Here is a 125,408-nt window from a genome sequence, read left to right as displayed (position 1 = left end):
CTCCCAAACGAGAGGAGTAGCGCTAAATCGATAGGATAACTCGGATTAGGGTTCGGTGACGAAATCGACGTATTTGCCTCGGGGCGGCATCCCAGAGTGCTGCAGTGACCGCCTGGACACAATCTGAATCGGATGCAGCGGCATACAACAGGGAAAAGCCCCGTGAACTTTTGATTTACATTTCCTGCTTGTTCAGCGTGGAGCTCTGATCAACACGGCTGGCGATGCAGGGTCTCATCCAAAAAGATCCAGATACCGTACGGGGATATATCGATCCTGATGACAATCTTGACCAGGGCACAACAACAAGCCCAAAGAAAAAAATACACGCGCAACAAGCCCAGAGACTCAAATGGACGCTCCATGAGGAGGGGGTACTGAGGACTCCAGCTAATCCACACAGTCCACAGCAGTCTCTGAAAATATTTGATTATGCAGGACTCCCAATTGTCTGTTTGAGTCCAAACACAGTGTCTGGCGTGGTTCAGGGAACAGCCCTCATTTTCTTTCCCCCCCCAAACTATTGGAAAAAAAAGTAAGAATCATTCTTGACTACTCTAAGTCACCCTAACTGATCTGGTAAGACACGCACGAAGGAGCAGTTCACCCACAAAATAATCCACCCAAGGGCCGACCAGTGCGCTCTGCCGCCTGGAAAATGAGGTGCCAATCCACAGCAAAGTACTGGACGGAGGTTCGAACCACTTGGTACTTCTCACACGCGGCAGCCGTGCGCCGTCTCATATTCCTATGCACGGACGGGCTGCATACGACAGAGCTCCCAATGTCTGTGGGTCAAACACAGTGTCTGGCGTGGTTCAGGAACAGCTCCTCATTTTCTTCTTCCCCCCCGCCCACAACTTGCACAAAAAAAGGTAAGAAATCATTCTTGACTACTTTCTATGTCACCCTCGCTTTGTGAATGCTGGTAGTGTAGCCGCTCTGTCGATGGTGTCCGCATTGGGTCTCGCCTAGCGGGTAAGTCTCAGGTGAGGACCAACCAATAATCGAGTCTAGTATGGTGAAAGAACACAAAAAAAGGGCCGAAGACAGTAGTGGCAACACTCCTCTGCGTCTCTAGTTTCGTTTCTTTTGCCCTTGCTCATATGGTTTCTCTGCGCTGAGGGCATCCAGGAGAAAATGTTAGCGATGAAAGGTTGTGCCTTGAGATGTATATTCCCTGCCGAACGACAACGACAATGACTGTCAGACGAGTATATACCCACGGAACCCTCAGATGACCATATAATGATTGCATTCTCCAAGGACGAGGCTTGTGCGAGGCGAATCATTGTAGCTCAAGGACACCGAACGCTGAGGGCGCGTCGCTGGAGTGAACTCCCGCTAAGACTATCCACATCACGGCTAATCATCAGCAAGAGTCTCATAAACTATTTGTATTATTGATCACTTATGGACCCACACTATGGGTGTCTGGGCGTGTACTACCAAAACACTTTTTGCTGTATCACCCTTTTTTAGTGGTTCACGGAACATCTTATTGTCTGTGTTTCCTTTCTCCGGCCATACCATACTAGACAGTGAGCAATGACATAGTTAACTATACCCGTCCCATCATTTGGTAGGTTAGTCATAAATAGATCATCGCCTCTTTGTTCCACTGTTTGCATGCTCGCCTTTGACCTTGAGTCAGTACGGCAATAAAGTCTGCCCGCACTGGGAAAGAGGCACTTACAGCCTCTGCCCCAGTAGTGGCCTCAGTATTCACAACCCACTGAACCGTTAAGATCGCTGACAATCATTTTCTCTCACTAACAAGTGCTTGTGCATGTATGTATCTTGATAATATCCTCGCTCCTCTCTTACCCTTCCTGCTTGGTGTATGTTACCTGATTAGGTATACTTCCAGTGTGACTACTGTCAACCACGGCGGCGAAGGAAACTGGTTGCTAGTGCTCACTCTCTTATTTGGTGTGACACTCACCAGTAAAATGTAGAGACGGATATCACCAAGAATACCGCTGTATTTTTTGAATGGGAGAGTGGTTGATAACTCGGATAGGGAACTGACGTCCAACATCCTGCACATGTTATGGTTTAAGTTTAGACGCTAAATAGTTCTGTCCAGAACATGAGACAATAAGAGGGGGTCACAAGCCCCTGTATTGTTGAAAATCAGATTGACTGACGCACACGGCGACAGCTGCTCCGCGTCAGTTATTTCAACAGAGGCGCGCAGTCGCTGCAGGTCGTCACTGCCTACGCATTGTTACTCACTTGTGGGCATCTCTGTACTAACCACAGTCTCGCAGGGCCCCCCCACCCCTAATTTGTTGGTTCTTAATGGCATGGAACATGTTTGACTAGAGCCATCCCTGACCGCTGGTATGGTCATCGCAGCAATAGTAGTTACTTCGAACTCGGGATGAGTCAAATGATGGGGCGGGAGGGAGCACCTATGGCTAGGACAGTCCATGCAGTTCAATCTTTTCTTTACGCAAGAGAAGGAAGGGTCTGATGTAAGCTCATGCCCCCAGGTGATAAGAACAGTTACCAGGCGCTTCTGGTACATCCACTGTACAGGTGAACCGGAGTAGATCATTTCCATTTTCACCCCCATACGACCCCTCCAGCCCCACAGCTCACCAGGGCACCTTCATATGTGGGTGGCCTGACTAGTGATACTATCTCCTCTCGCAGAGTGGGCGTCAGAGGAGTCCGGGTCTCGTCCTCCATTCACCGGCTCTGAGCATCTGCCCGACAGTTGCCAGTCAGCGACATATTTGCTAGACACTATGAGCGAGTGACAATGCTCTAACAAAGTTATCCTCTCCGGAATAGTCTTATTCACTTTTGAATCTCCTACCGTTGTTACGGAGGGGGAGGAAAATAAGCTCGAACGAACTGTGTGTTCGCCGTGTGAACCACGCAATATGGAGTCACCGGATGCATAATATACGTCCTTTGCAGTCATTTGTCAGAGCTCGCGCGCAGCCAAAATGCATATGTTTTTCAGAAAAAGCCGCATGTAGCGAGAGATAATACTGCGCAGCTGGTCTGTCTATTTGAAAACCCACTCACCTCGCCATGCGAATGTGACACAGCATGTGCCGTCGTTGGAACAGATAGATCTGGGCAGTCCTAACCGTTACGTGTCGCGATACACGCTGTGTCTAGGCTCCCGTATGTTACCAGTTATCCTGTTAGTTTCTTTATCAAAAGGTCAATTGGCATTTCCTGTTCTTAACGGAGCTCTGATAAAAGTGGTGTTCTCACCAATAGCGAGACTATCTGCTATATCTCCGCTACAGGTTCAATTGCAGGAGTGACTTTTGCATTTGAACTGCATGCCACCCGTGGTATCAGAGCTGGACACGTGAAAGCAGGAAATGTCACTGTAAAGCTCTGGGTTTCCCTGTTTACCGGCACTGCCGCATCCGAGTTCGGATTGCGGACCAGAGCGTCCATGGTGCACTGTCCTGCTAAAATAATAGGCAAGTGTAACAGAGATCCAGTGTATCAGAGAGTACACTGTGCTCCGTGTCAGTTATTTCACAGGGGTTGCCCCTGCAAGAGCGCACCGTTGCTTCTCCTCCCTCAACCCTTCCGGGGCTACGTGTCAGTGCCCCTCCCCGTTTGTGTCATGAAGTATTGGAATACCAGAATAAGAAACAGAGACTTGTTAGTGGGAGAGAAAATGATGCGGGGGGGAGGCACTTGGAGGCAGCCTCCCGGGGCTATGACGTCGAGGCAGAATGGACTCTATTTTTAGACACCATAAGGAGGATTGACTCATTGCCAAAGCAGTCAATCCCAAATGTGATGCAAAAATTCATTGCGCCCAAAGTTTGCAATGATTAAGCTGTTCTTGAGCCGTTCTTGTCCTATCTACTGCTAAGCCATGGTCGCAATGTTTGCCCTCAATGTTGAGAAATATGGGCGGTTCTGGTGATGGTAGGCTGGGAACTATGGGATAGCTGAGGAACAGCTACCCACAGTGCACCGCTCCTGAAATCGATGGTAGCCTTGGACCATGGACATAAGCAATCGATTTTTTGATCGCACTGTGGACGCGCAAAACCAATTTTATAACATCGGTTCTGTAACATCGGTTTAAACTACTTCGAAATAATCGTGCAGTGTAGACGTACCCACAGATTCAGTGAGTGCTTTGAAATGAAATGATTGGTCGTAGTCCAGAGCTCAGTGACCAAACATCCACAGCATAAACACACAACTGGCACCTTTCTCAACAGAGAGGCCAAGGGATGGAAGGAAGGAAGGAGGGTCATTGACCTTGGGCAATTCACTTACTCTTTATTGTCCATCTGTAACTGGAGCTTATTGAGTCTCCCTATGTCCAAGGTATAGTGTGAGGATAAATGCATTAACATTGGGAAAGGGATCAGATTGTATGACTGTCTGTCATATCCAACAATGACATCACAGCATTTTGCCTCTCGTGGCTAGATAGGCAGAGCTGCGAGGAGCCAGGGCACAAACAGATGTCACATAGACAAGTGTAGACTCCTACTGAAGAGTTGGCATGATGCTTGGCCCTTTTCTAGTCTGTCCATTCCTCAGTTGGAATTCAGGTAGTATAGTGCTAAAAGCTACAGAAGTAACTAGGTAGCTAGAACGGGCACGGGGATGCAACATTACTCCTGGAGGAGGGGCCTTCCAGCTCATTGGGCTGAGCTCAGTGTTTGTGTGTCTGTGAAGTTTGTATTGCTGCTGCCCAGACCATATATGGACTATGGAGCAAGAGAAGACATCAATCCCAGGGCTGTCAATCCAGTGCCTCTACCCAGCACTAACTACTGTAGAACTAAAGACAAGGCAACACTAGACGGGTGCCAGGCATTAAATGACAAACAAAACGGTGTTTCTTTTATTGAAATAATTACAACCATAGCTTGGGAAAAGAAGGTGAACATCTCTTCAGTGAGCATGTGCGAGGGAAACGATAGTGGGCATTTTGTAGTACAATTATATACATCTTTCGTCAGGCAAAGGCCATCAAGGTTAGCCAGGAATAAGAGGAGCCACAGATTGTGTCAAAAGCTACATATACCCAACTGAGCTCAGTACACCTTGGAAAATGGGCTATTGTGCTCACCTTCTCCTCTGATGACATGCAATTTACCAGGAACAGCCAAAGAGCATGAGACAAGCTTCTTCCCTGGTAATTTCCAGGGGCATTGATCAGAGCGGTGATGGTGATTTGAACTGATTAGACATTACCTCCCTCTGCATTAGGGTCCAATCCTGTGAGGTGCTGAGCAGCTTCAGCAGTGGGAAAGGGAAGTGCTCAGTTGCTTGTAGGAACCACTTAGCCCTGTGAAGGATCAGGCCCTAAAGCAGTGAACAGAGATGCACAAATTCCTTGCGCTCTGCTTTTCTCTTCTCTGTCCTCCCTACTTTTACTTTAACATGATGGGTGTGGCAGTGTGGGGACTAGCTTTGGAAATTCCTGCAAAACATTCAAACCAAACATCCACAAATCTTTAACCTTTGTGACTTTTCCCATCTATAGAAACTTGTGATTCCTAACCTCCATCAAACTAAAGTGGCAGCTCTTTGGAAGTGAGCTGCAGCATCCTTAACTTCTAAACAAGTTTGAACGGGTCTGACCTAGCTTAGGATTTCAGGACAGGTTCATTGAACGCAGTGGTTCAGATGCTCTGAGGCTATGTTTTCACGTTTCCTGTCCTGATGAATCACTGGCAGCTTCATTATTAAATCCTCTCTAAAACTCACATCATTTGTACTTATCCCTAGATCCAGGCTTGCAGCAGTCAGTCGACACATTGGTGCATGCACTTCACTGAGTGGGAATTAATCACTACTCGGGGGAAGCTGTAATTGTCTAACAGCTGCTGTTTTCTCAGCTGTATGCAGACCAGTACTTGGACTGCATGGCAGCTTTCTGGTCAGAGAGGATCTTACTTCAGTATCCACTCGGCAAAACTTCTCAACTACTTCCACAACTCCTTGGACATCATGCCAAAACCAAATCACACTCAACTCCTCATAAGAATGGTTAAGGATTTAATTAGGATCCCCACATTCACTGCCTCTATACCTGAGAAGGGAGTTCTTGAAATTTCACCATCAGTTAAAGTCCCCAGGAAATAATTATTTCATCCAGGACACTTACATAGGACCAGCCACTTGCTGAGAAGAACCAAGGAGCAGACCCCCAGCTAGTGTAAATTGTCATAGAGTAGAACCTCAGAATTACGAACATCAGAGTTACAAATTGACCAGTCAACCACACATCTCATTTGGAACCAAAAGTATGCAATCAGGCAGCAGCAAAGAAAAAAAAGGCAAATACAGTACAGTACTGCACTGTATTAAATATAAACTACTAAAAAAATAAAGGGAAAGTTTAAAAAGATTTGAGAAGGTCAGGAAACTGTTTCTGTGCTTGTTTCATTTAAATTAAGAGGGTTAAAAGCAGCATTTTTCTTCTGCATAGTAAAGTTTCAAAGCTGTATTAAGTCAATGTTCAGTTGCAAGTTTTTGAAAGAACAACCATAACGTTTTGTTCAGAGTTACAAACATTTCAGACTTATGAACAACCTCCATTCCCCAGATGTTCGTAACTCTGAGGGTCTACTGTAGTTCCATCGAAGACAATGGAGCCACATCCGTTTACACAAGCTCAGGATCTGAACCAAATACTTGCTGGGCGAAGCCAGAAGAAGAGGAAGTGGATGCACAATAACAGATTAACATTGCAATTTTCAAGGTGCCTAATCCTTTAACTCAATGGAAATTGGGCAACTGATTCCGTTAGGTGCCTTGGAAACCCCAGCCTCAATCAACAAAGAAAACTCTTCAATTTTAAGCCAAACTATGCGGGGGACAAGGAAGTTAGAGAAAGAAGAACTAGCTGTGGATTTTGAGTTGGGGTATAGCATCATACTTTGGATTTCAATAAACATTGGTAACAAAAAATTAACAACATTGTGGAGTTTTGTACAAACTTAAAAAATATGCAAGGTGACTCAAAGCTTTGCTCCACTGTCAAGGATCCATCATGATTTTTTTTTTTTATGAAATGTAAGATAAGTTTGCTGTTCAAGCCCTCCACTCACCCCCACACACTTATGACTTGAGGCAAAACTATCAGGAGAGCTTGAAATTCAGATGAAGGTCTCTGTATAATTCAGTTAATTTAAAACTCTAGGGGAGGATTCAGCCCACTGGGCACTGGTCAGATAAGTACCTTTTGTAAAAAAAAGGTAGCAAAGAATAAAAAAAACCCCAAACCCAAACATTAATTACACATTAGCATCACTTCACACTTATTGATCCACACAGTCTGTTAGATTCTTCACACCTTGATTGTATTTTACAGAACATTTTCCCAACATGCTGTACAAAAAACAATCACAGTTCCCACTCTCTCCTCTCCTAGACAAATGTCTCTTCTGCAAATGCCCCTGTCTTGCACTCCTCTGGAGATGCATCCGTGTGTGGTTGGCTTTTAAGCCACTCCACTCTGCCCCGGATGAGTTCGCTCTCCACAGCTTCTGCATCCGCTGCATGGCAGTTCTTAGCCTCATCGTGCTTGAAGTATTCCCTGATGGTGTTGCGGATGGAGGCTGGGAGGATGATGCGGATGGTGTGGCTGAAGGCATTGATGCTCTTCCTGTGGCTTTTGGCAGATGCCACTTGCTGAGCATCATCCATCAGCCCCTCTGCAGGGGGAATGCTTTGGGGAGTCTCTTTGCACTCCACCTGCAGCCGCTGGCTCGTTGCTTCGTGATGGTATCTCCGGGAGACAGACTGCAGCACCAAAGGGGTGTTCTGCCCATAAAACACTGTCTGGGGTATATGGACTCTTACTGTTTGTTGACTCTTGGACGTGTTTTGGTCACTGCTGCTGTTTGATTTGGTGCTATGGACGCTCACTGAGAAACCCTCATCCTCCTGTTCCATTGGAGACCCCTGTGGGCTTCCTTTATTTGGGGCCATGTAAAAGGTTATCTTGGTGCGCTTCAGGCTTTCCTGCCTGGGAGGGGAAACCTCCGGGCCTTTTATCTCAATGTGTTTAACTGATTTCTCCCTGGGCCCTTGCTTGTCAGTCGCTGATGAGCTCTCATTGGTTGGGATATGAGTTGGGGGGTCTGTTTTACATTCAGACTCCTTGAAATAACATTGGTTTCTGAGAGCTTGTCCAGAACCCCTGGCACATCTCACTTGTCTTTCCTCTTCCTCCCAGTCACTCTCATTTAACAGGCTTCCCATGGCTGCCCCATTGATGGGCACAAAGCCCTTCACTTCCCCAATGGTATGACTGCTCCCCATGTCCCTGTGCTCAGACTTGCTCCATGAGTCCAAGTCACAAGGGTTCAAGGGCAAAGGAGATATCAAGGGCTTTTTCCATTCTTTCAGGGACCTCTGTGCTGTCTTTGGCGACAAGGCATGGAGTCGGGTGGAAGTGCCAAACATGAAAGGCAGGGAGGAGACATCTGTGGGGCTGAAGGCTGAGGACTCAGAGCAGTAGGAGAAAGCACTGTCTAAGGAGCTTAGTGAGGACGCTGAAGGGGAAGTGGTTGTTGAGGAAAGGCTGGAGAAGCTGGACCTGTTGGACAGGCTAGTTTTCTGAAGGCTGAGCTTCTTCACCCTAGAGCTGGTCTGAGGTGATTGCCAGAAATTCTGCCTGGTCTTATTCAGCCCAGGGCTCAGGCCTTCATCAATCAGCTTCTGGCTCTCCAGCTGCAGCTGCTTGAGCCTCTGGATGTAATCATTGTGACTATGCATGATGGTGGCATCACAGCTGGACTGGCGGGCCACTGGCTCATGGCACTGGGTGGGGAGCTGAGAGCTGAGACAGACACTGGGCTCAGAAGAGCACCGATCCCTCGCAGGACTCAGTGAACGTATCGAGTCAATGGAGCAGAAGGAGCCTTCTTCCTCGAGGAGGTCATAGCTGTCTGCGCTGGCATTCTTTCTGGTTTTGCTTTGGTAGCAGGCAGTGATCTCACTAAACAGATCCCAGTCTTCCTGCTCCTCTTCAAGTAACAAACCAGTGGATGGGTCAAACATGGAGACGGCTTCAGGCACGCGATGATACTTTGGTCTTTCCTGGTCACAGGCAGCAAACTCCATCTCATCAGAGGAATCAGTGTGCTGAGCCATGCCAATACCTGGGGAAGACATGCAGAGAGAATGCAAATTAACTCTTTGCAAGTCTACAGAAATGCACATAATTATCTGTGTTCCTATCTACCTGCCAAAGTGCCTATCAACTAGGTATCAAAGGGTATGTCTGCACTTAGAGCTGGAGGCGATATCCAGCTTGAGGAGACAAACCCATGCTAGCTCTGATTGAGCTAGTGTGCTAAAAATAGAGGGTAGCTGTGGTGGTGCAAGCAGCAGGAAAGGCCAGCTGTCCTGAGTGTGTGTCCAGCATCGCAGATTCTCACCCCCCAGCTCGAACTGCAGCCATACTCTACTGCATTTACTACTATAACTGAAACAACCGAGTATCTTCCCTTTGCAGATCTTCAAGTGCTTTATGAATGTTAATTAATTAATTAATTAATTAATTAATTCTCACAAGACTACTGCAAGGCAGAAAGAGAATTATCCACCGTCTTTTACAGTTGGGGAAACTGAGGCCTGGAGTGGGGAAATGATTTCCTCAAGGCTACCCGGCAAGTCTGTGGCAGAAGTGGAAATGGAACCCCAGAATCCTGGCTCACAAGACTCAGGCTCTCGTCATTAGACCACAGTCTGTGTGTATTCAGTAGAGGCAAATGGATCTCTTTAAATTCTGAGCTACCAAGTCTAATTTTAGAAAATCGGTTTAAACTGTTTCACTTAAAAAAAAAAAAAATAGCTGTTGGGAAATGGTGCTTGCTCCATGAATTCTGAGGCAAATTGTCTGCCAAACCTGGAGGAGCTGGAAACAGCAGCAGGGTAATGGAGAAGGGGGAAGCCAGCCAAATAGGGATGCATATCCTAGTTGCTGTGCCTGCATCCTCCAATGCCCTCGTCAAAACATAGGTAGGAAGTAGGGGGAAAGGACTGGCTGAGAACGAGTCCCCTCTTTTAGTTTCCGCTGGACAAGGAGTGTGGGAACTGTAGTCTTCTTTGTAAGAGGCATTTGACAGTGGTTGTGAGTGACCAGACATCACTGGGGAAATTCCACAGCCTTACCCAGGAAATCCTCAGAGCTTTTTGACTTTCCTTTGTCTGGTCTTTGAAACAGCGAAGTGATGTCACTTCCAAAAATTTCTGCCGAGTTTTCAATCAGGAACTGCACTAACATGGCCACCTGCCAAAGGAAAGGAAACTAGGGTCAGTTCGGGGAAAATATATCCACCTCTATTATCCTCCAAGACAAATTAGCCCAGGGAGAAAATATGATGATGCCTTTCTCTGCACAAATGCAACACTTAATCCAGAAGCTTCTTTTTGGCTCAGAAAGCTAGGAAGCATCTCTTCCAGCTTGGATGCTTGTGTATTAGTCATAGCCGGAGGCAAGAAGCTGGACTAAAGAAGGGTGAGCTGATACAGCAAATCCCATGGTCCTAATTATTATTGTCATCATCTCACAGGCAATATGTGTCATGATGTTAGATTTGCTCCTCTCTGCAGGATAGTGCCACCATTATTAGATATTTCAGATGGGGACACAGTTCGAGATGCTAAGTGCCCTCCTAGCCACTCCCAGCACAAGACGTCCAGCAGGGAAGTCCATTTGTTAGAGCAGATCATGACTTCTTTTGGTGCCTCCATCCCTGGAGAACCTCGGTGGCCAAGTCACCCCACAACAATCTGCACAGGGTGGTGAGGGTAAAGGTGGGTAAATTACTACTTATCTAAAGTAGTTCAACTCTATAGTTCCTTTGTAGGCTGCAGAGGAATATGTCATAGGAGACGGGAAGAAAATCATGGGCAGAATCCCACCAAGAGTATTTACCTTTTTTGTAGACCTGCTTTCCTCTTCAGGCCCAGTGGGGCTAGGAAGCCATAGCATGTTGGGAGCTATGCAAAGAGCCAGGTTAAATGCATTCATCTGATTCTCCCCTGAATTCTTCTCAATCTGATGCAGGACTCCGAACAGGTGTCTGAGTAAAATGAGGTTGGCTTCTGGGAGCTGCTTCACCAAACTGTCCAGGGAAAAGAAACAAAGCAAAACAAGGAACTTGTAAAACCTGGTCCCCAAAAATGACAACTGACTTTCAAAAGCCCTGCCTATACTACAGGTACAATGGCATTTTTGTAACCTGTTTGTGACACACTCAGCTGACCCCTCTACAACAAATAGGATTGAGTTACATTCACCACACAGTTGTGTCGCTATCATGTTTGTGCATTCACACCTACTATGCTGTCTAATGCATTCTGGGAAAATTTGGACTTTAGTCCATAGTGCCTCAGCAGATGCTGGAGGACACACATACAGACTAATGCCAGCAGCATGAACAGTGATGCATTTTGCTAGGACTTATGGTACAGAGATCTGAGGGGAAGGAGGACCAGCCAAACTTACTGTTTAAACCCCCTCCCCTGTGCTCAGCCAGGTATAGGAAGAGATTTGACATATAGGTTATGCCCATGTGATGCTAATGGACAAGTACTGCTCAATGTGCCAGTCTGAGGCAGGTAAATAAACTCATCAGGTCCCTGATACTATGTCTGGCAGGCGACTCCTTCCTGACTATCACACTGATGTGGCTATCATTTTAACTTTGTGCATGCAAGAAAGAACCACCATAGTTAAGCATCTAATTCCATTTATACCCAATGGTACCACTGAGATCCAAATCACTGTCCTTTCTTTGCTTGAATTCTAGCAATTATGGCTGATCATCAGAAAAGATTTTTTTTTTTGGTAGGGGGCAGGGCAGAGGTTTGGTAAAGAAAAAAAAATCTCATGCACAATTCTGTCAAAAATGTCAACATCTTTCACTAAAAAATTGTTTTGATGAAAATGTTCTGACCAAATTTGCTAGCAACTGGCATTCATAGGCATCAGCAACCAGTGGATCAAGAGCAGTGAGCTGGCCTAGAGCAGTATGAGGAGTCTCTTAGAACATGGTAACTATGCTGTGCGGGTGGAAATGATACATGCCTCCTCAAGAGAAACACAATGGGACATTTACATACCTTTTGATGGCTTCAATCTTATGCCCTCGATTTACTGTGTCCACGGCTTCCATCCACAGCCCGTGCATGTCTGAGGATAGAACACTATCAGGTATATTTCGCAGAAAATCCTGAATTAAATATATATATGCAGAGTAGTCTGGTCAGTTTTGAATCGTTTGTTTCATAGTGCATAAACGTTCATGTTTATTATACATAAGATAAAATGAAACATGACACAAATCAATTCCCACAAGGCCTCCCTGCTCCCCATCATGCAGCACTGCAAACAGACTTGGTCTGTGTATCTTAGAAGGAAAAGGACCATCTAATCCATCCATTGGCCAGAGCTGGATTATTCTTTATAGTACTGTATGTTTGCCAGAGGTTTGTCTAGTCCATATTTAAATGTCCAAACAATGGGGTTTCTACCACTTCCCTTGGGATACTGTTCCACAGCCTAATATATGGCTTGAATTGAAATCAGTCTGAATGTCCCCCTCAAGCAAACAGTGACCTAGGGAGATTTCTACTCTGTCGGCTGGCCAACAAGTGGAGAACTGGGAACGTATTTCAAGTGCAAGCCTGAACTATTCTCATCTCATTTACATCTCAGTCCTCCAGTGCCTTCCCACAAGTTTTTCCACAATTCACTGGGAAATAATTCACAGAGCAGCTCCACTTGCAGTAGCACAAAGAACTCCCCAAAGTCCTAGCGACATACACCAATGAAAGCAGTGCCGTGTGGACACAGCAGCTCGAAAGTTGTAGTGCAGTGTGGCTGCTTGCACTTCAGCTAGGTTAACTTGAGAGGAATAACTTGAATGTAGGTAATTCAAGTTAACTCTGCAGTGTAGACACAGCCCTGATCTGTTTAACCCCTTGCTGTCTGAGGTTCTGCTGTAGTATTTCATTACAACAAGGGTTCTCAAACTGGGCATCTGGACCCCTCAGGGGGTCTCGAGGTTGTTACGTGGGGGGTCGTGAGCTATCAGCCTCCACTCCCAATCCCACTTTGCCTCCAGCATTTATAATGGTCTTAAATATATAAAAAGTGTTTTTAAGTTATAAGGGGGGTGGGGTCGCACTCAGAGGCTTGCTATGTGAAAGGGATCACCAGTACAAAAGTTTGAGAACCACTGCATTAGAAGGTACAAAAAGGGATACTGGCCTGAGGGCAATATTCCTTTCTGCATGTTAAAGACAATTAAGGCAGCAAATCTCTATTCATGCAGGGGCATGTCTCCTTTCTTACATGTACCCAGCCAAGAAACGGGGGCGGGGTATGCAGAATGTGCCCAATTAAAAATGCTTTCCCCTGGCTGGCAGGATCATGTTACCTCCCTCACTGAATGCAAAGTGCTGTGCTAGGGTATGGTTTTCGCCCAGAGGGCAGTATTGCTTGGAGTAACTTACAGTGATGACTGCTGCAGCCACAAAGACTGACTCGCCATCCATCTGGACATCATCTCCAGAGTTCAATTTCTCTTTCAGTTCCTTGCAGATCTTGGCATTGGCAGAGCGCCTGAAAATGCCCCTTGTGGAAGGACCTTCATGGTACAGCAGAAGCAGCATGTCCTAGGAGAAAGCCCAGCCCCAAAATAGATTTAAAAGGGTTTATCATCTGAACCCATATTGTGTTAGACCTCACAAACTAAGCAGGGCTAAGGCTGGTCAGCATTAGATAGGAGATCCTCAAGGAAATCTAGATGGTACAGGAAGTGCTATGGGTGACTCTGTAGGGGATGCTTTTGTTCATGATTTTGAATGAGTACTGAATCAATGTTATAGCACAGGAGAGGACTACTCCTCCTCCCCCCATACACACCTGGGTGACCGGATCCTCAGAGATACCACAGATGACTGAGACAGAGATGGGTTGATAGATGATATAGTCAAACTCATGCTAGGATTCATGACATAACTGCCCTCTTACCATAATAGGCTTGGGGAGGATTCCATCGGGACACACAGAGGACAAAGACAGGCCGAAGAGTTTCCGTGGAGTGGGGGGAGAATGTGATGCTGGGCTGCCTGTAGTGGTCCGGCGCAAAGCCCAGTCAATCAAAGATTTCTTCCTCTTGGTGTGTTTCTGCAAGGATTCTGAAATAGCCAAAAGCCCTTGTGTTACAGTATGCTCATTGTGCAAGGACTGGGCATTAGCCACGGGGTGGGGGTTAGAATCATGCAAATGGGTTTATATCTATTACAGGGACATGTAATGTCAAAGTTCCTATGTCATGGACTGGAACTATATGGGAGTCTTGACTGGGAGAAGTCTCTTAAATCCAGTGGGCAGAGTAAGGTCAGTCACCCAATGAAAACCCACAGGGCAAATAGTTCACAAACTTGCCATCGCACAGACATCGTCTAGCACGATGGGGCCCATTCTTGGCTGGCCTTTCGGCACTACCATAATAAACGTTAGTAAAGATAACAACAGTCATTTATCTGCAGTGAAGAAGGGCTGGGCGGCCTTAATGCTGGGGACGCCATTCAGTCATGTGTCTCCTTACTGCAGTGCAGTGAGTGGCTTGGGGCTGGGTATATTCCCTAGCACTTTGAGGGCTGAATGCTCCAAAGGAGTTAGGCGCTGTGATGCTGTGTGCCACGACGCATCACTTTTAGGGGCCTGGGGAAATCACTGCTATTCACAGCGCCCGAGTTAGGTGCCTAGGCTCCTATAGAGTGACGGGGGAGAGGCAGCTACCTTACAATGCAAGTCACAAAAGCCAGCAGGCTGGGTGGGGATCCTGTGGTGGGGGTGGGTGGATACTAATCTCCACCCCTTTCTAAGAGATAGGCGCCTAAGTCCAAGCTGCAGGGAGGCGCCTAACTCTGTTCCTGATTCTTAGCTGGGAACCCTCTTTTGATTTAAGGAGCCTGTACCATCTTAGCAACACGCAGGTGGGAGATGGAGGAGAGGAGGAGCTCAGTGGTTAGGGTACTCTCCTGGGATGCGGGAGACCAACAGTTCAAGTTCCCCTCTTTGAAGAGGGATCTGCCACCTCTCAAGTGAGTGCCCTACCCACTGGGCTGTGGGATATTTTACATATACAGGGATTCCTTCAGTCTCTCAAGTAGAAGCTGTTGCACTGTGGGTTAATAATGTTACGGGGGGGAGAGGCTGCTGCATCATGTAAGCTCACCTAAGGGAGGTGGATCTGGTAGGCAGCCCCTGAGCACACCTATCAGATCAGGTGAGTTAGGCTGGCAAATGCCTCTCTTCCCCTGTTTTGGGAATCACTCCAGGACTTAGTTGGGAGACAGGCCCCTGAATGCCCACAGGCAGGCAGCCATGCACATGTCCAGAGCGAGAAACATGGCACCTAGGGAACTTTAGTGCAAAAACTTCGGTGGTAGGTGAGTTTAGGCACTTTCAAGGTTCAGCAGGAGTTTTGTTCATCACAGTGAACCCGAAATTGGAACTTAGGTGTCTAAAACACGGACTTCAGCACCTAACTTCTTTTGTGCATTCAGCCCTGAGTGATTAACTTCTTCTATCTGTTGGTGACAGGGCCGGCTCTAGCAATTTCGCTGCCCCAAGCACGGTGGCATGCCACAGGGGGCACTCTGCCGCTTGCTGGTCCCGCGGCTCCAGTAGACCTCCCGCAGGCATTTCTGCGGATGGTCAGCTGGTCCCGCGGCTCCGGTGAAGCTGCCACAGGCGTGTGTGCGGGAGGTCCACCGGAGCCGCAGGATCAGCGGACTGTCCGCAGCCACGCCTGTGGCAGCTCCACCGGGAGCCGCCTGCTGCCCTCCCAGCAACCGGCAGAGCGCCCCCTGCGGCATGCCACCCCAAGCATGCGCTTTGCGCTGTGGCCTGGAGCCGGCCCTGGTTGGTGAATAAGTTATCTGTGAATCATCTTTTTTACGTGTGTAGCTCTACAGAGGGTCAAATAATACTCATCAAAGAAACTACTGGTGCATTTTTTGTCAATTGGCAAATAAATTTGTCATGGATAATTCTTGTATCATTTGAATGCTCTAACATGGATGTTATTACATGCTGAGTTCAAGGTATCAGTAAACCATTAGCCAGTCAATAAACAAAGACCTCAGAGACAACATGTCTCCTATGCTTCTTGGGAAGACCTGGTCAGAGAGCTGTATATGGTCTCTTTGGTGACACTGTGTGTGGAGCATAGCAATTCGTCCAAGGGGATCGTAACTTTCTTTTGAGTGCTAACCAAGTTCCTAAAATTTGGTAATGAGAGCCAAAGTAATGGTTAAGGGTGAAGTCCTGCTACCACTGAAGTCAACGTATGTTCAGAGGGAGCAGGAACAGGCTCTGATTTATGAAGTGACAAAATCAACCCTCCTTTCACTGCAGATATAGTCAAGCTGAGAGTGTCTCTCTAAAATAAAAACCCAATGCAACAGAAAGTCAGCAACTGCCACAGGGAGAGCTCCCAAGTCCTCTGAAGGGACACACAGTATCATCTGGGCTCTCACCTGTCCTCAGCTGCCTTGGAGCTTGGGGCCTGGGTTTCAGGATGAACTGACACTGCCTGTCCTTGGGAAGCTGATCCAAGATGGCAACCTCTGTCCCATCAGCTAGGAGTGTGTTGTTGTTGGTTCCTTGGTGTTGGTCAACAGAGTCTCGAAGGCAGCTCAGTATGATGCTGAAAGGATGCTCATGACCTGTTGCGACAAGAGCCACAGAAAGACCAGGTGAGGATGCAGAACTCATGAATTTCATGCTGTGAAAGCAATTAGAGGACCCGGTTTGGTTTATAGTTGTCAGACATCCACATCTCTCAACTTCCACAGCAGTGAGTTGGTGGCAATCTCACCAGAGCCCAAGGACTGAATGGGCCATGGAGACTGAGCCCTGCTATTACTCCTTGATGTGCTTTCCTCTAGGTCAGAGGTGAGATGCACTGCTGAGTGGCAAGGATTTGGGGAAGCCAATTGGCTTTGCTGTGCCAATGCTGCACATGCTTTGGGGTAAAGAGAAAAGTTTGACTGAAGAGAGTTTCAGCCTAGAACCTTGCACGAGCGCCAGTGTTCTCACTAATTTTTCCCACGCATGTGCGGAATGAATTTTGTTATGTGCACCAATATGGAGGTCATGTGTGACAAATCACCTCCGTATTGGTGCACATAACAAAATTCATGTGGTGGGGGTGGGGCTGAGGGGTTTAGAGTGTGATAGGTAGCTCAGGACTGGGGCAGAGGGTTGAGGTGCAAGGGAAGAGAGGGGATGAGGACTTTGGCTGTGGGTGAAGGCTCTGGGGTGGGGCTGGGGATGAAGGGTTTGTGGTTCAGGCTGCACTGGGGCTACAGGGGGGAAGAGACGACTCCCCCCAGCTCTCTGCCCTGCAGCAGCACCTGAGCTGGGGCAGATAGGTGCCTCTCCCTGCCACGGTAGCTCCAGGGCTGGGGCCGGGGGATAGGCACCTCTCCCCTGGCTGCAGCAGCTCTGGGGTGGAGCTGGGTTGGTTGGGGCTGGGGGAGGGGAACCTCTCCCCGCTGTGGTAGGTCCAGGGCTGGAGGAGAGGCATCTCTCTTCACCGCAGCCGAGTGCCTGCGTGGGGCTTAATAGGCTGCTGCATGGCCACACAGCTTAGAGGGAACTTAGACGAGAATGACATTCAGTAGGGGAAAAGAAATCTAATGAAAAATGGAGAAGGATAGAAGTGAAGGTTCAGTTGCTTTTTCAGATGTGAGAAGTTGCCTTGAAGAACGCAGACAGGAGTGTAAAGATCAATGCAGCAACTCTTAGATTTAAAATGATATGCTGGATGGCCTCACTAGGCATTCATGCCTCAGCCTTCCCAAATCTGAATACAGAGGAACACATCATTATTAAGATTTGAATTACAGTAGTGCTCAGAGGCACTAACTAGGATTGGGCCGTATTGTGCTAGGACTGCATAAAATGCATAGTGAGAAATGAACCCCATTGTGAAGAGTTTACAGTTTAAATGTAACCCACACACCTCCCGGGTGTGGTGTTCTGTCCCCTCAAGTAACTCTGAGACCGCTTAGAGAGAGATTAATGAGTCCACTCTACAGCTTTAGCTAAGAGCCATATGGCTTGAGGCTCATGCATTTAGCTCCAGAGACCCCAGGTTTGAGTTACATGGACAAGGGTGGGAGGGAAAACAGAAAGGCAAAGTGACTTATCCAAGGTCACACAGCTGGCCAGTGGCAGAGCTGGGAATAGATCCCCCTTCTCTCCTGACTCTCAGTCCAGTGCACTACCTACTAACCACACACCCCTCCCTGAGGCACACATTCTGAGCTTGTTTATTTGTAGTGGCAGTGGAAAGAGGAAAGTTTACTTTAAGACCTTCCTGGGTTTGGTAACCCATTGTAATATTGGCCATTGGAGATATGAAAAAGGTTCCTGAAGGATGGAGGCTGACTCTTGCTGAGTGTGTGAGCACATGTATATGTATGCACTGAAGGGTGGGGAGAATTGTTTTCTTAATAGTTTCACATTATCAGATGTGAATACAATCTCATTTGGAAAGACAATATAATTTTATTTATTTTAAACAGACCCCAAAGGGACATGCATCAAGCTTGATCCGTCTACCTTTAGGCACACATTTGTGTTTTTATGGGGGTGTCACTATTTACATCCCCCCCCTCCATAAATATGTCAGGACTGTTTTTAAAATCAATCAATCAGTCAAAAGCCACCAGCCCAATCTTCATTAGCCACCCTAGATAACACTCTATGTGCACCCCTCTATGTAACAAACCAGAATGTGTGTCCCTCTACCAGGGCCGGCCTTAGACCTATTCCCCCGAATTGGGCCCTGCGCCTAAGAGGGCCCTGCGCCCAGTGAGAATCTCTTCTCTGGCTAGAGGCGCCTTTTTAATTTTTACTCACCTAGCGGCGCTCTGGGTCTTCGGTGGCACTTCGGTGGCAGGTTCTTCGCTCGCTCTGGGTCTTCGGCGACACTTCAGCGGTGGGTCCTTTGCTTGTTCTGGGTCTTCGGTGGCACTTTGGCAGTGGGTCCTTTGCTTGCTCTGGGTCTTCGGTGGCGGGTCCTTCAGTGCCGCCGAGGACCTGGAGCGAGTGAAGGACCTGTCGCCGAAGTGCCGCCAAAGACTCGGAGCACTGTCCAGTGAATACAGCCCCACATGTTTTTTTTACAAGTTTTTTTTTTTTTAAAAGAACAGGAGTATTTGTGGCACCTTAGAGACTAACAAATTTATTTCAGCATAGGCTTTCGTGGGCTGAAATATGCAGAAGTATGCTGAAATAAATTTGTTAGTCTCTAAGGTGCCACAAATATTCCTGTTCTTTTTGCAGATACAGACTAACACGGCTGCTACTCTGAAACATTTTTTTTTTTAGTCATCCCTGCCAGGGGCCCATTGAAACTGGTTGAAGTGGGCCCCGCACTTCCTAAAGCCGGCCCTGCCCTCTACTCACAAGCTACCCTACAACAGCAATCCAGTGTGTGAATTCCTGTGTTCACGAGGTATTCTACAATCAACCAACTGGTGTATATAGCCTAATCTAACATTCACGATCCTGTGCTCACACGCTGTTTACTTTAAACAGACACCAAAGGGACATGCATCAAGCTACCGTTGGGCACACATCTGAGTTTTTATGGGGGTACATATCCTATACCAACGTTCACTACCCTGTGTTCACACGCTACTCTACAATAAAAATCCAGCAGGTGCTTCCCTTCACTAATGACCATAACAAGTAAGCATGCTCAGACAGCACTTGCGAGAAACATCAACAATCACAAACCAATGTGTGCTGCTAAGTGCTCATAAACAACCCTACAATACAATCTTATGATGATAACAAGTTCTTAAGAGCAAGCCTGCAATAACAAACCAGTGTGTTCAAACCCTAGAGGAGAATGAATCCAGAAAGGAAACCACATCTCAATTTCAGCAACAGTGGGAAAGTAACTACTTTTTAAAATGATGAAATACTCATTAGAGAGATCAGGTGGGTGAGGTAATATATTTTATTGGACCAGCTTTTGTTGGTGAGAGAGACGAGCTTTCAAGCTACATAAAGCTCTTCTTCAAGCCTGGGAAATGAAGAAGAGCTCAGTTTAGCTTGAAAGTTTGTCTCTCACCAGCAGAAGTTGGTCCAATAAACAGTATTAACTAACCCACCTTGTCTCTCTAATGTTCTGGGACCAATACTTCTGCAACAATGCTGCATATGAAATACATTTTGACAGGCATCACTGAAAGCTGACTATATCCAAGTGCAAAATTTGTCCATTGGGGTATCACTCAAGCCATTACAAGTTATGGTTGAACCTCAAAAGATTTAGCCTAGGTAGCTAATCATCAATTTAGCCCTCAGGTCAAAATATTGGACGTGATGCTTGGACCTTAAAAAGTTCTGTTCAGATATGCAACCCGCAGTTTAGATCAGTGCTTCTCAAAGTTGGGCCGCCGCTTGTTCAGGGAAAGCCCCTGGCAGGCTGGGACAGTTTGTTTACCTGCTGTGTCCACAGGTTCGGCTGATTGCGGCTCCTACTGGCCGTGGTCACTGGTCCAGGCTAGTGGGGGCTGCGGGAAGTGGCATGGGCCGAGGGATGTACTGGCCGCCTTTCCCGCAGGCCCCATTGGCCTTGAGTGGCGAACCGCGGCCTGTGGGAGCCGCAATCAGCCGAACCTGCGGATGCAGCAGGTAAACAAACCAGCCCGGCTGACCAGTGGCTTCCCCTGAACAAGCAGTGGCCCGACTTTGAGAAGCACTGGTTTAGATGCTTCAGAGCAACTTTGATCCGGACATTGTAACACGCAATAACACAGAGTGATTCTTTGTTCCCTCTCCACTGCTAGATCACATATAGAATTCCAACTGTGTTTAGGAGAGTAGCACAAGGGCAGCCTGTCTCTTTCAAAAGCATCAGTACTTCATAGCTCTGGTCATGTTAAAAGTATCAGGAGGACAGTGTACCTTCGGGTATTTTGGGGATTCTGGTCTCTGACAGGAACCGCAAAGATCTGAACATATATTAAAATAAAACCTAAAACAAATAACCAAAGTTTTTTGAACTTCAGAAAAAGTTCAGGTTGGGTTTGATTCTTATTTTATCCAAATGGCCCTTCCCTAAATATGATTCTATCACAGCGTCATACATAATAATAGAATTTGTTATTAATTGCTATGGGAAAGATTGGAGAGTCTTGTTTCATACACTTTGCCAAAGTAAATACCCTGTCTAATTTTAATAGTACATTTAATCTTACTTCACTGTCTTGTTTTTGCCAATGATGCAAATATGAAAAAAATATATTTTTGCAAACTTCAGCTTCGGTACTTTCCAAGATTAATGCCTGGAATTAATAAGACAGAAAACTGTGTTTTATTTTGTTTGGTGGTGATATATTTCTGAAATCATCTCACGTAAAGCCCTGATAGTGCCCTGGCTCTGAAACCCCAATATGCACATTTATTTTCCTTCCAACCTCCCAAAGTTTTTATAATCCAAACAGAAATTGTAAAAAAATATAAAGGAACTTTTCAAGTAAACAATTTGCAAAGGACAATTCCCCAAATGCCGTGTGTCTCCTTGTGAGATTAGAGTAGGTATTCAGACTAAAGCAACACAAAAAGCCTTGTGAAATGAACCGTCTACTTAAAGGGCTATGACCTCTTGCCTGAAAAACAATTTCTTTAAATCTGAGTTGGACTGCTTTGAAAAATAAATACCAAATAAGAAACATTAATACTTTGGGCTCTTGTTAGCAGGCTTAAACATCACCAACAAATACATTTTAAAACACTTCTTCCTTCACTTACCTACCTGCCAAGACCTGCTTCCCCTGCAAGATTGAAAGCCATTGCTACCATCTAACACAACATGCTATATGCAGTCCTTGTTATGCTTTAGGGGTTAGGGTGTGATTTGCTCCCCCAAGAAGTCAATAATAGCTGAAGGCACTCAGGACCTAGTGGGAGATGCTCAGCCTTGATTGATAGAGTCCAGTCTGGCAAGTCCTTTGTGTGTGTGTGGAACAACCAACTGAAAGTGGTAGACAGATGCCAAGAGCTCACACCCAGGGGTGCACAGCATTTCTTAACAATGGATTGTGAGTGCAACACCAGATCTTTAAAGAGTCAGCATGCAGGTTGAGATGGATTTTGCAAAGAGACAGAGATGCTTCCCTTATTCATTGATCATCATCATCATCATCACTGACCTGCTACATCAGCACCTACATGCTGACATACTTAAATGAAAAATGGAAGTGCTCTTACCAATAAGGGGATAAGCAGGGTCATCCTTTCCTGATATCACCCAGAGGTGGTAGTCACTTGGTCTACCCTGTGGATTGAGAAAGAGAAGGGAAAAATATAAAAGGGGCCAAGGACTGAAAAGAAGGACCAGAGCAGCTGAACACAGTATACAAAACAACTGGAAGAGGTAACAGTGGAACAGGCCAAGAGTCAGGAAATGAAAAGCTGTAAACATCTGGGGAAACAATCTGGTTAAAAGTGACAAGCTCTCAGAATCTGTTTGTCTGACATGCAGAGGAAGGTTAAAGGTTCAGGAGAGGGAGAGAAAGGTAATCAGAAGGATGAAAACAAACTAGGGTTTCCCCAACATCCACATAGAAGGCTCAGATTCAGGAAGTCTCTTGACATATTGATCAGACATCATCACTCAATTCCAAGACCTCTCAGGAATGGTGGGATTTACTGGCTACAAAAAAGTGAGTGCAACTCTCAGTACCAGCTTCAAGTTCCGAAGGTTTCTATGTTTTGCCTTGACTGACATGTCAGGTTACAAATATTGCTATTCAAATTCATACAGACACAAGTATTTCCTATCTCCCATCAGCTTGCATAATGAAGTGCAAGTAGGCTTGCATAGTATTTTGTGTTCACTCATTATGCAAGTTGAAGAAAGAGATGAAATATTCATTTCTGCCTTAGACTGCAAGCTTTCTGAGGCAAGGAACATGACTAGCTATGGCAGGGGTAGGCAACGTATGGCACAGGTGCCAAAGGCGGCAAGCGAGCTGATTTTCAGTGGCACTCACACTGCCTGGGTCCTGGCTACCAGTCTGGGGGGCTCTGCATTTTAATTTAATTTTAAATGAAGCTTCTTAAACATTTTGAAACCTTATTAACTTTACCTACAACAATAGTTTAGTTATATATTATAGACTTCTAGAAAGAGACCTTCTAAAAACATTAAAATATATTACTGGCACGCAAAACCTTAAATTACAGTGAATAAATGAAGACTCGGCACAGCACTTCTGAAAGGTTGCCGACCCCTGAGCTATGGGTATGTAAAGTTGCATGTTAATTTATGACACCGTATAAATGATTTTTTAAAATAATTAATAAGAATTGAGGCTTCACATATATGTATAGTCAATGTGTTGCACAGCTACCCTTGGCATTAATCTATTGGGATATTGTTTTGCCTCTCTTCAATATTGTGATGGACCGGTACTGTTAGCAAAGGCTCAGCTGATACCAGCAATGATTTGTTCAGTAATTTCACAGCTTTATTCATAACTGTTTGGAGATTCCTGGCCAAGATCAGCTCTGGTAGAAGTGGGTATAAATCTCTGGAAATCAATGGAGTTGCATTTACTTACACAAATTTGATCCCTTGCATGGAGGTGTGTTTTTATAAATATTTATATCTGCACAAACATATTCTCTGTAGTCTGAAGAATACTAGTGTTCTAATGGCTAACTAGAGTCAGTCATTGTCCATTTTTATCAGACTTCATCATATCTGTACCGTACTGTAAAACAGATGTTGCCAACTTTCCAACAGAATATCTGGCAAGATGTGCAGTGGGTACTTACAGGAAGTCCAAGCTGATTAGCTGTCCTCTTGATCACATTGTCTGCCGTTTCTGTGTTGGACACGTTTATTGTAGTGGTCTAGGCAAGGAAGACAAAGAGTACTTAGAAAGCTAATGGGTTGGAAATGGCGAGGGTTGAGGTTTGGTAACATTGTCATGTGGCTTGAAAATCAAGGCAAGATGCTACTTTCCTGTCACCTGTTTAGGCAGAGTAGTGTCTGACATTGCCAAACATGAAGCAATGATAACACCATGAAGGTTAAGGTTTTACCACTAATTTATTAGCTTGATAATACACTGGTATTTTTACTGGATGTGGAAGATTTGGACCAAGCTGGGAATACAATAGGATCATTCCTAAGCACAATTATATTACAATGGAACAATAATGCTCACCACCTTCTTTCTATCACTTTTTTAACATGGCACACAAAAGTAACACAATGGAAATGCAAACCACAGAATCCCAGTGGGACTTAAACATCACGCTGCTAGAGATAAAATCCAAACTGGCAGCTCCACTGTTAGCACAGGAGTGAAACACAGTGCAGAACTCTAGCAATGCAATGGGATTTTGCAGTCTTTACTGAGGGAAGGACAATCATAAGGTGAGGATGAACCAATGTACCAGGCATGAAGCTCAGAACTTAGTGACAGGAATATGAAAAAGGCAAGAAAATGCTCCAGCAGATAAACCGAGGTGACCCTGCCAATGAATCTACCAGGAACAAAGTATTCCATCTATTGCACCAGAAATGAGAGTTATTAGGCACTGCTCTGGGTGTAGCCACTAAAGATGAGGGGTAACACAAAGCAAAGAAATTAAAGCAGGTGGCCAAAAATAACCTCCAGAACTAGCTTTTTTGGTGATGCTAATTATGCCTGAGCCAACACTTCTTAATTTCCTGAATTGACCTGTCTCTGAAAGGGGCTCCCCTTGGAAGAATCCAGAGGATAGATTGTGAGTCCTCTTCCAACACCCTCTCAAGTAGGGCCTAGCTCAGGAGTGGCCAACCTGTGGCTCTGGAGCCACATGCGGCTCTTCAGAAGTTAATGTGCTGCTCCTTGTATAGGCACGGATTCTGGGGCTGGAGCTACAGGCACCAACTTTCCAATGTGCCAGGGGATGCTCACTGCTCAACCCCTGGCTCTGCCACAGGCCCTGTCCCCACTCCATCCCTCCCTGTCCCCTCCCCTGAGCCTTCAGTGCCCTTGCTCATCCCCACTCCCACCCCAGAGCCTCCTGCAGGCCACAAAACAGCTGATCAGGAGGTGTGGGGAGGGAGGGGGAGGCGCTGATTGGTGGGGCTGCCGGAGGGCATGGGGGGAGTGATGGGGGGCTGCTGATATATTACTGTGGCTCTGTGGCAAAGTACATTGATAAATTCTGGCTCCTTCTCAGGCTCAGGTTGGCCACCCCTGGTCTAGCTACTTTAGCAAGGATGCTGGATACATTATCAGCATAACAGCCTCTCCAACCCACTCTAGATCTCTATGCAGTGTTGGTCTGATGACTAGGTTCTGAGTTTTACTCACAGAAGTACAGTTGTCAGCATCCAGAAGGAAGATTTGGACTGTTAGGTTCTTTGGATATTCATTCTGTTTCATTTCATTGATTTGCCTGAAAATCAGGGGTGGAAAAAACAGAAACAAACACATCATAACAGAGTTTGAGAAAATAACTACAGCAAATGCATCTTAACACCCAATGAGGCAACTATCAAAAAGTGACCTCTTCAAGTTGAGGATGTTGGTTAGTCCCACAACAGGAGATCTAGATGGATGCTAACCTCACAGAGAATGGATTGGATATGACAAAAATCAGAATGTTTTGTGGATTATTTGGAGAATAGAGGTGTCCTAAGAGTATCAACTGCCTCTAGGATAGCTGGGGAGATTGTTTGGACTATCTGGGCCAAACTCTGCTCTCAACAGAAGAAGCATAAGTGACTATGCTACTGGAGAGGAGATCCCAGCCTCCTGCTTGGGAAGTCAGTGCCTATGAGCAAGGAATTGAGAGGAAACAAGGCCTGTTGTGTTGAGATAAATTGGTTTAGAAGATTTGTTCAATCCTAGAAGACTCATTATATCCACCCATCGACTTGTCCATCTGTGTTCTAAGGGGCATTTTCAATATAGTCATGGATTCATAGCAGTGATGGACTGAAAGGGATCTCAAGAAGTCAACTCCTCCAGCCCCCTATGCTGAGGTAGGACCAAGTAAACCTAGACCACCCTTGACCTGTGTTTGTCCAACCTGTTCTTAAAAACCCCCAGTGATAGGGATTTCACAGCCTCCCTTGGAAGCCTATTCCAGAGCTAAAGTACCCTTATAGTTTGAAAGTTTTCCCTAATATCTCACCTGAATCTTCCATACTGCAAATTAAGCCCACTACTTCTTGTTCTACATTCAGTGGGCAAGGAAAACAATTGATTTCTGTCTTCTTGATAACTGCCATTAACATATCTGAAGACTGTTATCAGGCCCCCCCCACAGTCTTTTTTTTCAAAACTAAACTTAACCTCTCAGAAATGCTCCCAGTTCCACGCGCAGGGCCAAGTAGGCAGGCAGAGATTCAGAGTCTCAATGAGTGGATGAGATGATAGTGTAGAGGGGAGGGGTTTACGTTCATTAGAAACTGGGGAAACTTTTGGAATGGGGGGAGCCTATACAGGAGAGATGGGCTCCACCTAAACCAAAGTGGAACCAGACTGCTGGCACTAAACATTAAAAAGGTTGTAGAGCAGTTTTTAACTAGAGATGGGGGAAAGCCGACTGCTGTAGAGGAACATGTGGATCGGACACAGAACTTTCTCTTAGGGGACAGCTGATGATAGAGAATCTCCAGTTTAGTCAGGACAGAGGACGGGAAGAGGATAATGTAAAGGTCGGATCAGATGATAACAGTCACATAAAAAAGAATCTGCACAGGGCAGAAAAGGGCAGACAAATAAACAGGGACAAGTTTTTAAAGTGTGTACACAATGCTAGAAGTCTAAATAATAAGGATGGTTGAACTAGAGTCCTTGTTGATAAAGGAGGATATGTGATATAAAGCAGGCATCACAGGAAACCTGGTGCGACTGAGGAGCAATCAATGGACACAAATTACATTCTGGGGTAACAAAATAATCGATAGGACAGAACAGGTTGTGCAGTGGGGCAGTGCACAATATGATGGTGAAAAAAATTGTAGATTCACAAGGAAGTAAAAATCGAAGCGAATCCACTGTCCATAGAACGCTATGGATAGAAATGTCATGCTCTAATAAATATTAACATTAGGATCTATTATCACCACCTGACCAGCGACAGTAATAGTGGATGAATGAATGCTAAGCGTAATAGAGATGCTATCAAGAATTAAGAACCCATAATAGTGGGGATTCAATTATCCCACATATGACTAAGGAAACATTTCACTTCAGGACTGAAATGCAGAGATAAAATTTCTTTTGAGACTTTAAATGGCTGCATTCATGAGCAGCTGGTACCGGGAACCCACAAGGAGAGAGGCAACTTTAGATTTAATCCTGAGGTGGGAGCACAGAGCGGGGCCAAGAGGTAACTATAGCAGGACCGCTTGGAAATAGTGACCATTAATACAATAACATACAAACATCCTGTTGGGGGAAGAACACCTCAACAGCCCAGCACACTGGTGGCATATTTCAATAAGAGGGAACTTACTACAAAAGATGAGGGGGCTTAGTTAGATAAAAGCAAGGGTACAGTGGGACTAAAGTGAGAAGTCCCTTGCGAGGTGGTGCGAGTGGCCTTGTTAAGAAGGCACCATAATAGGGAGCGCCCACCAAGCAGGACCGCCAAATAAGAAAACACAGTTAAAAGAACTAAAAAGATGCCACCATGCTTAACAACCATGTAAAAGAAGCAGTGAGCAGATTAAAAGACTTCCGTTTAGAAAAGCTGTGGAAGGTCAAATCCTATGACGGCAATAGACAGGAGCAACAAACACTGGTTAGCTTAAAGTGCAAGAGTGTAATAAGAAAAAGCCCAAAGAGAGTTTGAAGAACGGGCTAGCCAAAAACTCCACATGGTAATAACAAGGAGGTGTTGTTGGGTGAGTGAGGGTACATGGGCAGAGGCATTGGAAGGTGTCGGCTGCGGGAAAACAGATCCGAGTGTTGGGGGGGCGTGCCTGGTGTGAGCGTAGTTAGGGTCGAGTGAAAAAGTGGAGGTGGCGTGAAAGTGTGGAAGCGGCTGAGAAGAGCGTATAGAAGTGCAGGGGGCGGGTGAGAGTAGAGAATAGATGGCGTGTGGTGTGCGTGCGGGGTAGGGCCGGTGCGAATGGGCTGAGGGAGTGTGGGTAGGGGGTATGGGGTGGAGCCAAGGAGGGCGCGAGGGGCCGGGGCTTTGTAGAGTGGGGGTGTGGTGGTGGGGAGTGCTGAAAGGCGGAGGATGAGCGGTGTGCCAGAATGTGTGGTAGGGGGTGTGTGGGGGGGTGCGACGTTAGGGAGGTTTTGGAATTATATTGATAACTAACGATAACAAGTACCAGGACGCCGATGGCTTTCACCAAGAGTTCTCGAAAGAACTCTAAAATGTGAATTGCGGGAACTATTAAGCTAAGTGTGTTGTAAACCTGTCCTTTAAATCGGGCTTCGGTATCCAATGACTGGAAGTTAGCTAACGTAATGCCAAGTATTTATAACAAAGGGCTCGAGAGGTGATCGGCATTACAGACGGTAATCGTAATTCATACCGGGCAAATTTAGTCGAAACAATAGTTAAGAAAAATTGTCAGACACATGAGGAAAAACAAGATGTTGAGAATAGTCAACATGGTTTCTGTAAAGGGAAATCGTTGTGCTTACTAGATCTATTAGAGTTCTTTGAAGGGGTGTCAGTAACATGTGGGCAAGGGGGATCATGGACATATGTACTTAGATTTCCAGAAAGCCTTGACAAGGTCCCTCACAAAATGCTCTCTTATGTAAATTAAGCTGTCATGGGATAAAAGGGAAGCGTTCCTGTCATGGACTGAAACTGGGTTAAAAGACAGGGAACAAAGGGTAGGATTATGTAAATTTCTTTAGAAATGGAGAGGGTAGATAGCTGTGTCCCAAGAGTCAGTCCTAGGACCAATCCTATTCAATTTATCATAATGATCTGGAGAATAAGAGTAAACAGTGAGTGGCAAAGTTTGCAGATGATACTTAAACTACTCAGATAGTTAAGGACAAAGCAGATTGTGAAGACTTTCAAAAAGATCTCAACAAAACTTAAGTGATTGGGCAACAAAATGGCAAATGAATTTAATGTGGATAAATGTAAAGTAATGCACATGGAAAAATAACCCCAACTAATACAATACCAATAGGATGTTGCCTATTTAGCCTACACGAGTGCAGGAAAGATCTTGGTGTACATCGTGGGATTTCTCTATGCAGATGTCTACGCAGTGTGCAGAGGTGGCAAAAGCAAACAGGATGTTAGGAATTCATTAGAAGGGGATAGAGAATAAGGACTGAGAGATATTATTAGTTGCCCTTATATCAAATCATGGTACGGCCCACATTCGTCGAATACTGTTGTACAGATGGGTCTCCCTCGACCGCGAAAAAGATAGACTGGCACTAGAAAAGGTTCAGAAAAGGCGCAACTAAAATGATTAGGGTTGGAGAGGGTGCCATACAGGATAAGATTTAAAAGAGGCTAGGTCTGCTTCAGGCTTAGAGAAAGAGGAGACTGAGGGGGGAGATGATAGAGGATATAAGAATCATGAGTGATGTGGAGAAATGGATAAGGAAAAGTTATTTACTTATCTCCCATAATTTAGAAAACTAGGTCACAAAAGGGAATTAGTAGGTAGCAGGTTTAAAACAAATGAAAGAAGTTTCTTCCACACAGCACACAGTTCAAATTGTTGGAACCTCCTTATCTGAGGAGTTGTGTGAAGGCTGGTCTATAACTAATGTTTCAAAGGGAACTGGATAAATGCTTGGTGGCTAAGTCCGTAATGGCTATTAGCCAGGGGAAGGGCTAAAGATTTTGTCCCTAGCCTCTGTTCGATCAGAGGATGGAGATGGATGGCAGGAGAGAGATCACTTGATCATTGCCTGTTAGCTTCACTCCCTCTGGGCACCCGGCATTGGCCACTGTCAGTAGACAGATACTGGGCTAGATGGACCTTTGGTCTGACCCGGTACAGCCGTTCTTATGTTCTTTCCTCATTGGTCAGGTTTTCTAAACCCTTCATTATTTTTGTTGCTCTCCTCTGGACTCGCTCCAATTTGTCCACATCTTTCCTAAAGTGTGGTGCCCAGAACTGAACACAGTGCTCCAGCTGAGGCCTCAGCACTGGCAACTAGAGTGGGACAGTTATTTTGTGTCTTATATATAACATTACTGTAATATACCCCAGAATGAGATTAGCCTTTTTCACAGTTGCATCACATTGTTGACCCATATTCAGTGTGATCCACTATCACCCCCAGATCCTTTTCAACAGTACTATCATCTAGCCAGTTACTCCCTGTTTTGAAGTTTTTCATTTGATTTTTCCTTCCTAAGTGAAGTACTTTTCGCTTGTCTTTCCTGAATATCATCTTGTTGATTTCAGACCAATTCTCTAATTTGTCAAGGTTGTTTTTAATGCTAAACCTGCCCTCCAAAGCATTTGCAACCCCTCCTAGATTGGTGTCATCTGCAAATTTTATAAGCATACTCTCCACTGCATTACCCAGGTCATTAATGAAAATATTGACTAATACCAGGACTGATCTCTGTGGTACCCCACTTGATACACCCTCCCAGTTTGATAACAACTCTTTGAGTCTGGTCTTTCAACCAGTTGTGCATGCACCTTATAATACTTTCATCTAGATCATATTTCCCTAGTTGACTTATAAGAATGGCATGTAAGACTGTGTCAAAGCCTTAGTAAAATCAAGATATAGCATGTCTATTTCTTTTCAACTATCCGCTAGGTCAGTAACCCTGTCAAAGAAGGAAATTAGGTTGGTTTGGGATTATTTGTTCTTGACTAATCCTTGCTGGCTATTCCTTATAACCCTATTGTCCCTTAGATGCTTACAAATTGATTGTTTAATTTGTTCCAATATCTTCTAATATCAAAGTTAAGTTTTCTAGGTGACACGTTGGAGGGACACATAGGGGGACACCAGCTAAACGGGGGCACGCGACCTCCCATGTGACCTGCACATTAAGGACAGCTACAGTATTCTGTTGCATCTGTCCCACTGATGACTGGAGATAATTTTTAAGTCTTCTGACACTGGAGAATGAGTTCAGGATGATACAGGAACAGAAAGAAGAACATTTGCGGTACTCTGTAAACATAATGCTTCCAGGGTACTGCAAATGACTCCAAGATCTCTTTCTTGACGGGTAACAGCTAATTTAGGCACCATCATTTTTAATGTATTATTGGGATTATATTTTGCCACATACATTACTTTGCATTTAACATTGAATTTCATCTGCCATTTTGTTGCTAAATCACCCAGTTTTATGTGATCCCTTTGTAACTCTTTGCAGTCTGTTTTGGACTTAACTATCTTGAGTAATTTTGTATCATCTGCAAACTTTGTCACCTCACTGTTTACCCATTTTTGCAGATCATTTATGAATATGTTGAACAGCACTGATCCCAGACCAGTATAGATCGCAGGGGACACCTCTATTTACCTCTCTTCATTCTGAAAATGGACCATTTATTCCTACCCTTTGTTTCTTGTCTTTTAACTGGGAATGTTTTCAGGATCATCTAACAATCCTTAATTAAACTTAAAGACAAGCTTTTTGTTATCTTAATCACCTTGCCTCTTTTATAAACAAGCTCCCTGCTCCAAGGGCAGAAGATGTTAACAGCACAGAACTCATCACATTCCGCACTCAAGCTCTGACTCCTGGATGCTGCTGGGCCCTTGCCCCCTGCCTCTCCCCTAGATGATTGGGGAGGGGCAGGTGACCCTTTGCCCCTCCCCCTCCCATGTCTCCCCTCTCCATTTGTCTGGGACCTCACCTATCTTCCATGGGAAGATAATGGTTAACAGTTCCAAGGTTGCTTCAGCTAGTTCCTCAAGAACTGTAGGATGAATTTCATCCTGTTCTGCCAACTGGAATAAATCTAACATATCTAAATATTCTTAACATGTTCTTTCCCTACTTTGGCTTGCCTTTCTTCCCCCTTATTGATAATATTAATTATGTTGAGTATATGGTCACTATTACATTTTTTTTAGTGATGTCTGAAACAAAATAGGCATTAAACACCTCTGCCCTCTTGATGTCATCAGTTATTAGCTCTTCTTCCCAACTAAGTAGAGGAACTACCTTTTCCTTTGTCTTTTTCTTGCTCCTAATGCATTTAAATAACCCCTTCTCATTGTCTTTCCTGCTTCTGTTAAGATTGCCTTTTTCTATGCTTACTTGTGGGCTTACTGTGGACTTTTGTCACCTGCCCCTTTGAGTCTCACCTGCCCCTTTGAGTCTCATGTAATAGCTAAAGACTCACACTGTAACCCAGATTCTCTTATGGGGCCCCTTCTCTCTTCACAGCTGACATGAAGGCAGAGGCTGTTGACAAGCGATTCTCAAATGCATAAAAGGCCATTAGGAACCCATTGAAGGGCAAGGGTAATGGGGTATCTAGCATCTAAACTCTCCCCCTAGCTGTTTATAAAGGATTATCAAGGGACAGCATAGCAAGAGGAGAAGGATGCGACTCTTACCACAGCAATATTGAGAGCCAGCGTGCCTTCTCTTCGGGTGAGCTGAGAAGAAAAAGAGAGGCAAAATATTGAATAATGGCTAAATGACTAATGGCGTTTGGAGACTCTACGAGGCTTTGCTCATATTTAGCCGTAAGTCTCAGTTCCTTCCTGGAAGCCCTAGAACAAAAGTGCAGTCTTTCCTGGTTCTGTTCTATTTTAACAAAAAGAAATAATAAAAAAACCCCAAGAGCAGCTGAGCTGAACTAGATTTCCTGGCCAACCAAAGGGGTGTTCAGATAAGGAACAAATATCTTTCGGTGACGGAGTTAGCAAGTCACGTGTGTCTCTATTTTACTGTAATGACCTTTAATTGATATTTTGTTTCTACTGTCATTTCCTTTCCTATGCTTATGATTCCTAGAAGCCTTTGCTGGCAGTATTGGCCACTAATATCTCCACTGCTATGGTTTGGATAAAAAAAAAGTCTATCTAGGCGACAGATGCCTGAGGCCTCCAGTGCAGGAATTGAGCGCACATGGCATAATAAAGTGAAAAGCAGCATCCCCACTGTTCAGAGGGGATGGAACAAGAAGTGTGAAATGAGTTGGTGGATCCCAATTCCTTTGCCACCAAGCCAGTTGTTCAAAGCACAAACATCTGCAGTACCTTAACACTGACTAGCACTCCTTGCCGGCTATCAGCCAAAAGGGCCAGGATTGAATGGTCCATGGAGACCAAAATACCCTCTTATCTCTTCATGATCGGGATACACTGGTGGACAAAAGTGTGTGAAGGAAGCTTGCAGTGTAGCTTCCCACACTGTACCAGGTGTGTAGCTCTCCAGGGCTGTCATTCTGGCATCTTTCACCCGCATAATTCACCTCTCCCTAATAATAAAATGTGGGCAGAAAAATGGCCAGAAGGGGCATACCCAAAGACGAAAATGCCATTCTCACTGAACAGCCTGGAGTTCTTTTCAGAAAGTGTCATATGTGCCCTGTTCTTGTTTGCTGTCAGTCAAGATGATCTTAATATGTGAATATTTACCCTGTATTTACCCTGCAAATGTTTTATTTTAAAATGGATTGGATGTTTTTAATGGACCAGGAAAACAAGTGTCAGTTGAAAGAACTTCTTCTCATGGGGAAGCAGAGATAAGGAGGGATGGGGGAAGAATTCATTGCACTCTTTAGGGTCCAGAGAACCGCACGGAACTGGCTAGTGTGCATATGTACCAGAGGCCTATTCTGAGTGGAATCAGAGCCTCTCAGTTTTGTGCCATAACCCCACTCCCTCTAAGGTACTTACACAGCCACCATTACCATTGTATCTGAGCAGCTCAGTCTTTAGTGCATTTATCCTCACAATGTCCCTGTGAGGTGCAGATATACTTTTAGGAGGAACTGAGGCCCAGAAAAATCTAGAGGTGTGTCTACATAGCCAGCAGCAGCGAGCTCCCAGCGAGCTCCTGAGATGACAGACTTGGGCTAGTGAGGCCTGTGCTAGCGCTCTGAAAATAGTTGTGTAGACAGGGCTTTGAAGCTGCAGTGGGGCTGAAGCTCAGGCTCGGAACCCAACCTTCCGCTCCTAAGCTTCAGACCCTGAGCTCCAGCCTGAGACACAACTTCAAAGCACTGTCTACACAGCTGGTTTAGGGCACTAACCTAAATTTGTTGACCCAGGCTGGGAGGCTCATTGCTGTGAGCTGTGTACACAAACCCTAAGTAACTTCCTTAAGATCACAGAGGAAGGCTGTGGTAGAACCAGGACCTGAAGCTAGGTCTTGCACATCACCCCGAATGATCCTTTTTCACTTTCACTGTGTTGCTAATAGTTAACAGAAATTCTTCTTTAGCTCGCTTAATGAGGATCTGTATTTTTGGAACAAGGGCTCAGAGTTCTAGACTCTCTGTCATCATTTAGTTCTAAACATGCAGAATAGTGATAGCTGCAAGACTGCAGTGCAGTGGGTTTGTTACTGTGCCATATACCTGAAGGAGACAACTGAGTTGGTGGTAGGCCAGCCAATGACAAATGAATTCTCAGGGCTCATCTTTTTCTCGGACACTTCGTTGAGACAAGAACCAATCCATACTTCACTCAGGCGCACCTGCTTCTTCAGCTTCAAGCTGGAGGAGGACCTGGAATTCAAACCAGAGATTGCTTAGGCTAATGAGACTGGCTGGAGAGAGGCATAGCACACGTACAGACCTCCTTCTCCATCTCCATTGATGCATCTGAACTGATATCTAAAGTATCCCGGTGCTGGGCCTCAGTCTTACCAAACCATGTGCCATACCATGGTGGTTTTGTGATTCAGACAAATTACTACCACAAACAAATAAGCATTGTTGAGATCAGCTAAGCTATTTACCTATCAGCTGAGTAGGAACTGAAGAGAACTAGCCAAAAGGTGAGTTAATTTTCTGTCTTCTGCATGGAGCCCCTTTCACTCGATTTCCTCAGCACTAGTAAGAATGCCATGTCACTTCTTCAGGGAGTCACATGAAGCAAAGGGCAAACAAACTTAGTTCAGCTCATGTTGCTTTATGAAAATGCAATGATAAATTAAGGGTAGACATTCCCAGCAGGGGCCAACACATTTCTGGGGGTGGAATGGGGAAGTTGCAAACTTTTAGAAGCCCCTTTAAAAATGCGGCTGTCCTGGTACCCTCATCCACAAATGCCCTTGATCCTGGCTGACACTGGCTACTAGGTGTATAGACATAACCCTTGTGTAGCTTGCCCACATTCTCTTACTTGGACTTGGCAATGACCAGCATGTCACTGAAGAGGAACAAATGTCTCTCCTGGGTCTGCAGTCCCATGGTAAGTTGTACCCTCTCATCCAAGATGAAAACAGAATTTGGGCTACTGAAAGCCCCGGTTGGTAGTCCATTGTCTGGATGCGATGAGGAAAGAGTAATTTCCCTGGAAAAAAATCATTACATGAATTGTGCAATTATTGCAACTCCTATAGATTTCGTTAATAACCCAATAGACTGATGGCTATTTCATTTCTTCTCACATAGGCTCAGCTCAGCTTAATGAAAGCTGGCTATATATTTTATACTGAATATGGAGGAAATCCTGAGGCCCTTACTCAGTTTTCACTTTATTCAGGCAAGAGCAGTGGTAAGCTGGAGCCCGTTCACACCGGTTTACACAAACTGTTTATTAAATTTTGAAGCAGCTTTAGAACCGGTTGTTAACCTGCTTCCCTGCAAAGGGGCTCTGTGGCTTTGATGGTCTCTGGCCAGGAAGTGATGTAATTCCTCCTCCGGGCACTAGGGGCGCTGTGCTATGGGAGTCAGTGGGCTGCTGCCTGGCCCTGGGCACGGGCCCTGTTGCTGCTGCTGCTCCCCCAACCCCTGGCCCTGGGAATCCCGCTGCAGCCTGGCGGGTCCCTGGCTGCTCTGCAGTGCCTGGGCTGCATCCTGCTGCTTGGACTGCTCTGAGCCGCTTTCCCCGTGAAGACCTGCCACCTTGCCCACAGCCAGTCCCTGTCTCCAGCCAGCCCCTGCTGCACCCCCTGCCCCGCTCGCACCAGCCCCGCACCCCCTGCCCTGCCTGCAGCCAGTCCCTGCCACACCCCCTGCCCTGCCTGCACCAGCCCTTCATTCCCTGCCCTGCCTGCACCAGCCCCGCACCCCCTGCCCTGCCTGCAGCCAGCCTGCAGCCAGCCCCTGCCGCCCCCCCTGTTCTTTCTCTAACCAACCCCTGCCACACACCCCCTACCCAAAGCCAGCCAGCCCCGCACTCCTCTGTCTCCAGCCAACCCCCACCGTACCCCCCTGAGGCCCTGCCTGGAGCTGGCTAGCCCCACACCCCCCTGTCGCCAGCCAGCCCTGCACCCCCCTCCCTGCCTGCAGCCAGCCCCTTCCTCCAGTTAGCCCGTGCCCTGCCTCCAGTCAGCCCCACACCCAAGTCTCCAGCCAACCCCGCATCCTCCTGTCTCCAGTCAGCTCCGCACCCCCTGCCTGGCCCACAACCAGTCCTGCCTGCCCTGCGTCCAGCTAGCCCTGTCCCATGCCCTGTCTGCAGCTGGCCCCATGTCCACTGGTGCCCTGCAGTTCCCAGGGCAGTAATCCTGCATGCTTGCTTCAGTGAGGGGGGAAGAGAGCAGCTAGGACCCAACAGAGCTCATTTCTAGTTGAGGCCCATCTTTTTAAAAAAGAACTTTAGATGGCGTTAACATACATCCATATTTTCCCAGACATGTCATTCTTTTGGTTCTTAAATCTCCGTCTGGGAGGAATTTAAAAAAAAAAAAAATTTTTTTAAATTCCTCCCGGGAAAATACGGACATATGGTAACCCTATTGGTACAAAAAATACATACTGTGGCACATCCCTTAAATCAGAACTTTTTACAGGGAACCGGTTGTTAAGATTTTGGTAGCTTATCACTGGGCAAGAGTACTGTTATCTGAGTAAAGATCTCAGACAGTGATCCTATAAGTAGAAAAGGGGCTGAGATCCATGCATGAGGTCACTCATTAGCAGGGAGTGCTGGCAAATTTGCAGTGTAGTTGATCAGTTCCATTTTTATCAATGCTAGTTCCATCCACACCAAATTGCTTGTCTGTGCCTGGGCTGTAGCTGGATGAATATTTACTATGTATAGTAGTTTAATTCCATGCACCTGATTCAGGAATCTAGCTATAATTTTATAAAAACACTTTGAAGTCTACTGATTAAAAGCGTTATATAAGAGTTAGGTATTTGTTATTGTAATCCAACTATTTTTTGTTGCTACCTTAGGCTGATTTGGGTGCAATATTTTGCCAAAGAAACAATGGCTGCTATATCTCTATTGCACTCAGCAAGCAGTTGCTGGGATTAAACTCGATTCCTTACTCATGCAAATGAGCAAAATGTAGTAACGCCACCATCTTACTATTCTTTTCCCTTCCTATCTCAAAATTCTTAAGTATGAATTGCGTATGCTCTCTCCTACTCTATTGATTTAGTAATAAATGCCGCAATGGCACGTTGTGAAGAATCATCGGTAATGAGAGAGGTGGGACGGATCTTCACTCTCTGCTGCTACCCGAGCTGTAGTATGTGGGATTGCCTCTACTGAATATGCGCAAGTGCTCTGCCCAGACTGTCTGCAAGGTCGAAGCACCCTTAGTGGTGTGAGTACACAACCAGTCCTCTTTGGATTTACTAGACTCATAGAAATGGCTGTAAATGCACAACAGGCCAGACTCTGCCACCTTTACTCCTGTTGAGTAGTACGTTAGCATGAGTGGTCCCATTAAAATAAACAATACTGAACAAACCTTTGTATTTATAGGGTGAGATTTTCAACAGCCTAACTCTGCTGCCAATACTCAAGAGTAAAGTCACTCACAGGCTTTAACGGGAGCAGGGCTAAGCCAGCACAAACTGCTTTTGAAAACCCCACCTGCAGAGTCCCCGAACACCTGCATTCTTGCAAGCCGGAGTCTCTGGCTTGTCCCAGCCTGGCACGCTTATGCTCACAGACAAGCACATAAGCCTGGTGCCTGTACAAGTGAAAAGATCAGTTCACTTTAAAACATGCCTATGAAAGCTTCCCCTGTGTGACAGTGGAGCAGTGGACACAGGAACACCAAATGATCTCAGCAGTGATTTCTTAATGCTGGAGAAGTTACAAGGTTTGGTAAATACAACAGAAGAGTAGCAACAACAAAATAAATAAATAAATAAATAAATAAATAAATAAATAATTCACCAGTGCTCTGGTGGCCCAAGTAAAGATGGCATTGTACCAGCTCCCTCTGAGGCAATACGTCATGAAAAATGTTTAGCGCTTCCCTCCCCTTGCAAAGATGTTCTCCAGCCAAATAAAGTCAAGAATTTGTTTCTCTTATTTGAGTCAGTGTGATATGGGGGGATGGTGGGGATGGTTGAGGGAGGGAAGCAAAAGCATTTCTGAGACCACATTACTTGGGCAAGAGACGTAGATGACGGTATTTCTGCCATTTATTTTAAACCACCCTAAAACATCGGCTTCTGTCTGAACATTTCACAAAAGCAGGACTTACTCCCAAGCAGTTAAATACAGGGTGAAAGGAAATTGCTGCTCCTGGAAAGAATTGCTTGGTGCAAATTTAAATCACTTAAGTTTTTATCTTTTAAACAAATATTTATTTTAACTAAACAAATCACTGCAGCAATGTTATTTATGAGGGTGTTATCAGAACCAAACAGAGAAAGAGCATGACATTCCTTTATCTGTTGCCTAATTGTTACACTGTGCAGGGTGGGGAGAAACTGCCTGAGCTCTAAGATGGTTATTCTCTCATCAAAGGGCTGTGAGGCTTTACTACTGTACAACACTTGATATTTCAGCACAGGAGTTGGAAGGTCAGTGTGTTCATACTTGACTATAAACACTGGAAGTCTAGGTGCTTTATATCTGAAGAAACTAAAGTCAGTGGGGGCACTGGGTGGCTCCAGACCACGTAAATGGGAAAGGGAGCTTTTCACATGAGGTCACCAGTTAATACATAATCCAGGTTGGTAGCAAATGAAAGCTGTTACCATCTGAAAAGTGACTTGTGTGAAATGAGTCTAGAGGAGCCTGTCCAGTTCCTAGCGGAAATGTGCCCGTAGCTCAAAACCAACCATCGTTTTGACAGTTTCAGCAGAGAAGGTGAGGACAGAATGGGACACAAACACTGAATTCCCATCTCTCCCCTGGAATGGCTGGGCATGGAAGCACATTGGTGGAATGGTACAGAGAGCTCACTGCACCTGCTCTGAGCATAGGTGCTGACTGCGTGGATGCTCCGGGGCTGGAGCACCCATTGGGAAAAATTAGCAGGTGCTCCACGCCCACAGGCAGCCAAGCTCCCCCACCTCTTCCCTGACTCCTCCCTTGAGCATGCCGCATTCCTGCTCTCCCCTTCTCTCCCAGCACTTCTGCCAGCCACCAACCAGCTGTTTGGCAGCGCTCCAGGAGGGAGGGAAAGAAGCAGGGACACAGTGCACTCAAGGGAGGAGGCGGGGAGGAGGCGGGGCTGGGGCAGGGACTTGGGGAAGGGGGTGAAATGGGGATGGGGTTGAGGTGCAGTAGGGGTAGGAAGAGGCAGAGTGGGGTTGGGGACTTGGGGGAAAGGATGGAGTGGGGGCAGGGCCAGGGGAAAAGTGGGGGTCGAGCACGCACCACTGGAGCAGAAGTCAGCGCCTATGGCTCGGAGGGTAACTAACCAGGGCTGCCAACCCACCCTTTCTCACAGCACCTGCATTCACTTCCAAAGCTTATGTCTTTGGTATCACTGTGCATCCTTACCCCTCTTGCTGGGAGACTGAATAATTGTCTCTGTGTGTTCCTCTCATCTGGGTGCTATTTTGATTCTTCCCATTTTCTAGATTTGATTAAGAGTTTCCAGACTCAAACCATTGCCTGTGATTGTAGAGAAAGTCCCATGTGGGCCCTGACCTGAGCTTGACCTCTCCTAAGCAAGTTGGCAATTGACTTCACCAGGAGCAAGCCCAGCCCCTAAGGGCTTCTCTGTATCAAGAGACTCTGTTTTGACACTTGCCAATGCTGTTTTTCACTGATGGCTGCACATCACTGGCACCAATAACCAAGGACAGAGGAGTCCTTCAAGTGAAGGTCTGCTCTGGGCAGCTTGTATTTCCAAAGTTTGCTTCTGTCTACTTTTCCATTACAACAGTAATTTAGTTTCTTAGGACATCTCTGTTTCAGCTTCTCATACTCTTGCCTGTTGCTGGTTAGATGGCAGACTAAACAGCAATGAATCCATCAGGCAAACATTCATTGACTTCCCAGTTGGAATTACACAGAGAAGCTGAGAGAGGGTTTATCTCATTTAGAGCAGGGCAAGAAAGTGAAACGGATGACTGGAATTTTTGTTCTTTGTTGGTTTTTGACTTTTTTTTAAAAGTAAAAATTCCTGATTTCTTTTAAGGGACTCACTGGCCATCTGTTGTTTGGCTTCCAGAGAGATTAAAGTCAGGCTGCTATAACTAACCAAATATTTATCATACGTGTGGTTTGGCTACTGACATACAAACTTCACCTTAACATTGGCTGCTTTTCCAGGCAGTAAAGGCTAGATCCTGACCTGACTTACACCAGTGTAAGCCCATGAGTGACTCCATTGAGGGCAATTGAGTTATGCTGGATTTACATCTGTGTAGGTGAGATCACAGTCTGGCACTACATGTTTTCAGCATCACATTTTTAAAGTATGTTCCAGAAATGAAACTGGAACCCCTCCAGATGGGAGGTCTGTCCTGACACTAATGGCCTCTGGTATTGGCAGCTGAATTAAAACATGGATTAGCAAATCTATTTGATTTGATTTTTTTATTTGTAAAAAGGGGGCTAAAGGACTGGTGGGGATATTGGGGAGATGATTCCTTACCTGGAATAGGATTTGGACTTGCTGAGAGCTTTGCTAATGGCAGAAGAGGTGGAGCGTCTCCTTTGGACTATGGGCTTCATCTTCTGTGGGAGAAAGATATATTCCAGTTAGTGTAACCAGCACCCGTTCTGCACTCAGTTTACCACTGCAGCTCTGTTTACTGCCTTCTGTTTTTTTATATGCAGATTCTTTTTCTCTAGTTATCACTCACTGACCCTAGACATAGAAAGCAACATGAATCGTGCTTCCACTGAAGTTTCACTTCCTTTCCTTGCTATTCAAATGGTCGTCAGTTTTCACATTTACTCAAGAGATTCAAGATTTTCCTAACTGGAAATATATCCAGTTTTCACAGCCAAAAATCAAAGTGAGTAAGAGTAATGGGCTGAAATAGAGCAGAGGAGAATTTAGGCTGCATATCAGGAAAAACTACCTAACATTCATGTCTAGTAGACAGTGGAACAGTCTGGTAAGAAAAATAATGGAAACCCCATTTGAAACTGGACTGGACAAAGCCATGGAGACTATATAGGGAGCAATCATCTATTGGCTGGAGGGTTGGAGGAGATTACCTAATAAGTCTCCTTTTTTTCTAATTTCGATGATTCATGGATTCAGCTACAGCCTGTTATTAACACCCCTAAGAGTGTGTCTTTCTTCGGAACACTCATCATTTTTAATTGTCTGAACCAGAGAAATCTTATCTGCCACGTGAATGAAGTGACTATTGATCCTTGTCAGTTTGAAGGGTAAGGCCTCCAGTGAATGTGTGTGTGTTGGGGACAGGTCTTTTATTTTTTCAATAAATTTTGTGCTGGGGAAAGATGCCAGATTTCCAGCCTGGTGACAAATCCTGGAATCATTAATACTACTTGTGGAGTAAAGCACTACTAACTGAGAATAAGGGTGGCAGAAAAAGTTACCTTAAACAGCTCAGCACCTCTATTTCCAGCTTTGAGAATCCAGTAGCAGAGAGTTTGTTCAGAATTATAAATCACAGGACATTCACATGGGGGGGATGCTTGATTAGAGAGGCAATATTCCTTCTCTAAGGGAACATTCCACCAGAAGGACCACTAATGTCCCCACCATCCATGAGGCCAGCCAGGGATGCACTGGTTATCAGGGAAAGACACCTCTAAGTTCAATGAAAACACTTTTCTTGATAACATTCTTTTTGAGAATGCAGGGGAAAGAAAGTTTCTACCCCCCTTGTTTTATATAATAAAATAATAAAATAAATAATAATAACAATAAAAAAAGCATGTTTCTTTGTAAAAAGCCAAAAGCTTGTTAGCTGTTTGCAGTCACGTAGGATGACAAGGTTCCTGCCCCCAAAGAGGTAGCACTTTAAATACAATCTGAATACACTGCATGGTCTTCCTCAAGAAGGCACCTTTTATTATCTGTCTATTGCCTAAACTATGCTCATCACCATGGTAACTGAACTCCTTTTCTCTTCCTATAATCCCTGCCTCACTCACCACACACTTTTCATCATCTACAACAAATGAGGTGGGGAGTCCTGCAGATGAAAGTCTCCTTTACTTCACAACCCCGATTCATCCCCCAGAGCAGATCCATCCTGTGCACTGAATAAAGCAGGAGTCCTGTGTTAAAAATAGTGTGTGGTCATGTAACTAAAGACTGGATCATAATGCATATGCACAACGGGGCTAAATTAAGGTTGCCCAGACAAACTTAATTCAGATATTTCCTAACTTTCAAGTGTGTATATATATATCATTATTAAGGTTGCAAAGTCAAACACTTGAAAATATATATATGTGTACCTCCCTCTTTCCCCTGATGTGACTCTGCTAAGCCAAGAGCCATTTCTGTCCTAAGAAGTTTCACAGAGGGAACTGAATAAAAATAACATCAGCTCAAAAATGTTTGTTTAAAAAAAGAAGAGGCCATGCTGAGAGGGAACATCTGGCTTTCAGAGGTACCCTAGTGGGATAAAATGTTCTTACAAAACATGATACAGTAAAGCAGCATTAATGCAACATCTTAGGGAGGGGAGACTAAGAGGGGAGACCAGGGTTGGAGGTGGGCTCTAGCAGTCTTCAGTTAGAGATGTGACTAGAGTTAATGCAGTAGAGCAGGGGTGGCCAACCTGAGCCTGCGAAGGAGCCAGAATTTACCAATGTACATTGCCATGGTAATACATCAGCAGCCCCTGCATCAGCTCCCACCCCAGCTCTCAGAGCTGCCCACCCACAAGCAGCCCCACTGATCAGCGCCTCCCCCTCTCTTCCCACATCTCCTGATCAGCTGTTTCGTGGCATGCAGGAGGCTCTGGGGGAGGGGAAGGAGTGAGGGCACTACAGGTTCAGGCTCTGCCCCGGACCATTGCAAAGTTGGGGCCTGTAGCTCCAGCCCTGAAGTCGGTGCCTATACAAGGAGCCGCATATTAACTTCTGAAGAGCTGCATGTGGCTCCGGAGCCACAGGTTGGCCACTCCTGCAGTAGAGGATCTGTGAAGAGTTGATGTATATAGCCAACACTTTGGGGCATGAAAAATAATGTATCACCTAAAACTGTTTTAACAATATTAAATGAACCTGGCTCCTTTCAGCCCCCCAAAATCTCAAAGCATATTACAAACCACTGGTATGTAAAGGACTCATCTTCCACTGAAGTGCAGTCTCATCTGTGGCATAATGTGGCAGCTAGGGTGACCAGATGTCCCGATTTTATAGAGGCAGTTCTGATTTTTGGGTCTTTTTCTTATATAGGTTCCTATTACCTCTCACCCCCGTCCCGATTTTTCACATTTGCTGTATGGTCACCCTAGTGGCAGCTGTTTAGTAGTGCATATCAACACCACACAGGATAGACAGTGTGGAAGGATATCTTACTTCAATTAAAGTTCAGGCAGTCTGAATGTAATTACCCAAAGTGGAGTGTGGCCAGAATCCTTGGGAATAGCATTGTGGGTTTTTGGATAACCATACATGGTTTTATATCTTATCTGAACACCGGCAGCTCCAGCAGCACAGCAGTGTCAGAAGCATTGGATCCAGATTGACTTAGCAGGAAGAGCATAATTGACCAATTCATCAACATCACTCCCAGCATCAAGTAGATTACTTGTGGAGGCTCATATCCATGTAGTGACCAGGCTTAATCTGAGGTGTTATGGCTACAGGAGGATATGTCTCTCACTCACTGACTTCAGACAAAATCCTTTTGCTGTATTGAGGCTGTTTTATTTGGGTCAGGCTCTAATTCAATAAAGAAAAGGTAGCCTGGATTGGAAATCCATTTGAAATACAATGCTGGCTCTTGGCAAACTAGAAAAATCTCTTTCCCAACCCTGTACCAGAGTCACAAATTATTTTGCTGCCCTAGCCAATCACCTGTTCTGCTTCTAGTAGCATTACCCAAACGCCACAATGAGGTGGTACAATGGACAATCTGCCAGGGGCACAGGAGGTGGACCTAACTGGCGTAACTTTAGAAACATTTATGCTTTGGCTCTTATCTTCCTTGCTAGATGGAAAGAAATTACTGTTCAGTAGCAATATACTATAAACCTACAACTGTTCAGCTTTTCCTCTCCTTCAAGAGAGCACCGGGCTGTGCATTCCATTACCGTGCAGTCGCACCTACCCCAGCCTGCCCCTTGCTCCCATGGCTCATGAAGGCTGGACAGTAGTAAGGAGTAGTTCAACTTGTGGAATGACAAATCCAGAATGATGGATTGCACTCTATGGACCACGTTAAGATTATTTCAGAATCCTAGATAGCATTTAGTCCCTATAAAAGGTCATGAAAAATTTCCCCCACCTCTAACAAAAATATTAATTTATTAATTCAGAGTAAAATTTCACAGCGTGGTCTGTTCGAAGACTAAAAATGCAGGAGGGGAGTCAGAAAAAGGAACAGTGACCTGTTTCTACCTGGTTTTGAATTGGGGACATTTTGAGTGTTAGGTGAACATGATGACCACCACACTACAGGGCTTTTGCATGTTAGGTGAATGTGATAACCACTATACTACAGGGCTTCTCTTTTTTTGCCACAGACTTTGCTGAATGTACAGGAATGTTTTCTCTAGCTACAGAAGCTACCTAACACAATGTCTATATCTATGGCCTTCCTGCTCATAAAGTGGTCATGCCCCTGCCCAAGGTTGACACAGTGAGGAGTGCATCTGACACAGCAATCTGGCTTGGGCAGGATCCCTAGAGAGGCATGATACTTTTGCCATTAAGCAAACACAGCAATTCTTTCCTGGCCTCTGTCACTGAATGCCTCCATGCATTACGCTGTGCCCTGTCAGTGCAGGAGGACTGCATGAGCTCGGAAAACATGTCATCGCGAGTGCATTTTTTTCGCCTTCTAATCTGTGATAACCTCAGGGATGAAGATGATAGGGGGAGCGTAGAAACATTCCGGGGAGGACTGCATGGTCACCTGTGCAGCTGAGTGCTGCTGAGTTTGCCACACTGGCCAAGCAGGAAATGAGATTCAAAAGTTCCCAGGCCTTTTTCTGTGTACTTGGCTAGTCCATCTGAGTTCAAAGTGCTGTCCAGAGCAGTCACAATGGAGCACTCTGGGATATCTCCTGGAGGCCAATACCATTGAATTGGGTCCACACTACTCCGAATTAGACCCGGCAATGTCGATTTCAATGCTAATCCCCTCATGGGGGGAGGAGTACAGAAATCAATTTTAAGAACCCTTTAAGTCGACAAAAACAGCTTTGTTATTTGGATGGGTGCAGGGTTAAATCGATCTAACACTGCTAAATTTGACCTAAACTCGTAGTGTAGACAAAGACTGAGAGGCAAGCAGGGCAGCATAGGGAATCTCTGATGAACTCCCGTTCCCACAAAGGTTAAAGGAGGCTTTGAAATGCTGTGGGATCTAGTGCATGGGTCAGGCAGCAATTCTAGGCCTACAGAGACCAGTGTTTCAAGTGGCAGAGACTTGACCCACCGCCAGGTCCCAAAACCCCAAAAGGACTCCCCCACTGCCTCCTCTGTGCCAGCACATTTCCCTGCTACAGGGAGCTGCTGGGATCTTTCCTATAGTGTTCAGTAGAACTGGTCAAAAATTTTCAGTTGAAACTCTTTTCTCAATTAATTTCATATTATTGTTGTAAATGAACATTTTAATTTCTTATGAAATTTTCCTTTTATTATGAAAAAACCTAAAAAAATTGATTTTCAATAAAATTTTGAGGTTTAAAAACATTTTTTTTATTTTACAGTTGTATCGTGAAAAATGTTTGATCATTGCTTTTTCATTGAAAAACCTGAAAAAAAATCTGAAAAATACTTGCTATTTTCCAATTAGTTGTAGTGTCTAACATTCACTTCTAGTCCTTTTGTGGTACAGACATGGATCATTAAGCACTCATTGCTCACTCAGACCAGGAATGATATTTTGGTAATGGTTCAGGATTTAAAATAGCAAGTCCCAGATCTCTGAGCAGTGCCATTTTCCTGTGAACATTTTATTTCCCAAGAATGCTATTATATAACTTGTGTTACTTATAGAACAAGGATATTATGCAGCACACGTGAAGGCTGTCATGTTCTAACTCGTAAGCATGCTAAGCTTCAGTAATAAGGTGTTGAACAAGCAGCTTTATTCAATGCATGCAACTTGACTACAGCACTGCTATAGAGAACACTCCCACTGTGGCCTGTGCCTGTATGTACTGGGTGTCACATAAATCCTGAGCTGGACTCTTTAGGAGGCTGTCTACTCTTTGGTTGTTCCAAAGTCTTCACACAGCACATGGACTGGTTTCTCTCTGGAAAGTTACCCTACCTTCACTATGTTCCAAATTAAATTAAAACTTAAGTAAACAGTCAAAGCTCCAGTATTTTGCTTCAGACTTGTGTCTAGTTCACAAGAAACTCCTGGAATAATCCCAGGCTTTTTTGAATCTCTGGATGAATACAAGGCGAGTTCCGAGTATTCTCTGCCTTCATCAGGGCTGGAAATGCTACAGAACAGTCTCTCCCATAGTACCCCGGAGCTACTGCCTTTCTGTTGAAACGAAGAGTGGAGTGGCAGCATATACATTAAAATATAGCCCAGTCAAAACAAGTTAATCTCACTTTTATCACACCAGAAACCATTTGGGTGAAGGCACAGGTCAGTTATTTTATCACAACTGGCTCTCCGGAGGTTAGTTCTCATGTATGCTATTTCATTGTGGCCCAGCAGAGTACAGGGCTATGAGGCTGAACTGCTGGACTCTTGTCCTGGTTCTGACGCTGGGCAACCTTTCCTTCTCTAGTAACAGATGGAGACCTCACACAGATGTGATGAGGATTCATTAGTTAAATGTGTTCTTTGAGTTTCTTGGGTGACGTGCTATGGATGTTAAGAGCTGGGCTCAAGAAGCCATCTGCAGTGCATAACAATAAGAATATTTATTGGTTCTACAAAAGCCAGCAACAAAGCTGTATATTCTTCAGCGCCATCTACTGGCACCTTGTCTATTAAATATTTGCATGTCTCCTGACCTCTCACATACAGTGCACTCCTATGACAATAGAAGAACTAGTTCTGAACTAGCTAAAGTGCATGTGTATCATTGCCTTCTACTGGATAGAACCAGCACTGGTAAACTATATGTCACAGACCCCATGCTGCTAACAACTAACAGCCATTCTCCTTTACCTCAGCTGGCAGAGGCTTATGCTTCTGAAGCTGGAGGATCTGAGTTCTACCTCCACTGTCACCACTCAGTTCCATCTGGCCCAGTGAGATCTCTGGCTCTGTTCCACAATCGTTATTTGAAGAGGTGGAGGGAAACTCTCTCCTGCATCATCTGGCATTATGTTGAGCAGCTGTTCTAGACTGAAGTGAGCACAGTTCAAATTAACCAGGCACTTGAATCTGAGAGCTGTCACAGAGAGGCAGTACGATCTCTCCTCTGTTTTGTTGCCATAGCAACAGATTCACATTTACTCAACATACTTCCAAAGTGCTTGAACACTTGCAACACTCCAGGCTGTGTTTGTACATTACTCATCCCAGAGCTGCCAATTTTAGCTGTGTATTTCTTGGCACTGGCAAGAGTTGTGAGTCTAATATCCCTCATTCCAAACCCATGTATGGCCTACAATATCAAGACGACCTGCCAGTGCAAACTGGGTGTTTTTTTTATCCCCGCCCTATTGAACCCTGTGCTCAAGTGCTATTATCCAGACCTTTAACTTGGGATGGAGCAGAAGAAAAATACACCTGCTGAGTACAGGGTCGATTTTCCTTCTGACATTGTACGGACAGAACAGACATCAAGCTAGACATACTCGATGTGCCTGTGCCTTTATTAATGCATGGGTCACGGACTTTCTCCATCTGCCTTTCAGGGAAGAAGCACTGTGTGTTGACGTTACTCAATTTCTAGAGACGATACAAAATTCAGGGTTCAGATGTGATTCCAGACCTGAGCTTCTCTAGAGTTCGTGGATGTTTGGATCTGGGAGTTTCCTGCACATCTTCACTGCAAAGAGATCTCACCAGGCCTAACAAGCCAAGGAGAGTCAGCCCTGGGCACTACTTGTGAATCCAGGTGCTACAGGAAGCAGTGTTGATTAATCAATAAATGGTTTTAGAGAAGGGGGCACTCTTTTCTCTGGGTATTTCTTCACTACCCACCAGATCGGCGGGTAGCGATCGATCCAGTGGGGATCGATTTATCGCATCTAGTCTAGACGCGATAAATCAACCCGAGTGCTCTCCCATCGACTCCTGTACTCCAGCACCGTGAGAGGTGCAAGCAGAGTCAACAGGGGAGCGGCAGCAGTTGACTCACTGCGGTGAAGACACCACGGTAAGTCGATCTAAGCACGTCAACTTCAGCTACATTATTCATGTAGCTGAAGTTCCGTAACTTAGATCAGTCCCCCCCCAGTGTAGACCACGCCTTAGAGTCAGTTCTCAAATACCCTGGAGAGGAAAGGCTACATTGTATATAGCTAGATATATAAAATGTCTAGGAGAGAGAGAACTAGTGTCACAGCAAGATGGTAGCAGTGGTGGTGTGCAAATTCACAATTTATATTTCACATGAATATCACCCCTCCTCCCCAAATTTCACTTTTCCCCAAATTTTAGGCGATATGAGTCAGTCTACAAGGAAAACCTGATAAAGTTCATTTCCTTCCCCCATGTTTTTGAAGCAAAGCCAAAGCCAGTTTGAACAATTGGTCTATTTTTTCAATGGAAAAATAGGTCCACTTTGCTCAAAAGCAAGGTATTTTGATTTGTAAGTTTGCGAAGGAATGTGAACGCTGAGTAGTTTTGCTTTCCATTACTAATATTACACCCCCTCCAGTTAAGAGGCACCCTGCTGCCAGAGGTGCTGTCTTTCAGATGAAACACAAAACCAAGGTCCTGCTGGTTCTGCATCATTACATTGCATTACAAAGCACTTTGGACTAGAGTAGGGATGATGTTAGTATCACAAGTGACTTTTTGTTAAGTGCTTTCTGCCTACCAAACTGTTCCCTGCAGTTTCACTTGGAGAGTGGTTTCTGTGCAGAATTGCGGAATAATATTAATGAACTAATGACTGTCACCCCAGAGGTGGCTGTATCACATTGGTGGATTCCGTGATTAATTCACACACTGTAAAGTCACGGTGCAGATATAACATCATTATTCAGCTTTTAGGAAATTTCTGAAGGGGCTTTATTTAAGAATCAAGTAAAAGTAGAGGAACAATAAACCAGAAACCTGGTCTCAGAACCATCCGTATGAAATCAATTGCTGCTTCCCTTCCAGTTAATAATGACTTTGTGTTACCAGCAGCATTCCAACAAAAGTGTCTTGACGTGAGATTCTTCTGCCATCTGCTCCATGATGTTTTCGCTTCTGTTTATGTGAACAGAGGACAGTCTCGCAACGTGCTTTTAGAAGTTCCATTTGCCTTTTATTTAGAGAATCAAGAGACCGAGGGAGTGAAAGAGATGAAGGCTTTGTGTGAATGGGAATCTGGAATTAGATCACCTTGAAAACAGTGACTGGTCATTTTTATGATGATGTATGTCTACTCAGTTTCCTTTTAAAGTGGCTTTAGGGCTGGGGAAAAGTGCTGACTTAAATACCATGGAGAATGAAGTCCTGCTATTTACATGCAGTGTGGAGTATAGGGCATATGGAGTAATAGTTAGCGTGGGGGAACGGGAACAAGGAAATCTTGGTTCTAGTCCTGACTGCTATGGTTCACTGCATGACCTTTGGGAAGTCATCTGACCTATCTGTAAAATGGGGATAGCAGTGCCCGCACCTTTCCAAGCCCTCAGATATTCAGATGAAAAGCTGCTTCATCAGTGCAGCACAATCTACATACACTGCCACATGCCTCACTCCTGTCATACCAGAAGCCCCTCTGGTGGTATAAAAGGAGTGTTTTCACAGTCTTGATCTCCTTAGTGAGCTGCTATTAGAAGAAGAAAAGACCCCTAAATTCTCATCCAAATGTGATCCTTCAAATAGATTTGTTTTGAGTTTGGGTATGGAGCAGGACAAAGGAGTATCTGTTTTCTTCAAATCCGTTCCCCTATCCTGTCTGGTGAAAGAAGCTATATTCAGCACAACCATGATGATGATGATCATTATGATGCATTGTTAGTTGATTTCCTTGCATTTGTCAGCAACAGATAGGTCAACGTAACCTGTATGGTGACAGAGCCTGGCCAGGAGCAGATTTTAATGAAATAGCCTGTGTGGGAAAATGTGTTTTGTATGAACCAGTTCCTGACACTAACAGCTGCTTCCTGTACCAGCCTGCTAGCATGCAGCTCACATCCTTCCAGGATTCTCTCACTAAATGCCACTGATCATGGAGAAGGCTGCACTGAGGTCCCAGTGGCCAGGGCGGGGAGATGCTGGCTCAAAGTGGAGGGGCTGAAACCTCCCCCCCAACTTTTCATATTTGCTCTCAAGTGAGGGAGTGACAGTTGAGTGGGGGTCAAAGTGGAGGTGAAGGTGATAAAGTTCAACAAACGCCTCCGAGTTAAATCCCAGGCTGGTCTACTCCACAAAACAAAGGACAAGGGACCAGATCCTGAGACAGGTCAATTGGTATATAGCGCCATTGAAGTCAATCACCGTCAGCCAGTTCACATTTGCTGAGGAGCCAGCCTGAAATCTGTGGATTCTCAGGCAAAACTTTAATTTCCCCACAGCTCAGAACATTCTTCTTCTGGTTTGTGAGGATAAGTAAAGACAATAAAAGAGAGAGAGAATTTTGGAGAGAGGGGTTTGGAATTACACTGCTGCTTTGGCAGTTCCTGCGTTATCCCAGTGCCAGCACTGGGATATTTATGCTCAGATAGGAAAGTGAAGTTGATCTTCAGTAACAAGCAATGGCCAATAGTTGTTGCCCCTTTTGCTAGGACATTTCAGTGCCTGGCTTATATAGGCAGCATAGGCTATAGTGGCAAAAAAGCTTCCACAATTGCTCCTGAACATATCTGAGAGTGCATTTTGGGGACAACAATCACTTGTGGGTGCAGATCAACAGAGCCCGATTCTCCCATCTTGAACCTTGAACTTTCATTTGCACATGTCTGAACTGCTTGCAAAATGCCAACATGCAGCTCTGCCTCCTCTCTGAAAAGATGGAGGTGACAGAACAAGGTGCGAGGCAGGGGACAGTCAGGCCCCCTAGAATTTAGACATTTCAACAACTTATTGTTCTTGCAAGCCTCTGCCCTCCCCCGCCCCAGGGAACTGCCACAACTAGCACCCCCCAAAAGGATTAAGGAGAGACAAAGAGCAAGTTTAACTCTGACCTCATCCCACCTGCTGCACAGACACTACCTCTTCCTGAGTTGAGAGGCAGGAGGCGAGCCCCCTGCTCAGTGAGGTCCTTCAGAAGGCACCGTTTCTCCGAGAATCACAATGCTTCCCATTGTCTCACTTGAGTGGCTCAGCTACATTCTTCTGCCAGTGCATGCCTCTGCCTCTATTTTTCAGAAAGATTTTGCTGCTTGATGGTGTGATTACCTGGTGTTTGTGCAGTTAGAAATCATTATTATGACCAAAAATAAACCCTCATAAGGCCAGTGAATAGCTCAGGGAAATTTCTTCACGTACCTGAGCAGTAATGCTCAGGACAATCATAGGTTGGGAAGTGCTGGCTCACATGAAGTGAAGACGAGTAAGGGTTGTGCAATATGGGCCTCCATGTGCTAAAGGAAAGGAACTGGGGATGCTTTATATTTCTGAGTGTTACATTCCCATGCACAGCATCCCTGGGGCTGTCTGCCTCTTGGCCATCCTGCATTCAGGGGCAGACTCCTCTCTGGTTGATAGGGCAAGGGATGGGAAATCAGGATCCCGAGTTCTACTTCCCACTCTGCACTGACCCACTTTGGCCTAGATGCAGCCCAGACTTTATGTGGCTGCCAAGTGACGGGGAAGGGAAAAGAGGATCCTTTCCTTGTGCAGCCAGTGGCAGGATCAGACAAAACCAGTGCTGGGTTTACAATGGCTCCAGTGGCTCCATGGAGCTGGGTCCATGCTGAGAAGGGGTCCTGGCCTGCTCTGCTTGCACTACACCCCGAGACGCCGCTATCTCCCCCCGCCCACCAATTGCTCCTCTTGGCCTGCCTGCTGGCTAGCCGAGGGCTCCTCTACACCCCTGGCCCCACTCCCTGCTGCTCTCAGCCCCCTGGCTGGACCCCAGTGCACCTCTGGCTCTGGGCAGTCTCAGCTTCCCACCACCTGTGGGGCCCCACCTATTTTCCCAGAGCTGAGCCGCTTGGGACTGGTGCAGAAGCCTGGCCAGTCTCAGCCAGATGTATGTGTGGGGAACAGTGTGGAGGGCTTGGTTAGGTCCCTCTAGGCAAGTGCGTCTTGAGGGACCCTGGCCGGGGCAGGCCTGGCTTGGCTGATCGCACCACTCCTGAGGGGATGGAGTGATTCCCGGCTCTGGGACCAGCCCTGGCTGCGCTACCGGTTCAGCCCAGCAGACACAGTCACCTCCCAGCAGGGCCGGTGAGTGTGGACAGGAGGCAGAGCATGGGGGAGTGGGTCTGTGGGGCGTCTGGGGGGGTGCTGGGCTGTGAAGGGGCGGGGAAGAGCTGTATGTGTTGGGGCACTAGGCAGTGGGGGTTTTGTGGGTGGTGCTGGGCAGTTGTGGTGGCTGGGAGCAGGGGGTGCTGGGCAGGGGTGGTGGTGTGCAGGGCATTGTGCATTTGTGAGTGGGTCCTGAGGGCCTCTGGCCATAGGGAGTCAGGGGGTGTTGCGGGGGCAGGGGACTGTGTGACACAGCATGAGCCTGCCCCTGAGGGGAAGGGATATGCTGGCAGCACAGGGCTGGACAGGCCACTGTGCATCTGACAACTGCTGGTTTGTAAATAGTGCCCTTGCACTGGGCAGAGCTAGGCCACCCCTGCCATGCAAGGCTCCGTTGCCTCTGGCTGGCCGCTTGCTCTGGGGACTGATCTCCCCGTACCATGCTCCACTGTCTCCAGGAGGGCCCACAAAAGGTTAATCTGGACCTGGCCAAAACTGTAGCCCCCGCTCTCAGGGAAGTGCAATGTTCTCACTGGGAGCACAGCTCCCTGAAAGCTTGTGAAGTAGGCAGCACCTCCTGCCCCCCCACCCCTCAGGTGACCAGATGTCCCGATTTTATATGGACAGTCCCGATATTTGGGGCTTTTTCTTATATACGCCCCTATTACCCCCCAACTCTTTGTCCTGATTTTTCATATGTGCTGTCTGGTAACCCTCTTCCCCCAATGCATTGGTGGGGTAGGGTATGCTGCAGCCTTCAAAGAAGTGTAGAATTTGTGTGCTCCTCTGCACCCAGAAGCACACTGGAAAGTATTCTGCCCTATGCAGACACCACACCTCTGGTACTTCCTCTGGGGCACTGCCATTTCTCTCTGTCCCCAATGCAGGGCTCTGCCTATATGTCACAATCTAGCCCTTACTGACTATGGACAACTTACTTCACCTCACTTTCCCCATCCGGGGTTAATAATGTACTTCCCTGCCTCACAGGGGTCTCTGAGGCCTAGGTCATTAAATGTTGTGAATCTCGTTTTGATCCTGGGTTCACGGATAAGCCCGGGAAAATTCCTTCTTCCCGGGGTGGGGGAGGGCAGAGCTTGCAAGAAAATTCTGGCTCTGGTTCTATTATCTGCAACCTCTGCTATTCTGCTCTCTCTGCCTCTGTGCAGTGCTGGACTTTGCCAACAAACATCACCCCTGTGTCAGATATTCCATCCCACAGCACGTGGTGGGCCTCTTCCCAATATTCAGAATACTCAGGAGAAAATGAAATGGGCTAAACCTGTGGTGTTAATCTGCCAGGTTTTCATTTCAGGGATAACAACATTTTACTGACTGGAGGAGTCGCTACTTGCATTGAACTATGATTCTCTTCTTTCTTCAGCTACTCCAGCCCCAGGAATGAATGCCACATTGGGGTGTTTGTATTACACAAGGCTATAACCTCTGTTCCAGTGGCATGTGTGTATGTAAGTAGGGACAGGATAGCTTTATAATAGACAAACAAACCCCTTCTTGGAAAAAGGATGACTTGTTTTTAAGAATTCCCTTTTAGTACATTACCTACTTGTGGGCCAGCCCCCAAACTGGCACAACTCTAGATGATCATGATCGAGTTTCCACCATTGCAATAAGTGGGATGCTTCCCAGTCTCAACAAAGGTGCCATTGGTTTTTTTAATATCTTCTCTAGACATACACTAATGCCTTGCTTTCCAATAGTATCTTCCATCTGAGGATCTTTAAGCACTTTACAGACATGAATCAATTAAGTCTCACAGCATCCTTGTTACATACAGTAGATAGGCATTAGAGTGCCCACTTTAAACATGGTGAAACTAAGGCTCAAAAAGGCTTAAGTAACTAACACAAGATAGCACAAAGAAACAGTAGCAGAGTTAGAAAGAGAACCCAGGTCTCCTTACTCTAGTCCCCTCCTCTAATCACTAGAAACATTCCCCCACAATTTTATTACAATTTATTAATTGTAAACAACCACAAGTGAGACCAAGCCCCTGCCCGAGGACTTTACATTCTAATCCAGACAGACACCACACTAATAATGTAAGGAGTGAGTGGGAGGGTAGTAGCAGACAGTCAGAGAAGATTACTCTTATACAATATTGTAACTAATCTTTGGCCACTCAGAAATTCCTGGCATCAGGGAGGATTGAACTCAGATTATCCTGCTCCAAAAGTACAGACCCTTGCCACTTGAGCTGAAGGAGAATCTCCATTAACAACAAACAGTATAGGGCATATGACATGGAGTTAAGAGTTCTGAATCATCCAGTAGAAGGCTGTGGCTCACATACATACTAGCCAATTCATATGACTATCCTGTAACTATTGCCCATATTGTTGCTCTAAAAATCTTCCAGTCACAACACCATCACATTTTCAGTGCTTTACTGGCTAACTTCACACGTTAAAAATGGACTAGCCTAGCTCTGCCATATTGCTTCATGTCAGGTAAGGACATTTTAGTATTTTATGTTATTTCACTTTGACAGGGAAAACTATTCCATACTCAGAAGGGAGATGCCAGTGGAAAGCAGCCTTTTTATTAGTTCTTGGGATGGATTTTGTCAGCAGAAGCATATGGTAAAGCATTAACTTTTCCCTACGAACAATAGTCAGGCTTCTTTAACCCTTCAGCCTCTTCTTGGAGCCACAATTAGTCAAAGAAGGAAGCATAAATAATACTGGGTGGCCACATTGTGTTATCTGGGGACAAATGCCCCATCAGAGAGAGAACCAGCTGAGGGTGAACTGAGAGCTAAGAAGATTGGTTGCATATATTTATCTGAGCTGTTTTACACAAGCTCATTTTCACTTGGCATTTTACTAATCGCTTTTCTTTACTTTTTTATTTCTCCAAAAGAAAAATCCAAATCCAAACATTTCTTAAAATATGCAGAGCCCGACGGTGCTAAATCACATCTGAAGGACGTGCTTTGAAAATAGCTTCATTTCCTGCCAAGAAATGGAACCTGACCAATTTATTTTAAAATGTCCCATATCAGCTGGTCAGGGAGGGGCGGAACTTATCTATCAACAGCCAAGTGGGTTTTCCAGGACTGGGCAATAGTTTGACCCATACTATTCTGTTCCATTTCATCTCTTCAGCTCCCATGAATTATTTATACCTGCAGGGTTATGCTCAGGATCCCTGGAACAACATAAAAATGGATGGTAAAAATGATGTCCTCGAAAGGACAAAAGCTGTTGCTGATGTAAGCAAAGCTCAAGCAAACAGACCTTCCGCTGGAGAGAACTCTGCCCAGGGCAACTTTGGGAACGGTCAGATCCCGATCCAAACAGCATGGTTCGGAACTGCCTCAAACTTGGCTAAGTTTGGTTCTGGGCCAGTGGCTACTAAATACAGCTTGATTGTATGAAAGCTTTGGATGCCTTTAGAAACACCTAGGGTTTCTCCCAGCAGACTGTATTGCAAGACGAGTTGTTCCCAATGCAGCAATGCTATACAAGCATCCTCAGCGTGTATCAGTATATACTGCTGTTTGTATCATGAAGCTGGAGTGTTGCACTGCTGAAATTAGAACCCTAAAAACAAATTCTGGAGTCTTAATTGCCCTGCAGGCTGCAGGATAGTCCTATGAGAAGTGTAAATGACCCACAAACTTGGTGACTGGCCACACCACCTAAACCTAAATAAGTTGAAGTTCTTTAGAAAGGAATCCCATAGTTCTGAGCAGAAGAGTAAGGACAGATATTATTTATATTGCGGTAGTGCTTAGGAGTCCCTGTCATGGTGCAGGACCCCATGGTGCTAGATAGCAGTCACTTCATTATCTGGCATCACAGACGGAAAGATGATTCCTGCTGCAATAGAGAACTGACATACTAAGGAAGCAAAACTCCTGATATTTTCAGGCTTCAGCCCATTGACACTGTGGCAATGGACAGAATCTGTGATAATTTATGAGCACCTCTACTGCTGCAAACATCCAAGCCTTGTCTTTTCTCCATTACTCTAGAGGTTCAGCTCTTGGGTGTGTCTATCTGTATTTTTGGGGACATCCTATCAGAATAAAATACCATCCTGTACAGAGAATAAAAGATCAGACTGGAAGATACAATGGCCAATTATAGACATGGTGACTCTTAACAGATAAAGTGAAGTTTTAGAATTGTTTATCTTCTTTAACAAGTAGCCAAGTGCAGCCTTATTCCTAAGCTTAATGGTTTTAGATCCTGGTTTTAGAGCCTTGTTTCTAAATAATTAGGATATTTCATTCTGTTCTATGTGTTTACCCCTAAGGAACCAACCAATTTATGGTGCAGCTGGAAGTATGTAAAGTTTCCTTGCAATCCTCAGGGTATTGTATTGCTGTGCACACTGCATTGTTATGATGTGGATTGTGATAGAACCTAGAGTGCCCAGTCAGGATCAGATCATTGTATAAGCACAAAGTAAGGTGCCCTCCTCCTAACAAGAGGCAGCTTGAGTACTCAGTCATTTTTTTTGTTTTTTTCTTGCATGTGTAATTTATTCAGTGGCTCACATTCTAGGATATTTATATTGGTGGCAGATGACCCCCTAAGTGTTTGCTTCTGTTCCCGCAAGGTCTTACCATTGATTTCAACAGGATCAGGTCCTGAATGTTTGAGTTTCAGTTCAAAGAGGCACCCAGAAATTCAGAAGCTTTTCTTATCCCTATGTGCCTGAGTAATTGGGATGAAAGTCTCACAAGACCAAGCTTTTCACATCTTTCCACTTTGCATCAAAGCAATTAAATCACAAGTTGGCAGGCACTAAAGAAATCAATAAGACATCTTAGAAGAGCCCAGTTCTTCCTGTTTTTGGCCAGGTCATTATACAGCAAAAGAAGCCTCTGGAATGGGAGTTCATTGGTTTCTCCTCAAATCCAAGTTAAGAGGGCCACAAGAAGCAGAAAAAAATGAAACATTAGTTTGTAAACTTAGCTAAATATTTAACATGCATAAAGCGCCCACAGGCTTTAGTTCAAGCCCTTGAGCAATTCTTAGTCTATCCAAACTGAGACTCATCTCTGATCTATAGGTATTAATATTTGAAATATTTGCTACATTCCCTCTACAAAGGAAGGTTCTGTTCTTCTGAGGTTCTACTGCCATACCTGTCACTGTGGTATCTGAGTGCCTCATATGGAGATGTTCTTTTCAAAGATTCCAGGAAGTCTATTTTTTTTTAAATATTACTTTTGCTTGTCACTTGTCTTCCCAAGAAAGACCAGGACAGACTCTCTTGAGAGTGCAAGAGCAGCAAAGAGTCCTGTGGCACCTTATAGACTAACAGACATATTGGAACATGAGCTTTCGTGGGTGAATACCCACTTTGTCGGATGCATGTCAAGTGGGTATTCACCCATGAAATCTCATGCTCCAATACGTCTGTTAGTCTATAAGGTGCCACAGGACTCTTTGCTGCTTTTACAGATCCAGACTAACACGGCTACTCCTCTGATACTTGACAGTGCAGTGTCTCTACTCTCATCTTCTTACTGCATCCCTCAGGGTTGAAGGCATCTGTCAGTTACTTGGGAATGTTCTTTCTTAGGGAACTGTTTCTTGCTTCTCCAATTGTGAATGAGTCTCTCTCATTTTTTTTTACATATTTATTATTTTTACCATTAGGCTTGGATGATTTCCAGTAATATGCCCTTAAACAATTCCAAAGAAACAACCAAGAAGCCCTGCATGGGAAACCAATGCAGACAGACTTAAAAAATGCCTTTTAAACCTTTAATGAAGGCTGGGACTTTGGAATAGAAGCCCCTACTGTGAAGTCGGATGTATATATAATGGGAGGGAACTTATTGGATTTCTAGGTATAAAAATTCATCAATGAGTCCAATGTAAATTATGAACAGAGTTTTTTTTCTAAAGTGCAAATAAATTCTTCACTGAACCAAGATTTAGCCAAATGAAAAAGTTGCGTAGCCGCCAAACCCAAGGAATGGAAGAATGTAACACATGCCTTTGTGCCTTTAAAAAAAACCACACACTCTGTTTTTCATCTAGCACAATTCTCTCCACTGCTTCCATATTGAAAATACAAATGTATGGACAGTTGGGTGGGCAAGTGGGATTATTTCATGCTGCTCTACACAGGGAATCAAAGAGCAGTATGACTGCTCAGAGCTCCAGTATGAAACTGGAGACAAGCCTGTTGAGAGTCTTTGGATTAGGTTTAGAGGCGAGAGCAACAAAGGTGATGTCATGGTGGGCATCTGCTATAAACCACCAGACCGAGAATGAGGTAGATGAGGCTTTCTTTGGACAACTAACAGAAGTTTCCAGATCACAGGCCCTGGTTCTCATGGGGGACTTCAATCACCCTGGCATCTGCTGGGAAAGCAATACAGCAATACAATACACAGACAATCCAGGAAGTTTTTGGACCGTGTTGGGGACAACTTCCTGGTGCAAGTGCTGGAGAAACCAACTAGGGGATGTGCACCCTTGACCTGCTGCTCACAAACAGGGAAGAATTGTTAGGGGAAGTAGAAGTGGGTGGCAACCTGGGCAGTAGTGACCATGAGATGGTTGAGTTCAGAATCCTGACAAAAGGAAGAAAGGAGAACAGCAAAATATGGACCCTGGACTTCAGAAAAGCAGACTTTGACCCCCTCAGGGAACTGATGTGAGGCTAATATGAGGGGGGAAAGGAATTCAGGAGAGCTGGCTGTATTTTAAAGAAGCCTTATTGAGGTTGCAGGAACAAACCATCCCAATGGGCATAAAGAATAGCAAATATGGCAGGCAACCAGCTTGGCTTAACAGAGAAATCTTCGGTGAGCTTAAAAAAAACAAAAAGGAAGCTTACAAGAAGTGGAAACTTGGACAGATGACTAGGGAGGAGTATAGAAATATTGGTTGAGCATGCACGGGTGTAATGAAGAAGGCCAAAGCACAATTGGAGTTGCAGCTAGCAAGGGAAGTAAAGGGTAAACAGAAGGGTTTCTACAGGTATGTTAGCAACAAGAAGATGGTCAGGGAAAGTGAGGGATCCTTACTGAATAGGGGAGGCAACCTAGTGACAATTGATGTGGAAAAGCTGAAGTACTCAGTTTTATTTTTGCCTTGGTCTTCACAGACAAGGTCAGCTCCCAGACTGCTTCAATGGGCAGCACAGCGTGGAGAGGAGGTAAGCAGCCCTCAGTGGTGAAAGAACAGGTTAAGGACTATTTAGAAAAGCTGGACAAGCACAAGTCCATGGGGCTGGATGCACTGCATCCGAGGGTGCTGAGGGAGTTGGCTGATGTAATTGCAGAGCCATTGGCCATTATCTTTGAAAACTCATGGCAATCGGAGGATGTCCCGGGTGATTGGAAAAAGGCAAATATAGTGCCCATCTTTTAAAAAGGCAAGAAAGAGAATCTGGGGATCTACAGACCGTCAGCCTCACCTCAGTACCTGGAAAAATCATGGAGCAGGTCCTCAAGGAATCCATTTTGAAGCACTTGGAAGAAAGGAAGGTGATCAGGAACACTCAACATGGATTCACCAAGGGCAAGTCATGCCTGACCAACCTGATTGCCTTCTAAGATGAGATAACTGGCTCAGTGGATATGGGGAAAGTGGTGGATGTGATATACCTTGATTTTAGCAAAGCTTTTGGTACGGTCTCCCATGGTATGCTTGCCAGCAAGTTAAAGAAGTATGAATTGGATGAATGGGCTATAAAGTGGATAGAAAGCTGGCTAGAGTATCCAGCTCAACGGGTAGTGATCAATGGCCTGAAGTCTAGATGGCAGCTGGTATCAAGCAGAGTGCCTCAGAGAGTTTTGTTCAACATCTTCATTAATGATCTGGATGACGGTATGAGTTGTACCCTCAGCGAGTTTGTGGATGACTCTAAGCTGGGGGGAGAGATAAATATGCTGGAGGGTAGGGATAGGGTCCAGAGTGACATAGATAAATTGGAGGATTGGGCCAAAAGAAAACAGATGAGGTTCAACAAGGATAAGTGCAGAGTCCTGCACTTACGACGGAAGAGTCCCAGGCACAGCTACAGGCTATGACTGACTGGCTAAGCGGCAGTTCTGCAGAAAAGGACCTGGGGATTACAATGGAAGAGAAGCTGGATATGAGTCAACAGTGTGCCCTTGTTGCCAAGAAGGCTAACAGCGTATTTGGCTGCATTAGTAGGAGCATTGCCAGCAGATTGAGAGAAGTGATTATTTCCCTCTATTAGACACTGGCGAGGCCACATGTGGAGTATTGCGTCCAGTTTTGGGCCCTCACTACAGAAAGGATGTGAACAAGTTGGAGAGAGTCCAGTGGAGGGCAACAAATATGATTAGGGGGCTGGGGCACATGACTTTTGAGGAGAGGCTGAGGGAACTGGTCTTATTTAGTCTGCAAAAGAGAATAGTGAGGGGGGATTTGATAGCAGCCTTCAACAACTGAATGGGGGTTCCAAAGAGGATGGAGTTTGGCTGTTCTCAGTGATGGCAGATGATAGAACAAGGAGCAATGGTCCCAGGTTGCAGTGGGGGAGGTCTAGGTTGGATATTAGGGAAAACTATTTCACTAGGAGGGTGGTGAAGCACTAGAATGGGTTACTTAGGGAGGTGGTGGAATCTTCATCCTTAGAGGTTTTTAAGGACTAGCTTAACAAGCTCTGACTGGGATGATTTAGTTGGGGTTGATGCTGCTTTGAGCAGGGGGTTGAACTAGATGACCTCCTGAGGTCTCTTGCAACCCTAATTTTCTATGATTCTATGATCTGAATTTGAGAGTCAAGCTTGTTCCTTTCTTCTCTGGCGGGCAGGGGCTGAGACTCTACAGTACACCATGAGAGGGGTGAGAAAAAGGAAAATATAACCATGCAAGGGAGAGAAAAGGCCAACAATAAACACTATGTGAGGCAGTAATACTTCAGGTCCATTGGGAACATGAAATGATACCCCAGCTCCATCCCCATTTCCCGAAGATTTCAGATATCTCATTCCCCTCCACTGAAATACAACCACCTCGGGGGTAGAATGCTGCAGCACCAACCTTCCCTTGCTCACCCCCTAGGGGTGAGAAGGAAGTTCTCTTTGCATGAGCCATTGAATTTTTGGGCTCTTACGGTATGTCTACACTGCAGTTAGTCACCCGTGACTGGCCCTTGTCAGCTGACTCGGGCTTACTGAGGCTAAGGGGATGTTTAACTGCAGTGTAGACGGTCGGGCTTGGGCTGCAGTCTGAGCCCTGGGCTTCTTACATTTTGCAGGGTCCTAGAACCTAAGGTCCAGCCCAAGCCTGAATGGTTACACTGCAATTAAGCAGTGCCTTAGCCTGAGCTCTGTGAGCGTGAGTCAGCTGGTACGGGCTAGCCATGAGTTTTTAATTGCGGTGTAGACGTACCCTCGGATGAGATTACCATCAAAGAGGCCATCTACTGCTGTTTGCGCTGGTGGCTTCAGTGATGTGGATACCTATCCATTCGGAACTGGGATAAGACCCACCAATTCTTTACACAGACCTTTGCTTTCTTTGATTCATAAAAGCAACTTTATTCCTTTGCTAGGTTTCCCCAGCTCTATTGCATCAGAGCCCCTTGCAGAAGGTCATGAGGTTTATCTCACGAATGAATTATTTGCAAATGGAGTTGGTTTGTGGATAACTAAGTCTTCCCTACCGCATTAGCTGTCAACAGAAACCCAATGGCCTTGGTACCTTGTGGGTTTAAGTATGTAGTAGATATTATCGCTATTCTGAGTCTGATGCGTCCCGTGTATTTACATTAATTAAATCATTTCATTTGCAACTTGGCAATGGAAGAGAGCTTGAAAAGAGGCAGCTGTGTGCATCTGGATTTCATTAGAGTTGAACATTAATCTCTTTATGCCTTATAAGCATCATGTTAGTGTTATACAGTTTTGGATTTACTAAATGGCATTCTCAGAACTGGCTGGTGGAAAAAACAGGCTAATCAGCAGTGACTCTTACAAAGTACACAGCATGAAAAGAAGTCCCCTGCTTGCATCACTCACCCACCTGCCAACTGGAATGGGGACAGCATGAATACTTCCAAGTAGAATCCACCTTCCAATGCCTGCTTAAAACTTGAGATATGCTTACGAAAGATTCAAGCAACCCCAAACTTGGGAAAGCAACATTCCAGAATCAAAACCTGGATCTGAATTTCATAATCCTCAGCGGAGTAACTCTGGATTTTACACAACCATTGTAAATAGCGAGAGGATTTGGCCAAAGAAGTGCCTTTTATTTTTGCTAGTTTTTGAGAGGGCAGCAAGAGATGGGTGAAATTGTAAGAGAGGCAGTTGGAGACACATCACTGAACAGGTGGTGAAAGACTAGGGTGGAGACAGAGGTTTGGGAGTGATCAGCATAAGGGTATTATTTGAATCATGCAAGGAACATTGAGTAAAAGAGCAGTGAGAGGGCTAAGAACAGACAATGGGAGAAGCTAACATAATGAGGTGAAGGAGGAGTTGCCCAAGGAGGTGGTGAAGGAGAGATTAGAGAGAGACAAAGAGATCTGAGAGTATATAGTACTGCTAATTCTCAATAGGCTCATCTCAGGAAGACATTTTGTTCCATAGGATGAATTTGTATAAAAGAGTGCCATTGTGAATGGGGAGGTAACACCTTCTTCTACAGCACCCACAACTGGCCACTCTTGAACTGTGTCTACACTACAACAAAAGGTGTGTTCTTAATTAAGGTTAGCTAAATCAAGTTAAAATAGCATTGAAGACTCGGCAACTCAGGTTAGCAGCTCAAGATGACAGATTGCAGGCCATCGGGCTGTTTTGATATATCAATTCTTATGTCTCTATTTCTAGTGCAGCATTAAAGAACTGCCAACGAGCAATGGGAAACATTGAGAAATGTTTTATTTCAAGATGATTCTGCTATTTTTCATATATTATTTTCTGTCTTCTGCTTTACCTGTTTGTTTTGTTTAGTTTTGTTTGATCACTGGGGGCATTCTTGTGAAAACAGAGTCAGGTGAAATTGGGAACAGTGCCATGGTACATTACCAGGTGCAGAAGGCCCAAGAATGATGGGAACAAACCCTAAAGAAATGTACTGACTACCCCCAGAGTTCCACACAGCTCTACGCTTTATCAATCCCTTCAGTTTCTCTGAATTCTTTGCAACTTGTCAAAATCTGTCTGGTATTCAGTACTGAGAACCTCAATACAACATCCCAGCTGCATTTGCACCAGACATATAGAGAGGGACTATGCTCTGTGATATGCTAGTAGTCATTAAATTACTCCTATCTGTTATCTACCTGTCCTGGCAGTATTTCCCCACAACATACACCTCCCCACACACAAATCCACAAAGTTCTTTGGCTTGTCACATCTCCAACAAAGGCTGCAGGCAACTCCAAAAACAGAACAAAGCAAACATTTCAATGAGAATTATGAAAAATAAGTTATCACAAAAACATCCTGTTTTCCTTCAGATTCTCTCTCTCACTATAGGCTACACCCCACCCTGCCTGTTTTCAGAGAGACTGATTATGGGCACTGGGTTTTGGAAACTTTCTCAGTCACTTTTCCAGTTCTTATCTGAACAGCCTGTTTGTTCACTATGGGGTGGGGGATGAGAGGTGTAGAAGGGGAAGGGAACGGGGTGAGAGAGAATGGCTCCCCCTCCCCCAGCACTTTCACGTATAGTCTCTAACAACCTCAGTGAGAGGGGAAATAGGAAACAGCATCATTTTCTGATCCCAGTGACTGAAACATTTACTGGTAAATCTGGGCCCCTGGCAGTGATATATATTCCTGCTAAAACACACATGCCAGGCCAGCGCCTGTGTAATGGGGTTGATGATATCCTCTTGTACCATGGTGATGAGGGTACCCCTGAGAATGTATATACATTAAAGCTCTAACCAGGGGCACCTACAGAAGGACGGGGATTTGGCAACTTGCAAATCTCCAACTTTCATCCATGGGCAATGAATGATGTGCAGATCAGGCCATTCTTTAGGGACCATCTCTGAAAGACCACACCTACATTTTAGTTGCCAATCACTGGAATGATACCAGCTGACAAACACTGACTGGCTGGCACAATTCTATTTCCATTTAGAGATGGTAGTTCTGGAATAAAGTACTGGAGCACAGTGGGTGTGATGACTTCTAGTGAGGGTAGCACGGGAGTGAGTGAATAAGTGTAAGATTGTGGGCCGTGTGAATGCGTGTAAGTGTGTACGAGTACAATGTGAGTGTAAATAGGAGTGGATGTTTCTGACTGTACTACAGAAGTGTACAGACTTGAATGTGTATGTAGATTTAGTAGTGTAATATCAGCATGTGGGTTTCTGGAATGGTAGCATAGGTATCTGTGAAGGAGTGTGTAATTGGTCTGAGTGAGTGCACTGGTGTAGTGTAGGAATGTGTGCACATGTAATGTAGGTGTTTATGAGTGTACATGTGAATTGGTGTCATGTCGGTGTCTGAAGATGACAGTACAGATGAAATCAAGGCAGCTATGGAGGCAGATGTCATATAGGTGTGCTGATATCAGATACTCTCGTGGCTGTGTCTAGGTGTGAGTGGCTGTAACATGCATAGTTATCTGAGAACAGCAAATCAGCTAAGCAGTTTCCTTCCTTATTTCTCATACCAAGATGCAATTTGTATAGAACTAAACAATTCTACACGCAGCACAACACCAGCGGTTAGACCCAATGCTTCCCCTTAGGAGCCTGGGGTGGAAGAGGGCTAGTTTGCTACTATTGATTTTTTTTTAAAAAAATGCACATATTTTAAAAAATAAGTCAGAATCCTACATAGATTATGAATAAGGGGACTCAGCATCTCTTGGCTAATTAGAGTGAATGTCCACTAGGTCTTCAGACTCGTGGCTAAAAAAAATAAAAAAAAACACTGATGTGTTCATCTTCTGATATATGTAAGCAGAAGATTCAGCCTGACTAGTGTTTGTTTAGAATAGAAGCTCTTGGCTCACATCCATTGAAGTCCCAGCAGCAGTGTAACTCGTTACCACATAGGAGATTTGTGTGCAGTGCAGGGGTAGTCCCAGGACTTTCTCCTTTCCAAGGCCTGTGCAGCTAAGGCTCAATGAAGAGGGGCAGATTGGAGAAGCAGTCCACATTCAAACATTGACCCCAGCCTCATGCAATTGGAAATTTCAGGAGAACCTGATATTTTCTATACTTATTCTGGTTCTGGTCCCAGTTGGAACTCAGATACAGAGATGCTCAAAAATAACTTGAAGAAAAAGATAAGCCATATACAATTTTGTTCACCAGCAGAACTTTACAAAGCCTTTGACAATGCCTTTGACAATGCCTTGTATTTAGTTGCTAGAACACAGAGGAGCTGGAAGACACTGCCAGTCACTACATCTCCCATGCTGGCCATGTTCTAAAAACAACTGAGAGATTTCATTTCTAAATGTTTGCTATGTCATTCATATTTGAATAACATGACTCAAAGCTAAATAGTAATACCCTGAAAAAGTTGATTTCAGCAAATTAAAAGTCTTTTTTAAGAGTAAACATGACAGATTTTCTCTTCTATAAGGCACATGTGAATTATTGGGAGTCACTAAAATATGCTGTTACAAATTTTCTTTCAAGATCCATTTGACTGACTGTATGGACAATTAGATCTTGGAGAAATGTGTTTTGTTAGTTAGGATATAGTTCTTTTGAGAAACTGTGCATATTACTAGTGAAGCTCCTTGCTGGTTTAGTATGTCTCTCAAGTGAATTCTTTATTATCTGCAGGGCCACTGCCTGCAATATATACCCAGTCAAGCCAACAAAAACATTATGTGAGGCCAACATTACACGACACAGTGTTGTGAGGTGAGGTGGTATATCAGATCAGGCCTCTGATTTTTTTTTACAGTTTAATTATTTTTCTTGTCACATTCCAGATGATGATGATGTATTATTTTAAAACTAATAAAGGTATTACAAAATTAACCCAGCTTTTCTTTCAATTTTAGAAAATGTTCAAGTTTTGAACAAAAGTTCTGGAAGGTTATTTTGTTTGAATCAATTTGCCCATCCCTAATCCTGAAATTCCAGGGGCAAGGAGATATACACATTAATATTCCCTCCTACTTGCTTTTGCTGGCTGGATTTGCTGTCAGAATGATAGAGGAAAGGTGCTGCTATGGAGGATGAAAAGGTAGTGATGCCCCAGTATGAAAGGGTAGGAGAAAAGATCAGTTCTGGCCTGGACACAGAGAAAAGGAGACCAGAAGTTGAACTTCAGTTCTGATGATATCCCCTCCAGCACTTTGTAACAACTATAGAAGAGACTGGCCCCAGAGAACCCACTGTGCCTAGTGCATAGTGAAACAGGACTAGGGAGGTATCATTAGTAATGTGTGGATATACAGGCAGGGCAGCAACAATCAATTTTAGTTCTGCAAAGCTGTCGAGTCTCAGTGCCTTGATTTTGAGCTCCCAGACACATGGGACAAAACCGATAATCAGGCCATTGAAAACATAGCTATCACTAGGATTGCATTGCAAACGGGAAGCTGCAGAGCTCTGACGTACCTCTCTTCGGGCTTGGCTACACTTGCAAGTTGCAGCGCTGGCGAGGGGGTTACAGCGCTGCAACTTAGCAGGTGTCTACACTTAAAAGCTCAGCCAGCGCTGCAACTCTCTGTTTGCAGCGCTGGCTGTACACCTCGGTCTGCTTCCGGTGTAGCGAGCGCAACGCTGGCAGTCAGTGTGTGACACTCACCAGCGTTTTTATTGGGCCTCCAGGGTATTCGGATTATCCCAAGCATCCTTTCTTGCCTCTCTGGTCATCGTTTGCCATCCACTGCCCTGGTCAGAGCTGGAGAGGAGGGGAGGATTGTAGAGAACCGAAGGTAAGGCTACTGAGGTGTTGGAGACTCCAGGAATCATCAGGAGGAGCTATTTCCACAGGAACAAGCTAAGCAGTTTCAAGCTGACTGGGCTCGGTAGTAGGACAGCAGAGAGACCTATTCCTGTAAGAAAGCTTTAATTAGAGGAGCCAAGTTGGGAGCAGGGGAGCGTAATGGCTGCCTGCAAGCATGCCTAGAGTGGAATAGCCGCATTGATTCCCTGTAGCTGTTCTTTCTTCCATAAGCCACGAAAACCCCATGGCTCCAGAGTGAACGGCGCCCACCCCCACCCTTCCCAGGGTGAGCTGGCGGTGTGCAAGATGGCTCTGAGAGTAGCGCTGTTGCAGATTATGGTGTAGGTTCAGTGTTATTCCCTGTAGCTGCTCTTTGCTTCACCATAGAGTCACAGAAACCCATGGCTCACAGGTTCCACAGTGAAGCAGCCCCCACCCCCACCCTTCCAGTGAGCCACGGCAGCCCCCCCTATCCACTGGGAAACAAACGCGTGTGGGAAACCGCGCAATCATCTTCTGCAGCCGGCCTCTCTGCTGCTATGCGCAGAATGAGAAATGATGCTACAAACTCTTAAAACAATGCAGGCTCTGTATAACAGTTTTCTCTCTGTGTTTTTTTAAAGTGACCTTGAATCGCTTCCATCAGTGCAGGATTCTGAAAGACTGCAAAAGCTAAGAAAAAACCGAAGAAGACTAAGAGATAGAGGGTGAAAAGCAGGTATGCATCTTATCCCAGAAATTAAAAAAAGTCAAGAACTGGAGGGATAGGAAACCATAGAAAAGACACAGGCTGCCAGAGAAAGGAATTGACTATACCAAGAGAGCACAGATCGGCAGGGATGACTTAAAAAAAAGTGGAACAAGAAAAGCCTTCCATTTCTGTTCATGTATTATTTTACTCACTCCATAACTATGAAAATAAAATTAATATCAGCATTTGCATATCATATATGCTGTTGATTGTTATAAGTGACGCTGCTTCACAGTGTGGGTCCCCGCACTCCCGTGGGGGTGCACAATGTCGGTTCCAGTGCTCCCGTGCAGCGTTAATGCCTGCGAAACTGCAGGGCACATGGGAACATGGGCTGAGTGAAGGCAGGGCAGGGGCTGATGCGGTAAGGGTCTGGCTGCAGGCAGGGCAAGGGATGGTGGGCTGGTGTGACAGGGTGTGGGGCGGGCTGGCTAAGGGGGCAGTGGGGATGGCAGCAGGGATTGCTAGGAAACAGGGCGGGGGATGTGGGCGCGTGCAGTAGTGGCAGAGCTTGGCGGGCAAGCAGTGTGGGGCTGGGGGGCTGGGTGGCAGGCTTGCAGGGTGTGTGCAGGGGTTTGGGGGAAGACAAGGACAGTTGGGGCCGAAGGTGGCGTGGTGTGGCCGGGTGCAGAGCTGCTGCAGCAGGGGGGCTGGAACTGGTGTGGGCAGTCATGGGTTGCAGCAGAGGCAGGCTGGAACCCAGCCCTTAAGTAGCCCCAAACCCTCTACTCCCGGGACCCTTTTAAACTAGAGCACGTTGGGAGTGCTGGGAAGCAACGAGAGGCGGGGCTCCGCGCTATTGAAGACCGGGGTGGCAGACGGGCAGCGGACCCAGGCTTAGTGTAAATCCCCCCTACTAGCCCCACGGCTCAGGGGGCTATTTAAAGGTCCAGACTCCAGCCGGGGTCGCGGGCTTGTCGCCTCTGCGGAGCTCCGACAGTGAGAGCGGGCTTGCCGTTGCTCCGCGAGTCAGCCGGGCCTGTGATTGCCGCCTCACAAGCCGGAGCGTGGCAAGCTCCGGACTCCGGATCTCGCTGCGAGCGCAGAAAGCAAAGCCCCCGCCGCACCACTCTAATGGCTGGAGGCCGCCGCCGGAGCGCACAAAGGCCCGCAGCCTGGCTAGACTCTAGTGGAGAGCAGGGCACATGCCTGCGCCACCATGCCGGCACTTACGTACTCCAAAGGAGACAGACCTGTGGAGCAGACCGAAGTGGGAGGGGAAGTTAAAAAAAAAAAAAAAAAAATGAAAAGGTGCCAAGGTGCGGGCCTCTTTAGCGTGGGGTCCTCGGTCCCGCAGCACGGTGGTTGAACAAGGGTGGAAGAACAGAATGACCGCACCCTTCCATCCCCTTCCCACAACCCACAGCGACAAAATGGGACGAGGTGCTCTGTGGGATAGCTGCCCACAATGCACCACTCACAACTGCACTGCAACTGGTGCAAGTGTGGACACACTGCAGCGCTGGTCGCTGTCAGTGTGGACACACTGCAGCGCTGGCTGTACACAGCTGTATGACCACAGTTGTAACTGCCAGCGCTGCAAAACTGTAAGTGTAGACAAAGCCTTCGCTCAGAGTTCATAATAGGTTTAGATTACGGTAGCCACTCTTTTGCGTTGAAATTCCCCCACTCCCCCTGCCAAAAAAAAAAGTTTGTTATTTTTCAATGTTAAGAGATGTGGCAGAGAACACAGTCCCCTCCACCGCCAGTTGCTAGCATAAAGAGCTCCCTTTGGCCCACTGCAGCTGTCCTGCTAGCACAATAGAAGTGAAGCTTAACCTGCTATTTATGGATGGAGAACTGAATCAACAAGCATTTGAAACATTGTCATGTGATATTTATCTAGTACTTTACATCCCAAAGGATCCCAAACATTTCTTATGTAGGAAACACTTCACCTACCACTGAAATGCAACCACCTCTGGAGTGGAACACATCAGTTGTTTCACAATAAACAGGGACACCACAGAACAGTTTCAGAAAGGAAGAAGAAATGTGTAGCCAAGTGAACCTGCAGGGGGGATTTGGGTTTGTAATAATCCAAGGCAGAATTTTGGTTATCAGGAGACCCAGGCTAATATCTTTACCAAAAATCCCAAGTGAAAAGCATAGAGTGGTGAGTTAAGCATTTCAAAGACTGTTGATGTTACTCTGAATCTAGTGGCATCTACACTTCTCCCTTTGATGCCAAATATCAGATTGTTTATATTACATAGTACTGATTAAATGATATCATGCCATCATTTGTACAGAAATAAACTACTAAGACCAGTGTGACACCAACAGAAACTGCATCTGCTCCTTTCCAGATTTTAGGGCTAACTCACATCTTTTATTTTTAGCCATAAAATAGCCCAGGAGCTGATGGAGATTCATTGTTGAATATTAGTGCACAGTGAGATGGAATAGGGAGGTATTTGTATGACCTCCTATTACAGCTTTCTAATGGAGAGAATGACAGGCAGGATACAGGCTAGCTGAATGGCTTGAGAAGTTAAACCTACCATGTGAGACAAAATAATACCTAACAACTTAGATGGAGACACTGCAACTTGTGGACACTCAGGAAAAAAGACAACAGTTTTCAGACGGATTCTAAGTGGGAATAATCAGGGGCTTAGTAAACAGAAGTGGTGGAAAGTTAAGCAAATAAAGAAAACAATGAAGTGGGTAGAAGGAATGTGAAAAAGACCAAGGGATTTGCTTACTGGTTCCTAGCATGGAAACACAGAGTTTCTGCAGACAAATTAAAGCACATGCTGGAGCCCCAAACACAACTCAGCTGTGCTTTCATCTCCCCTTTAACATGCCAGCCTTGTACTTGCCTTCCCCCACTCCTGCATCCACACTCTTGGGTCTTCTTCGCTCTGTCCCTTGGGCAGATTAGCCTTCTGTTGAGGAGTCATCCTCCTGGCTGGGTGTTGGTCCTTCTGAGTACATGATTTATTCCCAACCTCACATGTTTGTCTATCGCCACAGTCAGAGGGGAGAGGGAAAAATCCCAAGGAGGGGGGGAGTTGTCACTGGGTCTATTTTACAAGTCCCAATTGTTGAAGTATCAGTCAGATAATCCTTGGATTCCGTTAGGTTCTGCCAGCTCCAGAGCACAGGAGCGAGTGACTAGAGCAAGTAACATTGCCTGCTTGCTTTTTCTGATCAGCTGAGAGGGGATCCAGCTAAGTTCCTCCTACTTGCACTGCCTAAATAAGGACACTGACTCACAGTTGGCTACATGGTGCTCCTTTCTGCAAGCACTTACTGCTAACAGCAATCTTGCTCTTTAACTAAAATGCTGCACAAAGTGAGCATAGAAAAGGAACCTGAACTTGGAGTCTGAGATCACAAGGAGAGCCTTCATTTTTGAAATAAGGGGCAGGAGTCCTTGCTTTGCCAAATGCAGAACGCCTTGAGGACTGAATAATATCGATTCACAACAGAACACAACACTCCTGAGGTTCTGGTTCTGACAAAACACAGCTCTGGGCTGCTTCCTGCTCTTTTTTAAAAAAGAAACACTGCACTGCCTTGATCCCTGCCGAGGCTGGGCAAGAATGACTTTCAAACAGAAAGTTTTCTTGTTTACACAGCACAGGCTTCCAGTGACTTAAAAATACATGTTCGTTATTCCATCTTCTTTGAAAAGCAATGGCTTGAATTATACCCTCCATTTTATTTAGGGTCTAATCCAAAGCCTACCAAAGAAAATGGAAAAAAAACTCCTCCTGGCTTCAGTGGTCTTTGGATCAGGCTTGTATGAATTCAGAAAGTTTTGCAAACCCCTCAAAAGTTGAAGAGGTATGGCAAGGCTCAAGCAGTACCTCTTTTTTGCCTGCTGAATCCTTCTGCACATTCCAGATATTAGGAAACAACCTGGTCTTTATTAGAACAGCAAGCCCTTCCCCTAGCAAATCAGCCAGGCATTTCCCATTCTGTATTCTTTCCAGATAAACTCAAGATGTGAAAGCAGAGTGGAAAAATTCACGCCACTGATGAAACCAGGAGGAATGTCACGTTTCACGGTTGAGTGTGTGAGACAAACAAACCTTCATGTTTTCACCTCACATTTTTCTCCATGTGGCAAAAAACTAAATAAAAAATAATAATAAAAAGGAAGGTAGTTTACTGAGGAAAAAGCAGACTATCTGTCGAATATGGACATTTCCACACAGGGTAAAATCTGCCATTTGTTCCAGAGTAGAAGCTGCACATATCTTTCTTTGACAAAAACAAACAAACAAAAACAAACAAAATAAAAAACCCACCATACATTTTAAAGCATTAGTGGCATTGACCAAATTCTTGCCCCATAGTACAGAATCTCAGTTTTTGAAGAATAAAAATTCACAAAGCCAGAACTGATACCATTCGTGACTTGATCTAGCAGCCAGTGGACAGCTATCTGCATCTGCATCATCCCAGAGTTGGCACTAACAGGTACCTTTTCTGAGTAGACTCAACTGTGAGGCCAGGGACTGAATGGGCCAGAGATAATGAACAATGTCCCCACTCTGAGAAGTGGCCCCTCCATGTCAGGGGTGAATCATGGTGGCATTGCCCTGCTACTGCCCATGCTGTTCCCATTCTGGAATAGAAGACTACAGTCTCTGAGGCTGTTATCCCGGTACCCTTCACCACCAACTCTAGGTTCACCTTACCTTGTCATATGTGTTTGTTGAGTCTTCTCCAAAAAGAGTTTGCGATCTAATTTGAAAGAAGGTACCATATCTTCTTCTAAGTTTGTGCAGCACCTAGCACAATGTAACCTCAATCCTGACTGCAACCTCTAAGTTCTACCACAATACTATGCAAATAAATAGATAGATATGCATGGTTGCATGTGCTGGCCACACATTAATTCCGTAAAACACTATGGTGAGAGTGCCACAGAAATTCTTTTGAGAGCATAAATCCATGCAGTGATGACAGACATTCTTCCCTGGGACTATTTCCGTAATTCCTTCCCCCATGTCAATAAAAGTCATAATTACAGCACACGGCATGGAGCTGAAACAACTTGCCCTGGGAGACACCCAATTTTCCACTCTTCTGTTCCTTTCATGGAGAATTTACAATCCTCTGACCCTCTCCTTGAGGCTAAACATAGGTATGTGTCTTGTTTGTAACACTGTGTGAGAGAATCGATGAATGATAAAAACAGTGGATCATAAAGAGCAGATTAATGGGAAGGTGAGTGCATTTAAAATGCAGATCCTTGCTTTTGGAAAGATTTCTATGGGTGTCTATTGCTTTGCTCCTTGTTTTTATTAGGCAAACATTTTTGGGAAGCTGTGGCTCGGCACTGGTCTTTGCCAGGCCAATGTCTTTCCAGCCTGTTTGGATGCCAAGACACACTGGTGAGGCCAGTATTGTTCCCTCTGGGTATCTACTCTTTTCAACAATTGGATATTTGACAGGAACATTGTGTCACTTGAGTAACTCACCACTTTTTTCCACCTTTCTTTAAAACCAAAAAACCCAAAAAACCGTGAACTCTGCACTGGTGAAAGGTGTCAGCTAGACACCCTTGGAGACTGAGCCCCGGAGTGGAGAAACCATCTCTGTACGTGAGAGAGTCAGTCAGTCTCCTGGGTCTATTCAGCCCTTGGCCTCTTTTGGAGCCTGCCAACAAGGAAGCCAGTTAATGTCAATTTTGTTTGTGGGCATTGTCATGAAGTGATTATTTATTAGTACTACCAGAATATAGGAGGCTGGGGTTTTCAAAAGACCCTAAGGGAGATAGGTGCCCAAATCCCATTGACAGTCAGTGGCAGGCTAAAATCCTTAGGCACTACTTTAAAATACCAGCCTGGTTTTCTAATGTTCCCCCGACCAACACAGTTTCTTGCCCCATATATGTAGCTAAGGGATATGTGTGACGTTCCCCTGGTGTTATCTGGACCAGTGATCCCACAGATGCCCTGATGAGGTGTGAACTGCCCCTCTGGTCTTGGAGAGTTTTTGCTTGGGCTTGTTTTAAGCCATGAGGACACATTTTCAGCCTCATAACTATATACATGAAATTACAACCTATAATATTACTATAACAACAATTACTATAATATCACTATAACAACAATGCTCAGTGCATCATGAGCCTTCTGAAGACTCCCGACATGACAAGCTTTGCATTGGATACCACACAATCATTTTATAAAGATGAATATAGGGGTGTAAGGTGTTATGTCAGTTCCATCTGAGACTGGCCCAAACTCCCTGCATACCTCTTTTACCATATTTGGGGTCGGGAAGGAATTTTCCTCCAGGGCGGATTGGCAGAGGCCCTGGAGGTTTTTCGCCTTCCTCTGCAGCGTGGGGCATGGGTCGCTTGCTGGTGGATTCTCTGCAGCTTGAGGTCTTCAAATCACAATTTTGAGGATTTCAATAACTCAGTCATGGGTTAGGGGTTGTTATAAATGTGTATGGGTAGGGTTTTGTGGCCTGCCTTGTGCAGGAGGTCAGACTAGATGATCATATTGGTCCCTTCTGACCTATGAGTCTATGAGTCTATGAGTCTCTAAAGTGGTCTCTAAGGTCCAGAGTTGCTGTCTAACAGGGCAGAATAGTTTTGTAGATTCTAAGACCAGAAGGGACCACTGTGATCATCTAGTCTGACCTCCTGTACAGCACTGGCTACAAAATTTATCCCAAATAATTCCTTATGAAAAGGACATGAGAACTAATTGGATCTAAGTTTATTTACTTTGAAAAGTTTATATCTCATGTGAAGTTTCCTTTTGAAATTTGCACTACAGGGAAACCTCACCTGTGTGTGGAAGTCCCCTTCTGAGTCATTAAAGATGCCGTTTGAGAAAATATCTTCAAAACAAAACAAATACCAAGGCTGGGATACTTTCACATTTCCATCACTCAGAGGGATTTCAATACTATAAAACTCCTTCTAGACCTAGACTGTGACTGAAAATAGACTAGAACCTGAACTATAATATACTCAGATATCTTCCAAATGAAAAGCTTAATCTTTGCCAACCTCAAGCATTCAAAAAGCATGGATCAGCTTCCTCCCCCACTGCCCCCAAATCGTAAGATTTAAAAAAGAATAGTACATTTTGGGTTCTTTTTATTTGCCTTCAGGTACATCCTAGTCATGTTTTCAAGCTTTTCTCCCAAACCATGGGAATTAGAAATTTACTTTTAAAATGGAAGTTGAGAGTATCATATAAATGTAGTATCATAAAAATGTAGGGCTGGAAGGGACTTCCAGATGTCATTTAGTCCAGCCCCTTGCGCTGAGGCAGGACCATGGAAACCTAGACCTTCTCTGAGAGCTGTTTGTCCAACTTGTTCTTACAAACCCCCAGTGATAGGGATTCCACAACCTCCCTTGGAAGCCTATTCCAGAGCGTTAACTATCCTTATAAAGTTTTTCTTACTATCTAATCTAAATCTCCCTTGCTGCAGATTAAGCCCATTACTTTTTGTCCCACCTTCAGTGGACATGGAGAACAATTGATCACAGTCCTCTTTATAACAGACCTTATCATATTTGAAGACTGTTATCAAGTTCCCCTATTTATCTCTAGGAACTGAGGCCTTAAGAAGCATATCAAATATAATGAGACTTGCAATAAAATCTCAGGAGTTAGCAACATTGGTTATCATCATAAATATTTGTATTGCAATACGTGGCCTCATTAAGTCCTGCATGGGAGCTAAGTTACACATAGTAGTAACTGTTTGCAGGTCTGTCTTTTACTTATTTTGCTGAATTTGCATATAGTAGAATGAAAATGGCTGTCTCATAGCAAGATATGTTTTCATTAGAGCTAGGTGGCAGTTTTATTCAAAACCATTTTTTTTAAAACAAAAATGAGCCTTTTCTTTAAGGAAATATTTTAATGGAAAAATCTCCATTTTGCCTGAAATCTTTTCAGCAAAACCTCCAAACCCTTAAAAAACATGTTTTGTGAAAACAGAAAAACAATTTTTTCCACAGATTTTAGTTTCAGTTTTTCATAAGACAGACAAAGCAAAACTACCTCATCCCCCCCCCCAAATAATGGAAAATTAAAAATAAAAAACATACAATCAACGTATTTCAACCAGCTCTAATTTTATTGTTTAATTGTTGGACAATATTTATGAATATTAAGTTCTAGGCAGTGTTTGCAATAAGGCAAACAGGAAAAACAGGCCAGATGCATTTAGGATCCAAGACAATGACAGAGTTGATTGATATGACATGGATTAATGACCCCTAGGTACATGACATCCTGTGTTTTTGTGTGGGTTTGTGCAGTGCCTGGTGCAATGGATCCCCAATCCTGGGGCCTCCAGTCACTCTTCTCTCTCTCTCTTATGCCTCTTTATTCCATATAAAACATAGGGACTTCACCACTGCCTTCCAACTTTGCCGATACCCTGCTGCAGTCTTAGTTTCTGCCCATGTCGCTTTGACAGCTTTCAGTTCTGTTTCTGTTGTACATTTCTATGTTATCTTTGACCTACCTCATTATCTCTTGCCCTGGGAGTTCCAGTCCAATCTCTGAGCACTGCTACAATATTAATAATTAATAATAGGAACTAGTTTTGTGAATAAAGTGACTTTACAACTCCCCAAGGAACTCTCCAGTTAAAATTTAAATCTCCTGCTACCTCTCTCCTAGCCTGATGGGCAGAGAATGCTCTTTTTCTAACATTAAGTTCTTCAAGCTGTCAGAGTTTGACAACAACCTTTACACTAATTATCAAGGCCCAGATCCTCAAAGGTATTTAAGCACCTAACTCTCATTGAAATCAATGGGAGTTAAGCACATAAATATCTTTGAGGATCTGGACCCAAAAGCTGTAGGTACCGTGTATTTACTACAACCCCAATAATAGTCCTGTAGAGTTCAATTCTTTACTATGTTACCTGACATTAATTTATGAGGGGTGGGGTACCAGGTTTACCATTGTCTTGCAGGTTAACGAAAGAGTATCAGCTCCCTGACTGCCTGTTCTCATAAACATCCATCCGAAGAAGCCTCCTAGAAAAGCTCATAAATTATGGTTTTACATGTCCAGGTTGACGATACTCATGGTAGAGGGTTCAGAAATAGAAGAGCATTTTCTCAGAGAAGTTTGTTTTATAGAGTCAAAGCAGCTGTGTTTAGAATCAAATATGAGGAAAGGAAACAGATGAATCATGTGAAGGGCTAGAGTACAAAGGCTGGGGCACAACTGCTTCAGAGTAGAACTGGTGCCATGGAATTTAAGAAGGTTATTTCTTCATGGATTGTCTTTGCTCGTGACTTTGTTAATGCAGTCCATCATCTGCCTGTCTTTCTGAATCACTCCACAATGTTTTTTTATGCTGTGATCACCCGAAATATGAACACTTAAAAAACATTTTTTAAAGATACGAGTGCTCCAAGCCAGCCATATTGGCTTCAAGCCTGGATATTACATGGAGGAATTTTCAGTCTTGGAAATCTGACAGCATCTATGGTCCCCAGGCCTTTGGTGTCTTTCAAAGGGACATTAAATGTCAGTGCTCAGTTGAAACTGCCTGTCCGTGAAAGCTCAAAACCAACTCATTCAAATTGTCTTTTTCCATACAAGTTTTTAGAGAGTCCTGCAAAAATGACTTGGAAATCGTTTAACTTTCTGTCTCATTAGGACATTAAAACAAATTGTCTGACAATGCCTATTCCAAAGACACACACCGTGTAGTGTCAGATTGAAGGCAGCTGATATTAATGTGCTTCCACACTCTGGGCCTTGCCATACTACAAATACAGTCAGCCAAAGGACCTAGTTATAACACAGTTCTCCACTCTACTGGTTACAGCACTGTTGTAAGTTGTCACTTAGATTGGACCAAACCATATTCTGTAGCCAGGGTAAAACCTTGGACGTTTACCTTGATTACGGAACAGAACTGAGATCTCATTTACTCTGTAGATTAGAATAATTTTGTAATGGGATATCGAGACAACACTGTTGTAACCAGGTCTTCTTGACCCAGTTGTGTTTGCAGTGTAGCTGTGTCCTCTATTTGATACGAGTGACTCCATGGCAGACTGATGAATGCTGAACAAAGGAGGGTTGCTTGGTAGGTATATGTATTTTTATTCATGAATTAAGTTGTGTAGTCATTATTTGCCTGCGTGAAGAATGTATTTCAATCGAGTCTACCAATGTAAATGATAATTTGACCAGTTTCAGTAAGGTCCCTACTGCGCCAAAGAGTCAAATACTGTAGCTATCCCTACTGTCCCTTTAGGGAAGCCTTTAAGGCTAATAATTGCATTTTCCACTTTGCAGGCTAAGCTAGGAGACAAATATTATTATTATTTACTGTTTGTATTGTGCTGTCACTGCCCAGAAGTTCCAGTCAGGTGTGAGCATACAGGGGGTCAGACAGCAATGTTTCCCTCCATTTATGGCACTTCACTACTAGCTTAGCTTCACTTTCACAACTAGCTAAGCTCCACTTAGGATTTTTGCCTGCTTCTGAACCCTGAAGTAATAGGTTACTCCTGGAGGTAGGAAACTGGATTAGATAGATTACTGACCTGAGCTGGGGTAGACTTCTCTATCTTCCTATGCCTTAAATTCATCCAATACACTGGATCTGATCTTTGACACCTAGAGGTTCACAATGCTGCATCCTTCCTGGTCAATGCTGCTTATAGAATATAGCGACTTGGTGACTGTGGCTGAATCTGATTCTCTAGCTAAATGTCCAGTCGGTTTCTGCTACAGAAATAATACATCCTATGTGCATTGTATAATCTGCTGGAGGAAACATGATATAAATCAAGTAGAACACACTAGCATCCTGTTTGCTTGGTTGTTCTCTGAGGCAGAGCTGAACTCAGGGCAAAGACTATAGGGATTTCTCTGAGTCTAACATCTCTTAAGGTCACTAAAGTCATTACAAGGCAGTATCTTTCCCTATGGCAAACATTCCCTTTGCTTTCCTTCCTCACTCCAAAGAGCCAGTTTTTCTTGCCAGAGTCTGTAATCTCTGAACCAACATTCTAGTTACATATTTTCCATGCAGTTTTCAGTAACTGATTTTTCTTAGGGTATGTCTACACTACTTGCCAGATCGGCGGGTAGCTATCGATCTATTGGGGATCAATTTATCGCGTGTAGTGTAGACATGATAAATCGATCCCCAATCGCTCTTCCATCAACTGCTGAACTCCAATTCAGTGAGAGGTGGAAGCAAAGTCGACGGGGGAGCGGCAGCCATCGATCCCGCGCCACGAGGACGCAAAGTAAGTGATTCTAAGTCCATCTAAGATACGTCGACTTCAGCTAAGCTATTCTCATAGCTGAAGTTGCGTATCTTAGATTGATCCTCCCCCCAGTGTAGACCAGGCCTTAGTCTTGATCTGTGACCTCAAACCACATTGTCACAGAGATGAGCATGCTGCCATAGAAGAGGTTTGCTGTGAGCTCATAAGGTATATATGTATGCATGCATTTTGCCATGTGTATGGGGGTATGTGTGTGGGCATGTGTATGTGTGTGTCTGTGAGAGCATACATGCGCAATCATGTTCTTGGGCTGACCATCAGGCGGCTTCACTCTTTATGATGGGACCAGGAAGAAAGTGCAGCACAAAACTATATCAAACAATCTGAAATGTACACATATCCTGGCAGACCCAACTAACAAATGTAAGATAGTGGGCATATGGCTGGGGTTCTGAAGTACAGTACGGGCACAATATAAAGCTGGGAGGGCAGGAATACTGTGATTGACAAGTGAGTGTATTGCACAACCTGCCTTGCAGAGGCCAGTGGGAAGGATGCTAAATACACACAGCACTTGATGCAGACAGGCTGATAAACACAAAAAGAATCAAAACACACATAGCAATAGCCTCCTTCACTGCTTCTCTGGTCATCATACCAAAGAACATAATAGAGGGTTACACATATAGTCCATGGCCATCATGTGAGGGTGAGGGGGGAGAATCTATGTTTTCTGTATTAAATGCAACCCCTCTATCCCCCTCCCCATACAAACAACCCATCCACAATGATTATGGTGTTCAAATTGTACATATAAAACAATGATGACAAAAAAAATCAGACTGCAAAACAAAAACAACCACCTTACTATGTCTGAGTTGCACATGCTGTTCAGTGTAAGGGCTTGTCTACATTTGGGAAAATGCCTCAGTAGCTGGTGTGCAGTAGCTTTTCTGCACTAACTCCCCGAGTGAACACTTGCCGGATCGGCGTGTAGTGATCGATCTATCGGGGATCGATATATTGGGTGTAGTGTAATTAAATCAATCCTCAATCACTCTCCCATTGACTGCTGAACTCCAGCTTGGCGAGAGGCAGAAGCAAAGTCGACAGGGGAGCGGTGGCTGTCAATCCTGCGCCGCCAGGCCTGGTCTACACTGTGGGGGATCGATCTAAGATACGCAACTTCAGCTTTGAGAATAGCGTAGCAGAAGTTGATGTATCTTAGATCAACTCAGAATCACTTACTTTGCATCCTCGTGGCACAGAATCGATGGCCGCCGCTCTCCCGTCAACTTTGCTTCCGCCTCTCACCGAGCTGGAGTTCAGCAGTCGACGGGAGAGTGATCGGGGATTGATTTATCATGTCTACACTACACGCGATAAATCGATTCCCTGATTGATTGATCGCTACCCACTGATCTGGCGGGTAGTGTAGACATACCGCAAGTGATTCTATCTCGATCTAAGATGCGTCGACTTCAGTTACACTATTCTCATAGCTGAAGTTGCGTATCTTAGATCGATTCCCACCTACCCCCCCGGTATAGACCAGGCCTTATTCCACACTAAAAACACCTTTGTGAACAGTAGCTTAATGCGCTTTGGAAATGTACTAATCTAAGTGTGCGGAGGAGCTAGTGTGCTTTAAATTCAGATTATAGCTTACTGTGCACTAACATCCCCATGCAGACAAGCCCTAATATAGTAAGCTACACTGTTAACCAGGCAAACAGGATTAGAAAATACTACATGGGCACTATGTGGCCAAATTAGTGTGGCTTTTGGGACCTTGACTTTTGCACTTCCAGCCTTTTTGTGACTAACTGCAGTGTCAGTGCTGGGTTAGGCCCCAATTCAGCAAAGCATTTAAACGTGCTTAACTTTAAACATGTCTATAGTTCCTGTCCCCCTGAAATCAAAGGCATTACTCATGTGCCAGCCCCTGTTCATTGTATTCCAGACGCTAACCTTGCGAATGGTTTCCCCATCTGTAAAATGGGGATAATGATACTTATCTTCTTTGTGAAGTGCTTTGAGATCTACTGATGAAAAATGTTACACAAGAACTAGTTATTATTAAATGAGAAGGATTTGGACAGGTTTCAAAGCTTAAATTACTGATTCCCCAGTTCCCTGAAGCTTGTGTCATCATTTACATCTGTGCCAAGTGAGTGTAAAAATGCCATCAGATCAGAATACTTATGTTTTACAACCCACTTGGCACAGTTGCGAATGAGGATGCAAGGAACTGGGGAATCAGGTCCTACATCTGAGAGGTGAATGGAATAGAGGAAGACTATATTCACACCATACGTATATCCTGATAATACATTGTACCATTATCTGCCACTTGTTAATTGCTCCAAGGTTGTGTGTGTATAACGTTAGTATAAATTAACAAAATGATTAGAGGGAAATCAGATGTGTGACTGCTGTGTTTTCCCAGAGCAACCACATACTTTTCTAAGCATGAGTGAACCCGAAGTGTGCTTACTCCCAGACTTTGTTCTCGGACCATGTGTAACGTCAGGGCACTTGTTATCCACATTGCTGAGTGTCATCCCATGGGTAAGATGAAGGTGGGTTTTACAAACAATGAGTGGACACTGTCTGGCCCTGTAAAAATGCACAATGTGAAGGGAGAGGGCGCATGGAACCATCCTGGTCCTTCTGCATGCGCAGCCCGGCTGGGAAGGAATCACAGTGACATCCGCTGTTCTAGCCTTCCTGAAGCAGGTGGGGGTTGGATCCGTGGCTCCCCTTCCTTGCACGCTGGTCTGACTGCTAGGGCTGGCACAGGCAGAAACAAAAGGGGCGGCAGCAGTAGCTGCATGGTGTCTGTCCCCCCAGTGTCACCAGAGGCATTTCAAAGGCAGCTGGAGTGTCTCAAGCCCCAGCTGCTAATGAGGTGCCTCTCTAGAGGGCCCCCAACTCATGCCAACAGCTAAAAACTCACCTCAATTTTTATTTGGCTGTTTGAACATCTCATCAGCCAATGCGGCTGCCTCCTGAGGGCTCCCCACATGCCCTTATTGGTTCCAGATAGGTCTCAATGACTGGCCATCAATGGGAAAGTATGTGCTTTTGAGAGTACTTTTACTACACCAGTACACTGCCCATACGCCCTGGGCTGTCCCCATTGGCAGTTCCCCACTGCTACCTCCTAAACGTAATTTAGCATTTATAATGAGAAAAAAAAAAGTGATAATTGCATCCTTTGGGCACCCTGGGAGCGATTGATGGAGGTTCATGAAAATGAGTTAGCTCATGTATTGTGCACCAGAAACGTGAAGCAAGTGTGGCTTAGAAGGCTTCTTCTGGGATTGACCTGCTTTCTTTGTAGGTCCTGCTGGGACTGACTCAGAGCAGCCAGCTCTGAAGAGCAGGTGGCTGGGAGGAACAAAGGGTCAGAAAAATCATTAATTCCTTTCTCCCTTCAAACCTTTGTCCATTTCTAGGATCAAAGTCTCCTGAGACTCTGAACATCCCCCAACCCCTGGCTGGTCATTTTCATGCAATTGCAGATTCTGGCCAGCATAGGCCAGAACTAATACCATGATAGCCTCTCGATATTTCTGACTGAATTGGCAGGCTAAATAGGTTTCCATTAATCATCCACAAGGCTGGGTTCTGCTGAGCACTGAATCTTTCTAGGTTCACCCTTTCCTACAGCTGCCCCCATTCATGTTCAGTTAGAGATGGGTCCATTCTCTACTGGATTTTGAACCTCAAAGTTTGTGTGTATTTGGATTTTGTTCAGCCATTACAGAGAGTGGGGTTGGCTGTGAAATAAAGATCTGAGATTGAATTTCAACTTTCCAAAGTTTGGGGATGTTTGTAAGCTTGGGTTTAGGGTAAGGACCATACCTTCTATGACCACAGCTTCCACAGGTATCCTTGAGGGGACAGTATACCCCTCACCCTGTCAACAGGGCACAATAGAGTCCCCATCCTGAATGGGATCTGTGGATACCTCTCTAATATAAATACTAAGCAACAATATTGGTAGGAAAGGCCATTTCTGTCTGAGATGTCTTAAAGGAGAAAATAACCATTTCATTTCATGGTCTATTTGTCTCTGACATGGCTGGGGGCAGAACTCAAGAGCAGTCACCGTTTAGGGCACAAATGTCTAGCTTCAGGAATTTATTGTGGGCTTCCCTACATTGTGCGGAGGATGCAATACTGGGAACATAGCATAAGGGCCACAAAGGGTGGGCCAAGAAAAGGGAGTGTGGCTTAGACAGAAGCATATGAAATGGCAGCAGAATGGGAGAGCAGCAGAAGCCATGACAAAGTAGAACTAGTGTCTCAGGTTGTACTGATGGCCTGTGACCCCGGACCCACCTCATCTTCCTCCCAAAAGTGCAATTGTATGAGAAAATATTTATCTAGTTGTGAAACAAGCTGAAAATAGCATAACACTTCCCTTCCTCTTGCTATATCAGGCCTTCCCTGTGGACAGCCTCAGAATGGCCTTGCCTAAAAGGACATTAGCATGCAAGAGCAACTGACACAGGCAAGGCAGACAACTCAATTGGTGGCAGCAGGGCTTTTACTGGAGCCCTTCCAATCCCAGCTGGCTTTTGTTCACCCCAATCTAAAACCTGATGGGCCAGCCATGCAGACGGTCTTCCCCAGAGCTTCAGGGAGGGGCCATGATGTTTCTTAAGAGCTGGGCCCCTCCCTTCATAGACCTGTGGGCATTCAAGCAGGTTTTCTGATCCTTTCATCTCCTTGCCTGCGAGAAATGGGGGGTAAGCTTTCTAACAGTGAGCTGCAGTGGCAGTATAACAACATTGCTGTGGGATACTTGCTGTTACCCTTTGCTTGTTTATTCTGTGCCACTTTCCTGATTTTTGTGACATGAACCTTTTAAGGTGAGGAATTATTTGCTGGGGGAAATGGATGGGTGGCAGTGGTGGCTTCCTAGATCCTGTGTGACACAGGAGAGCTTCCTTCTTCCATGACTCTGCTGTGAAGGTTTTGACAGGTTTCTAATGAAAGAGTGATTAATACATGATTCATAACCCTGATGCGTGACACCTTTTGTGCTGGGAAGCAGGACCTTTGCATTCCCAGCACACCTACATTTTAGGGGAGTTGTGATTTTCTTGCATTATTTATTTTGTTAGATGCCTTTTGCATTGTCACCTTCATTGGGATGTTCTCTCTTCCTCTGTTTTATTCATCTGTCATGTCAGTATCTACCCTATCTTCCACCACACTCTAATTTAATCTGTCTGCCTGCCTATGTGAACAGCTGACTGACTATCATTTAGCAAGACCAGCCTGGTAAGTGCTTCAGGAACTGTGGGCAGAATTAGCCACTGCCAACGGGGAAAGGAAATCTGCAAGCTGGACTGGCTGGCACAAAAACAGTTATTTCCCAAACCAAGAAAGTCTCATTGTTGCGCTAAGGGCAGGGCAGGCAGGAGGGGATGCTTGCGTGAGTGCAGAAATGTGCTGTCCTTCATGTTATCGGGGTCAGAGCTGCAATAAGTCTCTGCACTGACACAGACAAAGAACTCAAGTGCACACAAGCCCTAACATAACTAACTAGACTGGCTGCTCACTTCCTCTTCTAGGACAAGAGAGGCAGGGTGCTTCCTGGAAGCCTCAGCAGTCTCTCTCCTGAATCTAAGAGCTTCAGATCCATAATTCCTTTGCTGGGGACACCTACTCGAATCACAAACATCCCAAGATTAAAGTCTTGCTGGGACTGCCCCTGAAAAGTGAGAGAAATCCTTCACTATTATTCAAAGTTCCAGCTCCAATCATGTGCCCAGGTTTCTCATAGCCCTCTGCCGAGACTGCTCTTGGACCTAAAAACCTTCTCAGCTGGCCTGATTGAATCTGGCTAGTGGAAATGGTATAAGGGAACAAACTGTGTTTTGTGCACAAGTATATAATTGGGGAGTCAAATCCTAGCCTCATTTACTTCTATACAACTCCTTTGCAGAATTTGGACCAACATGTATATAAACAACCCTTACCAGAAGGTCTGTTTCACATGGGCCTCTGCTTTTAATGTGAATCATGTTTGTTTCAGATACAGGGGCAGATTCAGCTGCTTTGGTGATGTAGTGCATCCATACACCTGGTTTAACAGGCATACTGGGATTCTTATTTGAGATTACACATTATCCTATTACACTAGATTTTATTTTATAAAATAAAATCACATGTAATAGTAAATGCTACAGGATGCAGACTAAAGTCATGTGAGTTACTTGGGGCCAGGTTCTGCTTTTGATGAAACCAGTGTAAATCAAGTATAACTTGATTTAAATGGAGTTGCTCTGGAAAACAGAGGGAGCAGAAGGAGTTATTAGTGTAAACTGGTATAACAGGAAATAATTCAGGTCCTGATTCTCCTCTCACTTTAAGCAGGAATAATTCTACTAGGTCAATGGAGTTACTTGTACCAGTTTTCATAAAAGTGGAGAACTGAACTCAGCAACTCCATATGTAAGATTTGTGGATGCTCATGTCTCTTTTTTATGGTAAGAGTAAGGGATGAAAAATTAGATTTCTTTCCATGACCTGCCCCAAACTCCTCCTGTATAACTCTGCAATTACTCCTATTACAAAGATCCTGAAGTAACAAAGTCATTGTATTGATTTACTACATAAGAGATGGAGAAAAATTAGTGTAAAAGGAATGATGCAGCTCCAATGAATAAAATGGGACAAACTCAGCTCTCCCATGAGCTGAGATGCAACTTTACAGAGTTTAGAGAAGTTGTGATTTCTTACAGCAGGGTGAATGTGACCCAGAGTAACAGAAGTGGAAACTAACAATCAACAGTTTAGTGGTTAAAAAAAAAGGTGCATAAACTAACCTATATAGTCCCCATAGCAGTGGGTACACTCCGTTTATCTGCATTTACCCTCAACTACACTATTGCTGCTATTGTACTCCAGTAGGGGATCTGGCCATATGAGTCACCCCACCCACAAGGTAGCTGCATTGAACGGCATGTTATAGGCCGGCAGGCCAAAATTTGTTAACTAGTTAACATTATTTTAAAGAGAATGAGTTGTTCATAACCCACACCTTGTCAGCATTCCTGAACTGGGTAATGAATGGCTCCAAACACTAAAATATTCAAATATATGTTTGGACACAATCTTCATCAGGGGAGTGTGTGTGATGTCTGTTTGTGTACCCATTTGCGATGCATGGTATGTTATGTATTGTGACAAAGTTCCTCCTCTACCTTGGTGGGTCCTATGCTTATTGGTGGATTTGCTTGCCTCACAGATTCACCCTATGGGTCGGGAAACAGCCCAGAGACCTTCCCCTCTAGTAGAAGCCACAGTCCAGGTCAATTCCTCCTGTGTTTGATCAGGAGTTGGGAGGTTTCGGGGGAACCCGGGCCTGCCCTCTACTCCAGGTTCCAGCCCTGTGGACTGTAGCTGTCTAGAGTGCCTCCTGGTACAGTTGAGCGACAGCTACATCTCCCTGGGCTACTTCCACATAGCCTCCTCCCAACACCTTCTTTGTCCTCACCACCTTCCTCCTGATGTCTGATAATGCTTGTACTTCTCAGTCCTCCAGCAATACACCCTCTCACTCTCAGCTTCTTTCATGTCTCTTGCTCCCAGTTCCTCACACACACTTCCTCTCCTCTGGTTCCCTTTGGCCTGACTGGAATGAGCCCTTTTATAGCATCAGAGGGGCCTTAATTAGAGTCAGTGCTTAACAGCCTCACCTGACTCTTGGCATGTTAATTGGAGTCAGGTGTTCTCATTAGCCTGGAGCAGCCCCTGCTCTGGTCACTCAGGGAACAGAAAACTGCTTATCCAGTGGTCAGTACATCTCCCTTCGACTACTTTGCTATTCCCAGCTGGACTGGGTCTATCACAGTATATTCAGATTTTTTGGCCCACTTAAAATATCTTTGGCTGGAGGCAGCTCTGTGAGTTTGAAGCAAGTCCAAAACACCTCTGATGTCACTTTTGCCATTAGGTCATCATTTAGGCAAAATGTACAAGACTTTTGAACATGTTGTTTTAACATTTTTTCTCTTATTTGATCTTGCTCCAGGCCAATTAGACTCCACCAAAGGAAGAAAAATCCCTCTGCTAACACAGATTATAACAGCTGGGCACACAAATCGCATTCAGGGGCTTCTGAGATGGAGCGTCATCACTGGAGTGTGAGTTTGAAAAGGGTTCAACACCCACTGAAATTAACAGAAGACACTGCTGCTCACCTAAATTCTGGTGAGGAATCAGTGGAATACTTTATTTGGACAAAGTATAACAAGTCACCAGGCAGCTGATTTTCCCTGTACAGGATACAAATAACACATCAGGCCTGAGGTTTCTCTCTCTTCATTCTAATTGGATTCTATCTACTAACATTTTTATACCATACTTGAAGCATGGTGAGAAAGAGCCTGATTTAGAGATGGATCCAGTCTAAAAGCCCAGATTTCAGCACCCTGAAAGCTTTGAGAAAGTACAGATCTGAGTCCAAGCTGTGTACCTTGGGCTCATTTCAGATTCAACTCATCTTCTTAGAAATCAGAGGGAGAGAAGCACAAACCCACGAAGGGTTAAAGTAATATTGAAAAGAATGGCCAGTGTCATGTTTGATGATGCAGGAAACATTGTTTTCTCCATGATAAACAGGAAACTTTGAATGAATTTGATAAAACCTTTTACATTAAAGAGAGAGATACCAGCTGGCAGATTTATATTTTTATTTTCTTTTAACACTCCTCAAACCACCAGGCACAACAGCAGCTCTACAACTCTGCTGCCTCCAGAGAGCTTTCCAAAGATGCAATGTTTATTTGTTTGAAAGGAAAGCCAGTACTGGCTGAACTCTGTCACCCTCCCTCGCCTGGATCAAAATGATTTTTCTGCTTCAGATGATGATGCCAAATTCATATGCACAGTTAACTGGTAAATAATATTGTGACCTAAAAGCTCTCAGCTAGAAGACACAACATGAGAGTGGGGTTTCCCATTAGTTAGCATGGCGCATCTACCCCCTCCCTCTCTTACCCTTCCCCACGATCTTCTCCCATCCTCTCTTCCACAAATACACATACGTGTCTCCCTCACACAACCCCCTGCCTTTCACACAGACACACACACGCCCATTCCCTACTCTCACATATACGTACCCCTCCCTCTCTCTAGAGCATATGCAAAGAAAGGAATTTCCTTTGATTGTCCATACAATCATTGAAAGCCCCACCCATCTCCCGTTTATTTGTTACAACAACACGTTGAGTAGTCCTGCTGAGGGGCACCCCATTGATAGCCCTACAAAACAAGTCTTCTGTTACCAGGTTTGCGTATTACTTTGGGATAGGCTCATTTATTCAGGTTACTTTTCTGGGAAAGGGGATTCTGTAATTCTATCAATGTACTGCTTGTGTCACTTGTGTGTTCATATGGAGCTCTACTTCTCCCTTCTGCAAGTCCCCTCTCAATGGAGCTATCCTGCAGGACCTAGGTTCCCTAGGGCTGGGTTTCTCCAGCTCCAAAACCAGATAAGCACACACCCACGCACACATACATTAACAGAGCAAGTCTGAGCAGACCGGGTCAATCAGCACTGTCACACTGATCCCTTATATGTCCCTGGACTCACTGGGCTGGACAAAGCAGCACTTTCAAGCTGTTACCCTTATGTGTCCCAGATTCAGCACATCCCCATCCCCACCTTCACAACACAATTGTACTGGCAGTAACCTACTTGATGAGCAAACCCCACAGTATTTTAGGCACTGCAGGGATCTTTAGCTTAGGTAAAAGAAGCGTTGCTGCAGAGTGAATGGGGGAAGCTAAAAACACAAAAGAGTAAGGTTCAGCCAGAGAGAGAGAAGCAACCAGCTTAACCATACAAGTTATTTATTGAATACTGGTGATAACTGCACAAGGAGGACTAAACCAACATAACATACATTATTAAAGGTCAATACCTAAGGTAGAAAGGAAAAATGAAAAGAGAGAGAGAAGGGGATCTCACCACTCCTTGAAGCTTGGACTGGTCGAGGTTCCCAGATGACGCTGGTAGCTGAGGGTCCTGAGGGCAGGAGGCAGGCAGAGCCCCAGCACGATCAGTCAGGAGAGTATGGAGTCTTAGTGGAGCTGATGCAGAGTTTGGATCTGAGTATCAGAAATCTAAATGGAGGGTGAGTAGGGATTTTTGTAGAGAAAATACAATTGTTCAAGGGAGAACAATAGATTTGTTTATAGGTAAAGCTGATAACTCAAGGGTTTTCTTTAGCCTAGATAAAAGGAGCTGATCACTCTTGGCTATGGGTGGTGTTTTCTTCCAGGGAGCTCACAATGCAACTAGGGGGCTTTACTATTTGGCTATCAGTTAAGGATTCGTTACTAGAATTGGTCTGATAATTGCTGAGCTGAGTGTGTGCAGACCTAGGTTCATTAGCACCTGGAGCAGAGCTTCCCATGATGCCGTACTTCCCTGCTTTTTCTAGTCCCAGAATTCAGTGTGGTTCTTGGTTCTCCATTCTGTATGCAAATTGAGATGTCTTTCTGTCCCATCTTTCATGCAGATGAGGCTAGGGGAGTCGTCTCTGCTCTCCATTCTGTATGCTAATGGAGATGTCTTAATCTTGTCACCCTTGTCAGGAGGGGTGACAACGCCTTTCACTGCTCTCTGCAAGTTCTTTTCTCTGATGGGTTTTGGTTTAAGCAGAGGCTGAGGGGTGGGGCAGGGGGAGTCTTTCATGAGTCAGGCTGGATACTGCACCCTGGTTCCCCAAGAACACAGAGGTGTCTGGTATCACTTCTGATTTCCAAACTGTGGACCATGGACTTTTCTGCCACTCCAGAGAATGAAACATGCTCAGAACGGCACAGTGAGGGATCGAGGTGTTGGTAGAGTCTTTCCCTTGCCAGAGATCTGCAGATTGAAAGTCTCTCTTTATCCCCAGGCAGGTATGGCACAGGCAAAAGCAAGAAAAGCTTCTCCCAGTCACCCATGAGCCCCTGACAATGACCTCCTCTGTGACCTAAAGGGACCATGCTTGAGGGTGAGGAGTTCACTCTCCGTGGAGCACACAACATTTGTCACTCTCAACAAAAGGGCCAAGGGAGGCAGTGAGCACTGACTGCGGTGACTGTAAACTGCTCCAAGCCCACCAACTCATTTCACGTAGGCCACCAAATGGCAACCAAGGGCTGGATCCTCAGTTGGTGTACGTAGGTCAATAGAGCTACAGCAATTTACACCACTGAGGATCTGACCTAGAATGTCCTTTCAAAAAGCATATACTTTGGGATGAAAGCCACTCTGCAGAAAGTTGTTCTCAGATCATTATGATGGGGCACATAACACCCTAATGTTCTGACACTCTCGGGTCATCATGATGGGACACACCATCTCTATGTTCTGATGCTCTCAAATCATTGTGAGACTCCACATTTTCTTAAGTAAATTCTCCTTCCTCTCTGAAAAGAAAGTGCCACAGTGCATACTGTTTTCCTAAACTGTTAGGAGGCAGTGTAGCAGTGTTTACTACAACTTTCTCTGAACAGTTCTAGGACAGTAGTGTCAAAACAGTTCTTCCCTGGAAACTAGAGCAGAACTATTGCTAGTTTTCTCCGAGTTCTATTTAATCTCCCCCAGGATAGGTCCCAATGACAGCCAAAGTCAGAAGAAGTCATTATGTAGATGATAGCAATGCCTACAGGCCCCAACCAAGAATGGGGCCCCATTGTGCTAGGTCTTGTACAAACATATAGTGAGAGACTGTGCCTGCCCCCAAGAACTTACAGACTAGATTGGCAACGCAGAAGGAGGGTGGTGAGGGAAAGAGAAGCACACAGAGGTGGAGTGGTTTGCCCAAGATCACACATCAGGTCAGTGACAGGACCACCTTCTCCTGACTCTCAGTCCCATACCTGCTCCCCTGAGGCATACTGTGGAAGAGTGCAGATGGGTTGAAGAAGGAGCAGAATCTCAAGGCTGAGACATGTCTTTACCTTGCCACCTTCCTCTCCTCTTTATCTGTTTTGTTTGATACATTTTGCAGGGGATCAACGCCCAGCTGAGATAAGAAGGAATGAAATCTTCTTCCTTCAGTCTATTGTTTACAGCTCCTTCCTCAACTTTGAGGTGGCAGTAGTGGCAGGAGAAATGAAATAAAAATCAGGCCGAAACTGTATGAAAGCAGTGAAAACAAAATGCACGTAGCAAAGCTGACTATCACCTGGGAATAGTTTTAATAGACAAACTTGGCATCACCATCACTTCCTGCACATGAACATCTCTTTGAGATGTCTATGTCCTGAAACAGGGATGGGAGCAGAAGTTTTATAATGAGTTGAAGGCTACAGAGATTCTCGAAGCTATTCCCTGGAAATGCCTGACCGCTTCTTTTCTTAAACGCTGCACGCAAGAACAGCCACAAAACCCACAGATCTTTCATGAACCCAACATCCATCCATACACTGGGTGCTGACATCGTGTCATGCCAGGGAATTTCCCAAATTCCTACTCCAAAAGAGGGAATTGAACTGTTTTTGAACAGTGATTAGCACAGTCAGGTTCTGGTCTCTGACGGGTTCCTAGGCACTAAATACAAATAACTAAACAACCACCCACCCCTACACGCACTGACTGATAAACAGGAACATGCTGAACACATTAAATTCCTTGAAGGGACACTGCGTCTATGCCAGAGACACTTTTTGGACAGTATTTGTGTTCTAACACATTGGGCCAGATCCCTAGCTGGTGTCAGTTGACACTGCTCCAATGACTTATCAATTCCATTTCTGTCACTGTGCTGCACACAGGGGCTTCTTAATACTTGACAGCAACAGCAGGAAAAAGACTCTCATCCTACAGCTCTAAAATCACAAGCCCCTCCCCTGGGAGCTGATGGAGAATCTCCACTGGCTGCTTACAGTACGGGGTCTGTGTCTCACAGCCAGGACATTTCTCTGTCTGGGAAATGTCCTCTCTCCTGTACTTAATAGATTGAAATTCCAATCCATTTGATAGCTAGTGCTCACCACAATCTGTCAGGTAAAGGTGTTGTTGGGGCCAAACATACACCTCCAAGTAGTGCAGATTCTGATTCCTGGGACACCCTGGACTAGGGCGGGTGGAGGAAATGGGTGCAGACACATGCAACAGAAAAAGAAATTGTTGTTGTGCCAGATTACCCTGCAGGCATCTTTAGGACAGCCTATGGCCAGAAGGCTGAAATGAACATATTAATCTGTATCGCTAGCTGCCTGCTGGAGCACAGGTGCATCAACAAAGAGAGACCTACCATACAGGAAGCATTTGGATAACTGCAGGGATAATCGTTTTCCTAGCCATTAGATGGGATCTCTTTGATTGTTCATGTGGGCAGAAACACATACACAAAGCAATAATGTGTAGGAGTGTCAGTCTGACTGTCTTAGGGACTGAGCCAGAGCCCATTGCTGTCAAATGAAAGTTTTCCCATTGATTTCAAGAGGCTTGACTCAGGGTCTTCAAGAAAGAGCGAGCGTACGTACACACACACACACTCACACACATATGTACATTCTTCTGGTCTAACTGTTTAAACAACCAGGATTACGTTTACTAACGTATTTAGGTACCTAAAGATGCAGAGAGGCCAGGCTTTAGAAGAGTAACTAAACAGGTTAGGCACCTAAACCCAACTGAAATTTAATGGGATTCAGGCACTGAACTCAGGAACATTATGAATCCCACTAGGTGCATAGCTACATCGTTAGGTGCCTAAATACCTTTGTGACTCGGGCTCCTTGTGTTCTCTGTCTTGCTCAATATTGTTGATGGAAACAAAGTGAAAACAAGGTTATTTCTGTTTCCCATGTGACTGTGCCCTAGGGAAGCTCTGTTCAGAAAATTAAGCTAAACCTTTATTCCAAATTCACACTAAAGCCAAAACTTTAAGATTCAACAAAGTTTGTTTTGGGACCCAGGACAAGGGGTCCTGCTCTAGTCTGTTCATACCTAGAGATCTACACAGATCATTTGGTAATTCAATAGTAATATAATAAAATAAACCTGTGTAATCTATAAAACTAGAGTGGGGGAAGGGGGGGGAAATATTGAAAATCAATTTTTTAATAGCCAAAAATGCCCAACATTTCATCCAAGAACCCGTTTGGGCCAGAAATTTTTGATTTGAAAATGTAACCATAGTGTCTCATGGGAGATGTAGTTCAGGAGCTTGTACCCTCATTGTCCTCTATGGGTCAGGCTTCCTGCCTGGACTACTACTCTCATGATGCACCATCTCCCTGTACTTGCTAAGATGCATCATAGGATATGTCGTCCAGATAACAATCAGGAAAATGGAGGCATGAAGTCTCTGAACTACAAGTCTTATGAAGCACCAAAGTAGTATTACAGAATTTAAAATTTCTTTTTTTGCGTCAGTCTGTCACCAACTCCCCACCCGCAATTTCGGGGTGTTTTCAGTTTTCCTATACAAAAACAGTTTTGAAGTAAAGTTTCTGGGCTAGCATTATATAATTTCCATGCATCCCCATCCTTCACACTTGGAAATGTGACATTAGGATAATTTTCAAGACCAATTCAATTATTCAAAAAGGTGTATATAGCTCCAAGTTCTGACCTTGTGCAGAGAAAATGCTATGAAAAGTTATTCTCACAGGATTTCCTGCCTTGTAGGAAGAAGGAAATATCAGGACTCTAAAGACAGATCTGCTTCTCATAGGATTCTCAGCCCAGTTCTTCAGACGCCAATTCTTTCAAATAAGTTTGGATTAGAGATGGGTGTGAAGCAAACCCCACTGAACTGTGGAAACATTGGAATCCAGAGCACAACTCAGAATCCTGCCCCTTGGGTGTCTCTCTAGTTCTGATCAGTATCAGAGTTGAACCCCATATCCAGCCTTTTTAAAGTTTGCGCATTGGGATTGTGTACATGTGTGTGCAATTTGTGTGACCACATGAGTTTCTCTCACTCCTGGCTTTCCCAAGGCAGTTTAAAAACTTCACTTGAAAAATAGCTTCTCGGGTTACCTTGAGAATAACTCAGTCAGCAAAAAGTGATAAGATACTGATTAAAAAAATGTAGAGCATAGACTGAGGCAACAAAGATAAACAAACTAGAAATTCATTTACGGGGTGTGCTTTGAGCAAGCAGATGTCCCAGCAGCAATCAGTTTTTCTAAGAATGCTGTTCTTCTCTGCCTCCGGCTTGGGGCCTCTCATTCGGTCACCTTTGAACAATATTTTAGCAGGTGCAGTCCTTTTCCTGTGCTTGTTATTGCTGCGAAGACCGTGCTGGGAAAGAGCTGAATGAAATGTTTATGCATTTACCTGCTGAGGGACAGGACAACAATGCTGAGCTTTGACTCCAGTATCACTAATTGGGAAATAGTAACTAGGATTTTGACACCTGATTTAACTGATACTCTGCCTCAAGTTCAGAGTTTGCAGTTTCAGATTCAGTTTTACTTTTTTAGTATTTAAGATCCTTCATGCTTCCACTCCATCCTAGGTAAGCAAAATTGCACATGTACAGTATACACACCCCTCTCAGCTCATTGCTGTCCATCACCAATGTATCTTGTTTTTTAAATCCTGTAGTCATATCACCTTGTGATCTCAGAAGCTTAATAATGGTTCAATCTGGGGAACCTTACTCACATGAGCAAGTCTCACACATACAAGTGCTTTCATTGATTTGTTGGATTGGGATCCAAGTTAAGCTAGGTTGGTACTTGGACGGGAGATTCCCAAGAACCATTTAGAAGAAAAGTTGCCAATTCTGTAGTTGGCTCATTTCCTCTGAGTTAGTGTCACAGCAATGTTCGAGTGTGGTGCTACTGTGCACTATGGTGCTGGAGATGCCATTTTCTTATTAGGTGTAAAATTGTGGTATTAAACATTTGTTATAATTAAAGACAGCGTAGCACTTTCCACAAGTATAGGCAGGTGTTAACCCCAGTGTCCTCTTGAAAAAATTCCCACTTAGCCTAATTCAGTGCATCAAAATCTCCCTTTTAGGGCCGTCAAGCAATTAAAAACAATTAATTGCAATTAATGGCATTGTTAAAAAATAGAATACCATTTAAGTATTTTTGTATGTTTGGATTAATATATTAATTTCAATTACAACACAGAATACAAAGTGTGCAGTGCTCACTTTATATTTATTACAAATATTTGCACTGTAAAAAACAAAAGAAATGGTATATTTCAATTCACCTAATACAAGAACTGTAGTGCAATCTCTTTAGAATGAAAGTTGAACTTACAAATATAGAATTATGTACAAAAAGTTGCATTCAAAAATAAAACAGTGTAAAACTTTAGAACCCACAAGTCCACTCAGTCCTACTTCAGCCAATCGCTCAGACAAATAAGTTTGGTTGTAATTTGCAGGTGATAATGCTGCCCACGTCTTGTTTATGATGTCACCTGAAAGTGAGAGCAGGCATTCTCATGGCACTGCTGTAACCGGCATCGCAAGATATTTACATGCCAGATGCGCTAAAGATTCAGATGCCCTTCATGCTTCAACCACCATTCCAGAAGACTTGCGTCCATGCTGATGACCAGGGCCGTCCTTACCCATACGCAAAGTACACAGCTGCATAGAGCACCAGGAAACTGCGTGCTGCTCCAGCCCCTGCCCCACCTCTTCCCCAAGGCCCACTGCCTCTTCCTACCCCTGGTCCACCCCAGCCCCACTCCTTTCTGCCCCTGCTCCTCCCCAGCCCTGCCCCTGAGGACTGCAGTATGGCCAGGACTGCAGTCACTGGAGGTGGGAAGTGCAGGGAGCCGGCCTCAGCCGTGCCACCGGTGAGTGCTGGGGGGCAGTTCAACCCTGCTCCCCAAGCCAGCCTGCCTTCCCCCCATGGAGGCCTGGACCCCACAGTCCTCCCCCTGAGGGGGGAGCTGCATAGGGCCCCAGATGACTGGTTCTGCTTGATAACAATCCAAAGCAGAGCAGACCGATGCATGTTCATTTTCATCATCTGAATCAGATGCCACCAGTGGAAGGTTGATTTTCTTTTGTGGTTCGGGTTCTGTAGTTTCCGCATCGGAGTACTGCTCTTTTAAGACATCTGAAAGCATGCTCCACACCTTGTCCCTCTCAGATTTTGGAAGGCACTTCAGATTCTTACACCTTGGGTCGAGTGCTGTATCTGTCCTTGGAAATCTGACGCTGGTACATTCTTTGCATTTTGTCAAATCTGCTGTGAGTGTTCTTAAATCGAACATGTGCTGGGTCATCATCCAAGACTGCTATAACAAAAAATATATGGCAGAATGTGGGTAAAACATAACAGGAGACATACAATTCTCCCCCAGGAAGTTCAGCCAGAGTTAATTAATGCATTTTATTTTAAATGAGCGTCGTCAGCATGGAAGCATGTCCTCTGGAATGGTGGCTGAAGCATGAAGAGACATACAAATGTTTAGCATCTCTGGCACGTAAATACCTTAAGAACATAAGAACGGCCATACCGGGTCAGACCAAAGGTCCATCTAGCTCAGTATCTGTCTACCAACAGTGGACAATGCCAGGTGCCCGAGAGGGAGTGAACCTAACAGGCAATGATCAAGTGATCACTCTCCTGCCATCCATCTCCATCCTCTGGCAAACAGAGGCTAAGGACACCATTCCTTACCCACCCTGGCTAATAGCCATTTATGGACTAAACCACCATGAATTTCTCCAGTTCTCTTTTAAACGCTGTTATCGTCCTAGCCTTCACAACCTCCTCAGGTAAGTTCCACCAAGTAGACTGTGCCCTGTGTGAAGAACTTCCCTTTATTTGTTTTAAACCTGCTGCCCATTATTTCATTTGATGACCCTCGTTCTTGTATTATGGGGAATAAGTAATAACTTTCCTTTCACATTTCTTCTCCACACATCATGATTTTATATACCTCTATCATATCCCCCCTCAGTCTCCTTTTCCAAGCTGAAGAGCCTAGCCTCTTTAATCTTCCTCACATGGGACCCTCCCAATCCTAATCATTGTTAGTTGCCCTTTTTTTTCCTAGTGCGGCCCATTATATGTTTTTTGAGGTGAGGAGACCACATCTGTACACAGTATTTGAGATGTGGGCATACCATGGATTTATATAAGGGCAATAATATATTCTCAGTCTTATTCTCTATCCCCTTTTTAATGATTCCTAACATCCTGTTTGCAACGCTGTTTACAAAAGTGCCATGAGAATGCCTGTTCTCACTTTCAGGTGACATTGTAAATAAGAAGCAGTCAGAAGTATCTCTTAGGAGTCCGGTGGCACCTTCAAGACTAACAGATATATTTGGGTATAAGCTTTTGTGAGTAAAAAAACCCTCACTTCTTCAGATGCATAGAGTGAAAGTTACAAATGCAGGCATTATATAATGACACACGAAGAGAAGGAAGTTACCTCACAAATGGAGAACAGTGTTGACAGGGCCAATTCAATCAGGGTAGATGTAGTCCATTCCCAATAATAGATGCGGAGGTGTCAATCCCAGAAGAGGTAAAGCTGCTTTTGTAATGAGCCAGCGACTTCCAGTCCCTATTCAAGCCCAAATTAATGGTGTTAAATTTGCAAATGAATTTTAGTTCTGCTGTTTCTCTTTGAAGTCTGTTTCTGAAGTTTTTTTGTTCAAGAATAGCTACTTTTAAATCTGCTGTAGAATATCCAGGGAGATTGAAGTGTTCGCCTTCTGGCTTTTGTATGTTACCATTCCTGATGTCCGATTTGTGTCCATTTATTCTTTTACATAAAAATACATACATTTGCAAGTTACACTTTCACAGTAAAGAGATTGCACTGCAGTACTTGTATGAGGTGAACTAAAAGATACTATTTCTTTTGTTTATAATTTTTACAGTGCAAATATTTGTAATAAAAATAATATAAAGTGAGCACTGTACACTTCGTATTCTGTGTTGTAATGGAAATTAACATATTTGAAAAATGTAGAAAAACATCCACAACTATTTAATACATTTCACTTGGTATTCTATTGTTTAACAGTGTGATTAAGACTGACTAATTTTTTTCCTTGCAATTAATTTGAGTTCATGGCATGAGTTAACTGTGATTAATGGACAACCCTACTCCCTTTTCATGTAGATACAGTAGTATGCTTCACTCTTACATATTGTTGCTTGAGAGCTTGTGGATCCCACTACAGTGGGAGAAATGATCACTTCAGTAACCCTTCCTTATCTCACTGGAGAATATTTTTAGGCTCAATTAATACATGCAAAGTGATCTGGTATTTTTTATGGGACGAGTTTGAAGTATCAAGTTCATTTGTTTGATTCCCTGACCCTACCAATCTTACGATAAGGATGATGAACTGCCCTTAAGCTATTTTTCTGGCATGTTAGGCTCCAGACTTCCTTCAGCAGCAGACACATGGGTCTTATTGTTCAACTGATTTTCTTCTTGAACAACCAAAAAATAGTCTTTACTGCAGTGGATGTAAGGAGGAAAATATTCCTCTCCACATTTGTTTGAATTCAGGTGTGTTTTGAATATGATTCCAGGGCCACAATGAGGTCTTTGTCTATTGGTGAGCAGCTTGATCCCCAGTTTCCAAGACTAGATGGCAAATCCTGACATTGTGTGGTACTCTGCCTTACCAAGCTAGTCCCTGAACCTGTTAAGAGCTTGTTCTGTTCATGCCATAGAGGCATGCAGCATGTAAGCTTGATCTCTTTTTCCATGGATGTGAGCTAGTAGGGGATGGGAATATTGAAGTAGGTTCCCCTAGGGTACTAGGAGTGGCTGTATGAAGAACCAAATAAAAAGCAGACTCCGGTGAGGGGCTTTCCCTCCCCCCACCAAGTTGTGACGGTGACTATCTGTGCACCTCTGCCATCTACCCGGACAGAAGGTGTTAGACCTGCTCCATCTCTGCCATCCACCTGGACAGAAGGTGTTAGACCTGCTCATATGTACATCAGTTTCCTCTGCTGACAGAGCTAGTAGATTTGTTAATTTAGGTTCAGAGTGCATTGGGTTATATGTCTGTTAACTGCTGCCCAATATGGATGGGAGGGTCAACTTACTTCTAGATGCTACACAGGTTGGCTGAAATTGTTGGCAGAAGTTCTCAGCGAGCTTTGAGGCCATATACTCCCTGTACTGGTATTCCTCTCCTCTTCCCACCCAGTTAAAGTGCTACATATTTTGCATGACTGAGAATGTAAGCAATGGTATTATACTGCAGCTCTTACTCATGTGAGTCATTGTGCTGACTTCAGTGAGGGGGCATTGACATAACCAAATAGAACTGCAGCAGTGCACCCAACAGCGATGTTATCAAAAAGATGAATGTAAGAGCATCACCAGAATTTTAGTGATATTGACTCCAGTTTTATATAATGCTGTGCACATGATCAAAGCTCATACAATCTTTTATGAATTTTCCCAGCTTCAGGCTGAAGCTAGCCAAGGCACCGCCAGGCTAAAAGGCTCCTCCCAGACCTGGAATTCACTGGGGGAAAAAGTCTCCTTGGGTGCCTTATGGCCAGACCCTGCAGCCTATACTCACCCAAGTAAGTAGTTCCATTGAAAGCAGTGGGATGATGCACATGAAGGGCTGCAAGATGGGACCCACCATGATGATAGTTAATAGAAGGCACAGAACTTTACAGGGCAAAAAAATAAAAGCTCCATCCCCCTGCCCCAAAACTTGGTCTAATTCAGACACACATAACGCACATGAGAACAGATAAAGCTAGCTTAGTTCAGTGTATTTAATGAGTTAGAAAGCCTTAATGACCATGACAAGTGGCATGGCAGTACAGTCAGCAGGAGGATCAGTATAGAGAGAAGTGGATTTTAAGAGAGCTTTGAGGAGCAAGACCATTCTCTAACTTAAGGCTCTTTTACAACCATAGTGTACCAGTCAATATTTGTCTGGCTGACCAATTCGAAGAAGAGAAGGGCTGATTTCAATTAAAGTGGATTAACAAGAAGGGGAACTGTATTTACATGACACTGACTTTTGCTTGTCAGTGTAAGGTCAAGTCTTAGATGACTAAGATGTTCTTTTAAATAGGTTTTGTTTTAAAGAAGACAAGACACATTTGAGGTCCAGGGTGAAAGAGGATTAGATCCCTTTTAGCCACCCCTTGAGCTATGGCTGCCAGGTATCTCAGAGCAGGCTTGCCCACTGCTAGTTTCTTTCCTCTGACTTTAACTGACATTTCTCTCACCAGGGTGAAACCTGAGAGAGACACACTATCCCATCTAGTTTCAGTCAAAAGAGGTAATGATACTAGAAAACAGCACTCATGCTGTGGCAGCACCACACTACATCTAAGGCTAAGTTTGACAGAACCAGACATTTCCCTCTCAAGTGTCTACCCTGGTCTATCAGGCTAGGTAGACCCTTGGTTTCATCCACTATAACAATTCCTATGAGAGGATCACTACTGACACAGGAGACCAGCTTCATCAGAAGTAGATAGTTTTAAAACCATAATTTACATAGCAAGTGATGTTTCTGATTTGTTAAAATTTGATAAACAGTGCCAAGTTCTACATCCACAATAAATAAGGGCCACATTTTCAGTGGAGTTCACCCTGGCCTTTACAGGCAACTCAGGTAGTTTGAAATCTGCATGCAATCAAGAAATGCAAGCGAGCTGCAAGCCCAAAGTTGCAAGGATGTTTGCTGTGTTATGTATGTATTTAGGTTTTAGTGTTCCAAAGGGTGCAGAACACTTTACAGCACAGATGCAATGGCTAAGGTTAAAAGAGATCAGGGGATACGCAGGAAGAATACAGTTGATGAAGATCACTTGAAACGTGTAGCATGGAACAAATCTATACCTCATTAAAATCAACGGTCATGCCCATGCCTGTCACGTGTTTACAAGTTAACAACCTTTTTTCTCCTGAGTTTTTGCATTACATACTAAATCACATTGTTAGGAGTACACACACACACGTAAGGCAGTCAAAAAATAGTTAGAGATGTTGAAAGTCTAAATGTTTTGGGAAAGGCCCTTTATCACAGTGATTCACAACACTTATTTGCTAGTCAAACTGTTTCAAGCAAGTTGTCCTGGAAACCAAACAAGTTCAGTATTAAGTGACAGTTACTTAATGGGTGTTTTTTATTTCTCCCAAGCAGCATGTGGCTGGCTTAACTGCTCCATCAGAACCCAGTCAACTTCTCAGCATGTTGTTGGACAGTTCTCAAAAGGTAGGTATGATGGGCCAAATTCCTCCCTAGTAGAGACAACAGCACAATAACTGTAGGTCTTCTGGGAGGTTCAGGAGAGCTGGGACACCAAATCTCATCTAGGAATAATCTCTAGTGGCAAAGCAGGTGCACCATGGTAGGGGCAAACACTGTAAATGCTTCAGCTGCTAGCACCTTGGGGGACCCCCAATATGCATTCCCCAACTGCCTTCAAACACTGCTGTGCCCGCATATCCCAGACACAGCCTGTGTGACCCACTGTTCCCCCTCTGGCTTCCAACTTCAACAGAATCTGCCCCCGCTGACCATCCATCATTTCCCTGCAGTGGAAAAGAGAAGCAGCAGGTTCATCCAGAGAAGATTTGCCACGTGCCCTCAGCTGACTTTGCCACTCGGAGGGCTCATTACAACTTTGCTGGTTACACCAGAGAAGAATATGGCCCTTGAATGTGTTGTCCATTCCTGGATAGAGCCTTGAGCCAGCACTCTCCACAGGAGAGAGGTGGTGGGTGTTGGGAAGAGCCCAATCTCTGCCTTGACCTTTTGAAGAGATCTTAGGAGTCATTTATTGGTTGTGGCTATGGCTGAAAGGCAAGGTTTGAACCTGCTGTTTACTATACTAGAGATATCTGCCTTTCAGTTGCCCAACACACCCCACGAAAAGAAAGTTTTGAACTGTTACCCTATTGCACTCTCTTTTAAGCTCTTTTCATAACTCCTCAAGAAGGGGGGGCAAACAGCAGAATGATGGCCTACTCAATGCCAGAATCACCTCTAAAATTTCTGCATGAGAAAGTTGCACCTGTATAGCTTGAATTGGCTTTTTAACAGATATAGTTTGATCAGTGCAAGAGGATGTGTGGACGTTTCAGTATAGGAGTGGGTTATTTCAGTATAATTAAGGCTGTAGCCTAATTGTTCCCAAGGCTAACCTGAAATAAACCACTCTAAATATGAAATAAGGCCAAAATCCTGCAAACACTTAAATATATGATTAATTCCACTGCTGTGAGCTGCTCTATTGAAATCAATGGAGCTACTCATGGTAGACAATTGAAGCACGTGCATAAATGTCGCAGGATTGGGGCCCCAGGAGTGTCCACAAAAGCTGTTTGCATTGGTAACTATGTCAGTTTCAATTCAGTCCTTAAGTGATACAGATGCAGTTGTCTTGGGTAGACAAGTCCCAGCCAGAGAGCTACATTGAACTCAAATCCAGAAACCTGTGCATGGTATATTCACAGATTCTGTGACAATAGAATGTGCTGCAGATTTTACCGTTCAGCAAAATTTAAGTTCTCTTTTAAGCAAAGTGTATCAGAATCAAGTCTTTCATTTCTATCTCCTGGGACTGGGAAGATATATTCAGTTCGCACTTAAAGAGCCAACTGCTGCAGTGCTGCCTTGAATCTTGATGCAGATGGAAAAATGGTTCTGACAGAGAAATGAAGTGCCCATTTCACCTAAAATGCATGTTAAACCTGAAATCTAGTGATGACAGAATAACTATTTAACTATTTAAATAGCACTGTTAACTATTTAACCAGCCAATGTGTTCATCTGTCATTGCTGAATGCAGTGGTAGATTTTGACGTAAGCAGTAGTAGAGCTGTTAGTTGCAGGGGGGAGATTGACTAGGGGTTCAAGCTCTGCTGCAAGTTTCAAGCCACCTCTGACCTATGGAGAGATAAAGATGTTTCCCCTCTCCATTGTCAAATGCCTCAGCAACCTCCCATGCCTTCGTAAGGCCTCAAAGCCCCACTTCCCTACCCACTTGCCAAAACCTTCCCCAGACACCTTCTGTTTATGGTTCAATATGGCAGTTTCCTCCAGTATCCTTAGAAGACCTTATTGAATTAAATTTAAGTATGTTTGGGGTCCATTGTATTAATGGAATGGTGTGTGTATTATTGTGGGCCAGGGATTGTATACAATTCCATACAGGAAGGTGAACCCAGCTCCTCCAGGAGCTAAGAACGGTGTGTGTGTGTGTGGGTGATTAGGCTGTAACACCGCCTGGGGGGGCTCTCATATACTAGTTCAAACTGGAGACTTCATAGGCCAACAGCCAAGAAAGGACTTTTGGATAAATAGCTGGAGTTTAAACTGACTCAAGGTCTTCTTTCTTATCCAGCAAGGAGATGAGGCCTTTTGTTAAGCCTCCCATGTGCCCAATCCTTCCTGGGGACGGTTGGAAGGACTTCAGCCTATTAAGACCCCATAAAAAGGATGGGTGACTGGTAAGGCTTTAGGATACATATAATAACTTTGGGTTTCTCTGTAATGCTTGTATCTTAAGCATAAGCATCCTTGCTTATAATGGGCTGTGTGGTAACTTAACTGTTGGCAGTTGCCTTGTTCACAGACCTCAAAGAGAAAGCAGCATGCAGGAACTAGCTTTTTTAGGCAGTCTGGTTTGCTGGAAATAACCCAGCATAGGCTGGGAACTATGGAGCCTGGGTAAACCCCAATCAGAAGGGAGGGGAGGGAAGAGAGAGAGAGAGGTGGAGGCCTATCCCCACATGAGAGGACAACCAAGGAGCCAGGAGCTTAGAGTGGGTGCCCTTGAGGGACCAGCGACAAGGAATACAGGTGTAGTTGCCCTGAACTCTGACGGTGTAGCTAAGCATTGTGAATACATAAATCTGGAATACAATTGTATCACGTTCTGCATGATCCAAGACAGACAGCAGGGAAAACTCAAGTAGGGTACAAGAGTTCACAGCGTTGATTGAGGCAGTTCCCCACACACCCTGGGCAGAGGATCCCCTGCAAGTCTTACTAGGCTCATCAGGCCTCTCCCAGCTGGTAAAGCCTGCCCAGTAGTCTCTTTAGAATAAAAGAAAGGACGTGTCCCATGAGGAAAACAAACTCAGTAGTCCCATGCCAGGCCTACCTTCTTCCAGAGGGCTCTAGTAGTCTGCAGAGGTTTGAGGCTAGTTCATTTTTCACAAAATCAGAGCTCTAGTATCTTTCCTAGCTAAGTAGTTCTCCTCTTCCCTTTTTAACTTCCCCTCATTACCTGAGAGTGAGGGCAGGTGTAGCAGGGTGGGGCTGAGTGGGCCCACAACAGCACGTTAGCCCTTGCTGGCTCAGTGTGGGGTTGGCATGCCCCACCTCACCAATAAAGACTGAAAATTTTGGTCCAGCATAAACTAAATTGAGTTTTGTCTCAAATTCAGTCACAAGGAATAGAGTACTAGTTCTATAACTCAGATTTATTGTTAATTTAGTGAAAAAACGACTTCATTTATTTGGAGCTGCCACAGAACTCAGTCTGAAGTGCCAGAGAACTCAGGAGGTCTGGCTGCAAACTGTATATCCAGCTTCCCATGGGGGTACGTGGGGCCTTGCCCAAAGCTTGCTCCCATCACTGTGTAATCATCGCAATCATGCCTGCCGCTGGACTGAGGGCTGCAATTCTGTTCCAAGCCATGTAGGCTCCTCAGGCTTCCAAGGGCATGTATGCAGGGAAAGAATGAACCACATAACTCAGGGCTGCCAGCCTGTCCATACCAGCTCTTCCCATCTCCATTTTGGTACATGGCCCAGGTATTCTCAGACAGTTCTCAGGAGTGGGAGGCAGCACAGCTGGAGACTGTGAGCCATAGCTCAAAGCTTTCAAACGGATCCCAAAATAATCTAGTTGGTTCTGCATGCTGAGCAGCCAATTTAACAGCTATAGTATTGGGCCCTCAAGTACAGAGGCATGCAGGCTCCCATTAGATTGTTTAGTATAGCAGCATCTCAGTGCCTCAGGACCCCACAGTGCCATGTCACTATGAGATGAGATTGCAATGATGCATCCTGATATGACTTCACCTTTCGAGTACACAACATCTTTGCAAGTTCTGTTCTTTCCCTTTCCTCATTCAGGACTCCTTTAACCCAGGCATGTTGCTGAAGACCCACAGTATTGCAGTGCTTGGCTTTCTGATTTCCATTTACCAAGCAATATCACCCAGCAACTTGCAGCTGCACTACAGGGCAGGGAGGCCAGAAATGGTAATTGGGCTTCCAGCAAACAGAAACAAGACAGCCAAACAATGACTTGATCACTGCCGGTGACTAGAGCGACCATGGGCCACAGACAGATGCCGTTGTGCCTTCTCCAGATGGTTGCAGCAGAATATGGGCATTTTGCTTTCAAGAGGGGAAAATGGAAAAAAAAACAACAAAAAACCACATTCTAAGTCTTGGTAAAAAAAGGAACTGGTTTATTTATTTATTCATTCATTCCCCAAATGAAGTAATTGAATAAAAATGGGAAATTAAAAGTGAAATTTCATGTACGTGGAGTTGCCACAGAACTCAGCCTGATCTGGATAAGCATAAAAAGTGACTGAGGGAGTTGGGGAGGAACAAGAGACACTCACAATAGAGAGATGATGTTTTTTTCTACTGTAGTAATAACCAGTGCCTGTTGTGCTGGGCACTCTATGAACAGTTAGGGAAAGGCAGTCCCTGCTCTGAAGAGCTCATAGTTGAGTTTAAATGGAGATGGCTGAAAATGGCACCCTGGATTGAGACAACCTGTACTTGGGGAGGATGTTTGGACCTCGTTCTTAAGTTTGTGATTACAGAGTATCTCCCTAATGGGTCTCATCTGGAAGCTTGGACTTGAACATCCCTGAACTTGGGCAGAGTTCTGACTCAGATCCCATTCCCCTGGCTTAGACACATGCATGCCTACCTGCAGAGTGTAGAGCCACACGAGTCTTTCCCCATAGCTACACAGGGAAGCTGGCATTCAGACCTAGGGGGAGTCTGGTTTTGAGCCTTTGCTTCAGAATGTGGACAGAAATCTTCAATAGATATTTCTGTTCTGCATTTGGAACAAAGCAGGAGGATGTCTCCATCCCATATGATAATGTAGAAGGATTGGAAAGTTCACTATTGTTAACAGAGGAGGATGTGAGGTGGCAGCATCTGCTAAAATTAAGTATTTTCAAATCAACAGGCCAGAATGATTTACACTCAAGAGTTTTAAAGGAAGTAGCTGGGGTGCTCTCTGAACCACTAATGTTCATTTTTAATAGGACTTAGAAAACTGGGCAAAGGCCTGGAGGCCTGCCAATGCAATTCAATATTTAGAAAGGGGTGACCCAAGAAACTATAGCCCAGTTAGCCTGGCATCAATCCAGGTTAAAATAATGGCGTGGTAATGCAGGGCTCTATCAAAGAAGAAATAAAGGGTAAAATATAAGTAATGCTGGTCAACATGGTTTCATGCAAGGTAGATCTTGTCATGCAAACTTTAAAAAAAAAATTACAGGTCTGATTGATACAACATATTGGGATTTCTCCAAGGCAATTAACATAGGACTACATAATTTAAAGTTTGCATTATATGGAATTAACAGAGTACGTATTAGATGGATTGAAAGCTGGCTCACTGAGAGATCACAAAACGTAAGCTGTTAATGGCGAGATATCAATGAAGGCAGCTGCTACTAGCAAGTTCCCCAGGGTTGGTTTTTAGTCCAGTGCTATTTAATATTTTTATCAATAATTAGACTATGATGTAAACTCTTTGATAGCAAAACTTACAGATAAGTTGGTGAGGCAATAAATACTAAGGAAGATGGTTGCTGTTACAGACTGATCTGAATTGCCTGTTTAAATGATCACAGCCCAATAAAATGTGTGACCAAGGTTACGCATCTGGGAACAAAGAATGCAAGTGTCACAGAGCATGTCACCCACCACCAGATTGGCTCTTCCTCCAGGTTTCTCTGGGAATTAGCTCAAGGTTGACCCCGCCATCCCTGGTCTGTACATCATCACTGCTTCTCCACAGGCTGGTTGCAGCCCCTCTCGTTGCTTCAGGAACCGCAGCATCCTTTTCGTGGCTCAGTCCCCCAGCCATGTCACTGTCTGTGTGTCCCCCGCTCCTTTCCAGGGGAGGAATAGCTCCTCAATAGTTCAGCCACTTCCCCAGTGGTGACTGCAGTCAATTGTCCTGCCACTTCCCCAGTGGAGAGTGAGGGGGGACCTGGGCCTGCCCACTACTCTGGGTCCCAGCCCACCTAGGGACCCTGGGGATCAGCCTCCTGCTGCACCTCAAATTCCTCTCACTGCTGCTATGTCTCTCTATCCCACTTGTCCATAGCCCTGGCACTTCCTTCACCCATCCTCAGGGTGCAACTATTCAATTCCAGCAGCCAGCCAGGAGCTCCTCTTGTTCCCTGCCAGAAGTAGCTCTGTCTAAGGTGCCACAAGTCTCTCAGCCTTCTAGAGATACTGTACAATCATCACTCCTTGAGCTCCCAACAGCAACTGACCCTACTCTGCCCTGAAGCATTTTTATATGGGCCTGCGGGGCCCTAATTGGCTGTTCCTCACAGCCCCTCTCCTATTGGCTGCTTCTTGCACAGTCTCCCTAGAGCTCTATTAAGTCCTTCTCTGCCAGTGTGGGGCAGACCTCCCATCACAGCAGGTTATACCTACAGGATGGAAGACTGTCTTGGAAAGCAGATAGATAATTGTCTCAGCATGAGCTTTCTGTGAAATACCGTGACTAAAAGGGCTGATGTGAACCTAGGATGTATAAAAAGGGGAATGTCAAGTAGAAGTAGAGAAGTGATCTTGCCTTTGTACACAGCACTGGTAAGACCCTACTAGAATACTGTGTCCAGTTTTGGTGTTTGCACTTCAAAAAGGATGAGGAAATACTGGTGACAGCTCAAAGGAGGGCCACAGAAATGATCTAGGGATGGAGGTGATGTGAGGCTTAAGGAGCTCAATCTATTCAGCTTGTCGAAGAGAAGGTTGAGAGGTGATGTGATCACTGTGTGTAGATACTTACAGATGGAAGAGACAGCTGAGAGTTGGGGGGCAGGGAGAGAAGAGAAGGGTTTTTTCAACCTTGCAGACAAAGACATAAGGTCCAATGACTGGAGGTTAAAGTTAGACAAATTCAACATTGAAAAAAGGTGCAATTTCCTAGCTGCAATGGGTAATTTACCACTGGAACAGTTAAGCAGGGTTGGTGGTGGACTCACCCTTGCCTGCAGTTTTTAAAACAAGATTAGCTATCTTTCTGAAAGACATGTTAATCCAGTTTCTGGGAGAACATCTGTGGTCTGGCCTGAGCATGCTTATCATAGTGGTTCCTATGGCAGTTAAAGTGTGTGACAAATCAGGAAATACTGCTCCACTAATACTTGGAAAACACAATCTGTGGGTAATGCATGATCCCCTTTTTCATTTGAAGTAAGGTCAGAGTTCACTTGAGATGCATATGGCAGTGAGTGGTGGGATTCTGTAAATTCCTTCTCCTTGCGCATGAACTTCTCTACTCCCTGATTCATGTTCTAGCAAAGGAAACACTGAGACAATGTGTTAAATATCAGGGGGACATCAGGAAATGTCTCAACATTTGAGGTATGTGACATGGTGGCTGGGTTTTTTTAGATTCGGAACTGGGCTGGGCTTCCTGATCCTCTTACACTAAGCAGCCTGCAATTTAATTCCAAGCTGTGACTGGAGAGCTCTTGGAATGAGAGCCACTCAGAAAATCATTTCACACGTGCCAAACAATTTCCCTGGTGAAACAGAGCCTAATTACAGTAGGAATCAAAAGCATCCTTTGGATTCATTTAGACCTTTGAATTGTACGAGATCACATTACAGGAGAAGCGTGGGGTGGAAGGGAAGGGTGAAGTGGCACCTGGGCTGGCATGCAAAGGAGCAATATTGTAACAGTCATTAGCTGGTGCATGAAAAGAGGCCAAGTTCTAACAGGTCCCAGTGGCACAAAGGCAAAAAGCCCCTCTGCTTGCAGGCATTTGTTACAGCACGCCACACTAATCCTTGTCATTTGGCTATATGGAACCAAGACCACGTGGCCATTACAGATCTTGTGTAACCTTTTGCAAGAAATGAGGTCTCACCAACTCAGGTAGATACAGTTGGACTACCTAAAATTCCCCCTGCAGTTTCAACTGAATTCAGAATAATTCTTCACTTTCAGGAGTACATTGCTGTGTAGTGTTGCTATATGCTGCAGCCCTTACCGACCTGATTGGGAGAATGGCTGAATTAATGCTGCAAGGATGTGCCTGAACCCAAACCCCAGATCAAAGCATCCCAACATTTAAGAAGAGTAAACCAACAAGGAAGCATGTGGGGGATGATCAGAATTACTTAAAAGCAAAGAGGAAGATTGATTTGATTCTTGTGCCAGTTCACTGTGATTAATGGATTCTCCTTAGAGGTCCTTTGTGCTCCTGGTGGGCATTGGAGTCTCTCAGAAAAGTAAATTATAAGCAATTGAAACTAATTGGTAACACCTCATTTTAATATAGTACTTTTTATCTGTAGATCTCAAAGTGTTTTAAAAAGAAAGTCGGTATCATTCGCTCCATTTTACAAATGGGGAAAACTGAGGCACAGAGTGGTGAAATGACTTGCCCAAAGTCATCCAGCAAGCCGGTGGCAGAGTCAGGAATAGATTCCAGGTCTCCCGAGTCCTAGTCCAGTATCCTATCCTCCAGTTCACACTGCAAGTACCCCCACAAGTGAGCAAACATACACATGCATATTTGCCTGGATGCATACACACACATACAATCATACAACCCTCTCTGCCTGCAAGCCCTGGAGAACTAATAATCCATGCCCCTAATTCTGTCTGGAAGAGCCTATTTTATTGCTGGGTGGGGAAGCTGGCAGCCAAATGACTCTGGCTGAATAGAGCAGCTCAACGTACTGTAGGAGCCAACTAATTGCCGTATTGGCTCAGAGGTGGGGGCGGGGGAAGAAAGTGTGCCAGGGAATATTGCAAAGCTGAGCTTCCAGCCTTCCACCCTTTAAAGGATGAAAACATAAAGGAAGGTGTCAGAACTCAATTTGCTTTGGCACAGAGAGAGACAGAGAGAAAAAAATACAGCTGGCCCAGAGTCAGGGGGTTCGTACACGATGCAGCCAAGATGAAGCTCTGGGCTTAGGAACAGAGGGGCATTTGTGTGTCTCTCTGCACCCACTGGCCTGACGCTTGGTGTGGCCTGGAGGATGATTGTGGTGGAGGAAGGGTGACTCTGCCACACAGGGCTCCTGCCTAGACCCCATCCCATGTCCCATCGTGTAAGGAATTCTTTTATCCTCGCTTCAGAATGCTGGGTGGGGAGCGGGGGAGACGATAGCATTCAGCTAAGCAACCTTGTCTGTTTTAACCCTTGATATACTGGCATTTGCCAGCCAGCCAAAGGAATGATTTAAGGGACACACATTAGGGATGGTTAGAAAGAACTGTAATGGAGCTAACTTACTGGCCAATGTGTCTCCTCATGGCCTTGTAGCAGCTCCACCTGTTTCCTCCCACCAGACAACTAATTGGTGCTGAGACACTCTGTCTCTTCTCACAATGCTAGCCCTCCAGCCAGGTCATTCTTAATCTCATGCCTTCTGAGGTTATAAAGAGTCCAACTGGCCAAACGTCCCCTGACCTATATTGACTCATCAGTCCCAGCCTGGGCTCTAGTGTGCTTGTCCTCTCTTCCTCAGGGAGGCTTTTTTACTTCCTTTTCCAGGGCATGGTCAGAGAACCTAGGCCCACCCTCTCCTCTAGGTTCCAGCCCAGGGACACTCTATTTAAGCAGCTAAGACCTGCTACTGATAAAGCTTTTCTGCTTCCCTTGGCTGCTTCTCACCTCCACCTGTCCACGAGTACCTTTCCCCGGACTATATCTCCAGCCTCCTCTGTTGGGAAGTCTGATTCCTTGCACAGTTCTTGCTAGTCTGTTGCTGAGGAGCCTCTTCTTGGCACAACCCAGCCTCCCCAGCAGCTGCCTGGAAGCCCTTGGCACTCTGCCCTTTCCTTTCAGGGCCAGGCCTAAGGTACACATTCCAAGCTGCACCTCTCCTCTCTTGGTTCTCCTCTACAGACCTTCCTTTATAGGAACTACCCAGGCGGGTTATCCCTGGCTGGGTCTAATTTTTAGTGACCTGTCTTCCTTCCAGGTGCCACAGAATTGGGCTCCCTAGTTGCTCTTAACCCTGTCACTGACAGGGTGGGGGTTATATACCCCCATCACAAGAACCAACTCTTACATCATAGTTGGTGAAGCCCACCCCTCTACTTCCCACCCCATCCTCATGACTATTTTTCATTTTATTTTCACTTCTGCCCCTGAACTTCCCTGTTCTGTCCAGGACTGGAAAATCCAAGACATCAGGAGGCTGCTCTCATAAGCTGTTGAGCCTCATTTAACAGACACAAGTAGCTTGAAGATAATTTAGCCGCTTAACTCAACTGATGTTAAAATCTGAACCTGTCAAGGCCTCTACGTCTCTAACATATGGCCACCATCTTCAGAAGGTTAGTGGCCTGTAAGAAAAAAAGCTTCCTCCTGATATCTGTCTTCAAATTATTTTACCTTTGCTGGAGTAGTGGGGAATGGAATAGGATAGGATAGAAATAGACCAGATTTAGCTTTAGATAGTAATTCTGCTTTCATCTAACAAGTCTGAGAAGGCATCTTCCCACTTTCAATTCTTGTGTTTGGGTTTCTGCATATGGAAACTGTTACTTTGAATTATTACAAATAATTACTTAGTGACACTGGAATTCCTAGGCACACAATCACATTGATATTAACCTTCCTTCCCCTACACTGCACTAACTCACCCTGGTTACACTAAAGACATCATTTAGTCCTGTTCAGTTTTCATTTTGAAAGGTTTGGCCAATGCCTGCAGCCTCAGGCTGCCACTTTTGAAAAAGTGAGTTGCATGCAGGATAGTCAGTCACAGCAGCTTTTACAGGATAGGGGTATTCTGCAAGGCTGCCGAGATCCCCTATAAACCTCATGGGGGCTGGATGGTCTGAGAAGCAATCAGAATGCTTTCCTTGATCCATTACTGCCCTGGGGAAATCATTTACTGGGGCAGTAAAATTTCCTTACATAAACTATAAATGTTTATACAAAATCTTGAACTTCTCCCAACAATCTGCAAACTGTCATCTAACTTCACTTTTTACAAATATATTACAAGAACTGAAAGATCTGTCCCTGCTACCCCCATGCACATTATTTGTGTTCTTAACTACTAGAGCTTTGGATACTGGAGCAATCTCTAGAAACATTTTCCACACTGACTGCAAAGCCTGACCAGGTCAAGTTTGTTGGGATACACCATCCCCTACAAACAGTTAAAAGAATCACTCCATGCTGGGATTTTACACACACCCATTGGGCAGTTTAAAAACATCATCCTATAGAGACAATATTCCAGTATTCACATAGGTGAAGGACATAGTATTCCCATCAGACTGGTAATTGTATGGCATTAAGAGCATAAGGTGGTGGTGTCAACTCATAGCTGAGTAACACATTACCTTACCACACATTTGGAGAAAATGAATAGCTGTTTGTGATCCCAGGGCACTAAAGAGTTAACAGACAGAAATTAGGAGCCCCCGTGACATGCTCCCCCCTGCCTCTCTCCACCAACAGAATGATGAATTAAGGTGGAAGGGAGAGAAGAGAGAAGCAAATCAAAGGCCCAATCCTGAGAGGCACTGAGTGCCCTTGACTCTTCCTAGTCATTGAGGTCCCATCAGCACTTTGCAGGAGGTGCTCAGCACCTCCCACTCTGGGGCTTCTCGTCTGTAGACCCGCCCCCAAATTCTGACGACAGGAAGGAAAGGCTGGAGGGTGAGAGCTGTGCTCAACGCTTCTCATAGGCAACCAAAGCTGATCCAAGCCTCACTGGCAGCATTAACATAAGATGGCATTTCACCCTTTGTTTGGGGAGTGAGATGAAATGAGAGTCTCTTTGAAACCCTCTGAGGCATAGAATATCAGGGTTGGAAGGGACCTCAGGAGGTCATCTAGTCCACCCCGCTGCTCAAAGCAGGACCAATCCCCAACTAAATCATCCCAGCCAGGGTTTTGTCAAGCCTGACCTTAAAAACCTCTAAGGAAGGAGATCGCACCACCTCACCTATGGAACCACATTCCAGTGCTTACCACCGCTCCTAGTAAAAACATTTGTTCCTAATATCCAACCTAAACGCTCCCCCCACTGCAACTTGAAACCATTACTCTTTGTGCTGCATCTGTACCAACTGAGAACAGTCCCTAGATCCATCTTCTTCGGAACCCCCTTCAGTAGTTGAAAGCAGCTATCAAAATATGTGGGAACTAGCTTGATTTCCAAAGGTCCAGCTTTCAGAGCCTAGGCCTGTGGAAGGAATCAGTTTCCCCCATTTATTGTGGGCACAAATGATGTTACATCTGTGTGTGACAATATTACAGATAAGCCATACAAGGTAGTGAAGACACCAGGGCTTACACAGTGTGCAAATCCCATGACTTCCTGTAATTAGAGCAGAGGTACTGGCAAGCCAAGGACTCTCAGGCTCTATTCTTGACTCTGCAATGAATTGTTTGTATATCTGGGGAAATCACCTCCTATACATACAGTTTCCCCAGCTGTAAAACTGAGAATAATGATACTCCACCTATAGAAGGGCCAAAGTATTCCTATAACCATCTGTCATAAAACAGATAGTTAAAGGTTAATGTTTATTTTTACCTGTAAAGGGTTAACAAAGGGAACCACACACCTGACCAGAGACCAATCAGAAAAACCGGATTTTTCAAAGTCAGGGAGGAAATTTTGGGGGTCTGGGTCTTTTGTCTGTCTGCTCAGGCCATGAGAGGTTCTTTTCTATCTTCAAGCTTTCTAATCTTCAAGTTTACAAAGTTGTGAGTACAAAGGTAGCAACAATAAACAGGCCTTTTAATTTTAAGTTTTGTATTTACATGTGTGTAGTTGCTCGGAATGTTTTAAATTGTATCTCTTTTTGAATAAGTCTGTTTATTATATTTCTTTTAAGTAATAGCCCTGGGTATTGTACTTACATGCAGAGATCATATGTTGCATGTTGGTTTTTTTCTTTCTTTTTAAGAGCTTGTTTGAGTTTTTTCTCTCCCTGGGAGGCTAGGAACGAAGGGGAGAATTCTCTTTTGTGTTAGATCTACGGAGGGTAAAGCTCTGCAGCACAGGGAATTGGTGGAGAGGGAAGAGAGATAGAATCATTTCTGTTTCCTTGTATTTGGGGTTTGTCTCTTTGTGGGAATAGAGGAGACATGCTTCTTGGTATTGTGATGTAAAAAGATTGCATCAGTAACTCTCAGGTTAGCCCAGAGAGGAAAGTCTGGGTGGGAGAGAGAGAGGGAAGGGAAGTGGGTTATTTCCTTTTGTGGAAGGACTCAGGGCTTCTGAGTCTTGGGGTTCCCCAGGGAAGGCTTATAATATGGTGGCAGCGAGATCAAATCTGAGCTGGTAATTAAGCTTAGAGGGGTTCATGCAGTCACCCAGATTTCTGGACGCTAAGGTCCAGATTTGGGAAGGCTTATGATACCATCAGTCTTGGAAGAGGAGTTAGAAGGTTATTTATTCTGGTGTCTGGGAGACCGGGGTGCACAGCTGACTGATCCTCTCTGCTGAAGATATTTAGGCCATCTGTGGTATTTTGTAGGCTTGATGCAGGTGGATTTTGCACATATGGGAAAGGCCCAGTGCTGGCTTCACTTTTATGAAATTTGTCAGTGAGTAGAACGTCTGGAGCCCTGGTATGGTGCAAGCACATGTCGAAATGGATGAAAAGTGCACAGGCCGCAGGGGCTGTGATTTCTGATGGGGCTGCAAGACATGCATAGTAGCAAGGCCACAAAAGAAGTGGGGAGGTGCTGCTTGGAATTGTTCGTTGTATAGCTCTGGGTGAACAGTGCTGTGATAGCCACTGCTAACCAAAGAAGGATTTGAAATATATGGTGCCCATTTAATGTGCTTCAATAAATATTTCTGCCGTTCTACAAACAAGGTGATGTGACACTTGCCTTCACAGTACTTCCCTGAAAGCAGCACTTCTGGGAATGAAGATAAAGATCCCCGTGAGACCCTGAGAAGACAGGCAATGGATCCAGGCATTAGTGCACAAAGTGAGTACACAGCAATGCACAGAGCAGGTTTTCAGGGATGCCCATAGCATACAGGCAGCTGTTCCCAGAGCAGATAGCCAGTGGCATCCAGTTAGCCAGGCTCTGACACTCTCCAGGCATCCTATTTGAAGGCTGCTGAACACCCCACCTTTAGAAATCCAGCTGGGTTTGTCTCTTGCATGGACATATGGTAATTCCATCCTGTTACTTGATTTTTGCATATTTAATGTTTGATGAGCATAACTCAAGGGAAGAAGGTATGGAGCCTTTCACAGCAAAGTCATGGTTCTAATCCAACCCAGGATGGGTAATGGATGGAAGTCAGTGCCATGTGATAACTGTTTCTTGGGCTCTGCAAAATGAGTTTTTGGGTCCTGAGCCAGTTTCTGGTAGGCAGGTGCCCAGGTCACTGAAACCACTCTAACTAGCACTGTTGTTGGCAATCTTAGAGATGCCAAGGACTGACGAGATGAACAAGGCTGAATTCTTTTCTCACTCCTCAGTGTGGTCCCTCTTGCTCAGGAAGGAATCATATTGGCTTGTGTGGAATGCTTGGTTTGCTGATGCCCATGCCTGTATGAGTTCTCTGGCCCAAGTAATGTCATCTCCAGTGGCATCAATTTATCACTTTTCTCCAGCGTTATGTTCACCTAAAAAAAACAAATTAGAAAAAAGTAAGAGAAACATGGCTGCCACAAATAGCAGCAATAACTTTGTAGTAGGTTATGCATGAAAAGGCTTGCCCAAGCAAATGAAGGTGCAAGTCAAGCCTATAAATTCCCAGATTAGCGCTAATTCAATTTTAATACCTGTGTGATACAAAACACTCATTCCAGACCTCAGAGCAACCCTGGCCAGATTAAGAATTGCTACTGTGTACAGTGGCTTGGAAGTGCCAAGAAGAGTTAATAAATCTTGAATCTTGAACAAGAGAGGTTCATTATATAGATATAAGAAATAAACTTAATTGCAGGAGATCTATCAAAATGTTTATGAACCTTCAGCTGTGTAACATAAATCCTGTCTGAGAAGCTTTGTGGCTGAAGGAGATATGCAATAAAAATATGTTAGGCTAAACAAATGGGCAAAGGGACATTGGGAACATTAAACAGACTTAATATGCATATGCTTGGGTTAAAATAAATATTAGTCATGTTTATCAAGCCTCACACACCTTACTATTTGGAATGCAAGTACAAAATAATAAAACTAGACTCTTGTACGATTTCTCACTGTGTGGCTGCTTCCCAGGACATCCAAAGAAAAGGCTGGTAAGCCACAGTGCCTCTATGTAAGAAATGGAAAAACTTCACAAACTGTCCAACACTTTGACATCACTGCCCAGAATTATAACAACTTTATGCAAGATCTATGGGAGTTAGGTAATGGACAGACAGAGCTGAACAAAATACCTGTTTGTACCACGTTAGTGATGGTTTGCAGAGGAACCAATGGAATCAGTCTGCCTCTGGAGTTCTCTAGGTCACACTCATAATGATGATCATCATAAGTAGCTTTTACATAGCATCATAAGTAGCTTTCATATAGCACATTAGATCCACAGATCTCAAAGACCTTTACAAAGATAGAGACGCTACCCGGAAAGATAATGGAGCAAATAAATAAGGAATCAATTTGTACATCTAGATAATAATAAGGTGATAAGTAACAGACAGCGTGGATTTGTCAAAAACAAATCACGTCAGACTAACCTCTTAGCTTTCTTTGACAAGGTAACAAGTGTTGTGGATGGGGGGGAAGCAGTAGATGTGGTATATCTTGACTTTAGTAAAGCTTTTGATACTGTCTCACGTGACCGTCTCGTAAACTAACTAGGGAAATGCGACCTACATGGAGCTATTATAAGATGGGCACAAAACTGGTTGGAAAACCGTTCCCAGAGAGTTATCATCAGTGGTTCATAGTCATGCAGGAAGGGCATAATGAGTGGGGCCCTGCAGGGATCAGTTCTGGGTCTGGTTCTGTTCAATATTTTCATCAAGGATTTAGATAATGGCATAGAGAGTACACTTATAAAGTTTGCAGACGATACCAAGCTGGGAGGGGTTGCAAAATGATCTGGATAAACTGGAGAAATGATATGATGTCAATAGGATGAAATTCAATAAGGACAAATGCAAAGTACTCCATTTAGGAAGGAACAATCAGTTGCACACATACAAAATGGGAAATGACTGCCTAGGAAGGAGTATTGTGGAAAGGGATCTGGGGGTTATAGTGGACCACAAGCTAAATATGAGTCAGTGTAATGCTGTTGCAAAAAAAAAGAGAATGTCTTTCTGGCATGTATTAGCAGGAGTTTTGTAGGCAAGACACGAGAAGTAATTCTTCTGCTCTACTCTGCACTGATTAGGTCTCAGCTGGAGTAGTGTGTCCAGTTCTGAGTGCCACATTTCAGAAAGGATGTGGACAAAGATTCCAGAGAAGAGCAACAAAAATTATTAAAGGTCTAGAAGACATGACCAGTGAGAAAGATTTTAAAAATTGGGTTTGTTTAGTCTGGAAAAGAGAAGACTGAGAGAGGACATAAGTTTAAGTATGTAAAAGGTTGTTTACGAGGAGAAGGAAGAAAAATTGTTTCTTAACCTCTGAGGACAGGACAATGTAGATTGCCACGTATTCGCAGGGCAAAAGAAAATGCAGGCCTGTTATTTACCAGGCTGCACGTGGCAACAGACTATATAGGTAAGAGATGCAAGGAGAGTATGGGTCACAAGGCAAACTGCAGACACACACACAGCTAAAATTAATCAATTTAAAGTTTATTGGGATAATTACAAGGGGTAAGAGAGCAGCTTATGATTAGCTAATAGAGTTAACAAAACCTAAAACACACAATGCCTAAAATATCTACTAACAATATTTACAAACAAAATGCAGCATTTAGTAATAACTGATACTTACAAATACAAACAACACATCACGACCGGCAAACGTAGAAGCTCTATTTGAAACACGTGAGCTGAGAGAGAGGCTTCAAGGTGATCAGGCTCGGTTACTGCATACACGGGATACACGGGACACGTTTTCTCCTCTCTCTGCCTGCACATGGCAGGGCAACCTAAAATACTAATTACTATGACATCACAGAAGTGTCATAGGGGACGGACCCCAAACCTGTGTGTGTTCGCCTCTGATTGGCACACAAGCATGTTTACACCAAATAGGGAGCAGGTGCCAAAAGGTCTGGCTTCGCCCCCAAAAGGTGAGGTAATGCATATTGTTTGTAGAATGGGTCCAATACTGAATGACAAAAGAAGAGGCCAGGGCAATACCGGTCTGGCAAGTGATACAGGATGCAGACAGGAACCATTCTAACATGCCCCCATGCCCTGGCCGAGATAGTTTGGCCGAAAACCTAAACTTCCGAGTCCGACTCTTCATTCCACCTACGAGGGAGTGCGCTTCGGGGTGGAAGCGATGTAGGCCGAGGCAACAAACTTGTGAATGCAGGCTTTTATGAAGGCACATCCGAGACAGAGAAGAGCGAGCCCAATCAGAAGGGACACAAACAGGATTGGAAATAGGATTTGTAGGGTGCAAGGCCAAGCCAATTGAGCCATGACCAAAACTGGAAGGTCTCTCGTGACTCTCTGACAGTAGAGCTCAACTTTGCAGGTCTTTAACAATTGAGGACAAATTAGGAGAAATAGATGGCAAAGAAACACAACATTATCAGCAAATTCTGGATATACTTCAGCAAATTAGTACAAAATGAGGAAGATTGTAACAAATATTGAATCATTAATCTATTTGAATACTATACTGAGCAGGGAATTTAACTGCTGATTAACTAAGGAGAGGCCCTGCCCGTAGTATTAGCAAGCGTTTCAATAGCAAGAGATTGAAACAGCTCTTGATTACATAACATCATACTAACTAACAGGATTAAAACTAACAATAGAGGATGCGAGGGAGGAAGCACAGCAAATGCATGATGGCAGATGCAGGGCATGAAATAGATACATGTGTTAGGCATGATCAAACGATAAAACAATAATGGGACGGGGGGGTAGGTAAAATTAAGAGTGGGTTTAGTTAAGGAGGTATTAGCATAGAGAAAACTTCACATAGAACAATTAGAATATGCACCAACCCAGTAGGGGCTGGGGTTAAACTATTACCAACAAAAACCCAACAATGAGGTGCTGGAACTGTAATACCTTAATTAAAGGAAAGCTATGATTACTTCGACTTGAAGCATTAAGAACTGGAAACACATAAGAATTAAATTGTGAAGACAATTATTCAAACACTAGAAGCAGCCCACTGCACATAGGGGGAAGAACAATTTACATTAGATATATTAAATGAAGAAAGTTATAAACTATTGGTACAAATTGAAAGGGTAATGGATATTTAGGTGAGAACTGAGTGGAGCAAACAAGGCAATCTTCTGGACTTAAGCGCTGACAGGGACTGGTTTCTGCTGACCTCCTGCACCCAGTAGGCAGCGAACCAAGTTTGTAGTCCACCTTCTCCTAAGGGCTCGTGGCAAAGATGTTGTGAGGAGAGCAGCATAACTGTAAAACAGAATAATACGAGCCCTGTCAGGGCATTAGTTTGTTTATTAACAATTACGTTTGCTGAGCCAGTTATGATGAACTAGCTTGTCACTGGGGCACTTGTAGCCACTAAGTAGATGTTAGGGTACTTGCTGGCCCGTAGGTTCTCGATGGCCAGAGGCTTGGGTTAGAAGCCATATCAGTGTATAACAGAAATGGTTTATCAAAGTCATGTTCAATAACAGGATTGAATCTCTTTACAGACTCAAGGTAAAACTTAGTTAGAAAAAACAGTGGATTGGATCTGCTTTTGCAGCAGGATTCCTGTCTGTACATTCTACAATTCTTGGTAATAGCAACACACTAGTTGCAAAAATCACCATTAGCAATAACAACAAATTCATTGCAAGTGTCCAGTTACAATCATGTTTGTCATGCCAGACCCTTGGCTCAACACCATTGGAGTTTGGGCAGTTTAGGGTTAACCTGTGGCTTCCCTTTGCAAAATGTAGTCTTCTCTTTCTCCTTGTTCTGCAAGACCAAACCCTGATTTCTCTCGCTTAACCAAATTCACTGGCTGAGGGGTGGGCTCTTTGTACTAACAGCTATTAGCAAGTCTTTCTTCTCCCTGCTAGTCAGGTAATTTGCATTAACACAGACACTAGCATGGAGACATTTCTGTTAAACAACATTGTTTTCCAACAAGCTGGCCACACACACACACAGCCACTTGATTACAGGGCTGCTTAACTTTTGTAACAGCTTCTACTCTATTTGAGACCTTCTCAAAGCTACCCCCACTGGATTTTCAACAGGAAAGTCAGTGGATCCATTAACAACAGAAAACTTTTGGCTGTTAGGAACTAAAACTTCCTTGATTAAATCACTTTCACACCCTTAGCTGCAGTAAATTGCTTGCACAGATTACCATGAGGATTTCTTTCCTTAGCAGCTTTTCTAAGGCAACAATTCACCATCAAAGAACTTTTGCCCTACCCTTTTCACCTAGGGCTTGCTCTAAAGGAACATTTCCTGAGCCACAACAGATTCTTTCTGGGTCTTACTTACATTCAGAATTTACTTTTGGCCCATTAGGCAGATTCCTAACAATTTCTTTTCAGGCAAACTCATAGGCTCCCTAGATAAAACGTTAGAGGTACTCTCCTTCCCTTGGCAACTTTCTTATAGTCACTGGCAACCTGCAAGTTAGGCTCAACACACACAAGTTTAGGAATTATTTCCTCCTTGTTACAAGTTGTTACTGATGTCAGTGGGTAAACAATTAAATACCTTCTGCTCTCCTTGTGCCCTGCTAGGGATTACCCTGATCAGACAGAGCTGCTACACCCTTTCCAACTTGCTAAGACACAAACTGGATGCAACCTAGTTACAGTGCCATCCTCCCAGCAGACAGGAACTCAGGACCATTCTTCCTGGGCTTTAGCTGTATTTACAACCAACTCTGAGACAACTGAATTACCCTTAACATCACAGGCTGAAAGGCACCTTCTGTTTGCTCCACAGACACAGAAAAGCTGGAAACACATTCTCCTTCACAGACACACAACTGGGATTCATTTCCATGTCCCCAGCACTACAGGCTGTTTACAGACAAACTGCTTGAGACCAGGAGGTACGCTTCCCTTCCCCATAGCAAGTCAATACCCACAACAGACACAGGCACATTCGCTACTGTGACAATTTTCCACACAGGAAACAGGTAAGGGATAGGGACACTGCATCTTCGCACTATTCTTGTTTCCCAAACTGCTGTTGACATAGTACACAGCCATAACCTACCCAGGCTGCCTAGGGCATTCAAGACTTTCGCTTACCAGCACATTGCCACTCCAACGAGATAAAGCTGCGCTGTTTTTCACTACCCGAGCTACTCCAGCAAATCAAAGTCAGAGTTACCGATTTACAGGTTCACTTTACAAGCTGTAAGTCACAATTCATTACCCATTACAATTTTACCCTTTATTTCTCAGTTAGTGCTTCCACCTGCCATTTACTTGAAATTTTCTTCTGAGAAAACTTTCTCAGATTTATAATTTATCGGGTCGGCAAATTTATGGTTTTCTTAATTAAATTTAATTTTTTTATCAATTTGGCATAATAATTGCGTGCCGGATTAGCAGGTATTACCCGAGGGGGGAATCAATTTGGGAAAAGCGGTACCATCCGAGATTTTTTAAACAGTGCGGGCTACATTCTCTCCAAAGCTGAGAGGGATCTGCAGCACCGAGGTTCTCCACAGCCTCCGTGCACTGGGCGCAGGGAACAATCGGCTGGCTGACACCTAAAGCTCGGTGGCACCGAAGGAGCCACCTGTAAATCTGCCAGGTTAATGGTACAGTATAGCCTTTTGAGTTTTTCCCAAGTCAAGGGAAGAAAAAAAAAAAAAAAACACCTCATTCCATTACTGAGGATTGTCGAATTTTGCTAATGTAAAAAGGTGAAACTGCAGATGTTGAACTGTTCAGTTTCATTGTCTGCGCGGTCTGCAGCGTGCCACGGCATGGCCCAACTTCCCTGCATCCTGTTTCGTGACGGCAATGTAGATTGCACGTATTCGCAGGGCAAAAGAAAATGGCAGGCCTGTTATTTACCCAGACTGCACGTGGCAACAGACTATATAGTAAGAGAGCAAGGAGAGGATGGGTCACGAAGGCAAACTGCAAGACACACACACAGGCTAAAATTAAATCAATTTAAATTTATTGGGATAATTACAAAGGGTAGAGAGCAGACTTATGATTACTAATAAGTAAAACAAACTAAAACACACAATGCCTAAAATATCTACTAACAAATATTTACAATACCAAAATGCAGCATTTAGTAATAACTTGATTACTACAAAGAAAGACAACACATCACGACCGGGCTAAACGTGAAGCTCTATTTGAAACACGTGAGCTGAGAGAGACTTCAAAGAGGTGATCAGGCTCGGTACTGCATACACGGATACACAGACTTTCTCCTCATCCTGCTCTGCACATGGACAGGTTCACCTAAAAACTTACTATGACATCACAGAAAGTGTCAAGGGACGGAGGCCAAACCTGTGGTGGTTCGCCTCTGATTGGCACAAGCAATGTTTACACCAAATAGGGGAGCAGGTGCCAAAAGGTCTGGCTTCGCCCCCAAAAGGTGAGGTAATGCATATTGTTGTAGAATGGGTCCAATACTGAATGACAAAAGAAGAGGCCAGGGCAATACCGGTCTGGCAAGTGATACAGGATGCAGACAGGAACCCATTCTAACAGACAAGAAGCAATGGACTTAGATTGCAGGAAGGGAGATTTTGTCAGGGTGGTTAAACACTGGAATAAATTGCCTAGGGAGGTTGTAGAATCTAGATAATACTTAGTCCTGCCATGAGTGTAGAGGACTGGACTAGGTGACCTCCCAAGGTCCCTTCCAGTTCTAGGATCATCATCTCCATTACTGAGAATGGCAGTGGTTTCTTCTAAGGCTATGGCTACACCACAAACCAGAGGTGTGATTCCCCTGCTCATTTACACACAGTCACACTAGCTCTCATCAAACTAACCTGAGTATAAATTACACTGTATCAGTGGTAACACTGGCAATGGCAGCAGAAGCACTTCTGAGATGTGCAAAGTACAATCTGACCTGCAGCAGTGGAGGCATACATACCTACCAGCTGCTACCTGGCTAATACAGAAACACTCCTATTTACACCCACACCAGTTCAATGAGAGCTGGCACAGGTATATGTACAAGAACTGGGAAATCACACCAGTAGCTCACAGTGTCAACACAGCCTAAATGATATGGCGAGTCAGTGGCAGAACTGGGGCTAGAAATCAGATCTTCATCAGTATGATGCCAATTAGAAGATTGAGCTTTCCCCACATATTTCTGCCAATGTCTCTCAGTCCTAACTTGCAACCCCCTTTTATTCCAATCCTGAGTCTCCACACAACTCATTTCTAAAATATCCCTTGCTACTTTGGTTTTGACCATGGGTAATCTTGCTGTGTCAGGCCTGGGCTCCCTTGCTCAAAGCCCCATTATTTCACTTCAGTCCTTAACTGCTACACTTATTTGTTGTTCCAGTTCTAGATTGCCTCCCCTAGTACTCTGCCAATGCACCTCGTTCCTGACCTACAGCAACCTGTCAGTTATGTCAGACTGTGTAGTGGTTTCACAGACAAGTGTCCATCAGAAAGTAGGATGGGAATCACCAAATGCATTCAACTGAGCCAAAAGAGGTTTTGGAGATGAGCCCATGTTCTGGTTACCAAAAAACAGACATGGACATGGTGTACCAGGCCTTCCCAATCCCCCACTGGAGGCCCCGTTGCTCTGCTGCACCTCACCCCAAGAAACAGCTCTCTGAAAACAAAAAAAACCTGTGAGTATTAGACCTCCAAGCTTGCCTAGAAAGGTATTATGAGAACACCAGTTTTGTGAACCATTGAGATCTGCCCTCCTGCAGCTAGAAGGATTGGGGACCAACAGCCAGCCAGTCAAGGCCCAACAGGCTGAAATAAAAGGAGCTTCCTGATGCTACCAAAGCAGTTCGTGGCTGGAGCAAGGAGGGATGCTCCCTAGGCCACAGATACAGGAATCAGGGTGGGCCAGAGTTCATTGCTGGCCACAACTGGTGCCAGGAGTTCAGGAGGAACCCTGCTGAGCTAACTGTGAAAAGGGAATTAAGCCTAGATGGGCAAGAAGTCATTTTAGTTATAATTAATCCTGAAGGGAAAGGAACTTTTTCCTATTTGAGTATGTTGTGTCCTAGAAGGGGTTTGGACGTGTGACCCAGCTGGAAGGCTGAGCCACGGAAGACCTGCAGAGACTGACAGCTAACCTGCAGAGGGTACAGGGAGCTGAAAAAAATGGCAGCACCATGCCCGGATACTGGAGGGAGGGAAGGATGCTCAAAGACATGCTTGCAACTCACCATAGGCTATATCTTCAAATACTAAAAATATTGGA

General features: G+C 44.6%; 1 protein-coding gene across 1 annotated transcript; it reads right to left on the bottom strand.

The window, feature by feature from the left end:
* Window positions 1-4,824: 4,824 nt before the first annotated feature.
* On the bottom strand, window positions 4,825-71,730 carry LOC116816581 (uncharacterized). Its single transcript, XM_032765917.2, has 15 exons — window positions 71,382-71,730; window positions 40,946-41,028; window positions 35,320-35,490; window positions 34,551-34,700; window positions 32,578-32,619; window positions 25,396-25,480; window positions 23,861-23,938; window positions 22,289-22,355; window positions 16,531-16,719; window positions 14,012-14,178; window positions 13,492-13,653; window positions 12,097-12,206; window positions 10,907-11,096; window positions 10,141-10,258; window positions 4,825-9,125 (listed from the first exon to the last, which is right to left on the bottom strand). The coding sequence occupies exons 1-15, from the start codon at window positions 71,460-71,462 to the stop codon at window positions 7,387-7,389; spliced, it is 3,432 nt and encodes a 1,143-aa protein (XP_032621808.1). The 5' UTR covers window positions 71,463-71,730; the 3' UTR covers window positions 4,825-7,386.
* Between the last annotated feature and the right edge of the window lie 53,678 nt (window positions 71,731-125,408).

Source organism: Chelonoidis abingdonii, chromosome 8, assembly GCF_003597395.2.
Source record: "Chelonoidis abingdonii isolate Lonesome George chromosome 8, CheloAbing_2.0, whole genome shotgun sequence".
Taxonomy (NCBI): domain Eukaryota; kingdom Metazoa; phylum Chordata; order Testudines; family Testudinidae; genus Chelonoidis; species Chelonoidis abingdonii.
Note: the sequence above shows the minus strand (reverse complement) of the source record. Positions and strands in the feature narration are given on the sequence as shown.

Excerpts from the sequence above, each read along its gene's own strand:
- LOC116816581 (XM_032765917.2), bottom strand. The coding sequence starts at position 71,462 with ATGACTCCTCAACAGAAGGCTAATCTGCCCAAGGGACAGAGCGAAGAA. Across the intron at positions 25,481-32,577 it reads TGGCTCTCAATATTGCTGTG|GCAAATCAATGAAATGAAAC; the intron begins GTAAGAGTCGCA and ends CCTGATTTTCAG. Across the intron at positions 10,259-10,906 it reads AAAGCAGGTCTACAAAAAAG|GTGGCCATGTTAGTGCAGTT; the intron begins GTAAATACTCTT and ends TTCCTTTGGCAG.